Source organism: Oryctolagus cuniculus, chromosome 5, assembly GCF_964237555.1.
Source record: "Oryctolagus cuniculus chromosome 5, mOryCun1.1, whole genome shotgun sequence".
Taxonomy (NCBI): Eukaryota; Metazoa; Chordata; class Mammalia; order Lagomorpha; family Leporidae; genus Oryctolagus; species Oryctolagus cuniculus.
Window position 1 is genome coordinate 134107527 of NC_091436.1, and position 111972 is coordinate 134219498.

General features: G+C 52.4%; 3 protein-coding genes across 12 annotated transcripts; all 3 read right to left on the reverse strand.

The window, feature by feature from the left end:
• Nucleotides 1-13097: 13097 nt before the first annotated feature.
• Nucleotides 13098-37437, reverse strand: DEF6 (DEF6 guanine nucleotide exchange factor). 2 transcript variants are annotated; one of them, XM_070074160.1, is made up of 11 exons: nucleotides 37416-37437; nucleotides 21433-21573; nucleotides 20719-20904; nucleotides 18900-19136; nucleotides 18665-18811; nucleotides 16506-16614; nucleotides 16114-16412; nucleotides 15026-15192; nucleotides 14724-14922; nucleotides 13871-13961; nucleotides 13098-13684 (listed from the first exon to the last, which is right to left on the reverse strand). In XM_070074160.1, exons 2-11 carry the CDS (start codon nucleotides 21463-21465, stop codon nucleotides 13461-13463), a joined length of 1692 nt encoding a protein of 563 aa, XP_069930261.1. In that variant the 5' UTR covers nucleotides 21466-21573; nucleotides 37416-37437; the 3' UTR covers nucleotides 13098-13460. The 2 variants fall into 2 exon arrangements, with proteins under 2 accessions (XP_069930261.1, XP_008261038.2); XM_008262816.4 differs by lacking the exon at nucleotides 37416-37437 and adding an exon at nucleotides 36923-37050.
• On the reverse strand, nucleotides 37359-70734 carry ZNF76 (zinc finger protein 76). 5 transcript variants are annotated; one of them, XM_017345064.3, is made up of 14 exons: nucleotides 70382-70727; nucleotides 54095-54263; nucleotides 48699-48779; nucleotides 48529-48606; nucleotides 46833-47032; nucleotides 44730-44846; nucleotides 44440-44515; nucleotides 43736-43861; nucleotides 43438-43617; nucleotides 42494-42727; nucleotides 42236-42399; nucleotides 41442-41606; nucleotides 40053-40166; nucleotides 37359-37495 (listed from the first exon to the last, which is right to left on the reverse strand). In XM_017345064.3, the coding sequence occupies exons 2-14, from the start codon at nucleotides 54165-54167 to the stop codon at nucleotides 37412-37414; spliced, it is 1692 nt and encodes a 563-aa protein (XP_017200553.1). In that variant the 5' UTR covers nucleotides 54168-54263; nucleotides 70382-70727; the 3' UTR covers nucleotides 37359-37411. The 5 variants fall into 5 exon arrangements, with proteins under 5 accessions (XP_017200553.1, XP_069930262.1, XP_008261034.1 ...); XM_070074161.1 differs by lacking the exon at nucleotides 37359-37495 and adding an exon at nucleotides 38694-39540 and having other exon boundaries at nucleotides 70496-70734; XM_008262812.4 differs by lacking the exon at nucleotides 37359-37495 and adding an exon at nucleotides 38694-39540 and having other exon boundaries at nucleotides 70382-70725.
• Nucleotides 70735-75858: 5124 nt separating this feature from the next.
• On the reverse strand, nucleotides 75859-111732 carry SCUBE3 (signal peptide, CUB domain and EGF like domain containing 3). 5 transcript variants are annotated; one of them, XM_051855750.2, is made up of 23 exons: nucleotides 111602-111732; nucleotides 98609-98731; nucleotides 96815-96940; nucleotides 94898-95032; nucleotides 93870-93995; nucleotides 93583-93699; nucleotides 91565-91612; nucleotides 89207-89323; nucleotides 87433-87555; nucleotides 86879-86995; nucleotides 86295-86420; nucleotides 85939-86055; nucleotides 85687-85791; nucleotides 85315-85431; nucleotides 84825-84983; nucleotides 84386-84601; nucleotides 83869-84030; nucleotides 83518-83685; nucleotides 82860-83021; nucleotides 82267-82464; nucleotides 81631-81783; nucleotides 81406-81485; nucleotides 75859-79807 (listed from the first exon to the last, which is right to left on the reverse strand). In XM_051855750.2, the coding sequence occupies exons 1-23, from the start codon at nucleotides 111684-111686 to the stop codon at nucleotides 79658-79660; spliced, it is 3030 nt and encodes a 1009-aa protein (XP_051711710.1). In that variant the 5' UTR covers nucleotides 111687-111732; the 3' UTR covers nucleotides 75859-79657. The 5 variants fall into 5 exon arrangements, with proteins under 5 accessions (XP_051711710.1, XP_069930259.1, XP_051711714.1 ...); XM_070074158.1 differs by lacking the exon at nucleotides 111602-111732 and having other exon boundaries at nucleotides 75859-78709; nucleotides 79635-79807; nucleotides 98609-98795; XM_051855754.2 differs by lacking the exon at nucleotides 91565-91612 and having other exon boundaries at nucleotides 93870-93992.
• Nucleotides 111733-111972: the final 240 nt, after the last annotated feature.

Here is a 111972-nt window from a genome sequence, read left to right on the forward strand (position 1 = left end):
GCAGGCCCAGAAAAGGTGCGTGACTTGCAGTAAGAAGTAATGCGGAGGCCAGAAGCCGGTCTCCAAACACAACCCAGCGCTCCGTCCACTGCAAGAGACCATATTGCCTCTAATTTTCAAAGTAAGAGCTTGCTTCCTTTGAAAGACTTCTGAAGCTGCAGACTTAGGGTCCTGGGCTTCGCACCTATTTCCCAAGTGCTTTTTTTCTTTTTTTTTTTTAACATTTATTTTTTGCAAGGCAGTGTTACAGATAGAGGAGAGAGAGAGAAAGAGAGAGAGATTCCATCTGCTGGTTCATTCCCTAGATGGTGGCAACCAAAGCCAGGAGCTTCATCCAGGTCTTCTGGAGTGCAGGGGCCCAAGCACCTGGGTCATCTCTCCACTGCTTTCCCAGACATTAGCAGGGAGCTGGATCAGAAGTGGAGCAGCAGGGCCGGTGCCGTGGCTCACTAGGTTAATCCTCTGCCTGCGGTGCCGGCACCCCGGGTTCTAGTCCGTTTGGGGCACCGGATTCTGTCCCAGTTGCTCCTCTTCCAGTCCAGCTCTCTGCTGTGGCCCTGGAGTGCAGTGGAGGATGGCCCAAGTGCTTGGGCCCTGCACCTGCATGGGAGACCAGGAAGAAGCACCTGGCTTCAGATTGGCACAGTGTGCCAGCTGTAGCAACCACTTGGGGGGTGAACCAACAGAAGGAAGACCTTTCTCTCTGTCTCTCTCTCTCTCTCTCACACTGTCTAGCTCTACCTGTCAAATTAAAAAAAAAAAAAAAAAGAAGAAGAAGAAGTGGAGCCAGGACTCGAACCGCTGCCCATATGGGATGCTGGTGCTGCAGGCTGTAGCCTTACCCTCCACACCACAATGCCTCCCTGTGCACTGCCCCTCCCCCATACACTTGTCCTCCTAAATGGGGGACATCCTCTCCACTGTTGTTGAAAACTCTGTTCTCACTTCTTAACCCAAATACACACCCTGTACCTTAAAGTCTACCATGAGAAGGCACCAGGCCGCTGGAAGGCCGTCTGGCTTTGTCACCCGGAGATGAACAAAACCCGACTCTCAGGTGACTGATCAATGGATAACGCCCTCCTCCCCATTCCTTTGGCCAGTCAGCTAGCCGGATTGTGCATACACACACATACACACACACAAACACGTACATGCATGTACCTGGTCCACCTCTTTCTTCCCCCTACTTTTTGGAAGGAATGTGGGTTACCTTTGCAATGTAGATGCTAACCTTCCTGCCCTTTTCAGGTCGCAATAAAAATGAACCGTGATAGACAGAGCCTCTCCTAAGATTTCTGCAAACTTCTTTTTTAAAAGATTTATTTATTTATTTGAAAGGCAGAGTTACACAGAGAAGGAGAGGCAGAGAGAGAGAGAGAGAGGTCTTCCATCTGCTGGTTCACTCCCCAGTTTGCTACAATGGCCAGCTGCGCCAATCCAAAGCCAGGAGCCAGGAGCTTCTTCCAGGCCTCCCATGCAGGTGTAGGAGTCCAAACATTTGGGCCATCTTCTACTGCTTTCCCAAGCCATAGCAGAGAGCTGGATCAGAAGTAGAGCAGCCGGGTCTCAAACTGGCACCCATATGGGATGCTGGCACTTCAGGCCAGGTGTTAACCCACTGCACCACAGTGCTGCACCCCCCCCCCGAAATTTTCTAACTGGCCCTCCACCCCTTTGGGCCTGGCCTTCTCCCAGATTACCAACTCTCTTCTTTTCCCTGCATGCCCCTCCCTTCTCTCTTCTCTTCAGTCTTCTCGGGAGGAAGCACAAGCTCTCTGGTTTTCCAGGCGGGATGAGACATCTTAACTATATCGCTCATTGCTTGGGTTCCTGCCAACATCCGGGCTCTGAAGATCTGTCATTTTGTACCCCAAGGAGACTGATTTCCTCCAATGAAGACAGTTCCTGGGGCTGGCATTTTGGCATAATGCATGAGGCTGCCAACAACAATGCCGGCATCCCATATATGGGTGCCAGTTTGTGTCCCAGCTGCTGCACTTCCAACCCAGCTTCCTGCTAATGGCCCAGAAAAAGAAGCAGAAGGTGGACCAAGTGCTTGGGCTCCTGTACCCAAGTGGGAGACCCAGAAAGCTCCTGGCTCCTGGCTTCGACCTGGCCCAACCCTGGCTGTTGCGGCCATTTGGGGAGTGAACCATAGGCTAGAAGACTTTCTCTCTCTGTCTCTCTGTCTGTCTCTCTCCTCCCTCCCTCTCTCTCTTTCCTCTATGTAACTCTGTCTTTCAATAAAAGATAAATGAATAAATCTTTTTAAACCGTCATTGTTGCATAGCAGGTAAAGCCGATACCTGCCATGCCGGCATCCCATATGGGTGTTAGTTCAAGTCCCAGCTGCTGAACTTCTGATCCAGTTCACGATAATGTGCCTGGGAAAAGCAACAGAAGATGGCCAAGTTCTTGGACTGGAAGTAAAGTAGCTGGGACTCAAACTGGCACTCCGGTAGGGGATGTGGTGTCCCAAGTGGGAGCTTAACCTGCAGTGCCCCAGTGCATGGCTCCACATAATATTCTTGAAGACCCTTCATATGCATGTACTTCAAATTTTTTTGCACCAAAACAAACTTAGCCTCTTTATATTTTTATTATTGATTTTTAAAAGATTTATTTACTTATTTGAATGGCAGAGTTACAAAGAGAGAAGGAGAAAGAGAGAGAGAGAGATCTTCCATCTGCTGGTTTACTCTCTAGATGGCTGCATCAGCCAAGGCTGGGCCAGGCTGAAAACAGGAGCCAGGAGCTTCATCTGGGTCCCCCACATGGGTGCGGGGGCCCAAGCGCTTGAGTCATTTTCTGCTGCTTTTCCTGGGAGCTGGATCAGAAGTGCAGCAACAGGGCTGGCGCCGTGGCTCACTTGGCTAATCCTCCGCCTGCAGCGCCGGCACCCCGGATGCTAGTCCTGGTTGGGGCACCGGGTACTAGTCCTGGTTGCTCCTCTTCCAGTCCAGCTCTCTGCTGTGGCCCAGGAAGGCAGTGGAGAATGGCCCAAGTGCTTGGGTCCCTGCACCTGCATGGGAGACCAGGAGGAAGCACCCAGCTCCTGGCTTCGGGTCGGCACAGCATGCTGTCTGTAGCGGCCATTTGAGGGGTGAACCAATGGAAGGAAGCCCTTTCTGTCTGTTTCTCTCTCACTGTCTATAACTCTCTCTCTCTCTCTCACTGTCTAACTCTGCCTGGCAAAAAAAAAAAAAAAAAAAAAAAAAGTGGAGCAGCTGGGACTTGAACTGGTGGCCGTATGGGATGTCAGCATGACAGACTGATGCTTTACCTACTATACCCCAATGCCAGCCTGTTTCCATGAACTTTCTAAGTACCTTCATTTGTTTAAATGTTTAGATCTCATAATTCCACTTTGGGTAGTCTGTCTTGAGGAAATAAGCTTAAATACATGAAAGTCTTTATACACAGAAATGTCCCTTACAAATTATTTAAAACAACAACCAAATCTGGAGAAAGCTTAATTTCCAACAACAGACAAGTGTCTAGGTAAATTATTCTGTAGCCTTCTGGTGGAATATTATGCAGTCATTGAAAATAATACAAAAATCAGTTGGCAACAAAGAAGGAAAATGATATGATATGAAGTGGAAAAGACAGTATGATAGCCGGCGCCATGGCTCACTAGGCTAATCCTCCACCTGCGGTGCCGGCACCCCGGGTTCTAGTCCCGGTCGGGGCGCCGGATTCTGTCCCGGTTGCCCCTCTTCCAGGCCAGCTCTCTGCTGTGGTCCAGGAAGGCAGTGGAGGATGGCCCAAGTGCTTGGACCCTGCACCCACATGGGAGACCAGGAGAAGCACCTGGCTCCTGGCTTCAGATCGGCACAGCATCGGCCACAGCGCACCAGCCGTAGTGGCCATTTGGAGGGTGAACCAACGGAAAAAGGAAGACCTTTCTCTCTGTCTCTCTCTCTCACTAACTCTGCCTGTCAAAAAAAAAAAAAAAAAAAAAAAAGAGTATGATGGTATGAATAGAGTAAAATCACACTGCCTGGAAAACTAAAAGTTAGCAAGGGAAAAACTGGAGAAAACCCAATAAAATGTTACCAGGAATTGTCTTAAATCGTGGGTCTGTGAATTATTGTCTTTCTATGTTTTTTCCTCACAGTGGAAACATGGTGTGTTTTTTAGGTCCACAGAAAGAAAGTTTCCTTCAGATTGAGCAAAAAAATTATATCCCCGGTTGCTGCTACCCAGTAACCTTAGTTCTGCACCTCAGAGGTAAACTGAGTCACGTTGCTTTCCACACAAGAGCCCACCCCCTTTTAAAAAGATTTATTTATTTATTTGAAAGTAGGAGTTACACAGAGAGAGAAGGAGAGGCAGAGAGAGAGAGAGAGAGAGAGAGAGAGGCCTTCCACCCACTGGTTCACTCCCCAAAGGGCCGCAACAGTCAGAGCTGAGCTGATCCGAATCCAGGAGCCAGGAGCTTCTTCCGGGTCTCCCAAGCAGGTGCAGGGGCCCAAGGACTTGGGCCATCTTCTACTGCTTTCTCAGGCTATAACAGAGAGCTGGATTGGAAGTGGAGCAGCCTGGACTCGAACCAGCGCCCGTATGGGATGCTGGCACCGCAGGGGGTAGCTTTACCCACTATGCCACAGCGCCAGCCCCAAGAGCCCTTGTGATGTTTGGCCTTCCTCCCCCGTACTGCTTGCATCTACCGGTAGCATCCCTACTGCTCAGCAAGGTGACTGTGACTGTCTTCTGACCCCGAAAGCAGCCACCCTCTGAATTCCCTGTGTTTGGCCGCCCAGCTTCTGAAGCCCTTTCCTGCGTTTGGAGAATATCCCTCTGCAGAGTCCTCTGCAACTGAAAGCATCAGGCGTTTGCTTCCAGCCTCTCCTGCAGCGAGGGCACAGCCTGGGGACTGAGGCTCCGCGGAGCAGATGCGTTGGAAGCTGCGGAGCGAGCGCTGGGGGGAACGGCTCCGCCTCATTCCCAGGGCCGCCAGGCAGCAGGTGTAAGAGCAGACCCCTCCCACCCCCACCCACGCGGTGGCCCTGGAAACTGCCGCATCCACACCCAGAGGCGGCCATTTCAGCCGCTGGCCAGTAGGTGGGGGCCTCCGTAGTCTCCTAAAATCAGCCACTTGGTGTGGCCCCTTCGTCCCCCTCTCACTGGGGACCAGAGAGGCCCCTTTGGGCAGGCACTTCCTGGACCTACACAGACTCCTGCCAATGGTTTGTGACACAACTTTCAGCCCCACTTCCCCTCCCCTGCTCGCATACAAGCCGCAGAGTAAGAGAAAGAGATTGATGGGCCTGGGACCTCAAAGGCTGTGCTTCCAATGAGTTTACAGTATCGCTGGGGGCTTCGGAGGCAGGACACAACTTTCCTTTGTCCAGCTTGTTGGAGAGGGCAGAGGAGTTGTTTTCTAACCCTGGAAAAAAAAATATTAGAAAATACCTTCTTCAGAGCTAGCGTTAAGCCACCGCCTGCAACTCTGGCATTCCATGTAAGTGCTGGTTTGAATCCTGGCTGCTCCACTTCTGATCCAGCTCCCTGCTAATGCACCTGGGAAAGCAACGGAGTATGGCCCAAGTATTTGGGCTCCTGTCACTCATTTGGGAGACCCAGATGGAGTTCCAGTGGAGTTCCAGGCTCCTGACTTCAGCTTAGTGCAGCCCTGGACATTGCAGCTACTGAAAGAATAAACTGGCCGGCGCCGCAGCTCAACAGGCTAATCCTCTGCCTTGCGGCGCCGGCACACCAGGTTCTAGTCTTGGTCGGGGCACCAGATTCTGTCCCGGTTGCCCCTCTTCCAGGCCAGCTCTCTGCTATGGCCCGGGAGTGCAGTGGAGGATGGCCCAAGTGCTTGGGTCCTGCACCCGCATGGGAGACCAGGAGAAGCACCTGGCTCCTGGCTTCGGATCAGCACGGGGCACCGGCCGCAGTGTGCCGGCCGCAGCGGCCATTGGAAGACCTTTCTCTCTCTGTCTCTCTCACTGTCCACTCTGCCTGTCAAAAAAAAATAAATAATAATAATAATAAAAAGGAATAAACAGATAGAAGATTCTCTCTCTCTGCCTGTCTCTCTGGCTGTCTCAGTAACTCTGCCTTTCATACAGTAAAATAAATAAATCCTTTAAAAAAAACAAAAAGAAAGAAAAGGGAATATCTTGGGGCTGGCACTATGACGTAGCAGATAAAGCTGCCACCTGCGGTGCCGACATCCATATGGGCACCATTTTGAGTCCCAGCTGCTCCACTTATGATCCAGCTCTCTGCTTTGGCCTGGGAAAGCAGTGGAAGATGGCCCATGGGAGACCTGGAAGAAGCTCCTGGCTTCAGATCGGCCCAGCTCCGGCTATTGCAGCCAACTAGGGAGTGAACCAGTGGATTGAAAATCTCTTTCTCTCTGCCTCTGCCTCTCTGTAACTCTGACTTTTAAATAAATAAATAAATCCTTTAAGAGAGAGAGAGAGAAAGAGAATATCTTGTAACCCTTAATAATATCCCCAAAACTGACTGTCTGTGTCCCACCATGGAACATTCAAAGGCCTGGAGTGGACCCCAGGAAACTCAGGAACAGGGGTTGGCTTGCCACTTTGGGTCTAAACTTCCCTAGGTCTCGCTGGACCTTTCTGTACATGGGTTCTCATAGCAGTGGCCTGCAAAAAAAGTGCCCCCATTCCTGAAGAATATATAAGAGCGATGCAACCCCTTGCACACTTCAAAGTGCCATCTATTATTTTCACCATGAGTTTAAATATAATGGTTCTAGGGAATTGATACAATTTCAGAGAGATTTATAAACACTGACTGTGGGGAGCAACTCGGACTAGACTAAGTTACTGGAATTAAGACTTATTCTATGCATCTGCTCTCCCACAATATGGCCCTGGGAGAGGAGGAAACAACTTCTACACAGCTGCCTCTCGCCAATTTGATTGACTGAGCTGCAGGAGCTGATCTTGCTCCTGATTGGAGGAGAGCAGCGTGCTCGGCGTGTGGGTAGCAGAGTTGGGATTGGTGGAAGAGGACTATAAAGGAGGAGAGAGACAACATGCACCAGGAACATCTAAGGGGAACATCTGGATAACATCTGAGCAGCCCCCGAGAGAGCCGGCCGGCGGTATGCCGCTCGCCTGCGGAAGTGGGGAAAGTGGCAGGGGGAGCCGCCCTTCCACGGAGGTGGGAGGGCCGGCAGCCAACCCGGGAAGAACCAGCAGCAAACCCGGGAAGGGCCGAGCAGACAAAAGAACAGCGCAGGGTCCTGTGTCGTTCCTCCGTGAAGAGGGGGAGCGACAACTGACATTTAAAACTAAACCTATGTGAGTCTCAAATGTAGTGATTTGACACTCAGCACCATCCTTTTTGTGTTTGTTTTAAATGTTTATTTTCATCTACTTGAAAGGCAGAGCAAGAGGGGGAGGGAGGGAGGGGGGGAGAGAGAGAGAGAGAGAGAGAGAGAGAGAGAGAGAGAGAGAGAGAGAATCTTCCATTGGCTGGTTCACTCCCCAAATGGCCGCAATAGCCAGGGTTGGGCCAGGACAAAACCAGGAGCCAGGAACTACACCTGGACCTCCCACGTGGGTAACAGGGTCCCGAGTACTTGAATCATTGGCTGCTACCTCCTAGGATGCATTAACAGGATGCTAGATCAAAAGAAGAGTGTAGCCAGGACCCAACAGGCCCTCTGATATGGGATGCAGGTGTCCCAAGTGGCAGATTGACACACTGGCCACAATACCTGCGCCAGCATCATCCATTTTAAAGATACACGAATAGGGGAGCAGAAGTTTAGCCCAGAAGTTAACATGTCCACCTCACATAACAGGGTACCTGGTTTTGATTCTTGGCTGCAGAGTCTGACTCCAGCTTCATGCTAATGGAGACCCTAGAAGGCAGCAGTGATGGCTCGAGTAATCGGGTCCCTGCCACCCGTGTGGAGGACCTGGATCGCATTGCATTCAGCACCAGCTCAGCCCCAGGCACTGTGAGCATTTGGGGGGTGAACCTGAAGGCAGGAGCTCTCTGTCTCTCTAATAAATTTCTTTTTAGAGAAGGCTTAGAAAAAATAAAAGCTCATGAATAAGCTTCTTTAGCCATCACAGATTTTATATCGTTTGTTTCCTTCCTGGTACTCATATCTCCACTCCACTTTCCTCTCAATCTAATCTTTTCTCGCATATTTGTATGCCTGAAAGTCATAGCATCCCATATCAGAGTGCTGGTTTTTTTAAATGGATTTTTGTATTTTTTTTTTTTTTTGACAGGCAGAGTGGACAGTGAGAGACAGAGAGACAGAGAGAAAGGTCTTCCTTTTCCGTTGGTTCACCCCCCAATGGTCTCTGCGGCCGGCGCACCGCACTGATCCGAAGCCAGAAGCCAGGTGCTTCTCCTGGTCTCCCATGTGGACGCAGGGCCCAAGGGCTTGGGCCTTCCTCCACTGCACTCCCAGCCACAGCAACCGGGAGCAACCGGGACAGAATCTGGTGCCCCAACCGGGACTAGAACCCGGGGTGCTGGCGCCACAGGCAGAGGATTAGCCTATTGAGCCGTGGTGCCGGCCGATTTTTCTATTTTTTTAAGAGATTTTTTTTTTTATTTGAAAGTCAGAGTTACACAGAGAGAGGAGAGGCAGAGAGAGAGAGAGAGAGAGAGAGAGAGAGAGAGGTCTTCTATCCACTGGTTCACTCCCCAGTTGGCTGCAATGGCCGGAGCTGTGCCGATCCAAAGCCAGGAGCCAGGAGCTTCTTCCTGGTCTCCCAAGCAGTTGCAGGATTCAAGCATTTGGTCCATTTTCTACTGTTTTCCCAGGCCATAGCAGACAGCTGGATCAGAAGAGGAGCACCTGGGACTAGAACAGACACTCACATGGGATGCAGGCACTGAAGGTGGAGGCTTAGCCTACTACACCACAGTGCCAGCCCCAGGATGTGAACTTTGGTGTCAGGTGGCACCTAAGCTCCAGGAGGGCAGGACTCCATCTGGTTTGGTTCTTTGCCTTATACCCAGCACCCAGCTCAATTACTGGCATGTGGGAAGAGCTTAATAAACATTTGTTGAATGAATGGGCCTGAGTTTGAATGTTAAATATTCCATCACTTTTTAGCTATGTGACACTTCGCCATTCACATCGGAACTCATTCATTCACATTTTCATTGAACAAATATTTCGAGAACAAAGCACTGTGCTGGACATTGGGGGCAGAGTTGAAGATATATCCCTGGGGCCGGTGCTGTGGTGTAGTGGGTAAAGCCGCTGCCTGCAGTGCTGGCATCCCATATGGGTGCAGGTTTGTGTCCCGGCTGCTCCACTTCCAATCCAGCTCTCTGCTATGGCCTGGGAAAGCAGTGGAAGATGGCCCAAGTGCTTGGGCCCCTGCATTCACGTAGAAGACCCAGAAGAAGCTCCTGGCTCCTGGCTTCAGATCAGCCCAGCTTCAGACAACTGGGGAGTAAACCAACGGATGGAAGACCTCTCTCTCTCTCTCTCACTCTCTTTCTCTACCTCTCCCTCTCTCTCTCTGTGTAACTCTGACTTTCAAATACATAAATAAACAAACAAAAAAAGAAGATACCTCCCTGCCCTCAAGGAATGCAAGTGTTTAGTTATGGATGATGTTACATGAAGATGGGAAGGACAGGCAGCATGGGAGCAGGAGGAGGAACGAAGAGGGAGCTGCCAGTGGATCTACAAGGCAGAGGCACGTGAGGGCCTCCTAGGCACGATCGCCATGGGCCTCATCTGCCAGATATGGGAGTGAGAACCTGATGATCAAGACTCTAGGATAGGGGCTGGCACTGTGGCATAGTGGGTAAAGCCGGCCCCTGCAGTGCTGGCATCCCACATGGGTGCCGGTTCAAGTTCCGGCTGCTCCACTTCCAATCCAGCTCTCGGCTATGGCACAAGTCCTTGGGTTCCTGCACCCACGGGAGAGACCCAAAGCAGGCTCCTGGCTCCTGGCTTCGCACTGGGGCAGCTCCAGCCGTTGCTGCCATCTGGAGATTGAACCAGCGGATGGAAGACCCCACCCCCCACGCACCTCTCTGTAACTCAAGTAAACAAAATCTTTTATTAAAAACAACAACAGGCCGGCACCTTGCGGTGCCGGCACACCGGGTTCTAGCCCCGGTCGGGGCGCCGGATTCTGTCCCGGTTGCCCGTCTTCCAGGCCAGCTCTCTGCTGTGGCCAGGGAGTGCAGTGGAGGATGGCCCAAGTGCTTGGGCCTGCACCCCATGGGAGACCAGGAGAAGTACCTGGCTCCTGCCACCGGATCAGCGCGGTGCGCCGGCCGCAGCGCACCGGCCGCGGCGGCCATTGGAGGGTGAACCAACAGCAAAGGAAGACCTTTCTCTCTGTCTCTCTCTCTCTCTCTCACTGTCCACTCTGCCTGTCAAAAACTAAAAAAAAAAAAAAAAAAAAAAAAAAAAGCCAACAACAAAACTCTAGGATACCAGAGAGGGAATGGGAATTGGGAAAGGTCAAGGACAAATCTGCATTTTAGAAATCCCCACCAGAGGCTGGCGCTGTGGCACAGTGGGTTAAAGCCCTGGTCTGAAGTGCCGGCATCCCGTATGGGCGCCGGTTCTAGTCCCAGGTGCCCCTCTTCCAGTCCAGCTTTCTGCTGTGGCCTGGGATAGCAGTGGAAGATGGCCAAGCCCTTGGGCCCCTCTGCACCCGTGTGGAAGACCTGGGAGAAGCTCCCGGCTCCTGGCTTCAGATCGGCGCAGCTCCGGCCGTTGCAGCCAATTGTGGAGTGAACCAGCGGATGGAAGACCTCTCTCTCTCTGCCTCTCCTCTCTCAGTATAACTCTGACTTTCAAATAAATAAACAAATAAATCTTTAAAAAAGAAAAAAGAAATCAACCACCATGCGGCAACTGGGAGAGGAGTTGGCTGAGAAGGGGGTTGGCTGAGACCTGGTTACTGTTCTTATCTAGTTGGGAGGTGATCAGGACCAGAATGAGGCAGCAGCCTATAGACATGACCCCAAAGTGGTGGTTTTGAGAATAATCAGCAAAGTCAAAAGGGTTAGACTTGAGGACTGATTAGATAAGCAGCAAGACAGAGGAGTGGAAAGTTAACACCCAAGTATTAGATACAAAGGCCTTGGGCAAGGCGGTAGCCATGGGACTGGAAAAAGAGGGACAGGTGTGAGTCTGAGGGGGAGAGACGCTCCTGAGTCGGACGATGGCTTTTGGATGAAGAAGGTGAGCGAGGGGACACGAAACTTCCTAGATTCCCAGATCTCCATCTTGAGCAACAAGGTCAGTGAGTCTGAGAATATGAGAAGAAAAGCAAATTGAGCCTCAATTTGTCCATCTAGAAAATGCCAATAACAGGGGCTGGTGCCGTGGCACAGCAGGCTGAGCCTCTGCCTGCGGCGCCAGCATCCCGCATGGGCACTGGTTCTAGTCCCTGCCTCTCGTCTTCTGATCCGGATCTCTCCTATGGCCCGGGAGGGCAGCAGAGGATGGCCCAAGTACTTGAGCCCCTGCACCTGTGTGGGAGACCCAGAAGAAGCTCCTGGCTCCTAGCTCCTGATCAGCTCCACTCCAGACGTTGCAGCCATCTGGGGAGTGAGCCAGCAGATGGAAGATCTTTTTCTCTGTCTCTCCCTCTCTCTGTAACTCTACCTCTCAAATAAATAAGTAAAAAAAAAAATTTTAAATGACAATAGTGATATCTGACTCTTGGAGTTGTCATGAGAATTAAATGCACAGGGAAATTATAGGGCATAGGGTAAACAGATGTTCAACAAAGTATTTGTGGCTGATACTAATACTAGTGCTTGCTCGTGTGCTATGTATTTAATCTTCATCAAACCAATAGAGTAGGTCCTATGATTATCTCCATCTACTAATGTAGAAAGTGAAGTACAGCGATGTGAAGAAACTTGAACAAATTCAGCCATTTAGAGGGCAGCAGAGCTGAGCTCAGAATCTAAACAGTCTAGCTCAGAGTCTTCATTCTTAAAAACTATTTATTTATTTATTTGAAAGGCAGAGTAATAGAAATAGAAGGAGAGGCAGAGAGATATTCATCTGCTGGTTCAATCCTCAAATGCTCACAAATAGCCCAGGCTGGGCCAGGCTGGGACCAGGAGCTGCATCTGCATCTCCCACATGGGTGGAGGAACCCAAACACTTGAGCCATTATCTGCTACCTCCTAGTGTGCACATTGGCAGGAAGTTGGGTTGGAAGGAGAGGCAGGACTCGATCCCAGGCACTCTGACATGGAATGTGGGCGGATGCAGTGGCAGCTTAACCCATTGAACCACAATACCCACCCCTAGAATTTTCATTTTTTTTTAAAGAGGTGTTTATTTATTTGAAAGGCAGAGTGACAGAGAGAGAGTGGAGAAGATACAGAGAGAGATCTTCCATCCACTGTTTCACTCCCCAGATGGCCACAAAAGCCAGGTTTGGACCAGGCCAGAGCCAGGAGTCAGCAACTCCATCTGGGTCTCCCATGTGGGTGACAGGGGCCCAAGCACTTGGGCCATCTTCTGCTGTGTCCCTAGGCCCATTAGAAGGGAGATGGATTGGACGCAAAACATCCAGGACCAGAATTGGCACTCCAATATGGGATGCCGGCATCTCAGGCAGAGGCTTCATCCCCAGTGCCACAGCACTGGTCCCCCCAAGTATTCATACGAAACCACTTGCTGTACCTTGCTTCTTTTGGCACCTATAACTGGACTCTAGAGAAAAGGGAGAAAATAGTGGTAGAGCCGGCGCCGCGGCTCACTAGGCTAATCCTCCGCCTTGCAGCACCGGCACACCGGGTTCTAGTCCCGGTCGGGGCGCCGGATTCTGTCCCGGTTGCCCCTCTTCCAGGCCAGCTCTCTGCTGTGGCCAGGGAGTGCAGTGGAGGATGGCCCAAGTGCTTGGGCCCTGCACCCCATGGGAGACCAGGAGAAGTACCTGGCTCCTGCCATCGGATCAGCGCGGTGCGCCGGCTGCAGCGGCCATTGGAGGGTGAACCAACGGCAAAAGGAAGACCTTTCTCTCTCTCTCTCTCTCTCTCTCACTGTCCACTCTGCCTGTAAAAAAAAAAAAAAAAAAAAAAAAAGAAAGAAAGAAAAGAAAAGAAAATAGTGGTAGAGACAATGGACCTGAGCCAGTAACTCAATTCCAAGAGCAGTTTTTATTTGGAAATGTGCCTCCACACTTAGCGGTGTCCTGCGGCCAGATGGCCCCTGGCTTGCTTGTTCACTGTTCCTCAGCCTGGGTCTGCAGGTCCAGGGGGCTAACGCACAGGGCCAAATTCCCAAGAATCATTATTTCAGACGGCCTCAGTTGCCTGGGGCTTGGGGCTGGTGCAAAAGATGAACTAGGTTCCGTCCTGGGTTGTCTTCTGGTTGGAAGGTCTGGGTCCCTGGCACCAAGCCCTCAGCTCCCTCTCCTCGCAGGAACTGGTGCCACCCACAAGCCGGCTGGGGCCACATCTTGGTGGACAGGACGTGGGGAGGAAGAAGAGGCTGAGAGAGGCTAGTTTTCTGGCGTTGGATCCACTTTGTCTTCCTGGGCAGCGGAAGCCATGTCAGAAGCCTCATTGCCCCCATTGAGGGACTTGTGCTGCTCCCTGCTGGTGGGGGAAGGAGTCCTGTGGCCCTGGGATCCCCAGCGGGTCAGGCGCTTTAGGGAGGAGTCACGGCGGGCAAGCAGAGAGGGCTGGAAACCTGTGAAGGAGCTGCTGGTGACGGGCCGCTTATCTGGCAAAGACACAAGGAGAAAGGTCGGGGAGGGGCGGGGTGAGGTCTTGCCTCAGTGCGCAGGGACAGGAGGACCTCCAGGTGCTCCATCCTGCCCTCGCCGCCCCTGGAGCTCTGGAGGTGTCCTCTTCCCCTGCCTTCCCCCTCCCAACTCCAGGGAGAGCTGCAGAGTCAAACCCTTCTCACCTCCAGGCTCAATTGGATGCATGAGCCGGTTCATCTGGACATTCCAGTGTTTTACGTTGGTGCTGGCCTGGCGCAACTTCCTCTGGGCAGCCTGTGAGGCAAGACCAGTGGGGAGTAGGTCGGAACCACCACCCACGGCAGGAGGTCTTGATCCTCTCTGATTCACACGCCCCCTCGAGCAAGGCTGCTGGGAATTTCCCCCCAGAAAAACCCATGTATGTTCACACCCAGCTGTGTACGTGGACAGAGTTTGCCCAATTTCAGGGCACCCATGGACAGCTCTACGTATGCATTGTTTTATTTACTTTGCAAGCAGAAGTGAACAACAAACACGTTCAAAAGAGGTTAGGTAACGTCCGGGAACACACACCGAGCTCTGGACTACGGTACCACGCCAGGACTGTGGTCAGGGAGAAGCATCCTGTTGTATGTGGTATGTTTTTATGTTGTTTGAGTGTTTTACAATGACTGTGTAAGTCAACAAAGTAGAATACAATTATTAATATTAATACAATACAAAACATCCACAATTAGAAAAAGAACTCCTGTTTTATGGCGATTCGGGCTCCAAGTGCAGAGATAGCAGAATAGAGGCTTGGAAGAGTAGCAGGTTAAAAAAAAAAGTTCGCCCAGATTAATAACAATGTTCAGAAACAGCAGCAGCACTAAGTATGTAGTGAATAGCATGTGTTATCTTGTTTAACCCTGATTAGCATGTCGATACCAAATGAGAGACTTGAAACCCAGGGAGGTTAGACAATTCGCCTGGGGTGCCCCAGCCGGCCGATGCTGGAGGCAGGGTTTGAGGGCACGGCGGGCTCGGCGGGCTCCGGCCTCTCCCGCCCAGGCTCACCTCCACGTCCTCGTCAGCCCTCTGCCGGTGCAGCCGCACCTCCTCCAGCTGCTGCTGCGCCTGCTGCAGGGAGCGGCTCTGCAGCGCCATCTCCTGCTGCAGCTCCTGCTTCTCCTGCTGCGCGCGCTCAATGTAGCGCTCTTGCTCCTCCTTCAGCTGCATCAGCTGCTTCAGCTTCTCCTCCTCCTCCTCCAGGAGCCTGCCGGGCGGGCGAGCACCGGGTTGTCTCCAGTTCCGAGACGACGAGGAATGGGGAGGGGTGTGGGTGGGCGAATCAGGAGGGGTCGGTCCCTCGGGCCTACCTGGTCTGGGCGAGGCGCACAGCCTCCTCATCCCGCCGGGCTTTCACCTCCAGTTGCAGGGCCTCCTGCAGCCGCTGCTGCATCTCCTCCAGCTCTTTGATGCGCTGCCTCTGACGGGCGGCCTCCTCCTTCTTCAGCTCCATCTCAGCCTGCATGGAGGCCCGGGCCTACAGCGTGAATGCAGAGCCTGGTCAACCGGGCAGGCTTGGGAGGGTGGCAGGTGGGTACCTGCCCCACCAGGGCACTGCCAGTCTGGCCCTGCCAGGCTAGCTGGGGGTGAGAGCCCGGGGAATTGTTTTATGTGGCCCCTCTCTGAGAGCTTCCCGGGTCAGATAATGTCAATGAATAGATGCCACGTGGGGGAAAGGGGCTCACTTTATGACCTTCTTAGCACCAGCTTTAATAACACTAAAATGCATGATAGCTGATTATTATAATAATATACTAAATATAGGTACCTCCTTCCTAGCACCAATCTTAATAATAATAATTATCCATATATAATTATGGCTGGTGCTGAGAAGGTGACTGTAATTGTAGTTATTACAACTAAAAGTTATTGAACACTTTACAAGTGTTTCCTCATTTAATCCTCACCCTGCCTCTATGAGCAAAGTTGTATTAGCATCAACATTCCACCATTCGGTAAATAAAAGAGAGCCTAAGACATTGCCGGAGGTCACGGAGCTCCTGAGAGACAGAACCCACGTGTCCGACTCTAGATCCAGGTCTCCCAAACAGCAAGTCGGACGGCATGCCTCCTCCCCGTGCGTCCTGCCTACCTCCCGCCCTGCGGCCCCCAGACTGGTTTCACCGTAAACGCAGTACAAGTTTAGCCCAACTTTGGGCCAAACTAAGCCCCAGTCGCACGGTCATCGCCCCCTCGTTCGGTCCAAGCCCGCACCCCCCTCCCCAACCTGCCCCCCAGCCAAGGTCTCTACAGACCCCACTCTGCAAGCTGCGGTTCTACCCATCCGTCAGTTAGGGCCCCGTCCCACCCAAGTCCCCTCCCCCGCCACCTCCCCCAGCCCCTCCTCAGCCCCAGGCTCCGCCCCGGACCCCGCCCCCCGCGCCGGGAGCCGCCCCACCTGCTCCGCCTCGCGCAGCTGCCCTTCCAGCGCCCGCTGCAGCTCCCGGTGCTGGCTGCGGCGCCGCTCTTCCTCCTCCTGCAGCAGCCGCTCCGCCTGCCGCTGCGCCTCCTGCAGCAGCTCCAGCTCCTGCAGCTTCCGCTCCTTCTCCTCCTGCAGCTGCTGCAGCCGCAGCAGTTCCTCCTCCTTGGCGGCCCGGCGCCTCTCCCGCTGCTCCCGCTGCTCCCGCCGCTTCTGCTTCAGGTCCTTGTGCAGCGACGTCTTTCCCTCGGCCTGCAGCCGGATGGCCGTCTGGATGGCTGCGGGGGCAGCGGGAGGGCATCAGCTGCGGCGCGGCCCCGACAAGGGGCCTCGGGAGTTCGCGGGGTCCCAGCTACCTTGCGAGCACTCACCGGCCGTCCATTCCTGGCGCTGGCGTGTGTCCGAAGCGCTCATCTCGTACGTGCGGGTGGCCGTCTTGACGCAGAACATGCAGCGCTTCCCATCGCGGTCGGCCAGCACCTGGGCGAGGGCAGGCTGGCCTCACTGAGTGCCCCGGGGTGCCCCCAGCCCCAGCCGCTGCCCGCCCTGGCTCTGCAGGAGGCTGCATGCCCCAGCAGGGAACAGTTAGTTATTGGGGTACTTGTGTGCCCCAGTTCTGCAGTCTTGCTATCGGCAGCCACTCGTTTGCATACAGCTCTGCTTGAGAAAGTGCATTCTTCCCACGGATATTTCTGGAACATCTATTGAATGGCACACACTGTTCTAGGGGTTAGGGATAGGGAGGTGGGCATAACGACCAAATCGCTGCCTCATCCAAGCTGACGTTCCAGGGGAAGATACTCAGAGGAGGGAATCTTCAACAAGTTCATGGAAATGTGCATAATTACATTTTTTCCGCACCAAAATAAACTTGCCTTTGAATTCCATTTTTCACAGACTTTTTGAAGATCCTTCATAATAGTTACCACGCATTGAGCTTAAGTCCTAGAATCTGGAATCTGTGCTAGTGGTTTTTTTTGTTTGTTTGTTTTGTATTTTATTGTTTTTTTATTTTTTTGACAGGCAGAGTGGACAGTGAGAGAGAGAGACAGAGAGAAAGGTCTTCCTTTTGCCGTTGGTTCACTCTCCAATGGCTGCCGCGGCCAGCGCACCCCGCCAATCCGAAACCAGGAGCCAGGTGCCTCCCCTGGTCCCCCATGGGGTGCAGGGCCCAAGCACCTGGGCCATCCTCCACTGCACTCCCTGGCCACAGCAGAGAGCTGGCCTGGAAGAGGGGCAACCGGGACAGAATCCGGTGCCCCGACAGGGACTAGAACTGGGTGTGCCGGTGGAGGATTAGCCTATTGAGCCGCGGCGCCGGCCTGTGCTAGTGTTTTAAATGCATTATTTTCTTCACTCATCCCATACACATTGTCCAACTCACACACTGCCTGTTAGTGGTGACGCTGGGATTTCTGCCTACACCCATGCTCTTTCCAACAGCACCACCTGGTTCCTTAGGTAACAAAAATGGGCAAGCCTTCCAGGGTTATAACAATGTTTAGCTTGTAAAATAATGAGTGTCGGCCAGGCTATGGAGAAATTGGGATCCCCAGAATCTGCTGGGGAGGATGCAATAGGGTGCAGCTGCTTAGGCAAAGTTTGGCAGTTCCCCCATGGGAGCCAGGGATTCCACGCCTGGATGTGTGTGTGTGTGTGTGTGTGTGTGCTCCAGAGAAAGAAAAATGTGGCCGCACAGCAACGTGCACAGGGATGCTCAAAGCCGCATGACTCACAATAGCAAGCCCAGATGTCCGTCAACAGATAAATGGATAACTATAGCTCCACACAATGGAATGCTACTCAGTCCTAAAAAGGAATGAAATTCTGGCACATTCTACAACATCGATGAAGCTTGAAAACATTATGCTAACTGAAAGAAGCCAGACACAAAAGGATAACTGTTGTTTGCTTCGACTCGTGTAAAGTACCCAGAACTCACAGGCAAATTTGTAGAGACAGAGTATAGAATAGAGGTTACCAGGGGCTGGGGGCAGGGGAAATGAGGAGTTATTGCTTAACGGGTGCAGAGTTTCTGTTTGGGATGATACACAATTTGCAAATAGGCAGTGGGGATGGCTGCACAATACTGTGATTGTACTTATTACCTTGGAATTGCACAGTTAAAATGGCAAATTTTCCATATATATATACATATATATAGATAGGTAGATGCTATTTAAAATATAGTTGTTTTACACCTCTAAAACAATAATGAACAAGGGCCGAGGTGGGGGGAGGCAGAGGAGAGCGGCTTGGGAGGAGATAGGGATAAAGGAGAAAGATCTTTAAAAAGGATTTGATGTGCAGTGTAGACATGCCATCTCCTCTTTAGCAAAGATCTCCATCTTCAACAACATCCACATTATTCACCAGTGACTTTGACATTTGATTTGCGCTTTTAGGTCTTTTTACATTGCCTGGCATGGAGGAGAATGGCCTCGGGGTGCTCAGCTGTGTCTGAGCAGAAATTAGGCTTTTCCCCCTTCACCCTGGTCCCGGCCACCTGGGGCCTTCCCCTGCCCCTCACCTCCACGCAGCAGTGGGCATCCAGTGGGATGGTGCCCCTCTTCTCCTTGCACTCTTCACTCCCGAAGTAGCAGAGGCAGCTGGGCTGCAGCTGGAACCAGCGCTCGGCCCAATTCCTCCTCAGGTGCCCGCGCTTCCACAGGTAGCCCTGCCGGCCAAAGTAAAGTCAGGGGCTCCACCGGCCCTGCTTTCCATGCCGTCTGGCCCTCCCCGGGGTCCCCGCTGTGTCCCCAGACCTGCTTCAGGACGTCTTGGATGAGCTCCTGGTAGACCTCGTGGATGGCCATGCTGAGCGTGTCCCGCCCCACGCCCCGCAGGCAGCGGCCCGAGTTGAAGAGCTCCAGGAACTGCCAGACGCTGAGGCCCCCGGAGGTCTGGGCCGCCTGGGCCTCCTGGGCCAGCAGCTCCTCCAGCTCCCCCAGGCCCACCTCCAGGCTCATGCTGCTCAGCACCTTCTTCAGCAGGTACTCCACCTGGAAGGGCGGGAGGAGGAAGGCCTGGGGACTGCAGCAGGCAGTGTGGACAGCACCGCCGACAAGGTGGGGGGTACTCCCACCTGGCTTCCAGAGTCTGGGCAGAGGGAACCGGGACAGTGGGGTGGCAGTGGGGGACAGAGGACCAACTGCTGGTGGAGACCAGGCTTACAGATTTGGGAGGGAATCCAGGCCCCCCAACCCCAACTTAGGTATTCTCTTCCCCCTCCCTAACCCTTAGTCTCCTCCTTCCTGCCTTAAACTAAACACGGGGTGAATGTGGCAGCTTGGAGCTGGGGCCAGGCAGAGGCAGCAAATCATAGACAATGTCAGGGGTGCACAAAGGGCCTTCTAGCCGATACCCTCAACCGGCACATGACAAGACGAAGGCCCCACAGCAGGAAGAGACTTGCTCTATAGCATATAGCAAGTTGGGGGCAGTGAGTCCCACTTGGATCTTCCAAATCCTGTTTAGGTCCTTCTTCCAAGCCCCAGTCCCTGACCCTGGGGATCCTTCCCTTGTGAGGGGGCAAGGGGGTTGGGGGTTGGGGTAAGCAAAGCAGGGACAGGAAACCTGTTACAGAGGAACAGGAAGTGGTGGTTGGGGTACATCCTGCTGCAGTCTGTTCTCACCGCGTGTTGATGACAACAGCAAGTAGCCCCGTGGCCTTTGAAAGGCCACCTAACCCTGACTGGCAGGGATCTGAAAAGGGCAGCCAGCTCTCTTCAGCCCCAGCGGCTTCTTGGGGAACTCTTTAGAATGCTACTGGGTCTTGGCGCGGTGTTTAGTGGAGCGTGCCAGGTCTCTGAGCGGCTGTGAGGGGCGCTCACCCCTCCCACAATCAGATGCAAAGATACAAATCTGAGTGCAGTTAGACATCGCAGGCCCGCTTGGCAACCCTGAGGCCCCTCCCATGGACACCTACGCTGAAGACCTGAATTCAGTCTGGCACCTGCACAGCTGCCACGAAGACTAAGGGTTGGGAGCAGATCAAATGGGCAGGGGGGTCGGTGCTGAGAACGGCTGTCCTGGCTCTGCCTGGGGCCAGACTCCTGGCCCCTTCTCCCAGGGTGCCATCTCTCACCCTGAGATGAGTCTCCTTGGCTCTGTTGGAGGAAGGCCGAGGGGAAGCCGGGAGCCAGGGCCAGTCTCGGGTGCTCCCCAGGAGTCATCGGGCAGTTACTCCTGTTTCAGGAAGGTCTTCTTCCCTCACAAAGCACCCCACCTATGTGGTCCCACCACCACAACTGCACTATTTGATCTTCCGTATCTCGTTTTAAAACACTCTCGTTTTAAAATGTTGGGCATTTAGGTCTCTGTGTAAATAGAACTTTCCGATGATTTTGCTAGGTGCAGGCTAGCAGAACCCTGATGGAAGTGTGCTTTTGGCTCTCCTGGAAGAAGGCACTGTTGCTCTGACTGTTCTAGGTGGGCAGTTCTAGATACATGGAGACAGCTGGGTGTGGTGCACGGGGAGAGAAAGAATCAGGATGTGGGAAAGTGCAGGAGCGATTTGGCCTTCTTCATGGTTTCTCTGAGGCCTGACCTGTAGTGACTCAGTCCCCCGACCATCACCCTCACCTCATCAGGAACCATGATCAGCGGGTACTTGTCCTCAGACAGGAAGTTGAAGAGGCACCAGAGCCGGAAAGCGTCCTGATTGGAGAGCATGCTGTTCCCGTTGCTGTCCGCTCGGTAGTTCTTCTTCGCCGTCAGGGTCCAGCACAGCTCATCAAAGTGCTCTTTAACAAAAGCCCCCTCCTCCACCTGCCACCAGACCTGCAGGTGAGCCAGCTGCCCCATCCCTGCTCTGTCACCAAGCTAGGTTCCAGCTCAGCCCACCAGGCTCCACCCTGGACTTGAATAGCAGGTAAGCAGCAGGCTCCATCCCCCACCCCCCATATCCAAATCCCACCCAAATCCCCTGATGACAGAGGAATTCCAGTCCCTCAGCACAGGGGAGAAAGCGGGGGAAACCCAGGGGGCATGAACAGCCAAGGAGAACCTGGGAAGAAGGTGACAGGAGGACTGCTGGGAGGGGGCGGGGGGGGGTGGAGGGTCCCTTGGAGAGGTCATGAGCTGGGACACAGTCTGGAGGCCAGAACACAGATGAAGGACATTAAAGGGACAAGGAGGGGGGCTGGGATGTAAGGACAGGATGGGAGAGCAGGGATGGACAGAGAGGGCAGAAGAGCAAGCCTATCTGAGAAAACGTTGCAGTGGCAAGGTATTGGGACGCTGGCCGGGCTAAGGAAGCATCGAGAGGCTAGAGGTGTCCCACAAGCTGGGCCGCACCTTGTCCAGGATGTACTTGTTGAGGTAGGGCATATAGCCCTGGCTGGACACGGGGCCATCGTCGTCATCTCGGAAGTGCTCCTCCAGGGCCACGGGGTCATGGGGGATGTGCAGGACCGTGTACAGGTTGTGGGACAGCACCTGAGACACAGTGGCAGTGGGCCTTCCTATACCCCAACCAAAACCAGGCCAGCACTCCCACATCCCTGCCTGTCCCCACCCCCATCCTGGCTGAGGTCTCTGCACCCACTGTTCAGTTCAGTGATATGTAAAACTCATACACTTACCATGCGCCAAGCCCAGAGAAAAGTTCTTAATGTGTTATTCACTTGGCCACCATAACAACTACTCATATCCCATTTGCAGAGGATAGACCACCAGAGGCCCCGAAATATTCCTCATCCGAGGTTGCGGCTGGCAGAGCAAGGATTCCAACCCAGGCAGCCATAATCTCAACCACCCCATTAGGTCTACAGACAAGGACACGGAGGCCCAGGGGGCTCATTAACTCGCCCAAGGATCCACAGTGAGCAAGAGCTTGGGTTTCCAGGACTGTGTTGTGGTGCAGCAGGCTAAACCACCACCTGTGCCACTGGCATCCCTTATGGGCTCCAGTTCAGGTTCCACCTGCTCCACTTCAGGGATCCAGCTCCCTGCTAAGGTGTCTGTCAAAGCAACAGAAGATGGCCTGAGTGCTTGGGCTCCTGCCGCCCGAATGGAGCTCCATGCTCCTGACTTTGTTTTTTTTTGTTTTTTTTGTTTGTTTGTTTGTTTTTGTTTTTTGTTTTTTTTGTTTTTTTTTTTTGACAGGCAGAGTGGACAGTGAGAGAGAGAGACAGAGAGAAAGGTCTTCCTTTGCCGTTGGTTCACCCTCCAATGGCCGCCGCGGCCAGCGCGCTGCGGCCAGCGCACCGCGCTGATCCGATGGCAGGAGCCAGGAGCCAGGTGCTTTTCCTGGTCTCCCATGGGGTGCAGGGCCCAAGCACCTGGGCCATCCTCCACTGCACTCCCTGGCCACAGCAGAGGGCTGGCCTGGAAGAGGGGCAACCGGGACAGAATCCGGCGCCCCGACCGGGACTAGAACCCGGTGTGCCGGCGCCGCTAGGCGGAGGATTAGCCTAGTGAGCCGCGGCGCCGGCTCATGCTCCTGACTTTGGCCTGACCCACCGCTGACTGTTGCTGCCATCTGGGACATGAACCAGTGGATGAAAGATTCTTGCCTTCCTGCCTGCCTCTCTCTCTCTCTCTCTCTCTCTCTCTCTGCCTTTTAAATTGAGCCATCTTCTGCTGCTTTCCCAGACACATCAGCAGGGAGATGGATTGGAAGTGGAGCAGCTGGAACCCGAACTGGTGCCCATATGGGATGCTAGTGTCACAGGCAACTGCTCAACCCTATATGCCACAATGCTAGTCCCAATAAATATTAAAAAAAAAAAAAAAGAAGAAGAAGAAGAAGGAAGAAGAGAAGAGAAGAGAAGAGAAGAGAAGAGAAGAGAAGAGAAGAGAAGAGAAAAAGAAAAGGAAGAAAAGAAAAGAAGACAAGAGCTTGGAATTCAAATCCAGCCCTGTCAGATTCCAAAGCCTAAGAGCTTGCAGGGAGGTGGTTGCCACCCCAGGGCAGAAGTCCCGAATCTGTCCGTTTCCATCAGACTCAGCGTGCAGACTGCAGCTTGCCTAGCATCCAGCCGTGTGTGTCCTGGAAGGACCCCTCCGAAGACTGAAGGGAGCTGGGAGGGGTGAGAGAAGGCCAAGAGAAGTGGGGGCCACGGCTGAGAGGGCATCGTGGTTGTGACAGTGTGCAGGGAAATGTGGTTCATTGAACAAATGCATGATATTAGAACAAAGGAGTTGAAGTTTTCAAGACGTGATAAAAAAAAAAAAATTCATGTATCCAATGGCCTTGGGGTAATTCTGTAAGAGCTGTTAGCATAGTCGGTGTGAATGATTAGAAACAGTCACCATTGCACACTTAGCATGCACCAGCCACTGTACGAGAGGCTTTTCCCAGCCTCCTTCTAGTCTCCTGACCTTGTCACACAGGTATTATTATTTCTGTTTTTCAGTTGAAGATAAGGAGGCTTGGAGGATCTAAGAGTAAATGGCAGAGCTGAAGTTGGAAGGAGGTGAGTCTGGCTCCCAGTTAGAGTGTGGACCCTGAGGCTGAGACAAGGCCTCTGTTGGTCTGCACATCCCCACAGCACCTCCGCTCTCTTCTGCACCCCGCATCCAATCACTCCATGCTGTACGAAAGAGCTTCTTCCACCACCAGCAGCTCAGCAGGCACTGTCTCAGATGGAGTATGGGTGCCAAGAGGAGGAGGAGAAGAATTGAGGCTTCTCTCCAGTGTTCTCCAGGGAACCACATTTTTGGCAAAACGGGGAGGCGGGGAGCACAGTGTTGGGGCTACAGTCTCGTTCTCTCACTTCCCTCTGGCAGCCATCCCTCAGTCTGGCTATGTGAGTCAATAACTACCCTTTCCCTTAAGCCAACTGAGTCTGGCTTTTATCACTTACATCCAGAAAAGTCCTGACTAATACCCCCGTGGTCATAGGATACCAATCCCCTACTCCAAGGGACGCCACTGACTCAATGCCTAGCACTTACAATCCAGCCTGACTCAAGAGAATAATACCCAGTGGCCACTGCTGCAGTGACAGCTGTTAGTGCAAGAGTGCTACATAGTCCCATCTGCCATCTCTTGGCCTCTTCAAATTGCCCATGCCCTTATCTTTCCGTTAGCCTCGTAAACCACCTCTCTTGCCCTCCTTCTTTTCTTTTTTTTTTTTAAGATTTATTTATGCATTTATTTGAAAGGCAAAGTTATACAGAGAGAGGCAGAGAGAGAGAGAGAGAGAGAGAGAGATCTTCCATCTGCTGGTTCACTCCCCAAAAGATCACAAAAGGGGCTGGGCCAGGCTGAGCCAGGAGCTCCTTCCAGGTCTTCCACGTGGGTGCAGGGACCCAAACACTTGGTCCATCTTCTGCTGCTTTCCCAGGTGCATTAGCAGGGAGCTGGATCAGAAGTGGAGCATCCAGAACTCAAACCAGCGCCCATATGGGATACTGGCACTGCAGGCGGTGGCTTTACCCAGTACACCACAGGACTGCCCCCTGAAAGCCCTTCTTTGAGGAAACTTCCTGCACAGGCCCCACCAAATAGCCACATCCCCTTGAGAGGAGGGAACTTGAAAGGCCAGGGACCTTGGCTGCCTCGTTGCAGAGTCTGGGAAAAACCCCTTCACCTTTCCGACCTTCAGTTTTGTTGTCAATATAATGGGCTCCCACCTGCCACGGGGAGGGGCTGTGAGGATGGTGTGAGGCGACACGTATGACGTGCTGGACTCAGGTCTGCACGGAGCAGACGTTGGTTCCTTCCCTGGATGGAAAGTGCTGTTTTTAGCCAGCAGATCGCCCCAGATGCAGAAGATAGATAACATCAAGCGCTGAGGAGGTCGTGGAGAACCGGGGGCTCTGATGCCTTACCGGCATGCTGTGAATTGGGGGTGTTTCTGGAGCGTGGGTACCTATCAGACTTAAAACTGGGCACGACCTTTGCTGTAGCACTTCTAATCACTGGACCTACAGACGCTCAAGGGAACAGTTACACATACAAGAATGTTCATGGAAGTATTGCTCGTAGTAAGAGCTAGAAGGACCATGTTGGGATGCAGCAAGTTAAACTGTCGCTTACAAGAGTGCTGGATCCAGCCTCAGCTGCTCTGCTTCTGCTCCAGCTCCTTGCTAACGTTCCTAGGAAAACAGCGGAGGATGGCCCAGGTACTTAGTACCCCCACTCATGTAGGGGATCTGGGTGGAGTTTCATGCTCCTGGCTTTGACTCGGTCCAACTCTGGCTGTTGCAGTCATTTGAGAAGTGAACCAAAGGATGGAAGATCTCTCTCTATTTCTCCCCCTCTCTGTCACTCTGCTTTTCAGATAAATAAAATGCATCATTAAAAAATAGAAAAGAATTGCAGAGAACCTGATGTTCCATCAACAGGGGGTAGGCACACCACAATAGGTGTGGTTGGAAAGGTTTTACTTCTGCCACTTGTGTGCTCATCAAATGATTTTTTTTTTTTTTTGACAGGCAGAGTGGACAGTGAGAGAGAGAGAGACAGAGAGAAAGGTCTTCCTTTGCCGTTGGTTCACCCTCCAATGGCTGCCGCGGCCAGCGTGCTGCGGCCGGCGCACCGCGCTGATCCGATGGCAGGAGCCAGGTACTTCTCCTGGTCTCCCATGGGGTGCAGGGCCCAAGCACTTGGGCCATCCTCCACTGCACTCCCTGGCCACAGCAGAGAGCTGGCCTGGAAGAGGGGCAACCGGGACAGAATCCGGCGCCCCGACCGGGACTAGAACCCGGTGTGCCGGCGCCGCAAGGCGGAGGATTAGCCTAGTGAGCCGCAGCGCTGGCCATCAAATGATTTGATTCTCCAAGACCAGGGCCGGTGTTGTGGCGCAGTGGATTAAGCTGCGGCCTGCCATACCAGAATCCCATATGAGCGCTGGTTTGAGTTCTGGATGCTCCACTTCTGATCCAGCTCCCTGCCAATGCACCTGAGAAGGCAGCAGAAGATGGTCCAAGAGCTTGGGCCCCTGCACCCACATAGGAGACCTAGATGAAGTTCCTGGCTCTTGGTTTCAGCCTGGCCCAATCTTGGCCATCGCTGCCATTTGGGGTAGTAAGCCAATAGATGGAAGATCAATCTCTCTGTCTCTCCCACTCTCTCTGTAACTCTTTCAAATAAAATAAATAAATCTTTTAAAAGAAGTAATTCCCCAAGACCTTAATCTTCTTGTCTGCAAGGATAATGATGGGGCCTGCTCCAAAGAATTGTGTTAAGCGAAGAGCTTATTAGCACAGTGTGCCTGGTCCCAGCACATTGATTGCAATCAAAGATGTGAGCTACCTTTATTATTATATTTGTATGAGCAGACATGGAAAGGTAAGTATGCTATACCAGCATGTGAAAAAAGCAAGCTGTAGAATGAAATGTTTGGGGACCGGGGACCGGCACTGTGGTATAGTGGGTAAAGCCGCCCCCTGCAGTGCTGGCATCCCATATGGGTGCTGGTTCAAGTTCCGGCTGCTCCACTTATGATCCAGCTCTCTGTTATGGCCTGGGAAAGCAGTAGAAGATGGCCCAAGTCCTTGGGCCCCTACACCCACGTGGGAGACCCAGAGGAAGCTCCTGGCTCCTGGCTTCAGATGGGCTCAGCTCCAGCTGTTGCGGCCAACTGGGGAGTGACCCAGCGGATGGAAGACCTCTCTCTCTCTCTCTCTCTCTGCCTCTCCTCTCTCTGAGTAACTCTGACTTTCAAATAAATAAATATTTAAAAAGAAAAAGAAAAAAGAATGAAATGTTTGTAAAATAAATGTGTGTGCAAAGATTGGTTTGAATCATATGAAACTGCTACTTTATTAGGTCAAAATGATAAAACATCAGAAATTCCACACAGTTTAACCTAACAGGTTTACTTGCACACAGAAAAAAAAATCCAGAAGACCCAGCAAACTGTTAACAGTGATCACTTCCCCAGTACCCTAGGGAGAGAGATAGAGCGCGGGGGAGTAACTGTAATCTTTAACATTTTATCATTCTCTACTCTGAAAAAAGAATTTTTTTTTTTGAGAGGGAGAGCGAGAGAGCGAGAGAGCGAGCTTCTATCCACTGGTTCACTCCCCAAGTGCCTGCAACAGATAGACGGGCCAAAGTTAGGTTCTCAGTCCACCAAGCAGATGGTGGGAATCCAACTACTTGAGCCATCCCCGCTGCTTCTCATACCCGCTGCTGTGTTGTTAGGAAGCTGGAATCGGTTGTCAGAGCCAGAGATTGAACTCAGGTACTCCAGCATGGGCTGCAGGCTTCCTAACTAGTATCTTAATCACTAGTCCAAACACCCATCTCTGAATTTTTTTTAATACAAAACATGGTTTACTTTTATAATAAATTTCATCATCTTTAACATTATATTTTTCTATACTTAGATTAAAAAAAACCCTAGAGTATATATTGCTTTTATGGCGAAATTTAAAGAACAATAATAGAAAAAAACACAAAGGGTGCCATTAACTGCCGTTGTTAATTTGTCCTGTGATTAAGTTGTCCTGTACAAACATTGCTTTGCTGTTCCCTGTTTGTGTCCTGCACTCCCCAAGGGCAGCAAGGACTCTAACCCAGCCCTGCCTCCAGACAGCAGTATAAGGTCCCCTACCCACCACGGTGTCCCTTCATCTTCAGAGGAAAAGCTCAGGTCCCAGCAGAGGCCTGACAGGGCCTGCTGCCCCTTCGCTGCCTGCCTCCCTCTTGTCACTCACTTCTCTGCAGCCGCCATTGCTCCAACAAGCTTGCCTTGGGCTTTTGCACTGACTGCCCCTGCAGCCTGGACATTCCCCTCCCAGGCCACTGCAAGTCTCACACCCTCTCCTCCTTCCCAGTGTTACTTAAATGGCCCCTTCTCAGGAATCTACAACCCAGTCCCCCCTAACGCCTACAATGTCTAGCCCTGCTTCTGCTTCCTTTTCCTCCGTGTTGTGGATCAGCTCCCATCAGACTGTATGTTTGATTTCTGTTTCGTTCATCATCTCTCTCCCAGGACCAGAACATGGGTACCACAGGGATGGAAAGGTGTATATCTCGCTCACTGCTGTGTCACTGGGCCTGGCGCATAAGGGATGATCCATAAATACTTGGGGAATGAACTTAGATGCTTCAGGAGAAGAAATTAAGAACGGATATAAAATACAAAAGGAGAGGGGCCAGCGCTCTGGTGTAGTGAGTTCAGTCACTGCCCACCAGCATCCTATATAGGCGCTGGTTCAAGTTCTCACTGCTCCACTTCCAATCTAGCTCCTTGCTAATGGCCTGGGAAAGCAGCTGAGGATGGCCCAAGTGCTTGGGCCTCTACACCCACATGGGAGACCCGGATGAAACCCCTAGCTCTTGGTTTCAGCCTGGCTTAGCCCCAGATGTTGTGGTCATTTGGAGAGCAAACTAGCAGATGGCAGATTTCTGTCTCACCCTGTCTCTCTAACTCTGCCTTTCAAATAAACAAATGAATTGTTAAAAATATATGTAAAAAAAGAAAAATACAAAAGTCAAACAGACATGGGCCAGATCTCTGCAAATTATTGGGTCTCAGTTTTCCCATCTCTGGAGAGAGAGTTCCTAGAATCTGCACACAGCAGCACACGGTTACCAGAGCTGTTCCTCTCCTAGGTTCATTGGCCCGTCAGAGAGCTGGGCAGACCTCAGACTGCAGGGCTTCCTGTGCCTGGGTGTGGGTAGGGCAGGGGGTGGAGTCAGGGGTCACACTGGAAAGGAAATGGCAGGGGTGGAGCGGTGAGCAGGAGCTCACTTGCAGATCTCAATCAACCCTCAGCCCTGGAGGCAAGGACTCTCATTATCCTCATTTTACAGGGGAGAAAATGAAGGCTCAGAGAGGTGTCTTGCCCAAGATCTGACTCCAAAGCCTGCTCCGGTCTCCCCACTCTCCCCAGGGAGCTGGTGAAACTGAAATCCGCCTGCCCCGCCCAGAGCGACTGACTCACAGTTTCCAGGGGTGGGGTCCAGGTGTCCTCTGCTCACCAGCTGTGGGCTGGGCTTCCACAGTTCCTCCACCCACCCAGGCCATCCCTGATCTGGGGGTCAGCAGCCTTTGACCTTGGGATAGCTCTGTGTTTTCACCCTTTCCTCTGGAGGCATGCACAGAGTGGTTCTCCTCTGGGGAGCCGGAGCCCTCTAAAAGCTCAAATGTGAACAGAGCAGGCTGGCACTGCAGTACAGTGGGTTAAGCCCCTCTTGTGACACCAGCATTCCATCTCAGAGCACCGGTAATGGGCTGCTCTGCTTTGGATCCAGGTCACTGCTGATGTGCCGCGGGAGACCTGGAGTTGTTATGGACTCCTGGCTTTGGCTCGGCTCATCCCCAGCTGTTGCAGGCATTTGGGGAGTGAACCAGTAGATGGAAGATCTCTCTTTCTCTGTAACTCTGCTCTTCCTTCCGTCCTCCCGTCCTCCCTTCCTCCCTCCCTCCCTTCCTTCCTTCCTTCCTTCCTTCCTTCCTTCCTTCCTTCCTTCCTTCCTTCCTTCCTTCCTTCCTTTATTTCTTTTAATTATTTATTTGAAAGTCAGAGTTACAGATGGAGCAGAGCAGAGAGAGAGAGACAGAGAGAGAGAGAGAGAGAGAGAGAGAGAATCTTCCAACTGCTAGTTCACTCCCCAAATGGCTGCAACGTCCGGGGATGGACCAGGCCAAAGTCAGGAGCTGGGAGCTTATTCCAGGTCTCTCATGTGGGTGCAAGGGCTCAAGGACTTGGGCCATCCTCTGCTGCTTTCCTAGGCCATAGCAGGGAGCTGGATCAGAAGCAGAACAGCCAGGACCTGAACCAGCACCCATATGTGATGCTGGCACTGCAGGTGGTGGCTTAACCTGCTGAGCCACAGCGCTGACCCCACAACTCTGCCTTTCAAATAAATAAGATAGAACTTTAAAAATAAAACTCAAGTAGGAAATAGGGTTTGGTGTGAGGTCTGGGCTGATAATAAGTGAAGCACAGTGGTCCTGTTCCCATCGTTCAGGCTCCTGACCCGAGTCTGATGCAGACACGGGGGACTTGGGAATCCATAAAAGCAGCAATCAATGGCTACAGAGAAAGTGAATAATTTACTTCTGCTAAGTGGACTCTTATTTTTAAAGATTTATTTTACTTTATTTGAAAGGCAGAGTGAGGGGGCCGATGCTGTTAACGCCCTGGCCTGAAGTGCCAGCATCCCATATGGGCACTGGTTCTAGTCCCAGCTGCTCCTCTTCCCATCCAGCTCTCTGCTGTGGCCTGGGATATCAGTGGAGGATGGTCCAAGTCCTTGGGCCCCTGCACCCATGTGGGAGACCTGGAGGAGGACCTCTCTCTCTGTCTCTACCTCTCTCTGTCATTCTGGCTTTCAAATAAATAAAATAAATCTCTCTTTTTTTTTTAAAGAAAGGCAGAGTGACAGAGAGAGGAGAGGCAGAGAGAGAGAGAGAGAGAGAGAGAGGCTTCCATCTACTGGTTCACTCCCCAAATGGCTATAATAGCTAGGCCAGGCCAAAGCCATGAGCCAAGAACTCCATCAGTGTCTCCCATGTGGGTGCAGGGGCCCAAGCTCTTGGGCCATCTTGCGCTGCTTTCCCAGGCACATTAGCAGGGAGCAGAATCAGAACAGAACAGCCAGGACTCTGAATCAGTGCTCCAGTGTGGCATGCCAGCGTTGTAGACAGTGGCTTAACATGTTTCACTACAATGTTGGCCCCATACTAGGGTCTTTAAATGAGATTAGGCACTAAGTTATCCTTTTTTTTTTTTTTGACAGGTAAGAGTTACAGACAGTGAGAGACAGAAAGGCAGAAAGGTCCTCCTTCTGTTGGTTCATCCCCCAAATGGCCGCTACGGCCGGCGCAGCGCCGATCCGAAGCCAGGAGCCAGGAGCTTCTTCCAGGTCTCCTACGCGGGTGCAGGGCCCAAGCACTTGGGACATCCTCCACTGCCCTCCTGGGCCACAGCAGAGAGATGGACTGGAAGAGGAGCAACCAGGACTAGAACCTGGCACCCACATGGGATGCCGGCACCGCAGGTGGAGGATTAACCAAATGAGCCACGGCACCAGACCCTACAAAGTTATCCTTTTAAAAGACACAGATCCTTTAAGGGTTACAAATAGAGGGGCTGGTGTTATGGTGTAATGGGTTAAGCCATGGCCTGTAATGCTGGCATTCTATATGGGTGCTGGTTCAAAACTGGCTGTTCCATTTCCAATACATCTCCCTGGAAAAAGCAGCAGAAGGTGGTTCAAGTGCTTGGGACCCTGCCACCCTCCCACCCTGTGGAAGACCAGGACAAAGCTCCTGGTTCTTGGCTTCGGCCTGGCCCAACCGTGGCTGTTGTGGCCATCTGGGGAGTGAGCCAGCAGATGGAAGATCTCTCTCTGTCTCTCCCTCTCATTCTCTGTAACTCTTTCAAAGAAATAAATAAAAGTTTTGAATATATTCTAGTGGGTACCAAAGCACAACCATGAGGGGCTTTCAAAAATTTGTGGAAAATGTACATTGTGAGAAAACTGTTCACGGACTTCAATTTTTGGTACTAAAATAAACTTATCTTTTAATTCAATTTTCCATGAACTTATTGAATAACCTTATACCATCATGATGCGAGCTAGAAATTTTATTTTATTTTATTTATTTTTTGACAGGCAGAGTGGACAGTGAGAGAGAGAGACAGAGAGAAAGGTCTTCCTTTGCCGTTGGTTCACCCTCCAATGGCCACCGCGGCCAGCGTGCTGTGGCCAGCGCACCGCGCTGATCCGAAGGCAGGAGTCAGGTGCTTATCCTGGTCTCCCATTGGGTGCAGGGCCCAAGCACTTGGGCCATCCTCCACTGCACTTCCGGGCCACAGCAGAGAGCTGGCCTGGAAGCGGGGCAACCGGCACAGAATCCGGCGCCCAAACCGGGACTAGAACCTGGTGTGCTGGTGCTGCAGGCGGAGGATTAGTCTATTGAGCCATGGCGCAGGCTAGAAATTTTATTTTTTTAAAAAATTTAGCTGAGGTCAGCATTGTGGCTTAGTGTTACCCGGTAAAGCCACCACCAGTGGCGCCGACACCCCATATGGGCGCCAGTTAGTAGCCTGGCTGCTCTTCTTCTGATCCAGCTCTTTGCTGTGGCCTGGGAAAGCAGTGGAAGATGGCCCAAGTCCTTGGGCCCCTGCACTGACGTGGGTGACCCAGATGGAGTTCCTGGCTCCTGGCTTTGGCCTGGCCCAGCTCTGGTTGCTGTTGGGGTCTCTGGGGAGTTAACCAGCAGCTGGAACAATCTTTCTCTATCCGTCTCTCTTTCTCTATCACTCTGACTTTCAAATATTTAAAATAAACTTTTAAAAAATTCATCTTAAAAAAAAAGGAGAAAAGTACTTGGGCCATTATCTGCTGCCTTCCGGGCACATTAGCAGGAAGCTGGATAGAAAGTAGACACAGGACTTGATCCCAGGCACGCTGGGATGGGCTGTTGGTGTTCCAAGTGGCAGCTTAACCTGCTTCATCATGACGTCTGCACCAGTGCTAGGGACCATAAAAGGTGGGATTAGCTGGATAGATAACCTGCTGAGAGCAGGAAGGGGCTGGAGGAGCAGGACGTGGGCACCAAAAGAAAAAGGAAAGGAGAGGCCACACTGAGGACCAGTTTCACTACGTGATGCACTTAGATTTTTCACTTATTTTTGTAGGCTGACTGGGTGGCTGCTTCCTCCCTCCCACTTTATAGGTGAGAAACTGGACATTCAGGGCTGGGCAGTGACTTGCCCAAGGTCATCCAGCTGGGCAGCAGGACAGGTCCAAGCCCATGAGGTTCTGAGTCCAGTGTCTTGCATCCGGCTGTCCCAGGCCCATGTCCTAGCCTGAGGAGATCAGCAGCGTAAGGCCGAGCTGATGACTGGCCACAGGATTTCTGCCTTGGGACTGTCAGCTCTCTCCAGAGGAGGCAGAGCTTGAAGCACGAGACCTTCCCTGGGCTGGCTCCAGGACTGCCTTGAGGGAGGTCGTTGTTCACCCTCCTTACCTGCCCCCAGCTCCTGCCAGTCTAGGGGAGCTACTGCTTCCTGAGATCTTCAGCAACCCGGAGACACACTGCCCACTGCGGCCCCTGCTGCCTGGCTGGCAGGAGGAGCCCCAGCTCTCAGGGGACCCTCCACTAGGCCAGAAATCATGGTTGTTCCCTGCGGAAGAGGGTGCGGCAGGAGGAAGCCCACCATGCCCTGAGGATCCTCCCACTGAGCCCCGTCCGGATGCCTTCCCATGGTTGGGGCTCTTTCAGAGGAGGTTTCGTGGACCTACTCACTCACAGCCCTCAGCTTCTGGGAGGTTTTATGCCTAACCTGAGTCCTTCCGGGCAGACACGCCATTCCTTTCCGTCTAGTTTCGCTGTCCTCAACCACATGGATGAAGGCCATTCATTCAAAGATGGGGAATGGATCTGGTTTCTCGCTGAAGTCCTCTTTCCCAGGGCAATCAATCCTCACTTCTTGGGCTTTTCTGCCTCCTCTCTCTGGCCTCATTGTGGGTTTGCCCAAGACAGCCAGTGGCAGCCCCTCTACCAACATCTAAGGGGGACAAATGGCACTGGTCACACACACAGACACAGCGTGCCCTGGGCTGGTATACCGGTCTCCTGCCTGGTCCCACCTGACCGTCTCCAGGCTGGGGCAGTTTCTGTTAGAACAGGCCGAGCTTCAGATCTCCCTCATCCCCGGGCCTCTCGGGGGTGCGGGGGGGGGGGGGGGCCCTGCTGGTACAGCTCGCATCGGCTCCTTCCTCTGCCTCCTGACCACTTCCCTATTACTCTCTCGCCTTTCCGGTGTCCCCACCCCCACCGTTATCACTACTTCCTCCCCTTCCAGGGTCCACCGTGATAGGCTGCTGGGCGCGTGTCTTCCCCAGCCTCCTCCCCTGTAACACAGACCATGCCATTTATGCCCCAGCCCCAGCTGGCTCCCGAGACTCCCACTGATGGGTCCCCAGGGTAGACAATTTGTCAGAAGTAGGGGTGCAGTCTAGCATAGATCCAGAGATACGGTCGGCAGCAGAGTCAGCTAGAGCTATCAAGTGGAACAGACAATTCCACCATGTGAGCTCCCCTTGGAATCTTCCCCAGGAATAAGCTGTGGGGGTGGGGAAGGGGGTAGTGGGCCAGTTAGAGTTTAAGACAGAGGCTTAAGCTAGGAGGCCTTACCGGCTATAGAACCAGGAAAAGAGGATCACCTGTAGGCTGCACCCTCCCTGTGTGATCGGCACACCCAGCCTGGAGAGCTCTCAGAAGCAGCCGGTGGTGGAGAGGAGCAAAATGATACCTTGGAAGCAACAGGCCATGGAAGGGTGAAGTTGTGCTAGCAAGGGTGGAGCTGGGCATTGAGCCTCGTGGTTAAGCTGCCCACATCCCAGATCAGAGTGCCTGGGTTTGATGCCCAGCTCTGGTCCACCCTGACCCCAGTTTCCTGCCTAATGCAGACCCTGGAAGGCAGCAGTGATGGCTCAAGTCATTGGGTCCCAGGCACCCACGTGGGAGAACTGGATTGAGTTCCTGGCTCTCAGCTTCAGCATGGCCCAGCCATTGTGGACATGTGGTGAGTGGACCAGTGGAAAGGAACTCTATCTTTTTTCAAATAAATAATATATATTTTGAAAATATTTATTTATTTGCTTGAAAGGCAGAGCTAGAGAGAGGTAACAGCAGAGGCAGAGAGAATCTTCCATCTCCTGGTTCACTCTCCAGATAGCTGCAACAGTCAGAGCTGGGCCAATCCAAAACAAGGAGCCAGGAGCTTCCTCCAGGTCTCCCATGAGGGTGCAGGGGCCCAAGAACTTGGGCCATCCTCCACTGCCTTCCCAGGCCACAGCAGAGAGCTGGACTGGAAGTGGAGCAGCCAGGACTCGAACCTGCGCCCATATGGGATGCCAGCACTGCAGGCAGTGGCTTTACCCGCTATGTCACAGCGCCAGCCCCTAAAAATATATTCACATGAAATGGGTAGGGTGGAAATTGATGTGGGGCAGAATTCTGCAGGGATAGATTTTGGATTATCTACTTCTGCCGTTTATCCTGAGGCCCTGCGACAAAGAGGTCGAAGCAGGGTCTGAGGAAGAGGCTGCAGCTGGGAGCGTCTCCCCAGGTGACCAAAGTGGTAGTGTGTTTCCATTCCACGCAAAGTAGAACATCATTTATTAGAGGCTTACAAAACTAGCTAGGGGATAGACTGTGGGACAGGACCACTTTGATACATCCAAGTCCAACGAATCCAATCTCAGCAAAGTGGGGGTTGGAATGGGGTGGAGCATAAGTCTATCCTGCTCATCCATCTCTCAGGTTTCTAGGTACCTCCTACCTTGGTCATTAAGAATGAAGAGGGGGAGCCAGCACTATGTCACAGAAGACTAAGGCGCCACCTGCAGTGCTGGAATCCCATGTGGGTGCGGGTTCAAGACCCGGCTGCTCCACTTCAAATCCAGTTCCTTGCTAATGCACCTGGGAAAGCAGTGCAAGATGGCCCCAAATGCTTGGGCTTCTGTGCCCATGTGGGAGACCAAGAAGAAGCTCCTGGCTGCTGGGGTTTGGCCTGGCTTAGCCCCAGCCGTTAAGGCCATTTGGGGAGTGAACCGGTGGATGGAAGATGTCTCCTCTCTCTGTATCTCTGCCTTTCCAATAAATAAATAAATCTTTAGAAAAAAGAATGAAGAGGATGGGCATTTGGTGCAGCAGTTAAGACATGTTTTGGGACACCTGCATCCCACATTGGAGTGCTGGGCTTAAAGTCTCTGCTTCTGATCCAGCTTCCTGTTGGATGCACATCCTGGGAGGCGGCAAGTCATGGCTCAAGAAGCTGCCAGCCACGTGGGAGACCCAGACTGAGTCTGTAGTTCTTGGCTTTGGCTTGGCCCAGCCCCAGCTGTTTTGGGCATTTGGGAAGTGAACCAGCAGACGGGAGATTCTCTCTCTCATATTATTTTTTAAAAAGAAGTAAAGATTTAAGGCTTCTTGACACTGCACTCTCGCTTGGGAGAATGGGGTGGAGGTGGCACCAGGTCTCATGCCTGGCATACAGCCTCATGTGGGACACTCAGTAATATATCTGCAGAGTGAATCAATAAACCTCTAAGTCCCAGAGAGCTGAGGCCTGCCCTGTTCCCTCCCCTCAGAGTTCCCTGGTTCCAGCTGCCTACGACCTCTCTTCCATCCACTAACTCGGGTGGGGAAGGCAGCACTAACCCAGGACTAAACCAAGAGGGAGAGCAACTCTTTGACCTCCCGGTAATTGTCTAGGCTAGGGAATGGGTTTTAGGGCAATCAGTGATGGGACTGCTCCAGGGCTCAGGCCCCCCCATCCCGACTTGCAGTCTTATGGTCCAAGCAGAGCTTCCTACCCTAGTGTATGTGTGTGGGTAGAGTGGGATGTGAGCTGGGCAGCGGTATACCAGGGTCCTCAGTCTTCACCCCCTCCCTGGACCTGTCCCACCGGGGAGCAGGGTTCAGCAGCAGCCTGGGAGTGGGGCAGCCCGTTATGCCCCTCTCTCAGCTCCACAGGAAGTGACTGACAAGTACTGGCTAACTGTCTCTCTTCAAAGCCAGGAGGAAGCAGCAAGAAGCAGTAGGGTGCGTGCCCAAGCATGACTCTGGGGAGCCGAGTCTGGGATGTGGCCTGGCTCACGGCCAGCAGAACCCCATGATGCCACCACCTCCACCCTCCAGTCGGGGGGCCAGGCTCTCAGTGGCACTTCACTGGCCTCTGCGAGGTGGGCAGCGGCACCTGCCAGGCCACTCAATAGCGGCGCTCTGCCCCAGGGGCTGAGGCTGCTGGACAGCTGGGAGCCTCCGGAGCTGCACCGGGTGTCAGTGGCCGGCTCCCAGGCGGCGGGGAGTGGTGTGGCATGTCCGCCTGCCTCCCCTGTGCCCCCGGCGCTCCTCACCTTGAGCTGGGACTTGGAGACCTTGCCGCTCTTCTCCACGTCCAGCGCAGTGAAGGCGTACCAGATGGACTTGAGGAGCTCCTTGCGCAGGGCCATGGCTGAGGCGCCTGCCCGGCCCGGGGGCGGCTCTAACACTGAGATCCGGTTTCAGGAAATGCAAACGGCTGCCGAGACCGCAGAGGGGCCCCGGTGCGGAGCGAGAGCTCCACCTGCCTGCTTGCTGTGGCTCCCGGTGCAGGCCTGGTGCTCCTGAAGTGCTCAGCAGCCCCGCTCCCTGCAGGGGCCCCGACCGACCGACGTTTCCAGGGCTGGAGCGCTGGCTCTGCCTCTACCTGGCTCCCTGGGCGTGTGAGGCTTTTCTACAAGTCTCCGTAGCCCCAGAGCTCTCTGGAGCTTGCCTGGGCCCCCAGAGGTTGTTTGCTGAGGGAACAAGCAAGCCCATCCCGACTCTGGAGTCAGGTGGACGGGGGTCCCGTGTCAATTCCACACTTACCAGGTGGGAAGCCGTGGGCTATTGAACTTCCTTGAGAAGCTTCCTCTTGGTAAAGCGGGAAGGATACCAAACTCAGAGAGCTGAATGGGTACGAGAAGCGCGGTGCAGCACGTTAGGCTCTGTATAAAGCGCTTCTTTTAGAGCTACCCAACATCACTGCGGGTGGGGCTCCACCCAGCGGAAGAAAACAAAGGCAGGGCCACGCAGCTGGGGGAGGAACTGGGCCAGGGCACCTCTCCAGGCCAGGCGGGCTCTTCATTTGTTGGCTCTGTCCCCCCCAGGCACTGGCTCTAAAAGGCACACGGCACCCTGGCCACTCTGGACCCAGAAGACACAGACTGGGAAGCACTTATGGGTGAGCCCTGTGTTGGGGTCCAGCCCCAGGGGTCCTGGCAGTGGCACTTGGGCTTTGGGGCCAACCACACCTTCGGATCCAGCACTCAAGAGGGTGGGACTCACCCACAGAGAGACAGTGGTTATGGGTGTTAAAGTCTGGGCCAATTCTGAGATACACTCCCCTCCCTGAGCATGCCCCGCCCCTGTTTCCAAGGTGCTGGTGGTGACAGCAACTAGGGCTTTCCAGGTATCCCAGGAGGTGAAACCTGGGTCAGGGGGCTGGGGTTACATTCCTAGGAGGCAGGAAGGGGCTTGGGACACTGTCTTTACCACGGTGAGAGAGAAAAAGAGACATCTCTAATTACTGCAAATATCCTGTCCGGCCAGGGTTGAACCCAGAATTTCTTTTATCAAATGCCTTCCCCACATCACTTCCTCTGGCTGGGAATGGCCTGGTCTTACCACTCGATTTTCCAAAGTGTCTGACTGTGGCTTGGCTTGGCCGGCCCCCGAGCGCGTAACAGAGCCAGAACGTCAGCACCAGAGGCATCAGACTCTGCTCCTTGAACCTCAGCAACCTTGGCAAAGGTGGTCTTCAGCCCCTCTCTATGCTGACTTTGCTCTCTTGGAGCAGTGGCATGTGTGGGCCAGGGGGTGGAGGGCCTGGGGGGGCTCCGATTATATTCCACCAGCAGAAGTCCTCCAACCCAGCCATCCTGAGGCCTGAGATTCAGCCAGAGCCTGGAAGCAGTGGTCACCTTGGAGCCACAGGCACGGCTATGGGCAGGAAGCCACTGGAGCTTCTCAGGGCCTGCCTTACAGCAGGTCTTCCTCCCTGCGGTGCCCCAGGTAGGCCAGCCTCCCGGGTCTGGTGTGGAGGCTGAGGGGGGCTCGTGCCAGGGAAGGAGGACTGACAGCTTCACTCGATGAAGGAACCAGGTGGAAACTTGGGAACTTTTATTAAATACTCATTCACCCATTTGCCACCACCACCCACAGCAGGAAAAACAAATTATCAAAATGGAATTTAAAAAACAAAACAAAACAAATTCAACCCAATCCCCAGCAGTCTATATACAGGGCTGCTCCCTGCCTCTCTGGCCGGGGGCAGTTGGGGGTGGTGAGGGCTGGGCACCTTTTCTCCAGCCACAGGCCCCTGAGGAATTAATCTGACTGTGGTGGCAGGAAGTCCCTGGTGCCAAGTGGCCAGGTATCTCGGCTGGCCTCTGGGGGGTGGGGTTGGGGTGGTTATTGCTGGGGGCGGAGTGGGGCCAGGCTGCGCCTGTTCTGCCCCTACTGGGCTGAAGAGCTGTCTGCTCTCCCCCTGGTGGGCCGTTGGGGTGGAGGGCCAGCCCCACAGCCACCCAATCTCCACCTGAGAAGGGAGGTGAACCGAGGGCAGGAAGGGTTTCCTCTGGAGGGCGGACGGTGGGTGCCCAGCTGACTTCGAGGGGAAGGCTCTTCTTAGCTCCTATCATGACACACTCCCCCGATTCCAGCCTTCTGGCCTCCCTCTTGGGCAGGCGCCATCCCTTTCACTTAGGCTGTTCTCCTGCGGCCTTCTCGCCCCAGAGATCTGTGTGGCCACCTCCCCGGTGTCAGCCACAGCTGGGGCCCTCGGAGGCAAGGATGCCTGTGCAGCATGGCACCTCCTCCAGCACGGTGCGGGATCCAGGCCTCAGGCTCAGCAGCCACTCTCCGACACGGTTGTCTCCAAGGTCACGGCCCCTTGCTGCATGGCAGCAGTGGCCACACTGATGGCGTCCTCTAAGGTCTGCTGCTCCTCCAGCTATGCAGAGGAAAGGAGAGAGACTGAGAACTTCGCTCCCAGCCTCTAGTGCAAGTAGTGTGTGGTCCACTTCGTCAAATCTCTCCTATCTACCCAGCGACACACCCCAGGCTCTTAGAAAGGCCCCAGTAACGAGGAAGTTCACACAGAAAGTCTTCTTAGGCTAGGCACAGCCAGGGAATCATGGCAGGAGCCAGGGCCCAACTTGCTCACAGGAGAATTGCTGGTGGGCAAAGACCTTAGTGATCACCTACTTCAGCCTCCTTACTTCCCAGAAACTGAGACAAGAAGGCTCTGGACCACAGCACTGATAACAGCCGGAAGGGGATTCACACTGGGCCTCGGCCAAGAAAAGCTCTCGAGACAGACGTGCGGATGTAGCAGAGAGGAGTTCCTCCTCGGAAAAGGGCTCTTCTTCAGCCGGACGTGCTTCTCTTCAGGATCCCTGCCTAGCCCCTCCCCATCCCCTTCCCCTCTCTGGGGGTGGGATCCCCTTTCCTCCCTCTACCCACCTGCACTGCAATGTGGGTTCCGTTGGCTGTGGCCAGTAGCGCCACCTGTTGGTGATGAAGGGAAGCTACACTTGAGTCCTCAGCCACCACAGCCCCAGAAGTAATGATCGTGACCTGAAACACAGAAGAATGAGGTCTATGGAGCCCGTGTTGTGGAGCAGCAGGTAAAGCCACTCACTGCCTGGGAGGCCTGCACAGCCAGCATCCCATATGGGTGCACTTCATGTCCTGGCTGTTCCACCTTCCATTCAGCTAACTGCTGTGGCCTGGGAAAAGCAGTGGAAGATGGTCCAAGTGTTTGGGCCCCTGCACCCACATGAGAGACCCAGATGAAGCTCCTGGCTCTGGTCTGGCCCAGCCCCAACTGTTGTGGCCACTTGGGGAGTGAACCAACAGATGGAAGATCTCTCTGTCTCTCCCTTTCTCTCTTTCAAATAGATAAATCTTTAAAAGAATGTAAATTAGAACTTTTTTTTTTTTTTTTTTTTTTTTTTGACAGGCAGAGTGGACAGTGGGAGAGAGAGACAGAGAGAAAGGTCTTCCTTTGCCGTTGGTTCACCCTCCAATGGCCGCCGCGGCCGGCGCGCTGCGGCCGGCGCACCGCGCTGATCCGATGGCAGGAGCCAGGAGCCAGGTGCTTTTCCTGGTCTCCCATGGGGTGCAGGGCCCAAGCACCTGGGCCATCCTCCACTGCACTCCCTGGCCACAGCAGAGGGCTGGCCTGGAAGAGGGGCAACCGGGACAGAATCCGGCGCCCCGACCGGGACTAGAACCCGGTGTGCCGGCGCCGCTAGGCGGAGGATTAGCCTAGTGAGCCGCGGCGCCGGCCCTAGAACATTTTCTAAAACATGAGGTCTTCCCACTCATTCACAAGACTCTCCCCGCCCACACACTCAAAATAAAAATATCCCTCCAAGCAAGGTAGATGGGATAGCTGGGAACAACCAGAAGGGAATGGATAAAACCATTATGGGTCAGACTAATTAGCTTAGGGCTGAGAGCAAAGGAGGTTGGATTTTTCCCAATTTAGAGCCCAGCTTAATTTAGGGATTTTGAATTACACAAGGCAAAGCTGTAAAAAAAAAAAAAAAAAAAAAAAAAAAAAAAAAAAACAGAGTAACTGAACCTCACTTGAAAATGGAAGAGTGACCTATCTACGGTCACAGCAAACTAGGGACAGACTGACATCAAGAAGCTGTTTCTTGACTCCCAAATGCTTTAAGGGCGGGAGCAGCTGCTGGCCCAGGGGAGCTGTGGGGACGGTCCTTTTCCGTAGGTAATCTGTGTCTTCCTAAGAGGCTTGACGGGGTTAGCCTCTGTTTTATTGCCCACCCCACAGAAAGGAACGACAAGCGAAGAGGAAACCCCGAGCAAACCGCCTGGTCATACGGGCTGCGTCTGCGTGCCATCGGCGCTGACCATGGTGACCGTGTGCGTGCCAGATGTGGTCAGGTCGTCGTCATGACTGGGGATGGCGAGGGTGGTGCCGCCGTGCTGGGTCACCATACTGATGGCACTCCCCAGGGCCTGCAGGTCCTCTGGGGAGAGGCTGACCTGCCGACAGACGGGAGCAGGTGGGCTGGGAGTGCCAGTGGAGGGTGCATCTGTTTTCCTGGATGAGGCTAGCTTACTGGTGAGCCAGGATAGCTTTAGATCCTGGGATGGGGTGGGGGGAGCCAGCAGAGAGAACAGGTCCCAGGTTGCTGAGAGAAGCTGCGCTGGAGGCGCTCTGCTGACCACCTCTATTTACCACCACTTTGCTTCCGGGCCCTGTTGTATGCACTTCAATCTCCTCGTCCCAACAACTCCAGACGGCGCAACTGACAGGTATGGGTGCCGCCCAGGGCCATGGTGGGACCAGACCCTTGGCTTCCAGACCCCACTCCATGCTCTGGCCCCTCTACCAGCATGCCTCTCTGCAGGAGGACATCCAAGTGTCTCACTCAGAGGACTGAGGCCTGTCAGCGGCCGAGTAAAGAGTAAAACTTCTAACTGCTCCAGAGCCTCTCATGCAGAGCTGGAAGCATGAGGAGGAGGGGCTGTGCCCCAAGATTTGGCCCCTTCAGCCTGGGCTCCAAAACAGGAGAAGCAGGACTACTGGAACTTCAGGGCTCTCCAGAGAATGGGAGGAGGGGGAGCAGACAAGAACGGCCCACTCCGCCCCTGTCTCCCAGGGCGCGTACCTGCTGGGCGCCATCCTGAGTGATGAGAGCCACCTGGGCAGCCCCGTCTTCCTCAGTCACCATGGCCACCTGGGTTGGGATGTCGTCACCCTCTTCTTTCACCTCCGAAAGGTAAGTAATGCGGGGTCGTTTGGGTGGCGGGCTCTCCTCGGCTGCAGAGGCGGCTGGAGATGAGAGCCCAGGTTGACACCTGCCCTTTGGATGCCATGGGGGAGGCCTGGCTTGTCCCCATTCGCACCCTCTGCCCGCTCCCCTCACCCTCCAGCTGCTGTTGCTCATAGAGGGCCTGCTCGCTCTCCTCCGTGGCCTCCAGCTCGCCGTGGGCGCTGCGCTTGTGCATGGCCAGGGTGGAGGTCTGCCGGTAGGTCTTGCCGCAGGTGCTACAGGTGTAGGGCTTGCAGTGCGTGTGCACCACATGGTGCTTGTACAGGCTCGAGTACTCGGTGAAGCGCTTCCCACAGCCTGGCACGGTGCAAACGTATGGCTTCTCCCCTGGGGACACTGGGCTGTGAGGGGGGTGGGAACTGGGGCTGGCAAAGGGGAAACTAGGGGGAAGGGGGAGGGAGGTGCAGGGCTGTGAAAGGAGAGCCAGAGGGAGGGAGAGGGGCTGCGGCTTGAAACTCTGAATGATCAGGGTTGGGAAGATGAGAGGAGGGGCCGAGGCTGGGGTGAGTCAGGGGCTCCTGGGGGTCCTGGGGCTTACAAGGTTGAGGGTGGGAGGGTTCAGAGTGTGAACAGAAGAGGCAGGGGCTAGGGAGGATGCCTAAAGTGTCAGGCCGCACACTGCCCACGCAGAAGGCCAGCCGAGGGATGTGACACTAGGGAGGCGAGGGTACGTAGGAGTCACATGGGCAGTGGGCAAGGTGGGGAGCTGAGAGTGACAGCTCATCTACTTCCCTCTCATCCATGGCCCTGGCTGCTTTTCAGGAGCTTGGCTGGATGGGGAAAGTGCAGGGTGGGTGGGGAGCTGAGGGACCCCAGGGAGAGAGAGCTAGCAATACCCATCATGGTGCAACTGACAGGAAATGGGGGCACTGCTCACTGCCCGGGAAACACGGTTCTGGGGATCTCCACCCCAAGACCGGATGGGAGCAGCTAGCAGGGAAGGGCTTTAGGCTAGGAGTTGAGACTGTCTCCAATCAGCAGCCTGCAGAGGGGGCTGGGGCCTCAGAGGGGTGGTCCTCGCATGCTGGCTGGCCCACCTGTATGGATGCGCACGTGATTCTTGTAGTTGGTGGCACTGGTGAAGCCACGGCCACAGTGGGGTTCGGGGCAGGTGTAGGGCCGCTCGCCTGTGTGGGTGCGCACATGGACCTTGCGGATATTAGACGTGGTAAAGGAGCGGCCGCAGCCCTCAAAAGGGCACCGGAACGGGCGTTCACCTGTGCAGACAGGGGTTGTGAGGGGCGGCTCAGGCAAATGGGATGGTTCCAGGTCTAAGTCTGGAAGGCGGGCTGAGCTCCCTTTCCCAAGGAACGGTGTGGTCAGGGCCCAGCCTACCGGTGTGGGTGCGGACATGCTTCTGCAGGTCTCCTGAGGTCTTGAAGGCCTTGCTGCACAGCTCCTCTGGGCACTTGTAAGGTTTCTCACCAGTGTGGGTGCGAACGTGGCTCTTCAGCCCATAACCTGTCCGCATGTGGCAGGGAGGGGAAGAAGAGCACCCAGCGGGGCCTCAATCTCCACTGTCCACCTCATCTGGAGGTTTCTATCTTAAGGTGTGCTCTGGGAAGTTCCAGAATTCCTCTGGCTCAGGAAGCCCGTGTTTACTGCTATCCCAATCCCACCTGGGCGCATAAGGGATGCTGGGCAAACCCACTCTGCCCTCCTTCCCTCTCCAGAGCAAGCCAGAGCCATGCCAGAACACGAACATGAACGGGAATCTCATTGCCCACAGCTAAAGGTCCTCGTTTCACAGAGGGAAGGTAAAGCCCACGGAGACAGCACGGCCCACCTCCCACCGCATGGCTGGTCAGCGTCGGAGCTGACACAGAGTGTAGATCTCTCCAGCAAGCCCCCCAGATCTCTGGTGCTGGCCAGGACCATGCTGCCTTTCACTTCTGCAACAGGGTTGCCTCCCGAGAGCGCCCTGCGAGTGTGAGTGCTCTTGCAGTAGCTGCTCAGGTGTGGGGTTCCCCAAGCTCGTCTAGAGCCCCCTGCCCTCCAGTGTATGCAGTCCGCCTTCAGTGTCCATCCAGGCGGGTTACCTGTGGCAAAGGCCTTTCCGCAGCTGGGGAAGTCACACCTGTAGGGGCGGTCACCCGTGTGAGCTCGTTCATGCACCTGTGAGGACAAGCAATCACACGCTTCAGAGGGACAAGGGCGTGGCCTGGGCCTGCTTCCCGTCCCTCCACGTGTCCATGTGTGTCACAGTCCCCGTGCCGACACTCCTGCCCCTTGTCTCTGGCCTTCGGCAGCTAGTGTGCTACTGCAGGGCAGTGAGCAGTTCCAGCAGAGCTGAAGGGAAGACCACTGCAAGCTGCGCCAGCGCCCGTACCTTCAGGTGATGTGCGGTGGTGTAGAGCCGCCCACAGCCCTTGTAGCCACAGCGGAACGCCCGGTCTCCAGCCTGCTGCCCTTTGCCATTCAGGGGAGCCTGGTTGTCCTGCAGAACCTGAGGAAAAAGCCTTGGGGTCCCTCCATGGACTCCCCCTCAATGAAGGACAGGGAACAGGGGGGCACAGGGCCTGGCTGGCAGCTCAAGACCCAGTCAAGAGGACGACGCCTGACCGTGGCCTAGGGGTGGAATGGCATATCCCGATGGACCAGGAGTAAATGCTGTGGTGAGCCAGGGCTGGCACTGGTGCCCCCACCCCTCTCTGATGGAGGGGGGGGGCTGTCACAGGGGCTGTGACAGCAGGGTATCACCTAGACAGCTGGGTAACATGGGGAGAGGTTTGTCTGAATGCTCACGCTGAGTCAGGCTAACTGCCAGAAACCCCCCTTTCACCCTCACCCACCTAGGAGGCCCTGGCTTTGACAGCTCTGTTCTCCGGCGGGAGGAACCCCCTTCCTCCCCGTGGGACACCTGTGCTCAAAAGGGGCCTTAACACCGGGGCTTGCTGTGGGGAAGAGCTACCGAGGGCCCAGAGAGAAGCAGCCATGACGACAGAAATCTCAGCAGGGGCACCCAGCTCACTTTTTTTTTTTTTCCTTAAAGCACAATGGGACTTAGGGCTTCTTTATATAGAATTCAAGTCTGAAGTTTATATACATACACACACACAGAGTTTATATACATACATATATGTATATGTTTATACACACACACACACACACACACACACACATATAGACAGAGAGACAGACAGCTCCCACCTATTGATTCATTCCCCAAATGCCTGCAACAGCCGGACTAAAGGACCCTGCCCAGGAAAGTGAAAGAGCAGTGAGGGCTCCCTATGGCCAGAGGATGGTGTGAGACGGAGGCTCTGGCAGTGCCCCGGGAGTGGAGATGAGAGGGGAAGGCTCGTCAGCTAGCGGGCACAGGGTGACTGTCTGCCCTCACAGTGAAGATGCCACAGCCCTTAGCAGAGCGCTCCAGCTCCATTCCACCTTCCTGCTAACGTGCACCCCGGGGGTGGCAGTGATCCCTCAAGTACTCGGGTCCTTGCCACTCCCGTGGGAGACCCGGATGGAGCTGCTGGCACCTGGCTCCTGCCTGGCTGATGTGGGCATTTAGGGATTGGACCAGCAGACAGAAATCTTCCTGTCTTTGCCTCTCTGCCTTTCAGATAAACATAAACATAACTCAGTAAAGCTCAAGTCTCCCTTCACGAGCAGCTAGTCTCAAATGTGGTCTGAAACACACCACAGGGGGCCACACGGCTGTGCTTCCTTTTGAAGAGACACGAGGATTTCCCTCATCTCCCCAACCACACTGCTGCACTAGTCTGCCAGTCTCCGGGGGGAAGCTTCAGGAAGCCCTGCCACATTCATGCAGAGGTCTTGCAGTCCAGCCCAGGAGGCAGCCCCAGGCCTGGAAGCTCAGAGACCCCTGCACTCCTGGTCCCCACACAGGCGCGAGCACAGTTCCAGTGGATGGCGCTTGGACTGGCTGATGCTGGGACAACCAGGGTCCTTCTCCTCTTTAGCCGAGCGACTGTGTGGGCCTCGCGCCCAAGAATCCCGGCTGCTCTGTTTCATGTGCCCTCACCGTTGCCTACTGAGGCTATTTTCCCAAATGACTGCATGAGTCAAAGAGAAGAAATAAATACAAGAGCATCTGACTCCAGTGGATTGGAGACTAATACAAAGAGCTTTTGTAATGGCGAGAGCTTTCCCAAATAGCACAGAGGATTAGTACAGCAGCCAAAGCAAAGCCGAGCCTCCCTTCCTACCATACGGATGTCACTGTTTCTTACAGAGGCCTTCCCTCTGCAGAGACACCATGGATAAGGGGGAGCATAAGCAGCTGTCAGCGGCCCTGGCCCCGACCCATGAGCGATGATTTGGGGGGAGAACTAGGGTAGAGGGGCAAAGGGAGTAGCCCAGACTATGCCCAAGCACAGGCTGCCCTCGTCCCCAATAAAGTTCTAGCGGGGCCAAGAGGCAGTGGGCAGGTGTGAGTGACAGGCAGCGTCAGGCTGTGTGTGCTCACTTTGCTGGCGTACTGCTCCAGGGCCACCACTGTGTCTGCACTGAAGCCCTCGTCGTCCTCTGCTGCGAGGTCCTCCAAGCCCACCTCTGTCTGCACAGCAAGGATGGTGCTGTTGGACGGCACAGCCACGGGGTGGTGAATGTAGGCAGTGGAGCCGTCTTCCAGCTGGACGGCTTCCAGGGCGCTGGGGTCATAGCCCTCTGCAGGGAACACAAGGTTAGCCCCAAGGCTGCACAAGGGGAAGAGATACAGACGGGAGCCTGGCTTTAGGTTCATGAGCGGCACATACACCAAGGAGGGTTCCAGGATTCTGTCTCTCCTCAACCCCCCACCGTGGTGATTCACTCTTTCTAGCCCTCCCTCTGCAGCTACCTCTCCAAAGGATGGGGTCTCCTGTGGGTCACTGCTGGGGAACTCAAAAGCTCCATGAGGACCCGATGGGAGACCATCATCCTCTTGGCCTAGATGACCACAGGAGCTTCCTGGCCGGTTGTCCTTCCCCACCTTCCAGCTCCTTCTAGGCTGCAGAGCATTCGGACGGATCTCGGCAGCACACGGATGTGATCATGCCACTTGACTGCCTAAACGTTTCTAATACTTCCCACTGCCATCCTGACACCCAAGCCCCGAGTACTCTGGCCCTGCCTTTCTCTCCTGGGCTGCATCTCATGCAGCCCGTCCTCACGCCAGCACTCCAGCTCCCAGCTTTTTGGAATGGGCCATAGCCCCAGGCCTGCATGTGCTGACCCTTCTGTCTGCAGTACTGAGCCCTCCCTGTCACCCTACTTCCCCTAGCTAAGCCCACTCCATCTGTTAGCTCTCGGCTGCATCACTTCCTCAGAAGCCTTCCCTGAGCCTGATCCCTCTCTGTAAAGATGTTGTCATCGGGGACAGCTGTTTCACTTCTCTTTTCCCCAAAAAGACTGCAAAAGCAACGTCTGAGTCTGTTTCCCTCTACGTGCTCCACACCAAGCGCACTGCCTGGCATGCAGTAGTCACTCAAGAAGCTACTCGTTGGGGCCAGTGCTGTGGCATAGTGGGTAAGGCTGCTGCCTGCAGTGCTGAAATCCCAATTGGCCATCTGTTCAAGACCTGGCTGCTCCACTTCTGATCCAGCTCTCTGCTAAGGCCTCCTGGGACAGCAGTAAAAGATGGTCCAAGTCCTTGGGCCCCTGCACCCACGTGGGAGACCTGGAGGAAGCTCCTGGCTCCTGGCTTTGGATCAGTGAAGCTCCAGCCGTTGCAGCCATTTGGGAAGTAAACCAGCAGATGGAAGACCTCTCTCTGTCTGCCTCTGCCTCTCTGTAACTCTGCCTTTCCAATGAATGAATGAATGAATGAATGAATAAATCTTTAAAGAAGTTACACATAGAAGGAATAAAGTCCCTTAGGAGCTTCATTCTTGAATATTAGGAAGGTCTCAGGTGATGTCTTTCTTTCCTGTTTGAAGCTCTAAGAACCTTGTGTCTGTAAGGAACCACATCCCACACTACTGAGGTTCAAGGCTGGCAGAAAACAGCCGCTCCCGTGATGTGCACCAGGAAAGGGAGGCTGCTAACCCAGGTGAGCATGTATGTACCTTGGAGAACACAGGCCCTGCATCTACAGCCCAACCTCCTGTGTGGTACTCCAGCCCTCAACCTCTGTCACTTCTGCCCCGCCTCCTTCCCTGCTGGCCATGGTAACTGTGACCCACCTTTGGGTGTACGGTGAATGTAGGCCATGCTGCCATCTTCCAGTTGTACAGGCTGTCCATCCTCAAAGGAGAGAGATTCTGTAATGAGAACATTGCCCGCCTTTCTCTGGATCTCAGGGCCTGCGGGGGGCCCAGGTCTCTCTCAGGGCAGGGTGTCGGGATGGCCTCACCTTTCTGTACTGTCACTTGGTGAATGTATGCTGTGGTCCCATCCTCAAGCTGGATCACTTGCCCTTCAAGCAGCTTCTCTCCTGTGGAGGTAAGAGGGAGAGAAAGGGCCCAGGCCCAGAGGAGGACTAAGAGATGCCTGCCTGTCTGTGGCAGAGGCCTCTGTCTCAGGGCTCCAGCCTGCAGGTCTAAGCCTGGTAACATTCTCTGCGTTCCCTCACCCCCTGCCTCCCCAGAGCTGAGCCTCAAGGCCCTGAGGGCGAAGACATTCTGCCATGTAGGAACCCTACATCTCCCAACGGAACTCTCCCATTACTTACTCCTAAGAGGAGCAACTTCATTTATTAGTGCTATCAGCAAAGTGGAGACTTCCAACCTCACAGGAAGCTGCTGAGTTGAACAAGGGATGCCCTGACACCTGCGAGGGACTCAATGGGTCAAAATTAAGTGAAGCTCAAGCTAACAAAATCAAAACACACCCCCCCATCCTTCCCTGTGGCAGCACACCAACACCAGAGCCTCCAAAAAGGCAGAGTCGAGCACTGTGGCTAAGAGCAATGGGCTCTGGAGGCAGCCCACAGCTTCCTTCAATTCCAACTCTACCTCTTATTGACTGTGATCTTGGATACCTCGCTTAACCTCTCTGTGCCTCAGTTTCCTTCTCCTAAAATGGGGATTAGGGGTTGTCATTGTGGTGCAGTGGGTTAAGCCACTGCTTGCAATGCCAGCATCCTATATGAGCATTAGTTCAACTCCCAACCTGATCCAGCTCTCTGTTAATATGCCTGGGACGGCAGTGGAAGATGGCCCATGTACCTGGGCCCCCACACCCACATGGGAGAGTTCCTGGCTCCTGGCTTTGGCCTGGCCCAGCCCTGGCTATTGCAGCCATTTGGGGAATGAACCAGTAGATGGAAGATATCTCTTTCTGTCTCTCCCCTTTCTCTGTCATTGCGCTTTTTAAATAAATAAATCTTTAAAAAATAATAAAAATGAAGATTAAAAATTGTCTTTTCCTCATAGAGTTGCAGTGAGAGTTAAATGAGTTAAAGAATATAAAACATTGGGAACAGTGCCAGGCACAAGGTCAACCCTAAATAAACTTTGGTTTTTATTATAAGTCCAATCTGTACTTTAAGGAAATGGAAAGTAAAGCTATGTGAGTGAGACTATTCTGCTATTGTATGTCCACCTAGGCCTTGTTCCACTGCTACTGCTAAGTAATGCTTCCTCTAGTGACCTCTGATATATTCACTGCAATCTTCTAATAAAGAATTGACTCATCTAAGGCGACACAACAAGCAGCAAAAAATCAGCAAGACTCCAGATTTCCTAAGATTCTCCTTTTATCTTACTGGAAAGTACTTCTAAAATGTGTACAAACTAGATTTACACATACCGGCTGCACAGCTGCAGTGAGTCTGAAAGAGGGAGAAAGAAAGAAGGGAGAAAGAGAAGAAGGAAAGGGAGGCCGAGAGTAATGACCAGTGACTTGTTCGTCCTTTTCTTTGGAAGGTTCAGTTTAGGAACGTGAGCCAGCGTGATCTGGGAAAAGGACCAAGCAGACACTCTGGTCCAGCTCTCTACTTCGCCTCCTCTTCAGAGAACTCCCCAAGCTTGCCCCCAGATGGATTCTTCTTGTGGTCAGTAACCAAAAAAAAAGCCCTACAACCCAGCCAGAGGCAGCGTGGAGCAAGGGTAAGAAGTAGGAAAGGCAGCTGAGATGAGGGACGAGGACCTGCTCCCTGCCCTCCTACCAAGAGAGCAGCAGCCTACCCTCACTTTCGCACTTTGTCCACCCTGGCGGGGGTGCCAACACTTGGGACTCTGAACTTCCCAGTGGAGCTACTGCTGGCTCCGTAGGCGTTGCTTTAAGGCAGGAACAAAATATTGCAAAGAGTTGTTAGAGAAAAAATTTCAACCTACAATTTGCTCTAACAATTGGAGACTATAATGGATGAGAGCCCTGAACCCCATCATAGTGGGGTGACCCCATGTCCCACTGGCCTGGAGCAGTCCCAGTGCAGTCATTAACAGTACACTCTTCCACTCTCAACAGCACCAAGTTTGAATGATGTTTTATGCTCAACCTAATTATAAATAAACCCCACAAGATTTAGGGCTTCTTGCTGGCTAAGCTGGGTGCACACAGAGCTGCCTGCTGATAGACAAGTACCTCCATCAAAAGCATCAGAGGGGCCAGCATAGCAGCGTGTTGGGTAAAGCAGCTGCCTGCAACACCGGCATCCCAATTATGTACTGGTTTGTTTCCTGGCTGCTCAGCTTCCAATCCAGCTCCCTGCTAATATGCCTGGGAAAGCAGCAGAGGATGGCCAGCATACTTGTTCCCCTGTACCTACGTGACAGACCTGGATGAGGCTCCAGGGTCCTGGCTGGCCCTGCCCTGGCCCTGCCCTGGCCGTTGCAGCCATTTGGGGAGTGAACCAGTGAATGGGAGTCTCTCTCTCTCTCTCTCTCTCTCTCTCTCTCTCTGTAACTCTGCCTTTCAAAAAATAAAAATAAAAAAGCATCAGAGGGATTCAGTGGTCTGTCAGTTCACCACTGGAAAAACTGCTATGTGCAGGTATGTGCGTGCATACAAGCACACATGTGACACTATGGAGGAAGCAGAGAACAGAGCTAGCAGGAGTGATGAGACAAAGATACAAACGGAGAGGCCGGGCAACAAAGAGACCCGGACATAAGAAGGAAAGACAGAAGAGAGTGGCTTTCTCTGGCCAGAGATGATCATTTGTTTTTTATTCATTCATCCAACCATGAATTCTTCATGAAAAACTGAGGCCTGGGAACGAAGCAGGCCCACGGAGTAAACACAGTCCCAACAAGGGCTCTGAAATTCTTCCAGTCCACAAGACCCTCGGTGGCGGGCTGGCGTCACACAGAGGGTTTCAGCCTTCACAAGTATTCTAGAGACGTGCCGTTCTCAAGAGCACGAAGCCAGCGAGAACATGACACAGCAGACAGAGTGACTCCCCAGTCCCACGGGAAAGAACTTACTGATGAGATCCGGACAGCTCTTTAGTCGTCATCAGGAAACAGACAATTTAAAATGAAATCAATAAACAATTTCTCTGTAAACTTAGCAGTAGAGATTTGTTTCGGCAATGTGCCGACATGAAGGAGGGGAATGTTGCAAAGACAGTGTGTTCATGAGGATGCTGCTGCTCAGGAATCCCCCCCCCAAAAAAGGTCAAATCGGGGCCAGCGCAGTGGCGCAGTAGGTTAATCTTCCACCTGCGGTGCCGGCATCCCATATGGGTGCCAGATTGAGTCCCGGCTGCTCCTCTTCCAATCCAGCTCTCTGCTGTGGCCTGGAAAAGCAGCAGAAGATGGCTCACGTGCTTGGGCCCCTGCACCCATATGGGAGACCGGGAGGAAGCACCTGGCTTCTGGCTTCAGACAGTCGCATCTCTGGCCGTTGCGGCCATTTGGGGAGTGAACCAACGGAAGGAAGACCTTTCTCTCTGTTTCTCCCTCTCACTGTCTGTAACTCTACCTCTCAAAAAAATAAATAATCCTTTTTATATATATAAAAAAAAGGTCAAATAAAGAGCAGGAAGTGGGGAACATGTTCAGCCTAGTAGTTAAGCCACAGATAGGAAGCCCACGTCCTATGTCGGAGCGTCTGGGTTAGAAACTTGGCTCTGGCTCTGATTCCAGCTTGCTGCTAATGAAGACTTGGAGAGGCATGAGAGATGGCTCAAATAATCGGACTGCTGCCACCTACGTGGGAAGCCTGGATGGAGTTCCTGGTTCCTGGCTTCGAGGCCGAGTCTACTCTTAGCTACTCTGGGAAAGAACCAGCAGATGGGATTGTGCATTCTCTCTTTCTATATAATTCTGTCTTTCTATCTCTCAAATACATACTTTTTTTAAATTAAAGAGTAGGAATGAGCAGTGTTTGCCTAGTGTTGTCCAAAGCCACGATGGCACGTAGCGTGCCTGAGATGGCGCAGGAAAGCAGGGGTGCCCCTGCCTCAGGCCTTGCCCTCAGCAGCACTCTCTCGACTCCACACTACCTTGATCGGAAGTTCTTAAGTGTGGGGAGCACTGCCAGATGAAATACAATGCGCCTAGGTAAATCTGAATGTCAGATAAATGACAGACTTCTTAGTGCAGACAGAGCATCCTCATATGTGAAAATCTGAAATGCAAAGTTCCAAAAATCCAAAATATACTTACACCCAAAAGTTTCAGCTTTTGGAGCATTCTGGATATCAGATTTTGGTATCGGGAATGCTCAACTGGTAAAGTCTGCACAAATATCTCAAACTCCAAAAAAACTATAAAATCTGAAAATCCTCCCGTCCCAAGCATATGGGAAAAAGGGATATTCAATCTGTACTCAGTAACACTGCTTTAGTATTTTTTAGTATTTAATCTCATTTTAAATGTTTATTATTTTATTTATTTGAAAGAGAGACGGAGAGTTTCATACATGTCTACCTCATGCAATATTTGGAACATACCTCTACCACAAAAGTATCTGTTGCTATCTGCAATCCAAGTAACAGGTGTCCTGTATTTCATTCCTGGCAAGCCCCAGTGTCAGAAACTAAGGTGTGAGATACATGCATGGGTGTTCCCTGTGAACCCGGAAGAGCCTCCTTGTGCACAGCAGATGTTTAGTAAATAGTCTGAGTGCTTCAACTTCTTGACCTAAAGGGATGGCCTGCTTCTAGAAAGCTCTGAGAACCTGGACAGGGAATATTTGAAAAACAGGAAGTCACCGCAGCACTGCGCTCCTCCATTCCAGAAATGTTTATGAATTCCTCACTACATGAGAGCAACTCGGCCCCTGGGAGGTCTTGGCTCCTCCCGACAGGCCAGTCTGACTTTCTAGCTTGTCTTTTCTTTTATTTTTTTTTTATTTTATTTTTTTTATTTTTTGACAGGCAGAGTGGACAGTGAGAGAGAGAGACAGAGAGAAAGGTCTTCCTTTTGCCGTTGGTTCACCCTCCAATGGCCGCCACGGCCGGCGCGCTGCGGCCGGCGCACCGCGCTGATCCGATGGCAGGAGCCAGGAGCCAGGTGCTTTTCCTGGTCTCCCATGGGGTGCAGGGCCCAAGCACCTGGGCCATCCTCCACTGCACTCCCTGGCCACAGCAGAGAGCTGGCCTGGAAGAGGGGCAACCGGGACAGAATCCGGCGCCCCAACCGGGACTAGAACCCGGTGTGCTGGCGCCGCTAGGCGGAGGATTAGCCTAGTGAGCCGCGGCGCCGGCCTCTAGCTTGTCTTTTCATCCAGCACCACCTGAACGTCTCAGGCAGAGCAAGAGGTGGTGGTGGGCAGGGGGATGGCGAGACTCTTAGAAGGGACATCCCTTCCCAGAGGCTGCGGACAAGGCAGGATTCTGAGGTCTCTGGAAAGACTCACCTTTGACAGCTTGCTGGATGTAGGCTGTCGTCCCATCACTGAGGGTCACCGTCTGCAGCCCCAAGCTCTCCATGGCAAACTGCTGCTCGTGCACTCACACATGAAGTTGGCTTCTGGCCAGCACCGAGAGCCACAGCTGAGGTCAGAGACTTCCTTCTGGGTCACAAATCTGAGAAAATGACAGGGTCACGTTATGAGTTATGCAGCTTCCTCTTGCTTCGAGGACACACAGGGACAGAGTTAATGAGGCCATCCAAGAAGAAAAAGGAGACAAATTCTTCAAAGTAGAGAACTATGTTGGTTTTATGGAAAGAGTTCAAAATATGCACACCTAAGAGTTCTAAAGGTTGAGCACAGACGGGAAGCATGCCAATCAAACTGGCTGTAAAGGAAGAGCTGACTGATCAAAACCCACTCTGAAACTGGCTCCCCTTCCAGGGGACCCCTGTGATGGGCAGGCAGCCAACCCTGCTGTTGCAGACTCTCTGTGCCCACCCCCACACCTCTCTGTGCTCAGACCCTGGTGACAATCCTCAGGGCACACCCCACAGGTATCACAGATGGAAAGAGTTCCCAATAGGACTCCTAGTGTCCCCCATGGCCCAGGCCCGCTCTGCTTTCCAGTTCCCCATCCCAGGGAAGGCACCTCCTTCCACTTGGAATTGGTGGGGCCATCCTTGAGTGCTCCTCTTCCCTCAGAAGCCCAGGTACTCATTTCAGGCAAGTATCACCTCTTGAATATTCTAAGAGCCTCCTCACTTAGGTCCTCAGATAAACTCTCGCCCATTTCCAACTCATTTTCACATGGTAACCTTAAGGAAATAAAGCACAAATCTAAACACACCACTTTCCTGATCACAGCCCTCCAACAGCTTCCTCCTGCCCTTGCAATCTCCTCACAGGCCCTGCTGTGAATTCCGGAAGCCCTGGGTACCATCTCTTTCTAGGACTCACGGCCCTAGGCTCACCTGCTTCAGTACTTAGCACTATCGGTTGAACCTTTACTGCCTAACAGACTCAGCTCTAGTCTGCTTTCTGGCTCACAGCGGTTTCTCCAGCAACTGGTACTGTGGGCTCTCTGCAGAGCCTCTTAGCATGACTCACGGGAGCTCTGGCCCTTACAGCTGGCAGGATTCCTCTGCATCACGGTGGTGTGGAGCCACCTCGCTGTAGGCCCCCACCTGTGAAGCCTGCAGGAGGCCCACAGCCTCCGCTCTGGGTTTGGACTTGGAACCTGACCCATTTGAACGTCATGACCTACCAGCTGACATCCTGCTGCCCACTGCGTTTTCACATCAGAGCACCCAGAGAGGATATTTGTACATCACAGTGTGGATTCTGCTGCTTGAAGCCAGCAGTAAATCAGTTGGGGTCTGGCAGTCCCAAGGGCTGAGCAGATCAACGTCTCAGCATAATTACAACCCATCTTCAACAAGCTGGTTGGTATTCTCCACCAGAGGCGTGGCATCTCAACTAGAATTATTCATTCATTCTATCCATAAACATTTACTGAATGGACTAAGCTCCAAGGGGCAATATTACTACTAGTAAACACTACCATAGACTTAACCATGTGCTAGGCATAGTACGGATACTAACTCATTACTTCTCACAGCAACCTTCTACTTGCACACTATTATTTTCCCTATTTCACAGTTGAAGGAATTGAGTCCGAAGATATAAAGTAACTTGCTCAAGGTTGCACAATTAGTAAGTGGGAGAAGAGATCTGAACCCAGGCCAGAGGATCTAACATGTTTTTTATTATGCTGCCAAATACACAGGTTCTTGGAGCTGGTTGTTTATGAACCAAGAAGCCACCTAAAGATAAATTTGTGGTATATGAGCCTACGTACTTTTCTAAAGCGAGAGGAGCCCAAGGCTACCATCAGGGTCTGACAAGGACTAAAGGAAAGAACCACTGGTCAAGATGGAAATTCTGATTTTTGATCCATTTTTTCAGACCTATTAGGGTTCTAGTACGGACCATAACCTTGCCCAGAGCCCTGAAAACCCCTACATGGTCCTTATTTCATGAAAGCTCTGGTCCTGCCCTCTATGGGTCTGTCCAATGACACTCAACTTTCATTTTTTTAAAAAAGATGTATTTATAGGGGCCAGTGCTGTGGTGTAGCGGGTGCTAGCACCCCATATGGGCACCGGTTCACATCCCGGCTGCTCCACTTCCGATCCAGCTCTCTGCTATGGCCTGGGAAAGCAGTGGAAGATGGTGCAAGTGCTTGGGCCCCTATACTGCATGGGAGACCCAGAGGAAGCTCCTGGCTCTTGATCCAAGAGCTTTGGATCAGCGCAGCTCTGACCATTGCAGCCAACTAGGGAGTGAACCAGCAGATGGAAGACCTCTCTCCTCTCCTTCTCTCTCTGTGTAACTCTGCCTTTCAAATAAATAAATAAATCTTTACAAAAAATAAAAATTTATTTGAAAGGCAGAGTTACAGAGGGGGGTGGGGGGGAGAGAGATCTTCCATTGCTGGTTCACTCCTCAAATGGCCACAAAGGCCAGGGCTGGGCCAGACCAAAGCCAGGAGCCAGGAGCTTCATCCATGTCTCCCACGTGGGTGGCAGGAGCCCAAGCATCTATGTCTCCCATCTTCTGCTGTTTTCCCAGGCATATTAGCAGGGAGCTGGATTGGAAATGGAGCAGCCAGAACATGAACTGGTGCCCAGATGGGACATCAGTGTTGCAGGCAGCAGCTTAACTGGCTGCACCCCAAACTAGCCCCAACTTTCAATCTTCTAATCAGGAAGAGAGATTCTTTTAGTAACTTTAGCGTTAATAGCATTACATCAGAAATAAGAACACATATGAGAGACTCACGTGTCGAAACAAAAAGCACACTGTGGGTTGAAGAGGCATTGCAAACTGGCCTCAAACCTTTATGGTTGGGCCCCGTGGCTCCTGAAGCGATGCCTGGGACTCTGAGGAAGATTAGTGGCGTGATTAAGAGCATAGGCTCTGGAGTGGGCATCTGGCACAGCAACACTTGGGCTGCAGTCTCAGCTCTGCTTCTGATTCCATCTTCCTAACCTGCACCCTGAGAGGCTCAAGTGCCTGGATCCCTGTCATCCACGTGGGAGACCTGGACTGAGCTCCAGGCTTCTGGTTTCAGCCTGGTCCAGCCGCAACTGTTGCAGGCATTTGGGGGTGAACCAGCAGGTGGAAGATCTCTCTGTCTCTCTTTCAAATAAATAGAGAAAAATTAAATAAATAAAGGGCACACAGGCTCTGGAGTCAGCCAGCTTGGGTTCCAGTGCAGGCTCTCCCTCCTAGAAGTGCCGTAGATTTGGGCAAGAAAATGAACCTTTCTGAGCCTCGGGTGCCACTTCTAATAAGATGGGGGAAAATAGCAGCACCTGTGTCATGGGTTGCTGTAAGGATTAAATGAAGTCACAGGTCAGCATGTAGCACAGTGCTGTCACACAGGAAGTACTTCAGAAATCCTGGCTCTGGGGAGGAGGGGAGCCAAGGGGAACCTAAAGGGAACGTTTTTGAAGTAATGTGTATTTCTATTACGTAGCCAGGAGTGGCAACAGCCTCAGACTAGAAGTCTGCAGCACTGGCTTCTAATCTTGATTCTATCTCCTATGTCTGCTTCTCTCCCTGTAAAATGAAGCACTGGCCTAGATGGCCTTAGGAGCTTTTCTACTGTTCATTATACTGATCACAGACATACCCCTCAATATGTGCCAGCTACTGCTTAAAGCATTTTACCTATAGTAACTTAAAAAAAGAAAAAAATTATTTTTATTTGAAAGGCAGCATGACACAGCAAGGGAGAAACCAAGAGAGATCTTTCACCTGGTGGTTCATCCCTCAAATACCTGTAAGAATCAGGGCAGGGTCAGGCTGAAGTCAGGAGCCCAGAACTCTGTCCAAGTCTCCTACATGAATGGAGGAACTCAAGTACTTGAGCCACTATCTGCTGCTTTCCTGGGCACACTAGTAGGAAGCTGCATCAGAAGCACAGCAGCCGGCAGGCACTCTGATGGCAGCAGCTTAACCTACTATGTTATAATGCTTGCCCCTATGTTAACTCTTAGAATCTTAAAAATATCCCTATGAAGAAACAGGCACATTCTGCCCATCTTACAGGTGAGCTGACTGATGATCAGCAGAATAATAATTTGCCCGAGGCCCCCACACCTCCAAGGGCTGACTCCAGGATTCAAGGCCAGGCTGGCTGGTCGAGTCTGCACCTCTACTGCTTCCTTCAGCTAATCTACCGTGACTGGCACACTGTCAGCACGGAGAACACTTGAATATGGGTTGTTTAACTTCCATCTCAGCCACTGAAACTTAAACCGAATCCTTCTTGGCCTGCCTGCAATGGTAAGAGGGAATAGCTGTAGCCACACTTACCAAAATAACCCTTCCTGGACTCAAAGAAAACAAATCTCTACGCCTTTGCAAGTTCTCCTGTCCAGGCTAAATAATCTCAACTCACCCACTTTTCCTCTCAAAGCCTCATAATACTAACCTTTAAAATAGCACACTGTTGCTCTCTAACCTTCCCCAAGCGCCAGAGCTGGACTGCAGGGGGTGAGGAGGGTGCTGCCCTGCTGCCAAGCCTGCACCAATGCCCGGACTGCCAATTTTTCCCCCCTTCCTTTGAGTCTGGGGTGGGGAACACCTGCCCCTTGGGCTGTATAAGGCCCGTGAAGTCATTTGGTTTGGTTCTGCCCAGGCAGCCGCAGGATGGACCTGAGATACAATAAATCTGTAGCAGACTAATTTTTAACTTGATAATTTTGTACGGCCTGCGGATGTTAGAACTATCCAAACGGCCCTTGGCAAAAAAAAGCTTCCCCATTCCTGCTTTAAATGATGGTTTCTCCTGCATTGGCACCAAACTAACAAGAGTGACATGGGCAGAGCTGAGTTACTGCTTCAGGATGGCTGTATTGGAAGAGTTCCTGCCTGCACTTGCGTTTCATAACTCTGGTGGCCCTCGGAGGAAGGGCATGCAAGTGGCTGGGAGTGGGGGTATGGCTGCTTTTCTACCCTCAGAGGGCATATGTTTACCAACTCTGTAATGACCTGAGGTGAATACAGGGAGAGACAGACTGGGCAAAGAGGAGATCGGTAACAAAAAGGCCAGGACCTGGGGCCAGCACTGTGACATAGCGGGTAAAGCTGCTGTCTGCAGTCCTGGCATCCCATATGGGCACTGGTTCGAGTCCTGGCTGCTCCACTTCCAATCCAGCTCTCTGCTATGGCCTGGGAAAGTAGTGGAAGATGGCCCAAGTCCTTGGGCCCCTTTACCCATGTGGGAGACCCAGAAGAAGCTCCTGGCTCCTGGCTTCGGATTGGCCCAGCTCTGGCTGTTGCAGCCATTTAGGGAGTGAACCAGTGGATGGAAGATCTCTCTCTCTCTCCCCCTCTGCTTCTCTGTGACTCTGACTTTCAAATAAATAATCTTAAAAATAAAATTTAAAAAAAAAAGGCCAGGACTCAAAAGGGAGCACTCTTGACCTTCCCAGAACCAGCAGCAAGTCTACTGACTGCAAATGTGAATGAACTTGGCTCTGTAATATATCAGTGTTTCTTAATGTAAAACATACATTAGAATTATTGGGGAGAAATAACATTTAGAAAAACGTCTTAGGTGTTCCGCACCTTTGATTCACTCTATGAAACAACATGCACTTAGATTGCTTAGACTGCCTTCTCAACGCAGAAAAATGAGGGATGTGAAAGGAGGAAACCGAAGAGCAGCTACAGTATTTGTTTTTCTCCATTTTGTCACGGTTGAGATCTAATCTGATCCACACCCAGGCTAGGCTGTGCTGACCATGGGCACCTGTTTGCTATTGCTTCTGCCAACCAGAACTGCCTGAACACTGGAACAAGGCCTTCTGTACCCAGAGGGCAGCCGTATTTAGCAATCAAGAAAAGGAAAAAACGAAACATTTGCGTGGAAAGGGAAGAATGTTCAATTTTTGACTTAAAAAAAAACACAATGACTTAATTTTCATTCAGAAAATTCCTCACTTTCAAACATGGAAAACTTCTCATAGATGACAAAGAAACATTAGGTTGCGAGGGGTGAAGGCTGATGGAAACCAGTGGCCAAGCAATTAGACCCAGATTTGGAAAAGCTGCAGTAAAATGATTCAATATTTGTTATTACACAAAAAGACTTCAATGCACACCAAAAACCCCTGACGAGAAAAAAGGAGAAATCAATAACAGAAACTTACATTAATATGATACAAATTTAAAACATCAGCTGAGTATCTCTTTCTAAAAGACAGATTGATTTTAAAACTCAATCACTTTTAGGTATGGTTCCTATTTGACTACTGCAATTTTTAATAGATTTGAATTAGTCACAGAAAGGGAGTAATTAAGTAAAGTAGATTATTTCCAATTCCAAAATGCTATGAAAATACAGACCCCAAGGGCCAGCGCTGTGATGTAGTGGGTAAAGCCACCGCCTGCAATGCCAGCATCCTGTATGGGCACCAGTTCGAATCCCCACTGCTCCACTTCCGATCCAGCTCTCTGCTATGGCCTGAGAATGCAGAAGATGGCCCAAGTCCTTGGGCCCCTGCACCCACGTGGGAGACCCGGAAGAAGTTCCTGGCTCCTGGCTTCAGATCAGCCATTTGGGGAGTGAAACAGTGGATGGAAGACACCCACCCACCACCCCTCCCCGTGTAACTCTTTCAAATAAATAAATAAATTTTTTAAAAAAGAAAACACAGACCCTATTATTACAAACTGTTATGCATTTAAAATAACTCGAAAGCTTCCCTCTGTGTGTCACTCTGCATTTCAAATGAATAAATCAATCTGGGGGCAGGCATTGTGCCTGCTGCTTGGGACGCTGGCATCCCATAGTGGAGGTGCAGGTTTGAATCCCAGCTACTCTGTGGATGCAGTTTCCTGCTAACGTATCACGGGAGGCAGTGGATGATGGCTTAAGTGCCTGCACCCCTGCCACCCCCATGAGAGACCCAGATGGAGCTTCAGGCTCCTGACTTTGGCCTGGCCCAGTCCTGGCTATTGCAGGCATTTGGGAAGTCAACCAGTTAGTGGATGGAAGATATCTTTTCTCTCTGTTGCTCTCCTTTTCAAGTAGAGGAACATAAACAAATAAGTAGTTTTTTAAAAGTTCACAGAAAAAATATTTCACCTAATTTTCGACCAAACATTTAAGTGAATTTTAACACCTTAGCTTGTAGACACCTTAACGTGACAGCCACGGCTCGGTTTTAAGCCTGCCTTTAGTAATGAAAAGAGAAATCCAAAGTAAAGACATTTTGAAAGTATTATCCTAAGGATAAAGTTTACATCAAGAAGCAAGCTGGAATTCAATTTCAGGTCACTGGTCTGAGAAGGGCTATTTGGAAATGAAACATTCCAGGGACCAGCACTGTGGTGCAGCGGGTAAAGCCGCCACCTGCAGTGCCAGCATCCCATATGGGTGCTGGTTCGAGTCCTGGCTGCTGCACTTCTGATTCAGCTCTGCCATATCCTGGGAAAGCAGAAGAAGATGGCCCAAGTCCTTTGGCCCCTGCACCTGCCTGGGAGACCTGGAAAAGCTCCAGGCTCCTGCCTTAGGATTGGCACAGCTCTGGCCGTTGTGGTCATTTGGCAAGTGAAGCAGTGGATGGAAGACCTCTCTCTCTCTCTGCCTCTCTGTAACTCTTTCAAATAAATCAATCTTTAAGAAAAAAAAAAAAAAAGAAAATGAAACATTCCATCAAGGACCAAGTCATCATATTTTCCTGTTATTTAAAAATCACCTTGGAACAAAAAGGTTAAATTTCTGTTTCACCATCAGTTCATTAAAATGGAACAGCATGCAGATCCCCACTAGGAAGTGAAAGTAGTTTGGACTTCTGAAACAGAAGAAAATCAAGTGAAAGAGTTTGTTAAAAAAAAATCAGGGGCCAGCATCATGGCATAGCAGGTAAAGCTGCAGCCTGCGATGCTGGTGCCCATGCGGCTTTTACCTGCTATGCCACAGAGCCGGCCCCCTCTCCCTTTTCTTATAATCACAAAAGATGTAGTTACACCTTTGATTTATACATATATATATAAAATATATATATATTGAAAGGCAGAGTTATAAATAGAGAAGTCCTCCCTCTGACAGTTCATTTCTCAAATGGCTGCAATGGTGAAGGCTGGGCCATGTGGAAGCCAGGAGCTTCACGTGGGTACAGGAGCCCAAGTAGCTGCGCCATCCTCCACATTTTTTTTTTTTTTTTTTTTGACAGGCAGAGTGGACAGTGAGAGAGAGAGAGAGACAGAGAGATAGGTCTTCCTTTTGCCGTTGGTTCACCCTCCAATGGCTGCTGCAGTCGGCACACCGCACTGATCCGAAGCCAGGAGCCAGGTGCTTCTCCTGGTCTCCCATGGGGTGCAGGGCCCAAGGACTTGGGCCATCCTCCACTGCACTCCCTGGCCATAGCAGAGAGCTGGCCTGGAAGAGGGGCAACCGGGACAGAATCCGGCACCCCGACCAGGACTAGAACCTGGTGTGCCGGCGCCGCAAGGCAGAGGATTAGCCTATTGAGCCGTGGCACCGGCCTACCTCCATTGTCTTCCTAGGGGCATTAGCAGGAAGCTGGACTGGAAGTGGAGCAGCTGGGACTTGAACTGGTGGCCATATGCAATGCCAGTGTTGCAGGCAGAGCCTTAAGCTGCTACATCACAAAGCTGGCCCCTGATATTTTTAACTTTTTCAAACATAAGGGAAGGAATTTAGCCTACTGGGTTTTTTTTTTTTTTTTTTTTTTTTTTTTAGATTTATTTAAAAGGCAGAGTGAGAGAGTGTGAGAGAGAATCTTCCATCTACTAATTCACTCCTCAAATGGCTACAACAGCGAGGGCTGGGCCTGGGTGAAACCAGGAGAGTAACCTGGAACTCCATCTGGGTCTCCCATGTGGGTGCAGGGGCCTAAGCAAGTGGACCATTTTCTGCTGCCTTCCCAGGTACATTAGCAGGGACCTGGATGGGAACCAGAGCAGCCAGGACTTGAACCTGTGCTCTGATATGGGGTGTCAGTGACACCAACAGTGTTTTTGTTGTTGTTTTTGTTTTTTAAGATTTATTTATTTATCTGGAAGTCAGAGTAGAGATCTTCCATCTGTTAACTCATTCCCCAGATGGCCGCAATGGCTGTAATGAATGAACAGTTACACAGTGAGATAGAGGCAAGCCATGTTGTATTTGGGCTTCTCAGAGATGAACAATTCACTGGAGGACAAGATCTGGGGCAGTGTTAAACCAGAGGCACTAGAAAAGAGACCTGACTTAGAGGTGGTGACAGTCTAATGTGCCTTTAGCCTTTGAATGACCCCTCCAGCATCACAGATCTTTCTGATTTGGAACTATAAGCAGGAGGCCTGAGAAGGCCAAGTACTTCTACCAGGGAAACTGACAACTGCATAGGACTTGAGACCCACAGACTTCTACACCTTGAGTGACAGCTGCCAGGGCCAGAAGCACTTTCATTTGCCAATGGCTTTAGGAAACAGCACCTGAAGCAGATTAAGGCCATTACTTAAGGATAATGGATTCAGCTGCACTTGAACTTCTATCGCTTCCCTCTAACCCTGGGACAAAGGTTTTGTATTCCATTAAGTGGTAGATGCAGATTACACAACCACTTTAAACTAATTTTGTGGATGACCTAACAATTAGGATGAGTTATACCTTGTATTCTTGTTTACCTGATATTTTCCTCACAATACAGTAATTCCCTTCATCCTCAGTTTGCTATCTGTGGTCCAAAAACATTAAATGGAAAATTTCAGAAATAAATGTCAAAAATTCTAAACTGCACACTGTCCTGAGTAGCAGGATGGAGTTTTCATTTCATTCTGCTCTGTCTGACACGGGAGGTGAATTACTCTCGTCTAGTGTCTCCAAGCTATATTTGCTATTTGCCTGCTTGTTACTGAGTAGCCCTTGAGGTTATCAGATTGAATCTCCTTGCGTTCAAGCAACCCATTTATTTTACTTAATAATGGCTTCAGAGCACTATAGCTGGCAATTCAGATGCACCAAAAAAAAAAAAAAAAAAAAAGCAAAAAGTTGTAAAGTGTTTCCTTTAAATGAAAAGTGGAAGTTCTTAATTAAAAAAACTGCATGCTGAGATTGCTAAAATCTACAGCAAGAATAAATCTCAACCCATGAAATTGGGAAGGAAAAAGAAAGGTGTGACAGATTTGCTGTTGCACCCCAAACTGCAAACGTTCTGGCCAGAGTGTGCTAAGTGCTTAGCTAAGATGAAAACAGCATTACATCTGTGAATGCACGAATAGGAAAACACACTGTATATTTAGGGTTTGGTATTTTTGGAGGTTTCAGGCATCCACAGGGGGTACTGGAACGTACCCTCACAGACAAGGGGGTGGCTACTGTATAAACATCAACATCTAAACGGCACAAGGATAACCACAGCCATAAAACAGCCTCTACACAGTTAAAGGATTATGCTGCCACTGCGTGTGTTTTGTTTAGCACTTGAACCTTTCTGGGGAAAACAACATTTTGTGTTTTCCTGATTATAATTAAGTTCCTGGGGAACAAGCTTTTTGGCTTAATTAGCATCTAACCAAAAAAAAAAAAAAAGTGCCTCCTGAAGAGCTGGCCTCCCTCATGGGCCTGGTTGGAGTTCCGGCTGCTCCGCTTCCGATACAGCTCCCTGCTAATGTGCCCAGGAAAGCAGTGGAAGATGGCCCAAGTCTTGGGGTCCCTGCAACCACGTGGGAGACCCAGAAGAAGCTCCAGGCTCCAGGCTTCAGATCAGCCCAACTCCAGCCGTTGGGGCCAATCAGTGGGTGGAAGACCCCTCTCTGTGTCTCTGCCTGTGCCTCACCGTAACTGCCTTTCAAATAAAAAAAGTGTCTTTAACTACCAAATGATTAATACTATTAGGTCTACAGAGCCGAGCTCTTTAGCTAAAATTAAAACAAACAAACAAACAAAAAGATTTATTTATTTGAAAGGCAGAGTTAGAGAGGGAGATATAGAGACCTTCCATCCACTGGTTCACTCCCCAAATGGCTGCAACGTCCAGGACTGGGCCAGGCTGAAGCCAGGAGCTTCACTGGTGTCTCCCCCAGGGGTGGCAGGGGCCCAAATATTTGGGCCCTCTTTGGCTGCTTTCTCAGGCGCACTAGCAGGGAGCTGGATGGGAAATGACGCACATGGGCATAAACTGGCACCCTTATGGGATGCCGGCATCATGGGCTGCTTAACCTGCTACGCTACAATGCCAGCCACTTTAGCTTAAATGTGAATCCTGATTCATTTCCACTTTAGGTGAACTGGATCTCACTGAAAACTCCTGAGACGAGATTTGAAACCCCTTATTTACTATAGAACTACGAGCTCCTTAGACGAAGCTCCTAGCAATGGGGTCAATGTGGAGGCATTGACCACCCCACGCTTTCCCAGTTGTACCACACCTCTCCCAGCTCTTCCCCAACTAGGCTGACCATTTTCCCCACCTGTGATACATCTTTCCTTGCCTGACAGGCCTGTTCACTGCTTCCTCCCACTCAGGTCGAGAACAAACCCTTCCTGGCTAATGTCACACTGAATCGTCAGGCTCCAGCTGCACGGAGCAAAGAAGCAACTCCAGGGCTCTTCCCTAGAGCTTCTTGAGGGCATGGATTCACGTTCTCCATCATCATATGCGTGTGTGTGCGGCACAGCCCAGCACATGGCCGGCACTTGCTGGGTGGTTAGTGAAGGAGTCATCACTAACACTCCATGGAGAGCTCAGCAGTTTCCAAACTGCCCTCAGATAGATATCTTAGCTACTCTTAAGTCCCTAATTCAACAAGCCTCACAACGGGAGGGGCTGAGAAGACAGCTCATTCTGCAGGTGATGAGACTGAGGTCAGGTCCTACGGAAGAGTGTGCGGGGATCAGACAGCTACCCAGTGGCAAAGCAGAGCCTGCACCTGAACTGCCAGTGTCTTTCTAGTTCCCAAGGGAGCAGACGTCTCCTGACGTCCAACAGGCTTGCATGCCCAACTGCTTATCAACATCACAGCCTTTAAATCCAAATAACATCTCAAACTGGACATGTTCAGAAGTAAATTCTCCCTTCTTCAGAACCTGCTCCCTCTCCCCCATTTCAGTAAGTGGGATTCCACCCTTTTATACGCTTAGGCCAAAAATGTGGGAGCCATTTTCAACTTTTTATTCTAGATTTCCAACATAGAAGGAGAACGAATAGCTTAATGAACCTCACAAACCCATTAGTCAACTTCCACAATTACCAGTCTTGCCAATTTGATTTTCTTTGTTTTCTCATCTTCTTTGCAACCTCCATTGAAGATTTCACCTAGCTGTTTTCTTCAGAACAGGTCTAAATAAGACAGACCTTGACCTTGTAACCACTTGGTTCTAGCAAGCGTGCTAACCAAACTCTCTAGTCTTAACAAAAATACAGTTAAAAAGGCACTTAAAACCCTTCTCCCACCAGAACAAGGACTAAGAAAGAAGTATCTAAATTCCGGACTAAAATCAAGGTACTCGCCCATTATCATACTTAGAAGGCTTTAGGGAGAGGGCCTGTTGTGGCGACAAAATGAACACAGGTGTGAACTGTTTTTACCTGACGCAGAATTTCTGCATTACTTGGATCCAGTAAGTATTTATTTACTGATTGCCACATGAGGGACATAATTAAAATGACAAAATATAAAGAAAACCCAGCTGCTGCTCTCAAAAAGTCACAGGGATGTGTGGGAGGGGGCAGTGGCGGGAGGGAGGAGAAAAGTACACAAATAACTAAAATCCTGGAAAAGACGGACCAAACCCAAGGTAAAACTTCCTTTTTAAAGCCACCCACAGAATTTGTAGACCTTAGGCTATGGCCCTTCCATAACTTTAGTTTCATCTTCTGCTGTATTTATTGCTGTATCACCAATAAGTCAGTACTACCTGGGAATCTGGTGACCCACAGGAAAGACTTCTGGGTGTAGATTTTTAATGTCACATTTTCTATTCACCATCCAGTCTTCCCACAGGAGGGGACTGGAAAGCCCTCCCAGGGTTGGGAAAACAATGGAGCTAATTCAATGCCCATGACACTTCAAAGTGCTCCACCCTGAAGGCATGTACAGCAAACAGCTTCAGAAACAGGATAGGATAGTGGGAGTGGATCCAGGAGACACAGCCAGATCTCCTTTAAAGGGCTTCCAGGGGTTCTCTTCTGCTACCTAAAGGACGGAGATCTTGGTGATCTATTCTTATCTCACAAGTGCCCAGGTGTAGTTCTTTGGACAAACCAAAGAGGCCAGTGAGATTTGGTAGACAGGGTGTGTGTGAATGAAGGAGGGTTGAAGGCAGCAAGGCAGCTGACACGCCCATGGCCTTAGATATCCAGGAGAGTGGAGTTAAGAGGGGCTGAGTTGGCATGGGAGGGAGATTCACATGATGATCAATCTCTTATCAAGACTGAGGAGGGAGCAAAGATTAGGGGGGCAGAAGAGGAAGGCAGGAAGGAGAAGGTTTGACTGTTTTAACTGCAGTTTAAGAAAGTGATCACTGGTGGATAGAGGGAAGATGCCATGAGATGGGGAACCTGGGAGGTCAGACCACACAGGGTACCAGGCAGGAGTGTGCCGAAGGACCTTAGGACAGGAGGGTGTACAGTTGTGAAGAATGTGCTCACGTTGGGGAGGAGGGGGCTCACTCACCAAGGCAAGGCACAGCAGGAGGTCACTAGATGAAGGGGTCACTAAATGAAGGTTTCAGGTGACAAGACGTAAGGATGGCAGAGGGGACAGAACACTGAGAATGGAACCAGGAATGGATCATATGAGGAAAGACTACAGGTTTTAGTTTATGGACACATGGATTCCTGGGCATAAGGGACTTAACAGAACAAGAGGATCAGTGGGCGTGTCAGTGAGGCAGGAGACACAGTAGGGTGAGTGGGCTCATGGGGTGAGGACTGGCTGTCTAGGCAAAAGGTGAAGAGAGGTATTAAGGCTGGTTGGGCTCAGGACATCCTACCCCAAAATATGGCACTTTGAGAAAATGACAACAGCAGGAGAGTCACTTCATCTTCACCTTGTCCCCTGAAGCAAGGCATGACACCTGGGAAAGAGCTCTTTCTCCTAAAGCAGGCCATACCGGTACGAGAGGTGTCCTCCTATACCCAAAGGAAAAAGGGCTGCCTTATGTCTGAAGATATAGGGGTCACAGAGAAGCTGAACAGGCCTTGGTGGGCTGTCCCCAGTTTATGACCCCAAGACCATATCCTTTTGCCCTATTAGAGTTCTCCACAATCATCTACTCTTCAAACCTAGCATAAGCACACAGGTTTAACAGTTTCCTTGGCTCTCGGGCCACATAAAATATTAGATAAATCTGTCTGCTTTTCTCTTGTTGATCTGTTTTGTTGTAGGGGCCTCAGTCATAAACCTAGGGTATTTTCACTCTCCTTCTAGGAGGAGTCTGGGGGGGGTCAAAGGTCATGAACAAAAGGATGAGAAAGTCACCAAACCCTGGGGCAAAGGGTTGAAACTTGAAGGTCTTGGAATGAGTTGATGTTGGCTTTAAGAATCACTAGAAATAAGGCAGAGGTTGATGTTATCTGGTAGACTCAAGGACAAGAGAGGCAATGGAATAAGTGGGTGTTTTGAGGCTGTGGGTTCAAATTTCAGCTCTGATGTGCCGCTATGTTGAGTTCCAGGTTCATTTACTTAAAAGCAAATCCTGCCCCCGAAAAAAACAAAAGAAAGTGGTAAATATAGTATTAACTACCTATCGGGCTTGTTGAGAGGTAAACCAAAGCTTGGAACACAGAAGGTGCTCAGTAAGTTAACCATTATGAAGGCCTTCTCAGGGTGAAGAAGCAGAGAAGAGAGGGAGCCATAGCAAAGGTAAGAATAGGATGGGGATTCCAAGAGGTTAGTAGTGCAGTAAGAGAATGTAAGACACTATGTACTGAATTCCTAGTACCCAGAACAGAGTAAGAACCTCAGGAGCTTCCCAATAATATAAGCTGTTGTTACAGCTCCACTTAGAGGCTCTCCACGTGCTGCCAGGCTTGTTTTAACTTAGGCACTATCATTATCCTCACAGAGGTGGGAACTCAGAGTTCAACAGGCCAAACGCTATGGCAAAGTCCCGCAGCTGGAGGGCCACAGTCGGACTGGAACACAGATTTCTTATCACATCCATGCTCCAAGCTGAACCGCTCCGCTATACCCCTTGCAAACATGTTAACGGACAGGGCCTGATTCAGGGAAATGGGCATGGGCTATTAAGAGTGTAGGAGGTCATGGGAGGAAGGGAGGAAGATTCACGAAGTGGACTCTGGGGTTAAGTTTGCTAGAGGAAGCTTCTAAGGTAGAGTACAAAAATGATCTGAAACATTATCTTGATGGAGAACTGGAGAATTTCATAGCTGTAAAGAAGCTCTGGAGATCACCTAAACCAAGCTCATCACAATACTGACGAGACATTGAGGCCCAGGGTGTGTAAAGGCCTTTTCCACATTCCCAAAGCACAAGAGTGGCAGAGCTGGGACTTGAACCTGGGACTACACACTCAATACGAAGTCTCTGATGCCTCCCACGACTGCTACTTCATATTCCTCCACATCCTCGTCGGCACCAGAAGGGCACTGCGGGGTTTTCCACTCAGGTGCTGACTGACACTGCAGAGCGGAGGGTGCAGAGGCCAGTGAGAATGACTTCAGGACCGGTGGAGACCCAGAGATGAGGACCACGGGGTTACAGGGCAAAGGCACTGAGGGTTACCCCGAAGATCAGTGAGTGGGAAACTCTCGAATACGGCCTAGGAGCTGCCAGAGAGTTCCAGGGGCGTCATCAAGTTTCTGGCGAACACAGGGTAGAGCTTGCGGCAAGGTTTGGGGGTCACTGAGGAGGAATGTGGGGATCCTGTGGTCGTGTGAATCACTGGCTTAGAGCTGAGGGTCACTGGGTTGGTGGGTCCGAGAAGTACTGAGCAAACCCCTGGGCTGGCAGCCTACGAGTGAGAGTTAAGGTCCTGGGGTCAGTGGGTGGGTGTGGGGGTCACAGGAGGTGGAGGCTGGCCCAGCCACGGGGTGGGGTTTGGGAGTCATGGGGGAGGAGTGGCAAGGTAGAATGGAGGGGCAGGGACCCTAGGTGGGGGAGGGGCCAGGCCACCGTCCAGCGGCCCAGCTAAGGCTGGAGGAGGGTGGGCAAGACGGGCTCGGGATCTTCCCAGGGCCCTGCGCCCGCCCGGCCTCCCGCCTCGGGCACGGTGGACCCACTCTTCCCGCAGCCACCAACCTGACAGCCCCCGAGGGCGACTCCGCCGACAGACCGCCATGCACCGGGCCCCGCCACCAGCGCCGGCCCCGCAACCCGCCTGCGCCATAGCCCGCCCGCCCGCGCGCAGCTTGCCTCGCGCGGTATCCAGGTTCCAGGGCCGCCGCACTTTTCCTCTCCTCTCGGCGCGCCTCTACCGGGCCCCGGAACCCGTCTAGAAAATACAGGGCACGCTCCACCCCGCCCCCCCCACCTCGCCGCGGCGGCCGTCCACTTATCCTGGTTCCGGGGCCCCTGGAGCCCCGGCGGCCGGGCTCTGAACCGGGCCCCTCGGAGCCCGCCCCGCCCCCGGCCGGGGTGACGCACGGCCCGCGAGGCCGGGCGCCGGGGGAGGGCGTGATGACGTCACCACGCCGGGTCAGGGCCTGGGCGCGGCTCGGAGCCCGGTCGTCGCTATAGCAATCCGGAGCCGCTACCTCAGGGAGTCCGGCGGTCCCGGGCGCAGGAGCGCTCCCGCTGCACGTCAGCGCTTCAGGAGCGGGGCGGCAGGAGGACCGGTTGCGAGGGAAGCGGTTCCCGCGGGTTTCCGCGGGTTCCCGCGTTCGCGCTGGGGCTGCCGGCGCTCCGCGGGGCTCCGAGCTCCCCGGCTTCCTCCTGGCTGCCCGTGGGCGCCCGCAGCGCCAACTGCGGCGCTCCGCCGTGCTCGGTGCCTTCTGATCTGCGAGCCAACCTCTTGAAGGAAGCAATTGCAGGTATTCCGAGCTCCTTGTTGAAAAGGACGACGTGGAGGAGCGGCGAGGGCCTCCTCGCCTCCGTGGGGAGCGCGCCCCGACGGCGGTCCTCTGGGGTTCTCTCCCGTTCCGGTGTCAGCCCGCTCCGGCCTGCGATGCAGTTACTGCCCAGTGAGGGCTTGCGGGGCGGGGGTGAACAGTCCAGGCCCTCTCCCGGGGTGGCCTCCTCCCAGGAGGGAGGGGCTGCGACTGGTGACTTTCTAAGAAAGCCGAGAGAAAGTTAAAACGGAATGCTCTTTTAGTTAAAAAAAATTTTTTTTAATAAATAAAAAAGGAGAGGAGTTGGATAAGGAACGGTAAAGACGGCCTCTTGGCGGAACGGGGTGCCTGGAGGAGTGAGGTGAGAAACCTTTCTCTCTGTGTCCTTTCACTCGGATTCTTCTTTCGCATTCTCCACTCTCCCTCTCTGCAATTTGACTTAGCAAATCTCATTTTTTAAAAGATTTATTTGTTTATTTGAAAGTCAGAGTTACACAGAGAGAGGAAAGAGAGAGAGAGAGAGGTCCTCCATCTGCTGGTTCACTCCCCAATTGGCCACAACGGCCAGAGCTGCACCGATCCAAAGCCAGGAGCCAGGAGCTTCTTGCGGGTCTCTCACGCTGGTGCAGGGGCCCAAGGACTTGGGCCATCTTGTACTGCTTTCCCAGGCCATAGCAGAGAGCGGGATCGGAAGTGGAGCAGCCGGGTCTTGAACCGGTGCCCATATGGGATGCCGGCGCTTCAGGCCAGGGCTTTAACCTGCTGCACCACAGCGCTGGCCACAACAAATCTCATTTTTTTAAAAGGAGGTAAACTGCAAACGTGTGGTAAGTACTGGATTGAGGCCTGTGCTAGCTGATGGTGACTTTGGGGACACAGGCGGTCTTTTCCTCCCACCCGTCTGAAGAGTTTGAACAGGAAGCCCTGCCTTTCCCTCTTAGACATCCCCTCTTCCCAGCAGTTCCAGGGCGAGGACTGGGAGCAGAGTTGTCAGGCTCGCGGTGTAGATGGGCAGTGATACTTGGTGGCCCATTCTCGTGGTTGATTATCCTTTATATATCTCTTGGTGAAAAATAAATAGCCAGGCCACAGTGGTGCTCTGGCTCTCCTGTTCTTTTTCTAGAGGTTTGACAAGTTATTTTCAGGTACAGAGAGAATAAATAGCTTGTCTTTTTTTTTTTTTTTTTGACAGGAAGTTAGAGACAGAGAGAAAGGTTTTCCTTTTCCGTTGGTTCACCCCCCAAATGGCTGTTATGGCCGGCATGCTGCGCCAATCCAAAGCAAGGAGCCAGGTGCCTCCTCCTGGTCTCCCATGCAGGTGCAGGGCCCAAGCACTTGGGCCATCCTCCACTGCCTTCCCGGGCCACAGCAGAGAGCTGGACTGGAAGAGGAGCAACTGGGACAGAATCCAGTGCCCCGACTGGGACTAGAACCCGGGGTGCCGGCACCGCAGGCGGAGGATTAGCCTAGCGAGCCGCAGCGCCATCCAAGTAGCTTGTCTTAAAGCAGGAGATAGTCACACACACCATGGCATTCTGGTTCACAGCAGGCTGTGTACACGACAGTGGGCCCAGGGGCTGTGCTGCCTAGGGAGCTGCGTTAGTGTAAATACACGTGCTGATGTTTGCACAATCACAGAATCACTTAAGATGCGTTTCTCAAAATGCGTCCCTGTTGTCAAGGGAAATGTGACTGTGTATTAGGGAACAGAACCATGGATGTACTTGAGTTGGTCCCCTCCAATACATCTTTTTCCAGAGTAAAAAAAGTATGTTCTGACATTCCCTGCAAATCCTAATCTGTTGGCTTATGATTTTTTTATGTTACACATTCAGTAAAAGTTCTGGAAAACTGTTGTCTATCTAAAGTAATTCTTTTTTAAAAAATTTACTTATTTGAGAGAGTTTCTATCTACCGGTTCACTCCTTTTTCTTTCTTTTTTAAAAGATTTACTTATTTATTTGAAAGAATCACAGAGAAAGGTAGAGACAGAAAGAGGTCTTCTGTCTGCTGGTTCACTCCCCAGTGGCTGGAGCTGAGCTGATCTGGAGCCAGGAGTTTCTTCTGGGTCTCCCACGTGGGTGCAGCGATCCAAAGAGGTGCTGGTGTTGCAGGCTGGGGCTTTAACCCGCTGTACCACAGCGCTGGCCCCTCTTTTTTTTTTTTTAATTATTTATTTATGGGGGCCAGTGTTGTGGCACAGCAGGTTAAGCCTCCCTCTGTGACACTGGTATCCCATATCAGCGCTGGTTCAAGACCTGGCTGCTCCACTTCTGATCCAGCTCCCTGCTAATGCACCTGGGAAAGCAGCAGGTTCATCCCTTAAGTACCCACAATGGCAAGACTGGAGCCAAGAGCCAAGAACATAATCCAAGTTTCCCATGTGGGTGGCAGGAACTCAGTTGGGCCATCACTGCTGGAAACAGGAGCTGGAGCCAGGAATGGAACCCAGATATTCCAGTGTGGAACATAGACATCTTAGCTGCTGGGCTAAAGTAATTATCTTTAACATAGACATCTTAGCTGCTGCCCCTAAAGTAATTATTCTAATGGTGGATAATTTTAGGTCCTCAGGCGAGCTGGTAAGGAAGACTTTTTTGAAGTGGCATACGGAAGATCATTTCTAGGAGCTTTTTTCTGTCTACACATAACACATTTCTATGTAGGTTAGTGCTCTTCAGACATTTTTAAAAAATGGATGCCATAAAATAGTTTTAAAAGCTTTGCATCCCTTGTTCATTTTTAAGGTGATACCTAAATTTTCTTTTTTTTTTTTTAAGATTTATTTATTTATTTGAAAGAGTTACACAGAGAGAGGAGAGAGAGAGAGAGAGAGAGAGGTCTTCTATCCGCTGATTCACTCCCCAATTGGCTGCAATGGCCGGAGCTGCACCAATCTGAAGCCAGGAGCTTCTTCTGGGTCTCCCATGCGGGTGCAGGGGCCCAAGGACTTGGGCCATTTTCTACTGCTTTCCCAGGCCATAGCAGAGAGCTGGATTGGAAGTGGAACAGCTGGGTCTTGAACCGGCGCCCATATGGGATGCCAGTGCTCCAGGCCAGGGTGTTAACCCACTGTACCACAGCACCAGCCTGATACCTAGATTTTCTATCACCAATTTATGTACATATAGAGGATATAATTTCTGACTAATTGTAAGTTTTGGCATTTTAAATTAAAACCGTTCATTCTTAATTGCATCCAGTAGACTCCACCTGTCCTAAAAATTTGATGCCCACCATCATCCATTAAAAGATATATGGGCTGGTGCCGCAGCTCAATAGGCTAATCCTCCGCCTGTGGCGCCAGCACCCCAGGTTCTAGTCCTGGTTGGGGTGCCAGATTCTGTCCCAGTTGCCCCTCTTCCCGTCCAGCTCTCTGCTGTGGCCCGGGAAGGCAGTGGAGGATGGCCCAAGTGCTTGGGCCCTGCACCCGCATGGGAGACCAGGAGAAAGCACCTGGCTCATGGCTTCAGATCAGCGTGGTGCGCCGGCCACAGTGTACCGGCTGCAGCAGCCATTGGTTGGAGGGTGAACCAACGGTAAAGGAAGACCTTTCTCTCTCTCTCTGTCCACTCTGCCTGTCAAAAATAAATAAATAAATAAATAAATAAATAAATAAATAAAAGATATATGAACAAGTTCTTTAATGGAAATTTTGTATGGTTCCCTTTCTTTTCTAACTCCTTAATCCATTCACTAGTATTTTGTTTAGCTTGCTAAACAAAATAAATATATTACACATTTTTTTAGCTTGTGAAACCTAAAAAGCACAGTTTTATTGAAAAATGCATCTCTTGATGAGAAATACAGTGTTTCTTGTCAATTAGTTTGGGTATTCATGCATGAATTTACCTAAGTGTAGAGGATAAGGTACCAATCTCAATTCTGTACTTGCTTTTTATTTTTAAGGCCTATGCATTGAAAAATATTGTTCACATAATTAGGAAAGGAAGAGATTTGTTAGGATGATATTCCTTGCTATGGCTTGAACCTGATTTTGCTCCCAGAGTCATGTAGGAATTTAATCCTTACTCTTAGGTTAATGATACTGAAAGGGTGGAAATGTCATCCACTATGGTGCTTAGAAGTGAACCTTTTAGAAAGTGATTGGATTAAATTGGGTCATTAGGGTAGGATCCCCATGACTGAATCCTGGTTGCTTTATAAACGGAGAGACCACAGACACAGATATCGGTAGACATGCACATTCCCTGTGTCTTGTCATGTAATGCTTTGAGCCATATTATGTGTGCCTACTTGCATCAAACTCTGATCTTTGACTTTTGGGAACAATTAAATCATAATTATATCTAGAATTCAAAAAGAACTCCAGTAATTTTTGTTAGGTACTAAACTTTTGGGTTGAGCAGCTAACAAATAACTTAATGTGTAGGATGAAAACGTGGCTCACTTGGTTAATCCTCCGCCTGCGGTGCTCTCCTAGGCCATAGCAGAGAGCTGGAAGTGGAGCAGCTGGACCTCGAAGCAGCACCCATATGGGATGGTAGCACTGCAGGTGGCGGCTTTACCTGCTATGCCACCGCACCGGCTCCCCAGTAATTCTTGATACTGCTTTTAAAGATAGAAACAAGCCTTTTAAAATCCTTAAATCATTAGGAATAAGATGGATTGCCAAAAAATTTAGGTGAAACCAACAGATCCTGTGTCTCCTCAAGGGTTTTTCTGGCTCTAAGTTAAGCTACTGAGATAAAGGAAGAGACACCAGGCTGAGAAGTTTCATTTCGTATTTTAATAATAATAATAAAAAAGACAATACAAAACCCAAACATTTCTTTTTACAAGTTCAGATACATACTTTTCCCCAAGTGCAAAATACTCTATGAACTGCATCATTTGATGTTTATTGTTGATTGTGTAGGAGGTGTTTACTATATTGGCAGCAGTGGAAGGCTGATATAAATACAATATTTTTAATTTTCTTCTGCTTTAAAAAAAAAAGCCTCCCACATGATGATGATGATTCTCTGAAACTTCGGTTGAACTCACACAGAAGAATAAAGTTTTCAGTTTGTCCAAACTGCTACAATCTGTGTTGTTTAGATAAGCTTATAACAACTGGGGCTTCTATTCCCTCTAATCATATATTTTCTTAAAGAATTCCTAGTCCAAATAGTGGCCCAAGGACAGGGTATGCTACCTTTGAGACAGGTCACATTTAAAGATATACTTTTGTTGTTTGCTTCATTTTTCTTTTACGGTGCTTAAGAAAGAAGCCAGGCAAGGAAACATTTTCTGCTTATGGTCAGTTATACTTTGCTGCTGTTCTCCATTTAGAAGCTGTTGTATTGAGGTTAGGTAGCAAATATAAAAATTTGAATGCTCTTTAACATTTTGAGATGGGACCTCCTAATCCATTCCAGAATCACCTTGAATATGCAAATGGAGAACACTTCTCAGCACACAACGTTTCATTAGGGCCAAAGATGAGGCCTGTACTACTGAACTTACAGCCATAAATCTGGGTCTCCACCATCTCAAACTGACCAAACTCCAGGGATGTCAGAGCAGTCACAGCTCAAGGTCGAGCATTTGGGGATTTCTATGCTTGGGATGGGCAGCTTATGTCCAGGCTCGGATCAGTTTTCTCCTGACTGAGTTCTCTGAAGTCATAAGTCGGGAATGGGCCTAGCCTGATAATATGGGAAAAGGGGCGCGGAGAAGTAAAGAGGAGTTGCCGTGTTGCTGAGGAGCTAAGTGCCTTTCTGGTATGCAGTCATTTTGTGCTTCATGAGAACAGCTTCCCATTCCCCGATGCAGATCCGAGCAGGTTTTCTATTAAGATGAATAACTCATAATACATGGCCCTGCAAGCACCCCACCCTGCGAGAGGCCTCTGGGTTGGTTCATGAATGTTTGCTATTTACACCATCTTCCTGTTTCCCTCCATTGGTAAAAAACCTCTTTTCTGTCTGACCTGTAAAGGCCTAGAGAGTCCCTGAGTGTCGACTCCTCATTCAGTCCACTTAACCCCTAGTTGGATGCCCCAGGCCCAGCCCCCTCCATAGGTTCAGCAGTAGCTTTGCCTGGGTTCTTAACCCCTAACTCGGAAAATCTAAATTAAACTTGGTGGACAATAGCAGGTCTTGACCTGCTCACCAAGAAGCCTAGTGGTCTACGCTTTCCAGACTGTGCAACTTGTTTGTGTCCCTTAAACCACGGAATAAACGGCTGGAGGAAGTATATGTATGTATATGTATGACATGACAGGAAAGGAAGGGAGCCATCAGACCCTGAAGGCATACATGGAGAGCAATTTTGTCTTTCTAAGAGACAAAGTGGCAGGGGAAAAGGAATCAGAAGGTAATTCTAGGATGGTCGAAGGCAACTAAAACAATCTTTATGGCACTTTCTATTTCCCCTGCTTGGAAAAGTCATTTTGCACCTTTACAGTGGCCCTCTGACCCAGGGAGACAAAGACAGCCAGACACTCCACCAAGAGCTGCAGTATTGGCTAACAGGTGTCAGGGGATCTAGCGGTGTCAGTGCTATTCACTGCTAAAGCAGTTTTGGCCCATGAGTGAAAGGTGGGCATCAGGCTCCTCTAGTTAAGTTTCCTAGGAGAACAATAGCTTGGGACAGTCACCTAGAAATGGACCTGAAGGGTCTGTTGGTAACCTCAGATTAGGACTATAGCTTTGGGGAAACTAGAAAGAGCAAATAGAAAATAATCTTACAGGCAGCTGGAATGAGGGCAGAGTGTGTCTAAGATCTGGGCCTCATCATGCACTCGATTCTTCTTTTGCAAAACAGTAGTCAAGAAAGCTAGGCTTGAAGTGAACTTTGAGAGGGAAGTGGCCAGGGTCAGGCAAATATCTGGTGCCCTTGCCAACTTTGTGTCGTATTCTTGGCTCCCAAGCCTTGTCTCTGGCCTCAGGATGGAGTCAGCCCATCCCCAGGTGGTTTGTCCTGGTCCTCTTCCATGTGCACACCAGCAGAAAATAGGATGAAGACAGGGAAGAGGTGCAGGTGTTCCCTATTTGGGGTAGAGAATCACTGACCCATTCCATTGGCCTCAGTAATCAGAAGGTCCGTGCTGAGTCCATGGAGAGGCATAGTGATGGCAGCATACGCTTAACAAACGCATGCACCTCTCCTAATGCTCCATCAGGTTGCCAGAATTCCCATCCTACACATCAGATACCTCTGAGTAACAGCCCTGGGGTTCCCCCGGCTGAGGGCCCTGGAGGTCTGGGTGGCCGCTACTGGAATAGAGACAGACAGATGCTCCAGCACTCAAGGTTCGTGAGATTCAAAATTGATATTCTTCCACTCCAAACATACAGTCTTCACTCCTGGGCAGCTATAAATAGGGTTGTTCTAATTGAAGAAAAAGAAACAAAAAACAAAACAAAACAATACCAGAAGACAAAAACTCCTCCCTCTAGACAACATAGACTCAAAATGATTGCACTTATTAGATGTGGACAGGGTGGGCAGGAGGCTTGTCGGGTGCACACGTACTCCTCTTGTTGCCCACAGCCTGAGGCCAGAGGTAGGTGGCTCCAGGCTGGCTGCAGAGCAGGGGTCCTCTTTGGTGGAGCCCTCAAGCCACCTGGGGCTACAAAGGGAAAGACAACTGTTGGGTGAAGCCCAGCTGGCTTCAGGTCAACAGCCACGCTTCTTTAGGGACATTCAGCAAGGGGAGAAGGGCTCCCCCAGGGAGCACTTGTGTGGGGCTGAGGGGATAGCTGGGCCAGGGAAGACAAGTAAGAAAAGGCATTAGTGTTTGAGGCTGGCTTCCAGTTGTTCTCTAGTCTCGTCCTTTAGATAATATGTTTTCTTTCTGTTTCGGTTTTTTTTAGTGATACTTGAGAACCTGGTATCTGTCCTGCAGAGCCATAGTCTCTCTCAGGGAGCCACCGTGGCACATTCAGCATGGTAATTCCTGTCGCTTTCCTCATTTGGCTTGTGTCCACTAGCCCAGCGACGTGGGCCACTTGTAAATCCTTATGGAGTGGACCTTGGGCAAAGACATGGAGGGAAGAAGGAAAGGACTGTATAGATAAGAAAGCCAGCCACGTAGGTGATCTAGGACACAAGCCATGTGCCCCAGAGGAGTGCTGGTGGCATTAAGCTTGGAAGCCGAAGGTTTCTTTGGCAGGACCCTGGGCTGCTAGAGTAACCCTAGGGAGCACAGTCAGGGGACAGTTGGGCTCCCAACTAGCAAGGCACAACCCTGTAATGGCAGAAGCCCCTCTTTGCCTTCCCCGTACTCAACTAGGCTCACTTCCTTCGAAGCTGCTGGGCCCAGGGATATGAGCTGTACTGTTCCTTCACCCCTACTGGGGGATAAAGCCAGCACTGAATAGCCTTTTCAGGGAGCACATAGGACAAACGAGAACAGTGAAGAAAGGAAACGAAGAGAAGGAGAGTGCCTGGTCTGTGTAGTGATATGTTTTTTTCTCCAAAGAGAGAGGGGAGGGTTCCTTGTCTGGGGGTGGGGGCTGTCAGCTCAGGGCTGAGGAGTCTGGGGGCTTCAAAACCTGGATCTCTGGATTTCGGGGCACTATTTGTAAGGCCTCAGGAAGCTGGAAACTTTGGAGCGGAGCAGCTTGATGAAAGATTTTGGCAGCATCTCCTTGTGTTTCTCTGTGTACTTGAAGTAGTTCTGGGGGTGGGCCAGCACCTCAAAGAAGGCCTTGATGAGCTTCTTGTCCTGCAGAGGATGGCAGGCAGCAATGTCAGCCTTGGCATCAGCAGTGGGACAGAGGCACACGGCTTTTACTCGGCAGCCCCTCTTGATGTCTAATGGACATCTCTCTCTGAGCACATCTGGAGTGAACCCTGCATTCTCATCCCCATCATCTGCTCCTCCAGAACTCCACAGCTGGCTCCATGGCAGCTCCACTCCTGTTGCTCAGTCCTCAACCCAAGGAGCCATCCTTGGCCCCTCTTGGAACTAGCGCACATCCTGCTGACTGACTATACCTTCAAAATATATCCAGGGTCTGACCACTTCTCACCGTCTGCACAGCTTCCACCTTGCTCCAGGCCACTATCATCTGTCCCTTCGGCCACCAGAGTAGCCTCCTAACTGTTCTCCCTGTGTCCTCTCATACACTGTGCGGGATTTTGTGGATTTTTAATTAGTGCATCTTTTTTCTATTTGAGACACTTCTCTGGTTTCTTTTCCACTCGGAGCGAAGTGATCCCTTGTCTGGCCCATTGGCTTAGTGTGATCTCTGTTCTTTCTCCCCTCTCCCCTGTCCCCTGACTTCCTCATGCTACTGAGCCACACTGGCCTCCTTGAGGTTCTGGAACACGTCAGATTCTCCCATGCAGTATACCTCCTCTGATCCTCCAATGGGCAACCCTTTTACCTCATTCAGGTCTCTTCTCTGAGGCCTTTCTGACTACCCTGTCTACAGTAGCACCATGAAGTGTGGGGAGCCTGCCACGTGCCAGTACTGTGCCTTAGAACTCAGACCTCCTGGCTCCCGGGCTGGTAGTCTTCATCCTGCATTGGTGGATTTCTAGAATGAGAGCTGGGGCTTCCAGCCCATCACCACACTTTAATCAGAACAGCTGTACTACCCTATGCATTAAAGTCCCATGGCACATTTGACTTGAAGTAAAGGCTCATTTAGATGCTTAAAAATATTTGAAAAGTATTGCTGAAATTATATTCTTTGATGTCTTCAAGTTCTAGGAAGTTGTTTTCATCATGGCTTTTGTTTTGATGATAATATAAAACTTGCTAATAGAGATAGGACTTTTTTGCAGTGGTTATTTATGAAGGACAATTCTGTGTTTAGGACTAGGAGTAGTAGAATTTGGATCCCTAGTCCCACAGTATCCAGTCCATTCTTTAATGTTAGAAATACTTCTTTTACCTAAAGAAGTCTACACACGAGTTGCTACATCTGATTCTCTGGGGGAGGGGCTGCTGGGGAGGGCAGAAGGGAAGGAAGGGATTTAGGCAAAAGCATCTGTCTGTACTTCGTGATCCCTGTATCTCTTAGTAGAAGAGGTAAGGGACATTTCTTCTCAGCTTCCCTGTCTTGTCCATGTTTTCCCAAAGGTATACTATAGTGTAGATGATGCTGCAGTCAGATAGATGGGTTGGGCTCAGAGCCCAGCCTTACCACTGGACAAAATATTTAACTCTTTGTGCCTCAGTATTCTCATCTGTAAAGTGGGAACAATGAAAGCATCTCCCTCACGGATCAAGTCTATGTATCAAATGAGAAGGTTCACAATAGCACTCTGCATGCTCCTGCCCGTCATTACATGTTGTTGTCAATATTCACTTGCCTTTAAAATTTCCTGGTGGTTTTCAGAGGCATAGAGCCGGCCATCTCGCACAATGTCTTCTACTAGCTGCTCGTAGTCCTCTGCAGAGACAACCCAGTGGGGATGGCAGAGGGGTGAGGGGCTGGTGCTGGGAGGGGGAGCTCCTCCTGCTTCCTGGGCTCCCTCCCAAGATGCATGAGCCTGCCCTTTCTCACCCGCCTCCCTGGCTCTGCTGCCCTTGCTCACCATCGTAGGTAACATAGGGGATCTGAAAGCCACGGGCGCTGTTGGCCTCGCTGGTCTTGAAGTTGATCCAGAGCTTCCTGGATCGGGCCGTGAAGGCGATGGGGCGTTCGTAGGTCTGGCAAGTCTCGTAAGTGGTAATGGAGGATGGGGAGGCTGGCAAAGCAAGCAGCAGGTCAGTGGAGCAGCAGGGGAGGCTACCCGCGCCCTCCTGGATCGAGTGAGGACTGTGGAACAGGGGCGGGGAAGGGATCCCTGAGCTAGGCTAGCCCCGGACAGACACACGCACACCCATCCACACACCACACATGCCCCCCCCTCCCCCACTTGCCCTGGGCTCCTGCCACAGCTCCTCTTTCTCCCACCACATGTGACATTCGACATTTAGATGAATGGAGTGGCAAAAAATGCTAGGATAGGAACGTGGCACGCCTAACATCGTTAGAGTGCTAGCTCTCTTAACTCTGCTGTCTACTGAACAGGAACCACTCACTGATCTTCTCCTTTGTCAGCTTCTCTCTTTCTGGGCCTGTCTCACAGGTCGCTGACTTCACCGTCCCAATTCTCCCCGTGCCTGTCTCTGTCCCTCCCAGCCAGTTTTGGACTTCCCTTCCCTGACCCAGCTCTGCAGCCACCCACAGTTCTTTCTCATGACGAGGACGTCCCCACACTCGTCCTCAGATGGCAGGAAGATCTCAGGTACCACGATAAGGATCTTGCGCTTGGGTGGGGGGTTGATGTTCCAGATGCACTCCACGCCGGCTGGGTAGTTGCCCGGGTAGTTTGGGGACTCGATATAGCCAGTGAACTCACCTAGCTCCCCACCACACTGGCGATCTGCAGCAAGCCGGGCAGGTGGAACAAGAGCGAGAAGGGAACTCAGTGGGGAGGCTGAAGGGTTCTGAGGTGGAGGTCAGACCCACGGGCAGCCTCCCTGGAGTTCGTCCCGCCCCCGGTCTGGGCGCTCCTTCCTTCTTACTCCCTACCAGCTCTTCTCACTTCCCCCTGCTGCCTCATTAGCTGTCCCCAGGGAGAGGGTGCTTTAGTACCCAGCCTAGCAACTGGCCTCAGTACTGCCTGGGCTGCGGAGAGGTGGAGGATGGAACTTCCCTGCTCACCCACCCTCTTCTCTGCTCTTCTTTCTTTCCTGCCCGTTGCCTGCCGCCACCCCTACCCCACTCCCCACCGCCGGCCTCTCTATCCCGCTTCCCACAGCCTAGCCTGCCACATACTCTTGCACTGGGCCACGCTGGTAGAGCCATCAAAGTCAGTGCTTGTATTTCCTGGACAGCGAGTGCAGAAGTTCTGACGGAAGTCCGGCTGATAGGAGCCCATGGCACAGCGGATACAGCGGTGGATGCTGGTGTTGTAGTAGTGCCCTGGGGAGCACTGGACTGCAGGCAAGGGGGAGAGGCAGGCGTCAGGGTGCGGCAGGGGCAGTTCTTCACAGAGAATCCGCAGGTGGAAGACTCCAAAGTTTCTTTCAGGGTCCCCACCTTTTCCCGTCATGTCAGAACTTCAAAGTCCAGGGAAAAACCAACCTCACAGACTGGTTGGCTACAGTGCCAGTCCTTTTCTTTCAGGCACTGAGCACTGTGCCAAACCTGTACAGAAACTCATGTGGGAATGGAGGGGGACTGTGTCTCTAGTTCACCAAAGCAGAGTTAACGGATCTGCAACGCAGACTGTTACTCTTGATTCTCAGGCCTGGGACTAGCAGAGGGCCAGGACAGGTCCTGGAAGAGGACGGCGTGGTCGGTCAGGCAGCTGGGCCTTTCTCGGTTTGGGGAGAATGGTGGGACAACCTGTCCAGGTCTGTTCTGGGAACCTGAGGAGGTCTTTTGGGGAGCACCTGGGATTGAAGAGTCCCCAGTGGCGCAGCCCCCTCACCTTTGGTGTCACAGTCCTGGAAGGAGATGGCCCCCTCATGCTTGGTGGTCAGGCCCCCACCACATGGGAAGCACAGGGTCCGTCCTGCTTCAGGTTGGTAGGTGCCACGTGGACATGGCTGGCAGGGTTTGAACCCATCTGTGGAGTGTTGGCCAGGTGGGCACTGACCTGGAATGAACCAAGGGTCCCACTCTGATGGGGATGGTCCTGAGTCACCCCCATGGGGTCACCCGGTTTCAGGGGACAGAGGCATACGGACAGAATGTTAACTAGGAGAGTGGCCTAGAGCCTGGGTCCGCCCTTTGGGAAATCCCACCCTTCCCCACTCTGTATTGTTTGTTCCCCTGGCACCTGCACACGTAGTGATGTTGGTGGCTCCAAGAGGCCCGTGGGCATCACTTCCAGGGCAAAGGTCGCAGGAGAGTTGCCCTTCTCTCTCCTGGAAGGTGCCCGCTGGGCATGGCACACACTGCTCCGTCTGGCCGTGGTAATACGTTCCCTGCGGGCAGCTGACTGAGGGAGAGTCGGCCGTGCTAGCCACCCACCCCCCTTTTTCCCACCACCCAGGCCAGGGACTCCCCTTCCCGCTCCCTCAGATTTGGGGAGAATCTCTGTCAGAGAACAAACAGAATCCTGCTTGGGAAGTGGTGGGGGTGAGGGTGGGGGTGGGGTTCAAAACTGCAAGAGAGTTGCAGGCCCTGCTTGGTACCTCTCTATAGAGTTCACCCTGGGAAGGGAGGGTGGTGGGTCAGAGGGTCTTGGCTGCCTCACAGTTTGAGAGATGCAGCTGAGGCCCTAAGGGGTCCTGCTCTGAGCCAGGCCCGAGCTGGGCCTTCCCCACTCCCCTGCCCCCATCAAGCTCCCTTACCACACTTGGCCCCAGAACGGTGCTGCCCAGGCCTACAGGCCTCCACCAACTCTGCTCGTTCCCCGGGTGCTGGGCCTGGCTTGTGGGCCAGCTCATAGTCAAGGCCTGCCAGGCGTAGCAGGAAGCGATCCTGGTTGATGGACTTTCTGAGCATCTTCAAGGACCCTTTCAGTCGACGTTCCATCCGCTGCCGGAGGCAGGGCAGCCCACAGCCCGCTGGTGGTGGATGGCAGTGTGAGTCAGGGAAGGAGAGAAAGCAGTGTGAGCAGAGGGCAGGGGGCGGGCAGGGCATGGTGAGAGGGACCAGCTGTTGGGAGAGGCGTCAGGCAGGATCTGCCCGAGGACAGGCTTTGTCCCTTCCTTTCGCTGCTGAGACTTGTGGTTTCCCCAGCTCTCTCGTCCCCTTCTGGCCCTCCTCCCAACAGTACCCCAGTCCCACCTGTGATTTCTTCGGCTCTGACCTCTGCCTCCAGTTCCAGGGTGAGCCGGGTGACCTCCTTGCCTGGAGGGGTCCGGGCTCTCCGGCCCTTGCCCTTCCGAGAGGAGTCACACTTGAGGTGGATGAAGGTAACCTGGCAGTCAGAGCAGGGGGCACCACCTGGAGGAGAGGCCTTGTCAACCCCGGGGGGCACCTCTGGGGACAGGGCAAGTGCCCACCCCAGCTCTCACTTCCCTCCCTAACCCAGACGAACCGTGCTGGATCCCTGACTGCACTCTCGGTGCCCTTTGAGTCTAAGATACTGAGGAGCTGGGAGAGGGGAATGTGGGACTCTCTCGGGCCCTCCGCCTACGCCTGCTTTGACCTTGCTGTCTCCAGAGTGCTGGGTGCTGGTGGGTTTTGGGAAGAGAGCTCCCGCAGCAGTGGAGTCAAGGGCCCGGGAGGGTTTGGTGGCCCACTGGCCCATCAGAGTGGGGTCCCCAGTCCAGACCTGGCCCTGGAATTCTGCCAGCCTCCTCCATTTTGCCTTTGTTGCGCAGGTGCAAACGGCATTTGGCGTCCTTGATCTTGAAGGAGGCCCGCTGTTTCACTGACAGCACTGCAGTCTCTAGAGGGATGGTAGAAGCTCAGCACAGGCTGGGGGTCCCGTGAGGGTGCGGGCTGCAGGGGAGGGTGCTGAGAAGCTGGGCAGTGAGTCAGAAGCTTGGCTGGGAGAGTGAGATCATGAAAGTCAAGGGGCTCAGAGGGAGCAAGGCAGCGGGGCAGGGGGATTACAGAGCAAACAAGGGATGGATGAAGAAGAGCACTAAGGGGCTAATTCAAGAGAATAGGGTGGTAACAAAACTTCTGGACTGGTGCTCACCATGGCATTGGTTAGAGTTTGTGCTGTTCCCATGTTGGCTGGCTCGGGCTGGAGCAGCCTTGGGGCTGGGAGTGCCGCAGCTCACTGTGAAGCCATTCTCAGACTCTGAGAGAGAGGGCCTGTTACCACCCTGACCTGCCCTCCCAACACCACCCCCGGAGGTGGAATCCAGGGGGAGCGGAGGAGCTGCCCAAATTGCCAGCCTTTCCTCCCTTCACCCGCCAAGCCCCCCAACACCCTCTTCCCATGTACCTGGCAAAAATCGGGCCCGGGAGGGGCAGGTCAGGGCACAGGTGTCCTTCTTGCCGGACCGGTTGCAACTGAGCATGGCTTTCGAGGCCCCAGGACTGCCCTGACACTTCACTGGCTCTAGGAAGGGAAGAGAGGCCTGAGGAGATGGCACATTCCTCTCCCCGATCTCCCTTACTTGGGTACTGTTGTACCCGTGGAGCCTGATGAGGGAATTATTTGCCAGAAACTTCCAGTGGCTAAATTTTCCAGCCCTTTCCATCTCATACTCTCCCTAGCGTGGCTTTTCAGCTTTTCAGGACCCCAACTACCCCCTGAGACTGCAGTGCCAGCTTCAGCCAGCAGAGGGCACTGCCCACCTGTGCAGTCCTTGCCGTTCCAGTGCAGCCGGCCGTGGCCTGCTGGGCAGGTACACTGGTAGCTGCCAGGAGTGTTGATGCAGCCAAAGCGGCAACCTCCTCGGTTGATGCTGCATTCATCCACATCTGGGGGAAGGAACAGAGACACAAATGGTGGGGGGCAGTGGGAGCCACGGTATGGGCAGTGAGTAAAGACCTTTGGTTAGTTCCAGGCACCCTAAATTATGCGAGATGAGTAAGTTCTAGAGATCTACTGGACAGCATTGTGCCTATAGTTAGCCATACCTTAGTGTACTCTGTAAAATTTGTTCAGAAGGAGCCAACAGCTTGATCTCCTTTTAAAAGCCTCCCACAACTACCTACCAGTGGGACTGTCATGTGAGAGCTGAGTATAGTGTTCTGGGGACAGTGAAGGGGATGAGAGAGAAATTCTGGAGGTAGGGTTCTGTTCCCTGTGTTCCTGTCACCCGCTGGTCTTCAGAGACTGTCTTCATCCCTTGCATTTCATTACAGTGGCTACAGACATGGCACGTGCACCCAGGGTGAGGTGAGAGGGGCCGGGAGTCGCAAGCTTGCTGGCTTACCCCCACAGTGAGTGACACCATACAGCAGGTAGCCACGATGGCAGAGACACTGGAAGCTTCCTGGTGTGTTGACACATACGTGGTCACAGGTGCGATCAAAGGAACACTCGTCTATATCTGGAAGAGCAAGGATTCCAGCCACTGAATCTATCTTGGGGCATTTGACCCTTGCGTGGGTAAGGGGCCCAGATGAGAGGCCCTGGCTCTCCCCCTTGAGCTGAAAGTGCCCCTAGTTGTAACCCAGCCCTTGGATCAGTGGTTGAGCGAGGTCCCCTCCATTTGGAGTCCTTGAAGTCAGTAACTGCGAGACGTGCTGCGTGCGGATCTGGGCTACTCTGTGTGGTCAGGCAGGTCGTACTCTGCCAAGGGTAGCAGCTGGGGGATGTGAGTTGCCAGGATGTGTGCTCCAGCGTGGAGCTGGCTCGCCAAGAGGAAGTGGTACCATTTGCTAATTCACAGCACGGCGCTCTCCAGAGCCTCTCCACAGTGTCTATTGAGTTTCTCAGACTCCAGACCTCTTTCCTCCTTAAAAGTTCCCACCCAAGCCCGCTCACCCTGGCAGTTTCTCTCGTTGATGAGAAGCTTATAGCCCTTCTTGCAGCTGCATTCAAAGCTGCCCACTGTGTTGCGGCAAATGTGGTCACAGCCTCCATTGTTCAGGCGGCACTCGTCTATGTCTGGGCAAGCAGGACAAAACAGAATGGAAGATAATATTGAAGGCTGGAAAGAAGCAAGGAGACGAAATCTCTGCCTCCCTCCCAGACACAGGGGAAAAAGGAGGGCCCGCCCCACTGCTCCTGTCTCACGCTCCTGTCAGTGTCTTCTGAGACGGAGTCCTCTTAGAAGGGGACAGATGGGCACCAGAGTAAGGCCCTCAGGGAACTGCCGGGACCAGGGAGCAGCTGGGCACCTGACCTACAGGCCAGTCCATGACCTGTGCTCTCCAGCTGAAGGTCATTCCTGAGACGTCTGGTAGGTAGGATCCTCCCTCTCCTGTCTCCCAGCCCTGTCACAAGGGCCCTGACAAGAGCCCTGAGGGGGCCAGGGAAAGGTGGGGAGTTCAAAGGGACTCGCTGGGAAGGGGCTGCCCTCCTGGGAGGAGCTGGGGAGGAGGCCAGGCGAGGGAGGACCTTCAGGAGAGCCAGTCAGGCTGGGCAGCTGGTGGGGGAGGGCTGGGGGGCCAGGCAGGGGGCCGGCTGGGAGAGGTCTGGAGAGACTCAGGCCCGAGGCAGCTTTCAGCACCAGTAAGGGAAAAGGGGGTGGGTGAGCAGCTTCCTTCCTGAGGTCAAGTTCCCTAAGCTGGTGGCAGACAGGACCCAGGCTACTCAGCCCGACTTGGGGGAAGGGGGCAGGGAGGGCAGCCTTCCACTTCACTCTCAGCATACCTGTCAACAGTCCTTCCCAGCAGGAAGCCTCTGGGCTCGCAGGGCTGACCTGCTGCCCCAGCCCTCCCCCGCTCCGCCCCCCTCCTCCCCTCGCAGCTGTCTGGCCAAGAGACACAAAGAACCAGCCCAGTCCTCCTCAGAGTCCCCACTCCTTATGACCGGGGGACACAGACCTGATGAATCATTATTTTCAGTATGGCTGCCCTCCCTTTTCTCCTCCTCCCTCTTCCCCACCCTCCCCCTGACCTGGATAATTAAAAGGCAGGGGAAATAGAATGGGCACTGTGGGAGATTATACCATAATAACAGCCAACACAAAGTGTTTACCGTTTGCCACGCTCTGTTCTAAGTGCTTCCTATACAGTGACTCATCTAATCCTTACCACACACCTGTGAGGCAAGCACTGTGGGGAAACTGAGGCATGGAAATGTTAAGCAACTGGCCCAGAATCACAGAGCTGGGATCTGAACCCAGCAGCCAGTGGGATGTGAACTCCAGCATCAGTGCTCCCGACCACCCTCTTAGTCTTCCTTTGGCCAGTACACCTTCCCAAGGGAGCCGGCACACCCCACCGCCACGCCCACCCCGAGCCTCCTGGGAGGTCTAGGGAATGTGGGTTAAGAAGGTTCTGAGCCACACCTGTGACCTCTTGCACAGCCAGGGCTCAGATGGCCTTTCAGACCCAGGGACACAAAGACCCACAGGGGAATGGGGATGGGTAGGGAAAAGAGGTAAAGATGGGGCAGGGGACACTAAGGAACGGGGTGGACTTTTGTGCCCCTTGAACTTAGATGGGAAAAGTATATAGGAGACAGCTCTTAGCCACACCCCGGGTTCTTCATAAAAGGGGTTGAGACATCCTATAACGGGTACCACCCAGCTCTGGTCCCAACCTCAGCCCCTTACCAGGGGCTCTGTGCTCCCGTCCTCTCAAGTCCTTACCTTTGCAGGTCTTCCGGTCTGGCTGCAGCATGAAGCCCACAGGGCAGCTGCAGTGCACACCGGTGGCTGCATCGTGGCACTTACTGTCGCAGCCCCCATTGTTGACAGCACAGGTCTCTGTTTAGGAGGGAGTTGGGGATGGGAACCAGGTTAGTAGCCTAGAGGAGTTCCCAGCTCGGGGCTGTGGAAACCACGGAGGCCTGAGGGAAGGCCTTGCTCCCTCCCTGTGCTTTAGGAGGAGTATTAAGCAGCGGCTGCCGGCTCCCAGCCCCCTTCCTCCCATCACTCCCAGCCCCCATCCCCTCACAAGTGCAGCCAAGCAGTCCACGTCCCTGCCCCCTGCTTGATTGAAACAAGGTGGACAGCAGTGAGGCAGGTACAAGCCAGAGCTGTCAGGCAGGAATGTGCTGAGGGGGTGGAGGGGGTGAGGGGGAGCAGGGAGGGATGGGAGCCGAGTGAGGGGGTTTCTGGCGGCCAGGGAACCAGAGGGACAGATAGGAATTGCCTCTTACCACTGAACATCTCATGGGGCAGGGATGTGGGACAGTCTTAGAGTGGGTGGGGTGGGAAGAGTGTGCCTGGTGCCTCCCACGCCCACTGAGGGACGCCATCTCTTTTCATGCCCCTTCTTCCCTGCCCAGCTATCCTGAGAAAGATCCCAGTCCCAGACGACTGTTCACCCTCAGAGGAGACAGCACACGCTGGGTCATCTTCCTCCAGTTCCTCCCAAGCCTCCCTCTAGTTGCTGGCTGTGTTGTTTTACTTTCCCAATGGCAATGGGGAGAGATGTAGGTTAGGGCAAGGGGCAAAAAGAGAAAAAGAATCCAGAGGGTGTGGAAAGGTGGGTGAAAGAGTGTGAGGACCTCAGAGTTTGACAAAACGAAAGTCCTTTTTTCAGCTAAGTCTTGCGTGGCTCCCTCTTGGCTGCTAAGCTTTTCAAGAGCTCGGAGGTGGGGGAGTGTGGCTGTACCACTCTCCTCACTGTTTTCTGAATTCAGAGCAGAAGAAAAACAGGTTTAGAGAGCAGCTCGGTAGTCAGGTGAGTCTGAGGAAAAGCGATCAGCTCAAATAGTGCAAGTTCCTGACAGGTGCCCTGATGCTGTGGAGGGGTAGCCCATTTGGGGGGGGGGGGTAGCATTCTCCCCTGAGAGGGAGAATCCCAAGGCCTCCAGTAGTGATTCTCAAATGGAAACTGAATGAGAAAAGCACTGGACAGCACTACCATCTTCTGGAATCTCTGAGACCTGACACTCAGCCCAACTCTTGTCACTATGACAGAAGCAGCAAGGCCAGGGCTCCAGAAGACGCCTGGCACTGGGTTCCTGGCCATCATGCCCAGGTTTGGGAAGAGCCACAGTGGGATCCCCTTGTGTCATTCTCACTGTAGTTGTTCCTGAAATTCCCCAAGCCCAGCTCCCCCAACAAGAGTGCTGTTAGCATAAGAAGAAGTCCACTAAGCCCTGGGCCCAAGACAAGGGAACAGAGATCCTGGGCCGGGTCTAGGTAGCTTCTGAAGGATCCAGGGCTGGGAGCAGGAGAGCTGACAGGCCGTCTGTCCCCAGCTAGACCACAATACCAGGCATGGCTGCCTGCCTCTGCAGGACAGCATACTCCATAGCAGAGCAGGTGGGGCAGCCCAGGGCACACACAGCCTCACCCCTTGCTCTCCAAGGCTGCAGAATTAGAGCCACAAGTTACTCCATGCCAGGTGCTTACAGGTGCACCACACACACTGTCTGAATCATCACAGCAACCTGAAGGGAGGACCGTTCGTCTCCTTGTCTTACAGAAAAATGAACTGACAATCACAGAGGAAAGTAGCTTGCCTGAGGTCATACAGGCGGAAAGTGGCAGAGGCAGGATTCACACTCAACTCTGTCCCAACTCAGATGCTGTGCTCTTAACCAGAATGGTGCATGGTGCTGGTACTGGGAATGAATGTGGGTAAGAACCCAGGGAAGGCATCTCAAGGAAGGGACGGCACGTAACCCTACTGCACCCCCATCTCAGTGCACAGCGGGCACGGTGGGTAAGATGGTTGTGCTAGCTGGATCTTTAACTGAGAAGGAGTGAGTGGGGAGGGGCAGAGGGCTGGGAGGGGGCGTGTTAGGAAGTGGGTGTGGGAGGAAGGAGCAGAAGAGGAAGAGTGTGAGGGACAAAGGAAGACAAGATCAACACGAAGGCTCCCAGGCCAGTCCTTAGAGACTTAGGTTTCCTGTCTCCCAGTGGGCCCAGTGCCCGGCTGCCAGGACAGTCCTGCGGGCAGGCTGATGGGCATGCGGTTAGTGGGAGCCCCAGCAGGTTAGCCCTTCCCCTAGCAAGCCAGTGAGAGTAAGCGGGGAGAGCAGACATATTTACCATTAGAAACGGCCTGAGTGGGGATGTGCTGCTCTAGCCGCCTTTCCCCTGTTTGACATTGTAAAAAAGCTGTTTAGATGCTGGGCGGGAGCCACTGTGGCCCACTGGGCCCCAGACCCCTCCCTACCCCTCCTCCCCCCGTAAGCCCACACCACTAACGCCCAAATGAGCCCTGGAACCCTACAACAGAGTCGTTCCTCAGCGTTGTCCTGCCTGGCATCCTCACAGAGTCCCACCAAGGGACTGAGAAACTGAGCCTCAGAGGGGCAGTCACAGGCCCAGTGTCACACAGCACGTGAGTGACAAAGCTGGGAGGCAGCCTCGGGTCTTACAAACAGCCAAGTCCCAAATCCCATGTCCACGCTTTCGGCTACACTGTACCCTGTGTCTCCCCACTAACTCCAAGTGTCAGGCTGACTCCGACGAAGTTTCCTCCTCCCAGGGCTGGTGAGAAAAGTGAGATAAAGGGCAAGGTAAGGAAAGTTCTAAGGGAGAAGAGGAGGGGGAGCTGGAACCCTAGGACAGCTTCATGAGCCCTCTTCTGCTTCAGGCACCCGGGGCCCAGGTGGCGGGATGAACCTTGGTTTAGAGAAGAACTCGAGCAGCCGTGTCACGGGCTGTCCGAACAGAAGGGAACCAGAGCGGGGTCAGGCCCTTGTGTCTGTGTGCCCTGCACTCTGTCCTGATTCATGCAGTTTTTCTGGGGGGCCATTGCTGTGTCTTGGGGAGGCTCTGGGCTGTGGGAATACGTCCAGGGGAGTGTGGGAGGTTGGCAAGTAGAAGAATTAGACCTACGAGGAAAAATGAAAGGAGCTGGGAAAAAAGTAGCCCAGAGAAGGCAAAGTGACGATCAAAAATGTTCTGTGGGCTTTGAAAAGTGAATCCAGAGGGAAACGTGCAGCAGGAGGGGTCTTAACTGAAGACACACTTGGGAACTGGCCGTGCGAATCTCGAGCAGGTGCCTGAGGGGGACCTGGGAGAGCATCACCTGCTCCCCTGTTCCTGGGGGGGGGGGCAGGCCTCTGGTGGTGGAGGGTAGGAGGGGCTGGTTCTCACGTCTGACATGCATGACCTCACCCAGAATGACTGTTCACACCTCCCCATCCCCAACGTGTCAGGGCCACCAGTTGAACAGCTGCCCACAGACACCCATGCCAAGAGCAAGCCTGCCTCCTGCCTGCCTGCGGACACAGCCTCTCCTCTCCTGTTTATTTCCCACCTCTCCTCTGCACGGGCTCACCTCGTCCTGTCATCTTCTCAGCATTAATGACCTAAAGACCCAGGGAACCAGGAATTTAGGAAATTGAGGTTCCTGAAGATACGTGAGGTAAGACCTAGGAGTTCAGGAAAAGGGAAACAGGTCTTAAGAGAGCCTCAAAGTAGGGTGAGCGGGATGGAAGACTGGAGGTGGTGAGGAAGTGAGACCATGACAGGTGGAGCTGAGAGTGTGAACCACTGAGGTCTGGAAGAGAGAACGAAGGGGCACACAGGAGGAGAGTGAGGGAAGAAAGGCTGGAGAGGAAGAGGGTGCTGGAGCCAGGAAACCCACTTTTCTGTTGAGGGTTGGTTGCTGCAGGAAGGAACACTGTCAGCATCAGTTCAGAGTAGGGGTAGTGGGCTGGGCCAGCTCCATCTCGCCACACTAGTCACCAGGGCGCCAGCCAGGCCCAGCCAGCTACATTTCCCCCGTGCTCTGCCCCCTTCCCACTGTAGCCTCCGTCAACAAGCACCTCTGCGAATTACTCCAGTTTGGCCACACTTTATGGGATAAAGAGGCCAGTGAAGCTCTCAGGGTGGGTGATGCAACCAGTGAATCGGGCAGAGGCTCAGGTGAGCGCCATCGGTTTCTCTCCAGGTTGTCCCTCATTGGACCTGCCACTGTCCGGGTGTTCAACTCCCTCATCAGTCACTTTGTGTCCAATCTCTGGGCCCCTGTGCTCCCCTCCTCGCCCTGGTTCCCGAGGGTCCCCACCCACCCCCATCACAGGCAGACTGAGTTCTCCCCTGGCCTCACCCACCGATGCACGTCTTCCCGTCCGTGTGGAGCACAAACTTGACATGGCAGCCGCACCGGGGCCCCTGCTCTGTGTCATCACATGTGTGCTGGCAGCCACCGTTACCATAGTTGCACGTCACTGCAGAGAGGGCAGGAGGCCTGTCAGCTCTCTCCTCACTGAGTGCCACAGTGCCACGGCGTGGCAACTGGTGCTCTTCTCTAGTCCCTCCCCTGCTCCCTTTCCCTCCCAGCCCTGTCTTTTTGCTGCTTTGTCCACCCTTCCCTCTGCTGCCATCCCAGGAATCTCACATTTACAATCCCGTTGATTCTTGGTGAGCTCGAAGCCAGGGCGGCATTCACAGGCGATTCCTCCCTTTGGGGTCTCGCGGCAGATGTGGGCACAGCCGTGATTCTTGTTCATGCAGTTCATTCCTTCTAAAAGGGAAGAGGAGGGGGTGCATGGCCTGTCTCCCTCCTGGGGGAGGAAGGGCTAGAAGGGGCATTTGGGGGCCTCAGAAATTAGAAGAATTCTCTGAGGTTGCAACACAAGGAGTCTTCCCTGCAGGGGCAGACCCACAAAATGGGGTGCTACCCAGCAGTGCTGAAAGCCATCCTGATTGGTGTAACAGGAGCAGATACCCATCCCAGAGAAAGCCTGCCCAATCACACTGTCCTTTCAACACCTGAACTGCGGTCCAACAATTGCCTGGCACTGTGCCAGGGACAGAGTGGACTTAGTAAGGACCCAGACAAGATGCACTCTCTTCCTGTCAAATTGGGAAGAAGATAAATACCAATCAGGTATATTATGTGAGTGGGGAGTAACTGGTACACTTACTATGTGATTTTACCCAACAAACATGTGATTTTGCTCCAACTGTGTGCAGGGCAGTGTGTAAGGTACTGGGGATACAAAGATGAATTAGAGTCACTGCCCCCAGGGATGATGTCACACTGGGTTGGGGTGGGGAGAAGAGTCACAGAGCAGAACAACATAAGCCCCACTCTCCCTGCCTGACTCCCAATTGAGTGCGAGGAGGACAGCATTGATGGGGCCCTCGGATAAGCTGGAGCTTAGAGAGGCTCAAAGGCCTGCAGTTAGGAAAACATTGACCTTGGACACACTACAGTCGCCTCAATTCCAAATGACCCCAGCCCCAAATTAATTCCCCACATTTTGCTCTATTTTGGAGTATCTGTCCATGGTGCACTTAGGATGTGATCAAACCGGAGGACAAGAGAAGGAGTTAGCAGAGTTGAGGAAGGAGGGTGAGGGACAGGTAGAGAGGGAAGCCTGGGGAGGGCAGGCCCAGGGACCTCCCAGGTCACGGGCTGACCTTCTGGCCGCTGGATGCAGGTATGCTGGTTGTCGCTGAGGAAGAAGCCTTCCCGGCAGTGGCACTCATAGCTGCCCATCATGTTGACGCAGCTCTGCTGGCAGCCACCGTTACCCTCGGCACACTCGTCCACGTCTGTGCAGGACAGGCAATAGGTGGGGCCATGGGGTGCAGACCAAGGTGCAGGGTGAGAGGGGGCTGAAGACAGTCTTAAGAATCCAGCCTCCTACCTCCCAAGCCCAGCCTTAGGCCAGACACGTCAGCTCCAACCCAGCTCCTTGTCAGCTAACACTCCAGTGAATGTGATGAGGCCGCCCAAACAGGGCATACCTGGGGAACTAGGCAAGGGGAGGCATTTGAACCTGGCTCTCGCTGGTAAAGACGTTCCTTCCCTTCCTTCACCTGGGGAAACTGGGTCCCAGGGGCAGAGGTGCTCAGAAAAGAGCAACAGTGATGAAGACGAGGATGGAGGTGGGGAAGAGGGTCAGGGAGAGGTAAATGGAGGCGGCTGCTGGTTGTGATGAGCAGCCAGGGGATCAAGGAACCTAGGAACGGTTCCGAGTTCAAGAAGAGCCTATGGCCATGGTGCTGAGGTTGGAGGGACATGCCGGGTAAAGGCAGCTGGGCCTTAATTCCTTGTGTGGCGGGGACCATTTCTATGGACAGGCCACAGCCCTGTCCTTTCCCCCCTCCCCCATGCCTGGGCTTGCTGCCATATTCCCCAGCCTTTCTCCTATTTTGGTTTAACAAAACACAGTCTGGCAGCTTGGCGGGGAGGGATAGGGGGAGAACTGCCAGGCCACACCCTCGATGGGAGGGGGAAGAGTAGGCTCTCACCCCCAAATCACAACCCCCAAGTCCCAGAGCCAAGCTTCAGTGCTTGACTCCATCCCTATGCTAGCTACTGACCTCCCACGTCCGTAGCCCTTCTCAGTTTGCCTTGGCCCAGGAGGCATCAGGGAGATTGGTTGCCAAATGGAGCAACTAGAATTTGGCCTCCTGGGGCACTCATCAGCCTCTTGCTTCCCATCTTTTCTGCTGAGGCTCTAAAAATCCTCTCTTCCCCTTCTGGCTAAGAGCAGGGAGACCTGGATCCAGCTGGCTCTTGCCTGTGAGGTGCACCTGCTAGATAAGCTAAGGAGGTATACCTTCCTCAGGTTTGCTCCTGTGTCTGCCCTATCTCTTGCTATGCCTGGGCTTCCCCAGCACTGTCTTCCTGCTTTTGCCCCATCCTACATTCCATCCCTCTATTTGTCCCCTTCTGTTCCAACCTCACAGTTCAGCTACTCTGGCCAAGATTTTTCCTCCATTTCTCAGTGGGGAGAGGGGGAACAGAGGCCCATTCAGTTGTTGATGCTGCTGCTTCCCTGTGCCCTGGGGAGCCACATCACCACACTCATCAGGAACACTATTTCTCCCACTTGTTGAGCACCTACTATGTACTAGGGATTGGACAGGGCTCTTTAGACATATCCTCTCACGGGGATCCACCCAGCAGCCTCTGAGTAGGTTACTGCTGTTGCCATTTGAGAGATGAGGAAGCTAAGGTTTCCAGAGATTAGCTGATTTGCCCAAGGGCCTACAACTAGTTAGTAAGCAGCAGAACCAGGATTTATCTAGAGCCAAGTCATCTTCCTACTCTGTTCATCCACTGTGACCACGCTCACTGTTCTCGTCTCCTGGCCCTCAGCCTGCGAGCTCTTCCTAGCAGGATCACCTCTGCTATTTTTCATCCAGCAGCAAGATTATTTCATCCTTAGAGGCCAGACCCAAAGAGGAGACTGTCCTTGCCCCCTTGTGGGAATGTAGCTCTTTGAAGTTACTTTCCCCTCCTTGCCTGGGAAATGGGAAATGCTGGAAGCATCCTCTTCCCTGCAAAATATCCCACCGCCCCCAACCCCTTTCTCCCTTGCTCACCCAGACAGTTGTGTCCATCGTGTGCCAGGTGGAATCCGTCGTAGCAGGTGCATCGGTAATTACCAGGGATGTTGACACAGTCATGCACGCAACCTGCGTTGTCCTCCCGCTCACACTCATCCACGTCTGTGGGCAAAGAGAAGCTGGGACAGCTGACCCCACCTCGGGCCCTGCACTGTCCACCCGAGGGCTCAGCCTTGCAGTTACTTTATTTTAAAATACAACCTCTGTGTGCATTTTTGTGTTTTCATGGTCATGTCATAGCCTACAAACTATTTTACATTTTGCAGATTTTCAGCTAAGCCCATTTTTTCTCACATCTCCATCCAGTCTTTTTTTTTTTTTTTTTTTTTTTTTTTTTTTGACAGGCAGGGTGGACAGTGAGAGAGAGAGAGAGAGAGAAAAAAAGGTCTTCCTTTGCCATTGGTTCACTCTCCAATGGCCGCTGCGGCCAGGTGCGCTGCGGCTGGCGCACCACACTGATCCAAAGGCAGGAGCCAGGTGCTTCTCCTGGTCTCCCACGTGGGTACAGGGACCCAAGCACTTGGGCCATCCTCCACTGCACTCCCGGGCCACAGCAGAGAGCTGGCCTGGAAGAGGGGCAACTGGGACAGAATCTGGCACCCCGACCAGGACTAGAACCCATTGTGCCGGTGCCGCAAGGTGGAGGATTAGCCTGTTGAGCCGCAGCGCCGGCCTCCATCCAGTCTTTCTAATGACCATTGTATACGGTGGCAGAATATTCCATTGTGTTGCCATATTATAACATTAATCCTTTTTCTCCATTGTTAGGCACTTATGTTTCTTTCATTTAATTTAATATCAAAAATAATGCATTTGAGAACATATTTACCCCAAATATTTTGTTTCTTTAAATTTCTTTTGAATAAGTTCCCAAGAATAAAATTCCTGGGTTGAAAGTTATAAAATACCTTTTAAGAACCCTTAAATTAAATTAGTTTCCTTAAATTAAATTAAAGATTTCTCAAATTAAATTAGCCCTCCAGGGGTTCTGCATCCACAGATTCAACCAACCACAATCACAAATATTCGAAGAAAAATAAGTGTATCTGTACCAAAGACATACATACTTTTTTCTTGTCATTGTTAAATGACAAGTATACCTATTTACATGGCACTTAATTTACATTAGGCATTTTAGGTAATCTGGAGATGAGGTAAAGTGTACAGGAGAATGTGCATGTGTTATGTGCAAATACCACAGCACTTTATCTGAGGGATCTGGGCATCTGTGGAGTCTGCTCTCCTTCTAGTGGGGGTGGGGACGACCTGGAACCAATCCCCTGTAGATACTGACGGACAACTGTACTTCCCAGTTTATGCCATTAGGAGTTAATGAGTCTCTACCTTGCCTGTGGAAGTCTCACCAGCACTGAAGTTCACAAATCTAAAATAGTATCTCAAGGCTACTTTAATTTGCATTGCTTTAATTATGAGGGGAAGATGTGTTTGTTTACAGTAGGAATTCCCCTGAGGTACATTTTCTGTTCCCATCCTTTGCTGGTGTGGTGTAAGGATCTAAACTGCCCTAGTCCCATGATTCTGATGCTCCCGCCCCAGCTGAGTTGTGGGGCTGTGAACTGTCCCAGCAGAGAGGCTCAGCTAACCTGATGGCACCCTTGTGCAAACTAGGAAATAGCACCCTCTGGGAAGATGCACTGCCCCCAGAGATTTCAGTGCTGGGTGTTGTGTCCAGTGTGGCTAACTGAGGGCAATGCATTGGTTTCCCTTTTCCCACAGGTCACCCTTCTCTGGGCACCCTCCCAGCCTCACCTTTGCAGTGTTTGCCATCTCCCGTGTAGCCAGACTTGCAGATGCATTTGTAGGACCGCGGGGTGTTCTGGCAGATGGCATCGATGTGACAGTTGTCAGTCCCCTCCACACACTCGTCCACATCTGGCAGGAGCAGAGCGGGGAACATGTGAGACCTTCTGTTGGCATCTCCCAGCAGGTGTCTTGAGGTGGGCTCCCCAGGCAAAATCCCCTCTTCTCTAAAACAGGCAGCAGCCTCTCCAGAAAGAGATGTGCTGCACATCACCGATCTTTCTGCACAGACTCTGTCATCTTAGGAATTCAGAAGGAACCCCTAACACTTTCTGAAAAGCTTAGTCCACAATGACAGCTCACTCCTCTTTGACTTAAAAACAAACAAAAACCTCTTGGCTGAGTAGTACACTTAATTTTGATTAGAAGTAATCTACCTAGTATAAATTGATTTACTGCCTTTCTTAGGAGCAGGCTTGGAGGAAGAGAAAGAGAAAAGGCCTGGGCACAGCATCCTCTGGAAAGGGGGCAGGGTCCAGGGGTCACTGGTAATTAAAGGAGGAAGAAAGAGACAGGGCATCTCAGGGATCCTCCTGGGCTTCAGGATTCTGCTTGAGGCCAGGCCTGCCCCCACTTGTCCTCCATGGCACCAAGAAGCTATAAAGGAAAGAAGTGCCATCCTGGGAGATTCTCCTTGGCCTCTCTGCCACCAGCAGCCGTGGGACTTCAGCAACCAAAGACTGATGGGTGCAGCCTTCTTGGCTCTCCCGGTGACACAGGCCGGGCCGTCCACCCCAGGACTCTCAGCTCTTGTGCTGTAACAGTGCTGCTCTCCCCTCGCCCTGATAACAGGTGCTACACACAGACCTCTAAGATCTAACTTTAAAAAGATGGTGAAGAAAGGCCACAGGGAAGAGTCTTTGGGCAAAAGATTCCAACTTCCGGGGCAGTATCATGTGCCCATAAGCTGAACTGAAATGGGAGGAAATGTTTCATTCCGTTGCAAGTGCTTACTACACAGGCTCAGCCCAGCCCAGAAGAGACTCGTAACATGAAGCAGGGTATGGTGCGTGCCCTCAGAGAAATTAGAGATTAGGTGAGGGGAGTCCTCAACCCTGCAGAACATCAGAGTCCGCTCTCCTGAGTTGTCCATACCCCCAGAGACTCTGGTCGACAAACCTGGGCTGAGGTTTGTTGGCCATCAGTGTTTTTCTACAGCCATCCATCCCAGTGATTCTAATGTGCAGCCAGGGCTGAGAACCTGTGTTACTTTGAGCTGTGAACTGGGATATCCAAGGTCATATACAAGTGGCAGCCTCCAAGTAAAAGAAATAGGATTTGAAAGCAAGATAGCCTGAATGCCAGGTATGATTTTGTGGGCTATAGAACAGCCTGAATTTGTTAAAAATGCTATTGTCAGTCCTTATGGTAGACCTATTGAATCCAAATCCTTAAGAAGCTCGATCTGTTTTTAATGAATGGGTGAGTAAACCAGTGACCTCTCTCTAGGCACCCTTGAGTCCTGGCTGGACACAGTTACCTGTCCTCTTCGTTTATACTTTAGGGGGCAGGTCTGAAGTTCCCTGGGCTAAGCAGAGAACAGGAATCTGGAAGAGTGCCACCCAGACGCTCTGCCTGAAGTCTTCCAGGCGTCTGTTCAGCTCTGCACTCTGCGCTCTATCCTTCAACCCCCTTCTGCTTCTTTGCAGCCACCCCCCCCCCCCATGCCCAGTGCAGAGAGCCTGGCCACACTTAAACTCTTCCTCACTCAGACCCTGCAGCCAGGGTGTACACCTGCCCTCTCACTGTGGGAAGTCCTCCCAAAGTGAAAGAATGGAGAAGAGGAGGATGGAAGACTGGTTCATAAGTGAGGGTGCAAGGGACTTTTTTTTTTTTTTTTGACAGGTAGAGTTAGTGAGAGAGAGAGAGACAGAGAGAAAGGTCTTCCTTCCGTTGGTTCACCCCCCAAATGGCTGGCATGCTGAGCTGATCCGAAGCCAGGAGCCAGGTGCTTCCTCCTGGTCTCCCATGCAGGTGCAGGGCCCGAGGACTTGGGCCATCCTCCACTGCCTTCCTGGGCCACAGAAGAGTGCTGGACTGTAAGAGGAGCAACCAGGACAGAATCCGGCACCCCAACCGGGACTAGAACCCAGGATGCCGGTGCCACAGGCAGAGGATTAGCCAAGTGAGCTGCAGCGCCGGCCAGTGCAAGGGACTTTATAGATGGTTAAGAGGCTGTGTGGAGAATCAGTTGGTCCAACTAATGGAAAGAAAGTGGTACAAAGAAAGGCACTATCACAGGACAGTCATAAGCACTAGTTCTGGATTCAAGTCCAGCTCCACCACTCTGCAGAGGCCACTTTTACTGTCTGTCTCCTCCGCCTTTAAAGTGAGGGTGGCAATACCTCCTTATGAGAGGCTGTGAGCGGTTGATGAGGTGCTTTGTGTAGCGCGCCCATTGGAGTGTCTGGTAACAGGAGGCTCCCAGTGTAGGAAGCCTGACATGATAAGTATGAAATCAACAGTTACTCTAGGATGGTGCTAGTATGGTAGCCGCTAGCCACACGTAGCTATTACATTAATCTAAAATTCAGTTCCCTTGTTGCACTAGCCATAGGCCAAATGCTCCATAGCCACATGTGGCCAGCACAGACATGGACATTTCCAACATCACAGATCTACTGGACAGCACAGAGTTCTGAATAAGGGATACTCCTGGGCCTGGAGCCAAGTTACAGCAACTGGTACAGAAGCCCCTCCCCTCCTCTGGGGCCGTCAGAGATGTGTGCCTATCCCCTATCTGTGCTTCACCAGGGCCTGCCACAGGCTACCTGGGCTCCCAGTTCTTCCCTTTGCCTCCATTTAATGTGCACCACTGCTAGGATGGACCTTGATGGATATCACCACAAACCCAGGCCTCTTGGCAGAGCCTTCAAACCCCTCCAGCAGCCAGTCTTCCTGCCATCTCCTGCTCTCCCTCATCTCCCTGCTCACAATGCTGATCCATCTCCTGCAAAAAGACTCTTCCCTGGAAGACTTTACCACCACCACCCCCCCCACGGCCTCTACAGCACCTACCTACTCTGCTCCTTTCCAACATCTCACTGACCACACTGGTGCATTCCTCTTTTTTCTTTCATAGCTACACTGCTTGGCTTTCCAGATCTGTGCAAAAGCTCTTTCTGATCAGCCTCATTCCTGGTGAACTCCTGTTCCTGGGGGATTCAGTTTGCCTGAGACAGAGATCTTCCACCTGCTGGTTCACTCTCCAGATGCCTGCAGTAGCCGAAGCTGGGCCAGACCCAAGCCAGGAGCTCGGAACTCCATCCGGGTCTCATGTGATGGCAGGGACCCATGTACTTGGGCCATGATCTGCCACCTCCCAGGGCGCACATTATGGCTAACTCTTTAAAGCCATGTCATGTATCATGTTCAGCTCTCCTCATAGGTGAGCACTGGCGAAGAAAGAACCCTAACTATTTGTTTGAAATCTTCTTTTAGAAATAAAAATATTTTATATACATCTTCAGAATCACACACAAGTTACCTTTCAGTTCAGTTTAACTGCATTGAAATCATCTGGGTTTTATATTTTCAGTTACATTTGAACTGAGATTACAAGATTGCAAGAAAAACACAGAAGAATTATACATTATTTCAGTACCTTTTAGCACACCAAATTGAAATACACACATGGAAACTTCAGGTTTGTGGGAAATGGTCTTCAAATACAATACAGACCATTCTCAAAGCTACCATATCATTTGCATGTGGTATTTGCAGCTCTGATCTGTCTCATAGAGAACAGCTCTCCTATGCATGTGGCAAAACTAATGGGCCATGAAGCGGAAGCCTGTAGATTAAGCCAAGGACCATCCAGTACTTCAAAAGCTGTATTGCCTTTACAAGGCCTGGCATTTCTGGACCAGAACAGGACGGAAGGGAATCACTCCAAAGTTACTTGGTAGCTTGGAATTTTTCATAAAGCCCCATTTTATATCTTGGAAAAAATCCAAGGGCAATTAGATGACAATGGTTTGGACCCTACATTTCCTTCTTATTAATAGAACCCATGACGTTCAGTGAGAAATCAAGAAACATTAAGCACCTACTGGTTTGAGATTGAAATTTATTAAAGATTTATGATGCATTGCTTCCCACCTTGAAACCAAGGTGTAAAACTGGCATCTTTTGAAGCAGAACAGGCCGGCGCCGTGGCTCAACAGGCTAATCCTCCTGCTTGCGGTGCCGGCACACCGGGTTCTAGTCCCGGTTGGGGTGCTGGATTCTGTTCCGGTTGCCCCTCTTCCAGGCCAGCTCTCTGCTGTGGCCCAGGAGTGCAGTGGAGGATGGCCAAGTGCTTGGGCCCTGCACCCCATGGGAGACCAGGAGAAGCACCTGGCTCCTGCCTTTGGATCAGCGCAGTGTGCTGGCCACAGAGCGCCAACCACGGCGGCCATTGGAGGGTGAACCAACAGTAAAGGAAGACCTTTCTCTCTGTCTCTCTCTCTCACTGTCCACTCTGCCTGTCAAAAAAAGAAGAAGAAGAAGAAGCAGAACAGGCCTAAAGCAGAGCTATGAAATAGGGCCCTAAGTTTCATCCAGCAGCTTCTTCAGAGCCCCTGCCACCTGCCTACCTGCCCACCCAGAACCTGGCCTTGCAGGGATCCCTTCAATGCTTATGGGCACAGCCTCAGCTCATTCTCTCCGGACACAGGCCAAGCCCCTGCTGCCAGTGGGCATGGACTGAGTGAGACCAGTGGTTCTCAACCTTGACGGCATACTGGGGACCCCTTTAAAAATGTGAGTGTTCAGGTACCCCCTGGAGCAGCTGAATTAGGATAACCAGAGTAAAGCCAGGGTGCTACCTGTCTCCCTTTCCCAACTCAGGTAATGTGGATAAACTATTGGTCCATGCTGGAGCTGGAAAGAGACCATGGGGCAGCATGACAAAGTGTAAGAGAAGAGGTTCTGGAGTATTATTCTGTCAGCTGTCCATGTGGTCTGGGCCAACCTCCAAACTTACCTGTCCCCTCCTCTGTAAATGGGAATAACCATCATAGCACCTCCCTGAGGGCTGCTGTGAGCATCAAATGAGTTAACACTCATCAAGTAGTTAGCACCACAGTGGAGATATACAGTAAGTGCTCCATAAATGTTTGCTATCATTATTCCTTCTCTTGTATCCTTTCTGAACTCCATCCTCCTTATCAAAGCCCCATTTCAGGCCTGCTGTGGAGACACCACAGGGCATATGATTGTGCAGACGAGTTCGGGGTAGACATATCCCTGAACGTGCTGGCTAAATGTTGCCCTCCACAGTCCTTTGTGAAGGCTATGGAGACCCCACCACAGGTACTGGACTGGAACAGACGTTGAAATCGGAGAGAGTGGGCTGCAGAGTTAACTACAGATGAGCAGAGCCCTCCCTGCCTCACCCTCTCCTGGTACAAAGGTGCGGGTCTGTAACTGCAGCAGCTTTCCCCAGCACCATCTGACATTCCATCTGAATTTGCTCCAGTGCCTGGTGGAACACTCCAGAAAAGGGAGAAACGGGGTGGCAGATACGACCTGGAGGGCAGACCAGAAAGGATGGATCATCATAACACAGGTGGCCTCAAGATCCCTTCTAAGGATGGGGAAGTAGACCCCAAAAAAGGAGCAGCAGGACCCCCAAGGAAACACTTCCTCTACTTTATAGTTTTGGAAATGAGCAGAGCTGTGCACTGTGGGCTATGGATAGACACCCCCAGACAGGATCTGCCCTGCTTTTACATTACCACAGCAAACGCCACTCACAGCAGTGGATAAAGTTATGGGCAAATTTGATGGGCCCAAGCAGAAGGTCAGATGCAGGCTGCCTGGTGTTGTAATGCGCTCACATGGCTGTGACACCCTTCTGTCCCTGCCAGGCTAGCCCAGGATGTATGGTGTCTGCCTCACTCCTCCCTCTCCCTAAATGGCTCCAAATCTCACCCATCACTGAGAGCCCCGTTCAGGCGGCACTGGTGGGAAGCTACCTGGGACTGCTCCAGCCTTAACTCCTGAGGCTTTCATTGTCAGGTTCTTTGGCCACCTATGGATCACTGCCTTGCGATCAGTCTCTTATACATTGCCTTGATATCACTGTTTAAGTCTTAGTTTACATGTATTACCTACTGAAGCCTAAAGGTCTCTGAGGCCATGACTTTGGAATCTCTAAAACCTATGTGGCAGCTGGAATAGAGTTGAGTGTATTCATTCAGGCATTCAGCAAGTAGTTGCTGAGTGGCTGCAACATGAAAAGCGCTGTGCTGGGTGCTTGGGGGTTCATCAGCCAAGCAAGGCAGACTAATACCACATTCAAGGCGGTGAGTACGTATGTGGGGACAGACGGCTGAGTAGACGCGTGAGTAGATGGGTTGGTGGGGGAGTGAATGGTGGGGGCATCCTTTGCTCTGTGTTAGCTCATAGAAGCAGCTCATCTCTTTACTGTCCTGTGACCCTACCAGTGTTTTGGGTGGAGGGAAGTCCAGAAATCCCAGGGATTTTAATCTCAAGAGAGACGGGAAACTCAAAGAAGGGTGGTACCCACCTAAAAAAGGCATCCATTTGATGAGTGCTGGGACCAGATTGGGACCCAGGATACTCAGCTGTCACCTGGGGCCACTAGAGGCATCTCTCCAGAGCATCCCTGTCAGAGGTACCTGAGCCTCAGCGCGAACACCTGATGACGGGACACCACAGGCCATCTGAGACAGAGACCGGCATTCCCTTGCTGCTCCTGGTCGGTTCCCTCATTCTTTCCTCCTCGTCTAAGTAATGTCCAAGACAGAACCAGCCAGGCTTTGGCCATGACGTCCTAACCTGCAGCACGTTGCATGTACACCCGCATCTGCACACATCTGCTCTAACTCTTCGATCAAAACGGTAGCTAGGGAAACTGACAGGGCCTGGCTCCACGGTACTGCTGTCACAGGCTGTCATCCCAGTGAGGCCCTGTGACCTCAGCTGGAGCCTGGGTGCATTTTCAGCCTAGACAAAACATAGTCAGAGGTGAAGGAGACCTAGACAGAGTCCAGGAAACCACACAGATGACCACCTCTTGACCCCAAAGAAAAAAGTTATTTCTTTCTTAAAAAACTACACTTCCCTTTCCCACAATCTTAGCCTCTCCAACTGAAGAGTCAGGAAAAGCAGTCATGAGTGGTGATGCGGAGGGAACAGGGCTGACCCTAAGACCTTACCACCTTTCAGGGGAAGCTGCTGAGTTCTTCTCTGAAGTCCTACCTTGCCCCTCATCCAGCTCCTTGCTTATTTCAGTTTTGGGTATGGACAGAACTAACAGCTTTGCGTCAGGCCTGTCGAGGACGGGAAGGGGCTAATGAGTTGGGGGAAGAACAGCATTGGAGAGGGAGGGGGTAGGAGGGAGGCGGGCAGAGGTAGATTCTGGCTTCACGATTATGAGTTTTCAAAGATAACAACACAACCATGGTGTCAGATGTGTACACTTTCACTAAGTTTGCAGAGTTTTTTTTTTTTTAATGTAAGTTATTTCATTTAGTCCTCAAATGGTTTAGTCTCTAATTAAACAGATAAGGAAACTGAAGCAAAGTGAGGCATCCCAGGAAAGAGCAAATGGCTAGTGTGGAGCCAGGCCCCCAGGTTTTCCGACTCCCCGTCCAGTGCTCTCAGCGCCACTGCCTTCTAGAAGCACTTGAGGGAAGAAGCCGGGACTCAGTCACTGTGGTGCCTCCCTGATCCCCAGTCAGCATTTGGTTCAGTGTGGAGCGAGCACTCAGTACCTCACCGTGGAACGGCCTGGCACTGAAACCTGGAGGCATGCGGATGCTCTGAGGCTTTGGGTCTGGGGCAGCAGCAGCCGGGAGCAGGGCTGAGGAGTGAGCAGGGAGCGTGCAGGCACAGTCACAATAAGAAGGGGTGGGCGGCGCAGCAGTGGGCAGGTGTCGCCTGCGCCCTGGGTTCTCTACACTGAAGCCAAGCAGCTGGTTAGAAACAAAAACAAACACCAGGGATACAGGTTCCTGCTGTTAACAGCTTCAAACCGCCGGAGGAAAACTCCAAATAAATATAATTAGAAACTTGTAAAAACGTCCTCTCTGTAAACCTGCTCCCCAGGGGCTCCCCTTTAAGCACCCCCCCTTCTCTAAGCCCTCCCCACCAATGCCCACGGATCCTAGTAATCCACCCTCACCCAAGGACCCTTAGATCTGTCTCCTTATCTTGGATCTTCTGTCCAGGTCATTCCTCAGCTCACTGTCAGTGATCAGACCTGGAGAGCTCCTGGCATGGGCTGTGAAACCCCAACCCCACAGCTCTCTAGGACTATGCACACCGCCAAGAGAAGACCAGAGGTAAGAGCAAGGGCCACCGCGCCTCATTTAGGGGGTCATCACCCCACCTGTGTGGCCAAATCACGGCATCCAATCATGACTACAGAGTAGTTCCTTGATCTGAAGAGGGGAGATGTCTAGACCAGGGCGGAATACAGAGGGCTGGGCTTGGAGCTGGAAATACATGGTGTAGGGCCAAGGACTCAGGGTCCCACCTCGAGAATATCCCGTTCCCACAACATGGGCATTTCAGCCGCACATCCCAACACATGCACTCTTCATGGGCTTTGAGTAGAAGCAAATACCCCCGTTAAGGACTGACCTGTCAGGTGCGTGGGGCCCTGAGCAGCTAAGTGACCTAGACTTGGGCAGGCAGAAGTGGAACAGGGTCCAGGGAGGAGAGGTCCCAACATGTAGGTGAGGAACCTGAGGAGACCCGGCTGCAGAACAGGCTTGCCACGGCGGCTTCTGCCTCCAGCAGGCAGGGTTTGATGAGAGGTGGTGGAATCTCAGAACTGCAGGAGACCCCAGCTGATATTTTCTTTGCAAGTGAGGAGAATTTCAATGATTTCCTCCAGGATCCCAATCCTTAGGCTCTGTATTTATCCAAGTCCACTGGCGCAGAGCCTCCACCCCCTTGTGCCAGCGTGAGGCAGTGCGGGAGGAGAGCGGAGCCCATGTCCCCTCTGCCCCCAGGTGCCCGGCCCTTCCCACCCCAGACATCCCTGGATTGGCTGTTGTTTTGCTTCTTTCCGAGGGCTCAGCAGCCCTCCTCATTCAGCCTCCTGTCTTCTAACTGGGCCTGAAGAAACTGTCCCCAGGTCTGGGCCTCTTGCGGGCGCTGCCAGCCTCAGACCAGCTCCGCAGTTTCCAGCCCCGACAGGGACTCTTTCTTAGAAGTGGTCATGTGCTAGGGGTACGGGACGTCAAAGGAGGCCCACACCCTCACACGCGGGGACCAGCGCCGGGGGGCAGGCTCCTCCACCCCCACAGCCTCCAGAGGGTCTGAAGCCATCCGTTCCCTTCCCCCACCCTCAGCAAAAGGCACTGGACCGAGCCCTGCCTCTTCTTTAGTTCTCCAACTAAAACAAAACCCACATGGCCCCACTTCCCTTTCCCTCACTGGCGGCACACGCGTGCACACGCACACAGGCTCACACACCCAGGTGAAAGCACACCTCACATTCCCCAAACTCCTGCCGGGCGGGGGTGGGGGTGGGGGTGGGCCTCACAACAGGTCTCAGCCGCTCAGGCTCCCATCTCCAACCGGTTCTCACGGCTCTCTGGACTCCCGGAGGTTTCAGAACACACTCTCATCTGGGCTTGCAGATGACTTTCCTCCTCCTCTGCCTGCAGTAATTCTGGCCCCTCTCTCACTCCACCCTGCAGAGACCCAAGCAGATGAAAACAGTGAAAGGTTTCTGTACTCGCTGGCCCGGGGGCTCCCTCCCCGCCAAGACAAGTCACAGAGAGGAGAGGTCAAAGGGATTGCTGAGGAATTTCTAGCAGTCCAGCGCCGATTCTCCACCTTTCTGGAAAAATGGGAGGGGGAGACTTAGAGGGAACTGACTGAAGATCAGGCTCCAGAAGTGGGGGTTCCCTCTCCCCACCACATGGCTGCCCACTGACACGGTTATGGTTTTCATTTCATATTTTGGAGGGAGGGGCTAGGAGGAACAGTCCCCTCACTGTAAGAGCTGGCCACAGGAGCTGAGGGGAGCGGGAGGAGAGGAAACAGGCGCATTAAAGAGGAAGAGAGGGGTGGGGGAGAGAGAGAGAGAGAGAGAGAGAGAGGCAGACAGAGACCGGAGAGACGCACTGAGACAGACACTGTTTGCTGCCAGCCGAACACGCTAAGGTCCAGGGATGGTGTCACTCGGAAACTACATATGTGACTTTATCAAAACTGCCCCTATGGAGACAAGAAAAATACCGGGTAAACTAAAGGGGCAGGCTGGCCCTCTCAGGCCCTGCCTTGGGGACCAGCTTCCCTGGAGGCTGGGAGACCTTTTCATTCAGTTGTAACCTGAGCCCTATTTGAGGATTAGGACTTTTTAGCCGCTGTTGCCCACCCCCCCCCCAAAAAAAAAAGGCAAAGGAAATTAATGCTTTTAAGTTAACAATCATCTTGGTTATCCAGTCTGTCTACTTTAAAATACACACACAGGCACTTGAAAAACACTCAAAACCATGTACTCTCATGCTCACTCCCTCCCAGCCACACCACGGACCCACCCACTGGTCCACACACACTTCTTCCAGACACTCAAACATGAGCATTCACTCCAAGCAACCAAGCTGCAGTGGACACAGACACCCAGCTGTGTCCCCTGTGGGTGATCGTGGTGAGCCTCACACACACTCCCTCTCCGTCACACTTAGGGCTCGCTTCCTGGCACCCCCATTCCACTTCACTTTGGTTTTCCCACTGTGGGATGACCAGTGAAAAGGAACAGAGACCCACAGAGCCCCAGAGACACAGTGGATCCACGCGAAAGTCACTGCCACGGGTATCTGTAGTCTTTAAAGATCCGCTACAGCCTTACTGAAAACCATGTAGCACCTGGGAGACACCGGGGAGACACCTATTTGTAGGGAGAAGGTGGGCCTCCGCGGTGCCCCCAGCATTCCTGCAGCATCTGCCTGCAAATTTGGGTTCAGACACATCCCTCTGATCCCGCCAACGCGTCGTTAGGCAGCCTCTGGCAGATGGGGTTTATAGATTTCCTGAACAGAGAGGTCAGTCAGAGGCTTCCGTTCTAAGCCACTCTGGACTCAAGAATGAGAAGGAAGGAAGGAAGAAGCCATGCCAACTGCAGTCCAGGCCGAGCAAGTGATAAGCAGTGGACAGAACTACCAGTTGGCAGCCAGCATTTCCCCCCAGCACCCAGCAGGGTGTCTATTGGAGGAGGGGGGCTCTGGAGAACCTCGGAAGGATTCTGACCCATCCCTGAAGGGTGGGCCCATCTCCCAGGCTTGAGCACCTAGGCTCAATGGTACCTGTCCCCTTTTAAGGGGCTCCCCTTCCACTTCTGTTACCCCCTTGAATATACTGCCTCTCCTTTTGCACCCTCCACGCACATTTACCCTAGCCTCACTAGGCCACTAGACACTGGCTCCAACTTGAAAGAGGCCCTTATCTTGTCTCTAGATTACAGCATGAAATCTGTTCCTTCCTTCAGACTAAACTCCCAGGCTAATTCTATGTTATGAGTAAGTCAGCACACACTACAAAAGCCAGCTTTGTTTATGAAAACACAAGCAAATCCACAGTGAGGAGAGGGGCTACTCCCAGGCTGGGGGTGGCAGCCGTGGGTTGTCTGGAACCAGGACTGGAGAAGAGGTTGGAAGGGGTTGGGGGTGGGGTCCGATATTTGACAGCTGAGGGTCTCTCCTGTTTCCGTTGCTCAAGAACAGGTTGGAGGGGGAAGGGGGTTAGTTGAGGAGGCGTTGTTTTGTGAGAGGGCGGCAGCCCATCCAGCACCCAGAGCTGCTTCAAAGCCAAGTGCCCAGACTAGCAGACACAGCAGCCTGACTGCCAGACCCTCAGGCTTCCCCAACTCCCAAGTTCAACTTTCCTTCTGGCCCAGCCAGCCACCTCATCAACCAGGCTGGCTTTGGGAGCCTCTGGGACAATAGGCAGAATCCTAGCCTCCTGGGCAAACTTGGCCAGGAGCAGTTTTCTTTTTGTCCATATAAATCTCTTGTCAGTGAGGGCACCCTGGGGGGAGGGGTGCAGCCAGAGGTCAAGGGGGGAGGGGAGGCTGTCCCAAGAGCTCTGTGGCACATCAGCCTAGTTTCTTGCCAGCACAGCCCTGGGGGACCGCTGGGCGATGAGCTCTGGGTCAGGGACTAGGGCTAGGGCGGGAGGGCCTCCCTGTCTCTCATTCCTGGAGGGATCTGTCAGAGCTCCCGAGCCTGGAATTTTACTTTTGTTATTTTAATGCAATTCTGATCTGGATTTAAATGGAATTGGAAACCCGAGACCTTAATAAATAAATATTATGATAAGAAATGAAAGCCATGCAAGACGAAAGAGATCTCCCCCAAAAGAGGCAGAAACCCAGCTCGCTGGCCAGCGGCACAAGTCAAGGATCCTCTTCTCTCCGGCAGCCCCTACCATCGTGTGATGGAGGGGTCGGTTTTTCCAGAAAAGATCCTATTTTCTTTAACATTTTTCTACCGATAAGACAGCAACTTCGAAATCTCTGGTCCTTGCGTGCGGGTTGAGAATGGGGAGAAGAAATACATGGCGTGGCTGAAAAGTTTTCACTCCCCTAGTCTCTCTCCAGGCCACAACTGAAGTTTCTGGCAACGTTTGAGGGGAGAGAAGATTCTCTTTGGGACTTTGGAGGACAAGAAGTCTTACGGAGATGCTGGGGGTGGCGGTGACGTCTGGCAGAATTTGCGAGGCGCATGGTCACGTCTACCCACCGCCTCTCACCCCCCCCCCCCAAACTTCTCAGCCCTGTGGCGCCAGGCTCCTCCGGCTTTACGCCCGGGGCGCAGCGTGCAGGGCTCGGGCACCCAGCTGGAGTCGGCGTCCTCAGGACCGGGCCCTGACAGCCGCTCGCTTCCTAGCACCTGCCCTGCCCCTCGGAGATCGCGTCCCGGCCCTCGGACCCCGCAGTCCGGACAGCCCGGCGGCCGCGCGCCCTTCTTTCCTTACCTTGCGCAGCTTTGCTGTGTTGGGCGGCGCGGGCGTGGACCAGTAGGACTAGCAGGCAGAGCCCGGGCACGCGCCTCGAGCCCATGGCTGGAGCTGCGGGCGGCCGGTCCGCCGGGGCCGGTCTCGCAGCCCGGGGAGGGCGGAAGCCGCCTGGGTGCCCCGCGCGCCGAAGTGGGGAGGGGAGGGGCGCCCCGCCGGGGCCGGGGGGCTGCAGGCGCGAAGCGCGGACCGCGGCGCCCTGGGCGGGAGGTTCCGATGCTGCCCGCTCCTCCCGGCCGGACGTCGGGGAGAGCGAGGCGGAGAGCGCGACGAGGCGAGGGGCGCCCGGCACGGCTGCCGGCGGGGAACCCCCGCCCTCTCCCAGCCCAGCT

What these genes read in the sequence shown, in the direction of transcription:
- DEF6 (XM_008262816.4), bottom strand. Translation starts at nt 37,018, where the DNA reads ATGGCCCTGCGCAAGGAGCTCCTCAAGTCCATCTGGTACGCCTTCACT. An exon ending in AGCTGCGCGAGGCGGAGCAG is followed by an intron (nt 15,193 to 16,113) that starts GTGGGGCGGCTC and finishes TTCACGCTGTAG; the next exon opens with GCCCGGGCCTCCATGCAGGC. An exon ending in GCATCCAATTGAGCCTGGAG is followed by an intron (nt 13,685 to 13,870) that starts GTGAGAAGGGTT and finishes TGTCTTTGCCAG; the next exon opens with ATAAGCGGCCCGTCACCAGC.
- ZNF76 (XM_070074161.1), bottom strand. Translation starts at nt 54,167, where the DNA reads ATGGAGAGCTTGGGGCTGCAGACGGTGACCCTCAGTGATGGGACGACA. An exon ending in GCATGTCCGCACCCACACCG is followed by an intron (nt 43,618 to 43,735) that starts GTAGGCTGGGCC and finishes CTGTCTGCACAG; the next exon opens with GTGAACGCCCGTTCCGGTGC. An exon ending in CTCAGGATGGCGCCCAGCAG is followed by an intron (nt 41,607 to 42,235) that starts GTACGCGCCCTG and finishes GTCTGTCGGCAG; the next exon opens with GTCAGCCTCTCCCCAGAGGA.
- SCUBE3 (XM_051855750.2), bottom strand. Translation starts at nt 111,686, where the DNA reads ATGGGCTCGAGGCGCGTGCCCGGGCTCTGCCTGCTAGTCCTACTGGTC. An exon ending in CACTCAGGCCGTTTCTAATG is followed by an intron (nt 89,324 to 91,564) that starts GTAAATATGTCT and finishes CCTCCTAAACAG; the next exon opens with AGACCTGTGCTGTCAACAAT. An exon ending in CCGTTCTGGGGCCAAGTGTG is followed by an intron (nt 84,031 to 84,385) that starts GTAAGGGAGCTT and finishes ACTCTCCCTCAG; the next exon opens with TCAGCTGCCCGCAGGGAACG.